This window comes from Enoplosus armatus, chromosome 5 (assembly GCF_043641665.1).
Source record: "Enoplosus armatus isolate fEnoArm2 chromosome 5, fEnoArm2.hap1, whole genome shotgun sequence".
NCBI classification, from domain to species: Eukaryota; Metazoa; Chordata; class Actinopteri; order Centrarchiformes; family Enoplosidae; genus Enoplosus; species Enoplosus armatus.
The window spans coordinates 12,421,632-12,556,417 of NC_092184.1; the positions used below are offsets into that span (position 1 = coordinate 12,421,632).

At 41.6% G+C, this 134,786-nt stretch overlaps 5 protein-coding genes across 6 annotated transcripts; 2 read left to right on the forward strand and 3 right to left on the reverse strand.

The window, feature by feature from the left end:
* The first annotated feature begins 6,034 nt into the window (after positions 1-6,034).
* On the forward strand, positions 6,035-14,818 carry LOC139285879 (probable G-protein coupled receptor 149). Its single transcript, XM_070906552.1, has 5 exons — positions 6,035-7,003; positions 8,499-8,679; positions 8,833-9,335; positions 13,347-13,490; positions 14,306-14,818. The coding sequence occupies exons 1-5, from the start codon at positions 6,035-6,037 to the stop codon at positions 14,816-14,818; spliced, it is 2,310 nt and encodes a 769-aa protein (XP_070762653.1).
* A 5,872-nt stretch (positions 14,819-20,690) lies between these two features.
* Positions 20,691-44,543, forward strand: dhx36 (DEAH (Asp-Glu-Ala-His) box polypeptide 36). The gene is made up of 26 exons (XM_070905477.1): positions 20,691-21,019; positions 21,742-21,899; positions 22,073-22,180; positions 22,342-22,549; positions 23,389-23,427; positions 23,603-23,773; positions 23,948-24,027; positions 27,624-27,698; positions 28,813-28,979; positions 29,095-29,176; positions 29,329-29,469; positions 31,382-31,487; positions 34,692-34,779; positions 35,569-35,624; positions 35,751-35,815; positions 36,381-36,524; positions 36,938-37,055; positions 38,010-38,108; positions 39,036-39,209; positions 39,359-39,445; positions 39,536-39,619; positions 39,779-39,878; positions 40,040-40,130; positions 41,915-42,035; positions 43,490-43,642; positions 43,718-44,543. The coding sequence occupies exons 1-26, from the start codon at positions 20,744-20,746 to the stop codon at positions 43,955-43,957; spliced, it is 3,231 nt and encodes a 1,076-aa protein (XP_070761578.1). The 5' UTR covers positions 20,691-20,743; the 3' UTR covers positions 43,958-44,543.
* LOC139285050 (rho guanine nucleotide exchange factor 26-like) lies at positions 44,445-69,978 on the reverse strand. 2 transcript variants are annotated; one of them, XM_070905479.1, is made up of 14 exons: positions 68,680-69,978; positions 67,576-67,644; positions 67,289-67,423; positions 65,034-65,090; positions 64,309-64,469; positions 61,428-61,580; positions 61,046-61,175; positions 60,434-60,508; positions 59,968-60,057; positions 58,627-58,781; positions 53,599-53,808; positions 46,841-46,911; positions 46,518-46,622; positions 44,445-46,131 (listed from the first exon to the last, which is right to left on the reverse strand). In XM_070905479.1, the coding sequence occupies exons 1-14, from the start codon at positions 69,976-69,978 to the stop codon at positions 45,989-45,991; spliced, it is 2,853 nt and encodes a 950-aa protein (XP_070761580.1). In that variant the 3' UTR covers positions 44,445-45,988. The 2 variants fall into 2 exon arrangements, with proteins under 2 accessions (XP_070761580.1, XP_070761579.1); XM_070905478.1 differs by having other exon boundaries at positions 67,289-67,431; positions 67,593-67,644; positions 68,464-69,978.
* Positions 69,979-100,340: 30,362 nt separating this feature from the next.
* Positions 100,341-102,942, reverse strand: LOC139285081 (ras-related protein Rap-2b). The gene is made up of 2 exons (XM_070905527.1): positions 102,093-102,942; positions 100,341-101,465 (listed from the first exon to the last, which is right to left on the reverse strand). The coding sequence occupies exon 1, from the start codon at positions 102,695-102,697 to the stop codon at positions 102,146-102,148; it is 552 nt and encodes a 183-aa protein (XP_070761628.1). The 5' UTR covers positions 102,698-102,942; the 3' UTR covers positions 100,341-101,465; positions 102,093-102,145.
* Positions 102,943-118,828: 15,886 nt separating this feature from the next.
* p2ry1 (purinergic receptor P2Y1) lies at positions 118,829-119,890 on the reverse strand. The gene has a single exon (XM_070906375.1). It carries the CDS (start codon positions 119,888-119,890, stop codon positions 118,829-118,831), a length of 1,062 nt encoding a protein of 353 aa, XP_070762476.1.
* Between the last annotated feature and the right edge of the window lie 14,896 nt (positions 119,891-134,786).

Genomic DNA, 134,786 nt, shown 5'->3' on the forward strand with positions numbered 1-134,786 from the left:
ATTTGCAAAAGGGCACCTTACAGCTCCCCATAGAAAAATCCTGAGATGGGTGACAAATTAAAGGCAAAGCCAACTTCAGGTGTCCTAACGAGGTGTTAGGCTAACATGAGCCTCCAGAACAGCTTCAGCGTTCCTTAACAGAGACTCTCAAGGTCTCTGAAACTCTACTGGAGGGGTGGCCACCTCTCTTAATCCCTATCCCCCCATTTGTAGTTTTAATGATGGTGGAGAGCGCTCCCTAACACGTTCGTCCAAAATGACCTATAGGTGTTTACCTGGGTTGAGATCTTAATCATTCATCATTTCCATACTGATCAAACCATGCAGTGCCTCCTTGTGCCCAGTCCTTGTGCATCTGCATTTGTTACATTTCTGCGCTAATTTAATCCGTTTTTCCCTTTTCTTTGTTAAAACATGTTGTGGATAGGCATTAGGCCCATGACTCACGGATGACATGTTGGCTTCTACCTTGTTTTCAGTAGCTTAATTTCTAACGGCTGCATGACAGTTATTCCAGCTCAATGATGAGGCCATGGCTTTTGCAAATGCAAATCAGCTTAATTCCGTGCTAAACTAAATCTCTGACAAAACTTTCAAAAACCTGAAGAGATGTTGTTCCTTACTTGTGAAGTGTCACCTGTTATAACTTCACCTCAGTTAAATTTGCATAAAAGTATTTGTGGGAGGTAGGCAGTGAGTGGTCGTTTCAGTGAGTACTGTTACTGTTGGATATTTTCATTTCACCTAAAAATCATTGTTACCAAGAGGGATGTGTGATGCAGTTTGGTTCACTGATGAGGATGCCACCTTCTCTTAACCCTCTCACAGTACACCATTAGTCACTTTTGCAACTCTTGTGGAAAAGGTATAAAATAAATATTCAAACTAAACATTAGAGTGTGTGTGTGTGTGTGTGTGTGTGTGTGTGTGTGTGTGTGTGTGTGTGTGTGTGCCTGTGAGTAAGAGAGAGAGTGGAAGGCAAAAGGTGTTTGTGCATGGCCATAAACTCGAGTCAGTGTTTCCGTGGAAACAGTGCTGTGAATTTGGTCCAACATGACTTTCTGACAGTCAACTTTGGCTTAGCTTGGAATTGCACAAACACACACACTTAGACAAACACAATGAAACACATTCTTACACTCAACATCACTTCGCTAACTTTTTCAGCTATATACAGAAAATAAAAATACATCAGTAAGTAATGGAAATATGCTCAAAGGCATGGCCTTCAAACACACTGCCTCATGTATTATAGATGACAGCTCTTGATGTGCACAAAGATGTGTGCTTACTCGCTCATGCACCCACACACACTTTCACTGACATCATCTGTTACAAAGCCTGCAGGTGCATACAGACATTTGTGGTCAAACACACACTTGTGCACATAAGAATACACACCATAATGCATTGTGTAAGAGTTGCCAAATTCATTTGAATTATCCATCAATTTGTATGTAAATCTGTGAAATTAAATAATAATTAGATTTATTGAAAATGTTAATATTTAGTGATTTATTTAGAAATGTAGATGCTGTAACGTGAGGGTGTTCTGGTGGCTCGGTTGGTTAAGATGCATACCTGACTGCAACGTCCCCAGGCAATCTTTGTTGCATGTAAACGCCCTCTCTCTGCCCTTGCATGTACTGCATTTATCTATACTGTCTCTATCAAATGAAGTTTCAAAATCCAGTTTAATCCATTCAGGCCATTCAGATCAGACTTTAATCCATTCAGAATCAAGATTATATTTAAAATACATAGTCGATGCGCGGAAATGCCACATTTTCACTGACAAATCAATACTGAACTTCTTGTTTAGTGGAAGATTGTTATTTGCTTAAAGTTTCATTTATATTTCAAATTCACTTTTACTTACAGAAACTGTTTTACTGTCTGTATACACATATTATTTGTGTCCTGCAAGAGTCTTTAAGAAATAAAGTTATTGACAAAATGCATAAATATGCTCTAAACAGATTTCTTTCCTTTTAGAAATGATATCACCTTTTCCCATGAATAATCTAAGTTTCTGTTTCCCAGAGTAACACACAATATGCTGAATAGCCTAATGCTGATTCAACAGAAAATATAATATACAATACAATATGCAGTCCCTGTCCCTGAGAGACAATATAGCAACTTGAAACTGCATGAATCAACGTTTGGCCACTAGGGGGCAGAAAACATCCAAACATGCTGGCTGACAGACAGCCTCCATATCTGTGGCGTATAGAGATGCTCTGGCTGATGCATTTGCAAACAGCTGCTTACTTTCACATCCAGCAGACCCGGAGGCACATTAGCATTCAATGTGGTGTTTATGATCATCCAATGAATATAAGTCCAATATTCACTCTTCTTCTAGCTCTGTTTTGGTATCCACCAATTCATAGAAAACATGCCTTGCTCTAGCTATTTTGGCTGTTTGGCTTGATACTCAGTCATGATCCAGCAATGTTTGCCCTAGGCTGGTAGTGTACGGTGGATTTATCCAAGCTCTTGACGAGTGACCATAAACAGTTAAGTGATGATTTTCTGTACAAAAAGATACCTTTCTCACGACAAAGACTCATTTGATTCAATGTTGTTTTTTGCACCGTGCTCTTTTTCCCCTACTAGATCAAGTACATTTTGGTTCTCAAAGTCAATCTCTAAAAGCAGCACTTAAAGATGCTTTAAGATGCACTGTCTATACTCTGCTGCACCCCGAAGAGCACCTCAGCAGAGAGTTAAGGCTTGAGTCATTATGAATTCATGGCACTAACTATTCAGCCACCTTTCCTCATTCAGTTTTACTTCTATCTTTTATGCAAATATAATCTTCCATTCTGTCTCTGTCTCTGTCTCTCTGTGTCAAGTGCTGCTTCATTAATATTTGATGTGACTTAGGATAATGATGCACTTAGACTCTGTGTGTGCTGTGTGTGTGTGTGTGTGTGTGTGTGTGTGTGTGTGCGCACAGGTGTGGGTGGCTTCGTGTTTGGGTGGGGGGGGGGGGGGGGGGGGGAGCACTCCAGCAGTTCTACAATTCAAAGTTACAAACTGTGCTGTGTTGAATTTAGCACCACCAGAGGCCAGTAAGTGGAAACATATATGCAGACATATGAGCACATGTACAACACAGTACATTCTAAATGAAGGGTATTTATACAACATATTACAGTCATCTATCATGGATTATCTGCTTCCATTTCATGGTCCAGATGAATTGCAACAGAGACACAATGAGGTTTTACTTCATAGCATTCCCACAGTTTCATTTTTCATTTCCAAGCCAATAATGCGGATGAATGATTTATTAGATGTTGTAAGAAGGCTGTTATTCTCAAATCAAACTCTCGCTTCATTAGTTTTAATGTAATTTCGTTTGACTGCATGAGAGTCCATTAAATGTTTATTAAAGTAGACGCAGCATTGACAGCAGACGCTGTAATGAAAATGTCAGGTTTTAGAAAACACCTTTTCTGTGTTAACAAGAGAACAATATCTGTCATCATAACAAGCCTCATTTCACAGATTTAATGTACCATTGCTCTCTGCAAAAGGCTCCACAATCTAAAAGGAATGGGAAATTATGTCAGTGTTTACCAAACAGGTTTGCACAGGGTGAGCTCTGTTTATCGTTAGAGCATCATCTGTCAGCTGGCAGGAACATCTGGATGTGTGTCAGTCTGCAGATGGAGAAATGCACTTCTTTCATCTAGTTTTATTTAGTATGTTGATAGTACAGATAGAAAGCATCGTGCTGCAGTGCTTCTGTTTGTGACTCTGCGGCTGACCTGTGATCAATGTCTGGAATTTTACCTTTTAAATAGGAGAAGTCTAAAGTCTACCGAGAGGACTAGATTTTTGTATTAGCCATACAGCTGTGACAGCTTTAACAAAATGCATATTTTTTGTAAGAATTTCACTTTGCATTTTTATAACTAGTATCACTACATTTTGTATCTCTTCCTTTTCCATCTCTTCATCTAACTACCTTCATATAAAATGTATTTTCAGTCTTTCCTCCATGAATAGATGATGGGATGTGTTTTGACGGAATGTTATCTTTTCATATCTTCTAACAGATCCTGTTTCATTACACTTGCTCTATTCCTCACCAATGCACCTTTACAGAGCTGCACTCTCACCTTGTGCGTGTTCACATGCGCACGTGAACAAACCATCGCATGCAGGATATACACAAACACACACACAAAGTAGGTCACCTTGATGTGTGACGCTGAGCTCAGCTGTGTCTGTCTCTGTGTGTGTGTGTGTTTGTGTTTGTGTTTATGCACCCTTGTGGATTGTGTTTTGTCCTCTTATGTTCCTCTATGTGTCCTCATGGCCCCAGAGAGAGTCTAGTCATTAGACTGGCTGTAAGTCACTTAGCCCAAACTCTAATTCAATTACAAAACCTGAAGTCAGATGCACTTACAGTCATGTTTGCATTCACGATATATGTTGCACAAGGATGAAAGAGCTGAGCCTCCACAGATACAGTGTTGTGATTTCATACAGTGGGTGAGAACATGATGGAGGGGTAAATAATTAAGCATGGGCTGTCATCAAGCAGATTCATATTTGCATTTACATATAGGGCATGAGTCCAAAAATCTATCCCCAGTGATAAACAGAGCACTACACATGGAGTATTACTTCTATCTATGGACTGCCGTGGGGACAAGTGAACACCCATGAACCATCTAAACAAACTGAGGAGTCCTTCAGCCTGAAAATCCTTGAACACAACAGGGAAGGACGAGACAAGGACAATTCCTCACCGGGGTATAGGATCTGCACATGCATAAAGACAAGGACACACACACACACACACACACACACAAACAAACTAATCTGCCTCTGTCCAGCCACAGGGTCACATACTGTTTAATTGGAGTTTTTTCTCCAGTTGGTCTCTACAAATGTTGTCCCTCTAACCTGCTTTAAAGTTACATATCTAATAAAACTATCAAACTGTTTTAATTACTAGTTAATCATTCATTAAATTGTCCCTAACCCTGTTTTCCTATAGCGCAGTGTCCATTTGGAGGAGTCAAGCAAGGACAACTTTCTTTTAAAGTACTTCATTGCCTTGAATGTGTCCTTTGCCCTCTTGCCGCGTGAGAGCTGCTTCACTCTGACAGTGGTACGACACACAGGACTAAATACAAAGAGACACTCATGCAATTACAGTAAACTGGCCTTACTCTGTTTTCAGTCCGGCTCAGAGAGCATCCCCAGCCTATACACGGTCATAAGATACCCAAACATACTCAAATCTTATCTAATTTCTGTTTCCCTTATTATTTTAGCCCTGGCATTTAGTCTCCTGACTCCATTAGGATTAGAAGTTTTGAAGATGGAACAATGAAAGCCAATCTGCTGAAACTGGCTCGCACAAACACAGCCTGTCTGTGTAGATGGTCATTTTGATTTACAAATGGAGTTAACCACAACGAGATGGGCCCCTTACACACAAACACAAATCTGTGTAGGCAGAAAACAAAATCCTTAAAAGCTGCTTTTCTTTTTCATTTGTATTCAGTTGTGGTTAAACGTCTCTCACTCATGGGGGGGGGGGGGGGGGGGGGGGGGGTCGAGCCAAGCCACAAATGAAAACGCAGCCTGATGCTTTGGACCAGCTCCACACAGACACGGTAGTAGTAGTAGGCTGCGTTTGGCCCAACCCCAAATGACTTACGGTGAGAGGAAACGATGATGACGACAGCACGTAAATCGGCAGCTGGAAGCAGGAGGTGCTCTGGCTGCGCGGTCTGAACGGTGAGCACAAGTGGCTGCCAGCACGGTACCCGGAGGCTCCACATCCAAGGGACTGGAAAGCTTTGGTTACGCGCGCGTTCCCAGTTGGATCGGGGAGGGATCTTGCCCCATGTCTCTCTCATCATCTCCACTGTCTGATTTTGGGTTTTTTTTAGAGATGCTGCGCGAACATGTTTGCGGCGCGGTAAACTTTGCAGGCTAATGAGTCAGATTTGACCAATCAAAAGTCCCGAAAGAGACAGAGAAGTTGAATTAACTGAAAATGTCCACGACGCACCTCAGCTCCCCGGCGCCCAACCAGAGCTACCTTTCCACGGCCACCTACGAGAAGACAGACCCCGCGGGGGTGGAGAGGCAAATTCGCCTGCTGCTTTTCGGCTTGTGCGTAACCATCGCCGCTGCCACATTTGTCGGAGGTGTGTATTCGCTGCTCTCTCTCCTCCGGATGAGGAGAAAAACCTCCCTGTGTCTCATTGTGGCTTCTATGTCGGTGGACGACCTGCTCAGCGTGGTCCCTCTCTCCTTGTTCATGCTCCTCCAGTGGGAGACAGATGGGGGTGGAGGGTCGGGCAGTCTGTGCACTTTATCTGGACTTCTGTACGTGTTCCAGGGTGTTTCTAGCAATATGAAGGCTTGCCTTATAGCAGCCTACACTTTTTATGTCACCAAGAGATTTGGAGTGCTTCAGTCTGTCAGGCGGCCCCTAAGAGTGATGTGGGCCATTGCCGGTGTGTGGGCGGTCAGCCTGGCCGTCAGTGTGTTACCTTTGTGCGGATGGGGCAGCTTTACGCCGGCCTCTCTCGGGTGTTTCCCGGAGAGCGACAGTTTTTACATCCTGCTGCTTTTCTCTTTATACTTCCTGTGTTTCTGCGGCTTGTTATTTTTCTTCATTCCCCTCACCTACCAGCTGCTGTGCTCCCGAGAGCCCCAGAGGACTTTGCTGTACCCCAGCTATTTGGACATGGCGAGGGGACTGAGTGGCTCCGCTCCCCTCTGTGATCTCCAGTCCTTTTCCCGGAGCAGTCTGAACAAAAGTTTCGGTGCCTACAACGAGCTGAGCCCAAGTTCATGCGGGACAGAGCCCAGGGAGAAGGGGGGCAGCTGCATGTCCCCAGTGACTGTCAACGGGCAGAGGACGGCTGCAGTCGAGGACACACCAGTGGTGTTTGCACAAAAGCGCTTCTCCATGATCCTGGCAGTTGTCCGAGTTATTTTATGGATGCCAATGATGGTAAGCAGCGTGAAAAAAGCAAATGCTGCAGTAGTTCAAGCCAAGAGCAACAGCACAATAACTTTTAGTAAATGCCCTGCCATTTCAAAACACCCCTGCCCAACCATTTCATCTAATAGGTTTGAAATTATTTCATATATATGTCCAGTTGAGTTGTGTTTTAAATGATTTCCACCTTAGTTTCCAGATGTGTTATGTAGTTGAAAAGGCATCCCCTATTTTGCACTGGCAGATGTTTCTAGAAGATTCATGAAAGTACAATCCACACAAGTGGAACTGTCTCATTATATTGAAACAACCTCCCACCTGTTTCAAGAAAAATAACATTCCAAGACTGAATGTTAAAATCTCTTTCACCTAAACCTCCATTTTAGCTACCATTTCTGTTTCTGCAATGAGCTGTAAGAGTTTATTATGTGGACAAAAGTAACAGGATGTGGGATCTTCGTCAGAATAGCAGCATAAAATCCTCTTAAAATCCTTTCCTGTGAGGACAAGGACATTAAGCTATTGTAAAATTTTACAGGATATACTCAATTCACTGATAATCTGTATCTGTTGTCTTCACAGTTTTGAAACAATTTAGATATCTCATCATGGTGTGTGTTACACACTCATATTTTAAAAAAAAACAAGCCAGTTACAGCCAGTGTCCCAATTAACATTCCCTGAAGGCCTTGAGAACAGTAGTTGGCAGGTTTTAGTCAACACCTAAATGTCAGCATTCATCGGGTTGCATTGTAAAATACTGTACATGATTGCCACACAGTGAGTGCCACTGTTACAATATTTGTTCTTGCTCAAACCAAAAAAAAATATTTTGGTGATAAACGCTGTGCAGCCAGCTGACAATGATGGGCAAACAGAATTGGCATTCCAAACTTGCAACGCTGAAAATAAGCAAAAGCACTGGATGTGATTAACACAGAAAATGTCAAAATTTTGCTGATCAGAATTCACAATGACTTTTCTTTCTGTGGATGTGATTTGTTTTTGTTTTGTTTTGTTTTTAAGAAACAAACGCATCTAAACAAACATGTTTTGCCTAAGATGGTTTCTCTTTAGATATCTTTTTTTTTGTATCTGTCACTGGTACTGTATAAGCTGTCATGTGTAAAGCTGTAGAGGTCAATATCAGCACAATGCTGAACCTGTTGCTTGGCCACAATGGCTGAGCCATAAAAACACTATTTACAGAGGAACACATTCATTTTCTAATAAGCGATATAAATGTATGCATTTATTTTTAATTTATTACACCAATACACAGAACAACAGCGCAACTCTCTCATCATGTTGCATTTTGGCTCAAACTGCATTGACATATTTGAATAACAAAAGGAAAAACAACGAAAAGCAAAAAAAAAGCCCAGAATGGTTGAAGGATCTTTGCAATTTCTTCCCATTCATGTGTTCCCCTTCCCACCACTTCCTCATGCATATTGAATCACTGACTCCCCAGTGAATTCATTTCCCCTTTCCCCTTCATTCACAGACTTTGGTGCTGGTGCGCCACGCACTGAGTGCACGCAGCTCATCCCTGGAGACTCTGAGCTTCTTTCTCACTCTGCTGGCCCCTGCGGTCACTCCATTATTCGTGCTGTCTGAGCGCTGGATCCACATGCCATGTGGCTGCTTCATTAACTGCAAACGGGATCCAACGCAGGAACCCTCAGGTAAACCATGACGTTATGCAAATTTAATAACAACGCACCATCGAGTGTGCACCAATGAACTCCTGTACAAGTTTCCCAATGTGGTAAAGGAAAGTGTACTTCTTTTTTGCCATGAGGGAGTAATAAAATTATTCTCAATTACTTTTTTCACAGTGATGAAAAGAAGATTTGAGTTCAACCTTTCCTTCCAACAAGGCTATGGAGTGTACAAGTTGTCACATGCCACCATGTCTCATAGCAGTCCACCCCTTGAGAATCCTGCCTATCACAGCCTCTTTAACTGTGACTTCCCGAATGCCCGCCTTGATGCACTAGAAAGTGGAGGGCTCTCCAACCTGGGGCCCGATTTTGATTTCAGCACCACCTGCCCTGTGGACAGCTCCTCTCATGCAGACCTCCTGTTGGAAGCGGTAGCCGGCGGAGGAGAGGCGCTGGCTGATTGTCCTTCGCTCCCTCATGAGAGCCACGGAGATGATGGTGACTTCCGCTGCGTCCCTTTGCTGCCTTCTCATCACCGGGAGCAGGATCACAATCTCACTGACACGTCGTCTGTGTTCGAGGGGACTGAGAGGAGGCTGTCGCATGAGGAGTGTCGGAAAATCGAGCTGACAGACTGGGAGTGGTGCAGGAGTAAATCAGAGAGAACACCCAGACAGGTACACCACTGTCCAGGGTAGTCGGTCTATTAGCCTGATGTTGAACCATCAAATTAAGTCATTTGGTTCTGTCACTCTGTGGTTTATGGCTGCCATTAATTGATTTTCCACTCTCACACTCTATTGCTTTCCTAAACTAGTCAAACAACTGCTGCATTTGGTTGCAACATATGGTGATGTACTCTAGAGATGATCGTTAAGGAGTGATTAGTGTCTCAGGGCCATAAAATGGATGGATTTTCAATCTCCCTTTCTGTGTTTACATTTTGTTCCAAAGAAAATGAAATATGGTCTTATTGCAGTGCACCTGTACAGAGACACAGAGACACACAGCTGATGGAGTAGGATGCAGTCTTTACATAGCCAGGCCTTAAAGACGTGTGCATATTTGTGTTTTTTTTGTCTTTCTGAATGCCTGTCTGACTTTGTTTGTTGGTCTGTGTCTCTGTGGGGTTTTTTTCCGCATCTGTGAATATGCCTCTTTATAGTCAAGCTGACAGACTGGGAGCTGCGCATGTGATTTAGATAAAATGTTTAAAATCCCCTCTCCCTTAGCCTCTCTCCTCTCCACTCTCTGCATATCTTTATTTGTGCTAAGCCTCAATGGATTCTGACTAATAGAGCAATTGATCAAGATACTATCAGCAGCATACCATTTTGGTAATAAATGTCAGCCTGTCTTTCAAAAGCAAATATTCATTCATTGTTGCTCCACAGAGCCTCTAAAATCAGACCAGCTCTCAAGGCTCAGCTCTTTTCATTGATTTAGTCTTGTGGGTTTTTTTTAAAGGCAGTGTTTACAGTTTCAAGATCAGTATTAATGAGATTTAGCCTATGAAGGTAATCTCCCTTGTGTGTGTTTGTGAATGTTTTTCTGCATGGCTGTGATTGGGTATGAATTTGGAATGAAAATTGAATGATAGATTTAACACAATCCATTTTTGATTCATGATATAGTTGAAATTCAATGAAACACTTACTATATAAACAATAGTTGCTCTGTCCAGCGCATGCAAAGTCAAAGAGCACTAAATGTAACCGATGCAGCTCAAGACAGTTTGCTACAGGTTCATGAACCGCCATCTGCTAATCCATTTTTAATCCATTTCTTTCTTTGTTGCTGACATCCTGTGCTCTTGTAATACCAGAAGCTTAATTCTCTCTGTGTTTTGTTGGACCCAATTGAATTGTTAAACAAGGACAAAACAGTAAAGGCTTAATGATTAATGTATCCTGGCCTTAGAGATACCAAACACAGATGAGGTAAGAGCCTCACTCTGTTCCAGAGAGAGAGCAGAGCTGTCGCAGGCATTACCTTTGAAACTGACAGCACAGTGCTTATGACTTTCAGAGCGATGACACTGTGAGCTTGTTTTAAACTCACAAAACGAACTGGGACATGAACAGGCACCGAAACATCCATGCATATATGTGCACAGACACAAACACATGCACACACTTTATCTCTGTCTCTCTTCCTCTCTGTCTCTGCTCTACTTATAAGTCTGAAATGTTTTGGATTGAAAATCACCAGAGGGTGGAAAATCCATGGAGCATGCATCTACAGCTTGGCTTTGGCACTCACTTTGCATCATGTATAAGTCTGAGAAGCTCACTGCTGGCTTGCGTATGTGTGTGTGTGTGTGTGTGTGTCCTACTTCTCAGCTTCGAAGTGGCAAACTGTGTATATTATGCTGCCTACATATACATATTATTAATTGATTGAGGTCAGTATATACAAGTACAATAACAGTATGTATATGCAGTCACACACTGCATATACAAACAAACAGCAAAGAATAACTTCCACAGTACATAAAGTTACAGCAACCTTTTTCCTTCCCAAACACAGTCACAAAAGATCAAAATTAGTTCACAGACACATACATACACACATACATATTGCATATACACACAACAGATGAAAGCCAAGCCTAAATAGTTTGTGATTTATAGCATTTCCAGGCTGTGTTTTGTTCCTCGTTAGCAGGCTAGATGTCATTACCCAGCGTCTGTCCTCCTTACTGTCAGCCCTTCTGGCCTTCAGCATCCACAGGGAGAGGCGGAATTAGAGCTTAAAGACATCTTTACCCTCTCTGTGACTTTATACTCTGTGTTAGCAAGCGCAGAGCTGGGGGCACGTTCATAAGCCCTCTCCCAGAGGGGAAATGGAGATCTAATGTGCATTCAGATGTAGGGAACTTAAACCCGTTCACCCTTCTGAGAACACATCTAAAACTGTAAATAAGTGTTGTTCTCACCAATAAGGCTACAAGTTAGAGAATGAAAAAATATTGATTTTAAATGGACAAGAAAATAACACAACCAGAACCAGTATACCAAAAACATGCCAGGATCTGTACTAGGATCAGTACTGCTTATATGAAATAGGTGGTATATGTTGACACTTTTTCACAATTGTGAAATGTGAATATAGGTACAAAAAAGGTACAGCTATGCCTGCACCTCTGTGAGAATGTAGTCAGGCACAGCGAGGCTTTGAACTAAATGCAGAATTTAGCATGCTAACATGCTCACAATGGCAATGCTAACATGCTGATGTTTTGCAGTTATAATGTTTACCATGTTCACTATTTTTGTTAAGCATGCTAACATTTGGTAAGTAGCACTGAACACAAAGTACAGCTGAGGCTGATGGGAATATCATTAGTGTTGCAGGTATTTGGTCACCAATCAAAGTTTTGACCGGATGATGGCATTAGTTGAAAAGGGGATCACCACAGTTATTACAATTCACCCTGAGGGGAACAGGAATGTCTGTACCAAATTTCATGGCAATCCATTCAAAAGTTGTTGAGTGGTCAACCTGCTCACCGACATTGCCATCTATGGAGCCATGCCTGTGTAATGTACAATACTGTAAACGCACAATGGAAATGTTTGTATTCATGTCATGCAGGTTTATTTACTATATATCAAAGTAATTTAGATAACTGCAACTCTGCATGGAATAAAAAAGTAAGACATGTGAATATACCCAGAACACACACACACACACCCATCCATCAATGTACTTCCCACATTGATGGGTTCTGAGCATTATTTGAATTACTTGACAATGTGTTTTCAACTCAACATCATCATCTCTCTCTCTCTTCCTCGGTGTCTCTCTCCATTCACAATGATGCAAAGACAATGACAGGGAGACAGACAGAGTCAGGGAGGATGAGGGATTGACATCCCCTTTGTTTCGACTGTGCGTCATGGTAACAATCAGATCATTACATTTAGATAATCTAAATAATTTAGAGGGCTTAATGAGACCTGCCACAGTATCCCCACTGTCACATCGCAGGATGCTTCTCCTTTCCCCTGCCAGCAATATGCATTTTCTCAAACACATCATGTCGACAGAGGCTCACTTTGATCTACTGTGTGGCAAATTAATCTCTATGGAAACAATATAAAAATATGACTGGAAAACATGAAATATGATTACAAATGTGAGTGATATAAATGAGCCCAGTAATTGAAAAAACATGCCAAACTGATACAACACAAAATTTGATTGATACTTTATGCACTGAAATTATATTATTTAGATTAAATTAGTTAATGATAACACCTAAAAAGCATATAGATCATACTTCCATCTTTTTGCTGTGAACCTGGAAGGTGTCTGGTCACTTCTATATGCATGGAGCCCTAACACTTCATTTTAACAGCAGCGTGCTGTTGACAGGGCTCATACATGTAAGCCTCATTAACTCATGGGATGGAAATGGTTGGTCAACACATTCATCTCCCTGCCCTTTACACCATGGACACAATCTAAGCTCAATTAGTTTGAACAAAGGGAGCAAAATGCAAAAGGAGCTTGTACACTTACTTAACGTACTTATTGTCAATATCATGATGAGCAGCCAAGATGGAATATGTATAATAGTATTCTCGAGTAATAACACCTGCCAAGTTTATACATGAATAAAGATGTTGAGCTAGATGTTGACTGAACATTTCTTTGCTCTTTTCTTTCGTTTTCCTATGCAGCGGTCATCAGGTGGTCTGTCAATCCCCCTGTGTGCCTTTCAGGGCACCGTATCTCTGCAAGCACCCACAGGGAAGACCCTCTCCCTCTCCACCTATGAGGTCAGCAGTGACGGACTCAAAATCTCCCCCAACAACGCCAAGAAGGTAATAGCCCTCAGCGCAGTCTCCTCTTTCAGGCTTCAATTCCTATTAAGCAATTAATCAAAGAAATTGTTTAATATTCTGGGAAATACGCAGATTGCTTTCTTGCTGAGAGTTGGAAAAGATTGATATCACTCTCATGTCTGTGCATTAAGTATGAAGCGAGAACCAGGAGGCAGGTAGATTAAAAAGACTGGATGCAGGAGGAAACATCCAGTCTGGCTCAAACCATACACAAAAAACTACAAGTTGTGGTTTTACAGTACTGTAACCTTTTGTTGGCCAGTGTTTTGCCTGTAAAATCACCACTTGTTTTTTACATTTCAGTTTGCATGTAGATATCTCCACTGTGCTTTGGAGATGCTGGTAGGTGGATTTTTGAGCTTCGGGCAGAGTCAAACTAGCTGTCTCCCTCTGCTTCCAGCCTTTATGTTATTCTAAGATAATCTTCTCCTGGCTCTGGCTTCAACACAAATATGAGAGTCGGATCAATCTTCTCGTCTCATCTCATCAACTGCAAAAATGCAAATAAGCTTATTTCCCAAAATGTCAAAAATATCCTTTTAACAATTGTCTTCAATTATTAAAAACAACTATTGACAAACAGCAATGAATGTTATATGTTTTGTAGAGTTTCATATGGTTTTTTTATTTATTTCCATTGGCAGTGTAATGAGTAAGAGTAAGAGAATATTTAGTTGGAATGATTTCGACGTAGAGAGAAATTACTAGCTTTATAACAACTCTGTGGGGTGATTTGATTTGGGACATAAAGTAAAGTAAGACATATACTATGTATTATACACTCTGCTTCAAAGGTGGAAGTGTATCGCTCCAAATCAGTTGGCCACGAGCCCAGTGCAGACGACCCAGCATCAGGAGGCCAGGCTGGAGACGTAAATGTCAGCAGCGTAGGGATGGGCATGGAGATCGGAATGGGGATGGGTATAGGAGCAGGAGTGGGTGACACAAACGTCAAGATCCACCTTGAGGTTCTGGAGATCTGTGACAACGAGGAGGCCATGGACAGTGTCTCCATCATCTCCAACATCAGCCAGTCCTCCACCCACGCCCGCTCGCCATCGCTGCGTTACTCTCGGAGGGAGAACCGCTTCGTCTCCTGCGACCTGGGCGAGACGGCCTCCTACTCTCTGCTCATCCCCAGCGGTGGCAACCCAGAGGCAGAGACCATCAATATCACCATACCTGACACTGTGGAGGCTCACCGGCAGAACAGCCGACGGCAGACGCAGGAGAGCTCAGGGTATCGTGAGGAGATACAGCTGCTCAATGAGGCCTACAGAAAGCAAGCTGGGGAGAGGGAAGAGTGACACACATTAAGGATAACAAGAAGGTGTCTCCCAGGAGGAGGTTGAAAGAGCACCTCTAACAGCAAAGGATGAAAGACAAATTTCCTAATCATTCCATATTTACTTCTTTCTGATCAACGCTCTAATAGAACTGACAGGTGACCCAAATAGAGACTTAGCTCAAGACTGTTACATTAGTCTGTTTGCCTACTCTTGTACTTCCTCTTTAGATAGCATCATGAGAGCACACGGATCACCTGTCTGTAAGGTACATATAGATAGATTAGTCTGTTAAGGAATAAGGGTAGTTGTAAATTGGGGTAAACAAGAGAGAGAGACAAAGCCAAAGGAAAGGGAGGTTAGGAGAGAGACACAGTATTCTAGCAGAGCATCTGTATTCTTTGCAAGACCTACACCATATGGCAGTCTGTCATCATAAAATAGATACAGCAAGAGAGAAATTCACTTAGACGTGGAAAAGGAGGGGCCACGGTCTAGTCACATGTCTGATATAAGCTGCTCATGTAGACTACGTCAGCGGTGACTCAGCTGTGAGGGGAGGGGTCACCTGACCCATGTGTCTGACTCATCCCAGTGTGTGTGCCGTTGTGCATTTTTGTGTGTGAGAAGTTGCCTTGCCCATAAGGATGAGGGTAAACGTATGAGAGTAATGCTTTGTGATGTCAGCTAACAAAAGTATTCATATGTTTCCCCTTTACGAATGTGTTTATTCTGCATATATTTCTTATAATTGTGGTGTGTTTTCCTTTGCGTCCTGCCGCTACGTCCACCACGTATTAATGTTGCTACCGTCAAATGACAGAGAAAGACCAATATCCATGCTGAAAATCTAAAACAGGTGGAGAGAAAAAGGAAAGGAGAGGCAAGCATTAGAGGGAGAGTGCAAGTGATTATTGGAGAAGGGGTCGAGGGGATACTTATGCAGAGCAGTTTTCTGCCTCGCACATATCCAGTGCAATTTACATGAGTAACAGTGTGCATATTTTACAACAGTATAGGCAGCGTATGAATGTACATTCCAGAGCCACTTTGGGGGATCATCTCTCTGCCCGCTCAGTTCCCTGCCCATCCAATCAGTGAGCCACCGGGGCCTCTCACTTTCTATTGAATACATGCATAAATTCAGGACTGGAATAAAATTTACATAGATAGTATTGTGTATTTCAGCACTGTTTTTGAATGGTTACATGGACTGTGAACATCTACCAGAAGCATATACATTTTTATTCTCTTTCACAGACAATATGAGCATATCTGTTCCTTAAATGCACATTTACATGTACATGTGTGTGTATACAATTGCAGTAACATAGTAAAATAGGTATTTTAGAGTAACTTTAGAATATATATTTATTTAAGTTTGTTTTACGATGGTGTCTTTCATATGTCGGCTGTTTGGTTGCAGCGCAACATCGGCACTTTGTGGACTTAATTTGCGGGATTTTGAATTGTCCTTTAGCAAGCCCACTTCATCAGCTGCGACATGTTCCATCCCCCTGAACAATGTTGTCATTAAAGATTCATACGAGAAAATTGCCTCCAACAGGATTGCAATGCATTTCTATTTCGAGTGCTCTTGGGCAAAATGTAAAAGAAAATAATGTACAGGCGTATGATTCATAATGAATGTAAATTTGTATCCAGTGTCAGCCATTTCAGCTGTTAATGGTGCCAAAGGTTTTCAGCTGAGCACAGCTTCATCTCTGCAGCCTAACGGAGTGGAAGTAATTCAATCATCTGCTTATTCTCACTTTTAAACAGGACAACCGTTCAGATTCTGGTCAAGCGATCTCATAAACCATTGTGATCAATAAACTGCTATTTGCTTTGTTTGTGAGAAACTGCACATTAGCTGATCAAGTGTCTGCATGTTTACTCATTCACGTCAACCATCTGGACTGATTCGGTAACACACAAAGCACTCAAATGAGATTCTCTGTTACAGAATAGAAGCAAATAAAGCGCAATAATTGACTACTTAAACAGACTGACCTAGATAGTTTGCAAACATCATTTGTTGTTGTGCCCCTAGGATGACAGCAATGGGACTAATCCACAACAGCTGTATGATATTTTTAATGTGTTCTTATCAGCTGACATAAAATCAGCAGTAAAGACACAACATTTTCTTGTGTTTTAGGAAGGTTTCACAAGTTATTCATTTAGAGATGTGGTCTTTGAGGGAGAGAGACTTGAAAGCAAATAGTAGGAAAGCAGGAGAAAAACAGAGAAAAGGTTATATGGCAGCATAAACAAAAAGTAAAATCATAAAAACTGTAATAATCAAAGGCCTTGGCCAGCAGCTATTCCTAATGTTTTATCATTTCTCTCTGATCCAAGGACTTCCACCCCCCACTCACAATATCTGATACTGCTGAAGCAATAAGGTGCAGGTAAGCCTGCATCAAAATGTAGAATCAATGGCACTGCTTGAGACCTCTAGTTCAACACATGCACCATCAATGAGTACAGTAATGTAAGCAGAAGAAGGGGAGGAAATACAACAAACAGCTTTTCATCTTGGTTAAATGATTAATTGGGGTCAGAGATCATTTGTATGCATCACAGGTAGGGGCATGAAAACAAGGTGTGCAGAAGAATCGTACATCCGCAACAGTACTGAGAGGAGTAGGGGGAGGGGTCTCAGAGCATATGAAACAGTCCTCTCTCGTCTCATATCCTTTTGTTTTCACAAGCCCTCCACTACTCAAAGGGCTTCCTCGTATTTCTCCCCCTCCTCGCACATCTCAGCTTCAATCTCAACATGTTTTTTATACTTTCCTCCCCTAGTTTCTCACCATTTTCCTGCATCGATTACTCTCTGACTCCAGCTCATTTTCAATCCCTCACCGGTTCCCTTCAGAGCCACCTGCCGAGATATTGATAGTGCACAGATATTTCAAAATAATGATAACAGAATTGGCAGCTTGGGCGAAATACTGTGAGGCATTTCTAATTCAAGTAAACACAGTTTACCTGATCACAGTTGATTTATTTTTATTTTTCAAGCTGAGCCCTGCTCAAAGGCAAGCCTGAATACATTTCTGTTGAAGCTGAATATTGACCATTTTTAAAAAACAGAGCCAGATATTGATTTAATGTGAGAAAGCTGATGAAAACAAACTCCTCAACATACAGATTGAAACAAAATATTTCACATAAACACAGTTTATCGTTCACGCAAATTGACAATAATTCAGTTCATTCAGGTGAATGAATTTTTGAAGCTCCAGAAATTGTCTTCTTCTACTGTATCTGTGTGGACAGCTGGATTTCCTTCATTACAAAATGGCTGATGACACCATGAATGTGGACACGCTGCACAAATTTTCATTTCACAGTTTATAAAATGAAATGTATCACATCCTTGAATGTATCATTGCCATGATTACGACAGCACAGGAGAATGTGTGAAGAGAAGAAGGTCATTTAAAAGGGGTGTCATGATATGACAGCGACACCGAGCTCAAGGGTGGGGTCTACTCTGCAACCTCTAATGAGCATCATGCACAAACCCCATGACTTGAATGACTCCCTCACACCATTCATCCCCCTTCCTGCTCTCTTGTCTCTGCCATGTGCTTCGTGGCACTAATTGGACGAATATTGCTTTCATTTTGGGACGCAAAGGCAGAAGGAGAGAAAGAGGGAAACAGAGAGACCAAGAGAGGAGAAGAACAAACACATCTTTCTCTCATTCAATATTCCAGCTAATTTAAAACAAGAGAACGTTGAGTACAATCCAATTAGATATTTGTGAGCATTGGAAAAACACACAGAATCAGTGATGGGTGAAGAACAGAAATGAAAAATCAACGTATTTGCAAACCACCACACAATTCAGAAATAAGGACAAAACAGAACCAGTTATTGATTGAAAAGAATCTGTTACCTGCTAATTGAGTCTCACTGACTTTAGTATTGCCATGTTGTTTTCAGACTAATAATTAAAAAACATTCCGCCTCACATGAAGCCAATCATATAGTGTCAAGGTTACAATAAGATGCCGGTCAGTTAAAGGCTGATAGTTTGCAACTGTTAATTAAACTATATTGGGATAGATAAATTACATCATATATTAGAATGGAATAGAAAAGAATTTAACTGAAAAGCTGCAGACTTTTGTTTTGAATCTGCTGATAGGCGATATTCACCACAACGCCCACAATACAGCAGAGCCAGAACCGTTAAGGGGATACAGTCTATAGCAGTCATAGAAGATCTTTTTCATTTGGCTGTAACCTTTAAGACCCAGACAACAGGTCACTCCCTGATGTTCCTTTGAGCTGGGAGCAGGAAGAGCCGGTTACAGCAGTTACATTGACAGCAAAGACAGTCTCTGCATATATTAGAGCTTGAGGACATTGTTTAAAAAGTCAAGTCTTTTTTTTTTGCTCAATCCCTGCTTCTTCAGGGACACAAAATGGGCGTATTCCTAACCATTGACTATTGACATGAGCAGGATTAGGTTCCAAGGGTAAAGGGGAGTGTCAGGGGTTATAAAGCCAGATGTCCCTCACGTTTTGTCTGATTACAGAAATCAAGCAGACACCACAATACAGTAGCATAATAAAATAAACTGGAGCAACATGACTCATAGAAAATCAATCTTAAATAAGGAGAAAACAAAATTTGAAAATATAATAAATTGGGTACACCAGGAACAAATCAAAATACTTTTCACTTCAAATGCAGGAGGTGACATCTTATTATTTTTTTGGGCACAACCATATGGTGTCAAAAAAATAAACAAAAAACTGAGGATCTTGCCAAAAAAGTGTCCTAATAGTATACATATCTTTTGTTGATAGGGATAAATGACGGATGGAGATCCTTTTGATGGAAAAGGAAATAATAAACATTTAGCTCAAATTCTGATACCGTTAACTTAACACATCAACTACTGTCTTCTAACAGAGCCATTGCACAATCACAGCAGCTCGAATGACCGTATTACATTGTTTGTCATCGAGGTTGTATACATTTTGTAAAACAAGAACATCAGAGTAAAAGCACAACATCTGAGGCAAACAAGTTGGGACTGCCCAATTTCAGATGCAGAAAGATTTAGTTTTTAGCCGAATGTTTCTATTATTCCAAATAGACATGACTGACTTAAGTTGTGCTTCTACATAAGGCTTCAATATAGCAATATTTGCATGTGGAGAGATTTTCTTTTTTTTATTACAAAAAAAAAACAGGACAGATGAAGACAGACAAAAAATAATAATATTAAAATATGAAATATAAATCATATTCTTCAATTATGCTTATACGTTTCATTGCATTTTTATTTTTCATGACTTTCCTGTAAGAGAGAAACTCATTATGAAATGCACTAAACTAGGTTTCACTTTCATACTTGGATTAGTGTATATAAAATGTTCCAAGAATAAGAATGTTATTTACTAGAAAGTAATCTTTGCTATTGTCCAAGACGAATCCATAAACAATGTCATTTTGAGAGAAGTTTTCAAGTTGAAAAACCTTTGGATGAAGTCAGTCATGCACATAAAGCCATATGAATTCGTGGTGGCCCATGTGGAAGGCGGGCAACCAATCACAGAGAACGACATTAGCCGACAACTAAAAGCTCTGACGTCGATACTGTGCGACATGCCGGATAGAAATGAGAAAGCTCATACGACAGCAGCACCTGGATGTTGCCGTTTTATGAGTTAATTAGTGAGCCAGCTTTTAAATTGTACATGCAGCTATCAAGAAATCAACTGTCAGTAGCTACGTGGGTGTAGCCTCATATTTTTAACTTCAGTCTCTGCTGACCAAGCTGTCCAACTCATCTTGTAGCTAAGCAACGTTAGCGTTAGCGAGTAAGTTAGCACCGATCTTAACGTTAGTGGTTAACAGATATTCTGACAGAGTTTTAGTATTTGGTGCTACCACCGCTTGTTTCAGACGGCGGTATGAGTTATGGATATGGCGGTGGGGGTGGGAGAAGAGGCAGAAGAGGAGGTCGAGGGTACAGAGATGGAAGCAGAGAAAGATGGGACAGAGGAGGTGGAGGAGGCTCGAGAGGACACAGTACCGACTTTGACCAGGACCGAGGAGGAGGAGGAGGAGGTGGTGGTGGTGGTGGAGGACAACGCGACCGTCCTCCTCCACACCTGAAGGGCCGTGAAATTGGTCTGTGGTACGCGAGATACGGAGCCGTGAGGAGGAAACAGGCTGACCGGAGATCGGTATGGGTTCTGTATGGTTGCATGCTCTTGCACATTGTCTTGAGCAGGACAGGTTGTCTGCAGGGTGGTAGAAACAGAGATTAGGAACTTCAGGACAGATATAAGAGACAACAAAGTTTCAAAGAAGCTGACAGTTCCTTCCTTACTGAGTGATGAACTTATGCTAGAAAATAGGTCTGCCCTCAGAACTCATGTGTCAACTACAAAGTTTTGGGCTGATGTAATTGGGAAACGGTTCAGAGCATGAAGTCCTGCACATAGTTGGCCAGCCACCCAGATCCTGACACATAAGATAAGGTAATCCTTTATTAATCCCTCAGCAAGGAAATTTGCATTGTTGCAGCAGCATACAGGATAGTGCAATAGAGACATAAGTAGAAAATCAAGATATAATGAATAAAAACAATAAAGACTGTTAGGAAAAGCTACTAAAACTAAAAAAAAAACTATAATTTACAAATTTACAAATTCACAGAACGAAAGAAACAAAGGTAAAGGGATTATACTGTATTGCATAGTGAGAGCTGTAGATATTGCACCATTCAGAAATATGTGGTTCGTCCATTTCGGTGTGCATGGTCTACTGGGAGCAGTAATCATCTCTTGATAAATGTAGTGGGTAGATATTTCCCTAAGCAACAAACACACTTTCCCTGAATGTTAGTTTTTCAGTTTGGATACATAAAACTATATTGAACTGTACTTTCCATATCTTTGTGCAGCGGGCAGTGGTCCAGATGGATGAGGCCAGAGAGCAGCATATTACCAAGCTGCTTTACTCTGTCCAAAATGATCAGCCAGGTCCAGAGAGAGACGGCAGGGATGCAAGAGCCTCTACGTCTGGCAACTGGTCGTCAGCTGCCGGTAGAGGAGGTCATTGGTAAGAACAGCTTTCATAGCTTTTCCATTTGAGACATGCACAGTGTAATTTCTAGCTTACAATAAAAGGAAATAGGAGGAGAAGTGCCTGGACGCAGTGTCAGTTTTTGTTCCAGCTGTGACTGTTGACACAAGTATGACTCTAATTAACGTGTTTATGACCTGTGTGTCCAGTTACTTTGATGGGGATGAGCCTGAAGAGGTTAAGGTCGAGATCAAATCTGAGGAAGAGGAGGAAGATGTTAGTCCGGGCCAGAAGAAAGCAACTCACAAATCACAACGGTAACTTTGCAAGCAAATCAGATGAATGCTAAAAATGATGTGACCTGGTCCAAAAATGTAATATTTGATGATGCTCCATGCCACAATCACAGAACAACCCATATTGTCTGCTGACCCACTACATTGTGGATATTTACACACATTTTATTGTTTTTGTTTAGTTACTTCTCTCCGGCAGTTGTTAAAGATGAGCCTCCAGACGAGTGGGATAAAGAAGAGCTGCAGGAGGAGGCGGAAGAGAAACTGAGAAGGAATGACAAAGACCTGGAGTTCTTATTTCATGAGGTGGCCAGAGACGGTTCACTGGACGACAGCTTAAAGAGAGATTTGCAGAGCAAGAAATCAGATCCAAAGTACAAAGAAATGTTGGTGAGTATTATGATTAGTCGTTAGTTAGTAGTATTAGTATTAGTAAGTTTTATATGTGCAGCCTATTTTAGTGGGATAGAGGCCTTAACTTTTACCGGTGACCTTGGTTGTGCCTTGGTTGCATTTCTCTGACAGTTCATTATGTTGATTGAAATGATTTCATCATGTGCCTACAGATATCAAAATGTCCACTGTGCCAGAGATGTATTGTTGGTTTGCTGCCCAACCTAATTAATATTTTTTATATGATCAAAGTTGCATGAGAATTTCTGTGGGGAAATTAGATTTCTAAAGCAATGAAGAGTGGAGTTTAAATAACAAAAGGGAGATTGGATTGGAGATGATGCAGGGCAGAGCATCTGTGTCTCAATAATTAATAGCACGTGCCAGCTTGTTTGCAAGATTGTGTCGCTATGTTGGATACTCTGAGATTTACAGGTCAGCAGATGTTTATGTTTACAGATCTAAATGGTTTAGTACAAGACCCTAATGCAGAATAATGCTGGGCAATATGGTAAATAAATATCTCAGTAATCACAGGAATATTATCACAATATTCTTTATATATGCAAAATTATGTTAAATGTTCTAAAAATTCATTTACAGAGCAGATTAGTCGCAGTGTCACAATATTGCAATGTCATATTATTCCACTGAGTGAATATTGAGGAATTACTGAATTATTGCCAAACCACTACACAGAATCTGTTATTATAAGAATTAATAAGAGATAAGAGATGTTTTGGCATGTAGAAACTACCCATTATGAAATTATCTGCTCCTCAGTTTAATGATTTTATTCTGTGTTTACAAATGTTTGCTCATTTGTTTGTCTTCAGAAATTCAGGGAAAAACTACCATCCTATGGGAAAAAAGAGGTACGTTTTTGATTTCATACACTCTTAAAGCAAATATTCTCCTCCTCATCATGAATCACACCATTTCTGCCAAATCTGAATTTCTCATTTTCGAAATCTTATTATCCTCTATCATCCACCCTCATCTCATAATCCTTCCACTTCCTCTCACCTGCTTCCATCTTTCCGCCCTTAGGAGCTGGTGGAGCTGATCAACTCGAACCAAGTCCTGGTTGTGAGTGGGGAAACAGGGTGTGGAAAGACCACTCAGGTCACCCAATTCATTCTTGATGACTACATCAACAGAGGCGTGGGCTCGATGTGTCGTGTGGTCTGCACGCAGCCTCGGCGCATCAGTGCTATCTCGGTATGCGCTCTTGGTTTTTCGGGTCTGACTGTGCTGGATTGTATGTTGCTGTGTGCATACTGAGGATACATGTGGTTGCCAAGGTGTGTGATATGATATTTAGGTATATGTCTTTTCCTGCATCAGTCATGTAAATGCTGATTTTGTTTTGTGTGTGTGTGTGCTTCCCCTCAGGTAGCTGAGCGTGTAGCAGCAGAGAGGGCAGAAAGTGTAGGGAATGGAAATTCTTGTGGTTACCAAATCCGCCTGCAGAGGTAAAGAAGTCTCCTCAAACATAATGTTGCATAAAATGAAAACGCAGTGTGTTTAAATAGCTATCAGCATTTGGTTTAGAGGTTAAGGAACCAACAGAAATGCTCTATGATTTGTAGTCATGGACTTTGAACATCCACATTAAGATAACTACAAAATCAGCCAACTATCATCAAGACTTAAAGGACTTATGACTCAGCAGGATTTGGAAAACCTTGTCCATGTGTTTATCTTCAGAAGGCTCGACTTCTGTAACGCTGTCTTTACAGGTCTCTCTAAAATGTTGATCAGACAGCTGCTGCTGGAGTCCTGAGGGAGTGGATCAAATAATTGATTTTGAAATACTACTGTTGGTTTATAAAGCACCGAGTGGTTTAGGGCCAAAATCCATTTCTGATCTGCTGTCACGTTATGAACCGTCCAGACCTCTCATATCGACTGGGACAGGTCTGCTTTCTGTCCCCAGAGTCAAAACTAAACACAGAAAAGCAGCATTCAGTTTTTATGCACCACATATCTGGAGCAAACTCCCAGAAAACTTGAGCTCTGCTCCAACTCTCAGTTCTTTTATATCGGGGCTTAGGAGCTTTCTGTTTGCCACTGCCTTTTATTAAGTTAAACTATTTATTCATATCCTACACTGTATATTATTTTGTTTTACTCTTTCTCTCTTTTTGAAATCCTATTTATGTTTGTATTTTTAATTTGTCTTTTCATATTGCCATGTGTTTCTTTTATATATTTTCTTAATGCCTTTCTGTCTTATTTAAATAACTTTGAATTGCCTTGTTGTTAATCTTGCCATGTCTTAACTCTTAATATTGAGTCACCATTGTTTGGGTTGCTGATAGGCTTTGAAGGAAGGTTGTTGCAGGGCGCACAGAGACTATTTATTTTCCTTTTGCGTTGCCAGTTTTCATACATGGCTGTTTCCAAGGTTGGAGAAAACAACTGAGCTAAGAGCCTTTGTGGTTTAAACTAATGTTTGTGATGTTACCTGGCTTTATCAGAGTCAGACGGATTGGAACATCTTGAAGATAGATCTAGTTATTGTCAACAGTGTCATTACGGTTCTTACTACTGCTCATGATATATTGGCTAAATGCATGCAACCATAGAATAAATACAAAGGCTAATGGGCCCTGATATTCTATAGGAGCTATGAATTTTCCTTTAAAAATTGTCATGGTCTGTTTCCCTCCATTAAAGCCCTTCTTTAACTTCGATTTGGTGGCCTATAGATTTTCTTGATACAGTTATCCTGGCTGAGGATTATGTTTGAAAAAAAGCAGATGTACCTGTAAATGTGGATTCTTTTTGTGTAGTCATACACGAGGTCACATTTGACGTGAGCTACATCGGCCTGATCCATGTATCGAGACTGTGTATAGTCTTATTTTCTTCTTTACGGATCGGCTGAATTAAGATGGATAAGGGAAACCACAGGTAATCCGTTTTTTTTATGAGATAGGAGATGTAAGGATTAGTAGAAGGGAATGATCATCTGAGACCATGCCCATGGAAAGAAATGCACAAAGCTGGGGAGAAAGGCACTTGAGCGATAGGCAGACCGAGCGAGTGAAGACGAGAGAGTGCAGCAATCTAAAGTGAATTATGGAGTTTGAGAGATGCAGTAAGAGGGGAGAAAAAGAAGCATCTCAGGGGTGATATGAGTGGAGATTGATACAGGGGATGAGACTACTGACTGAATGGGACAAATAACAAGGTGCTAGACTGTGAATTTAAGACCATTTTTCACACTTTTTCCTAAATCTTTTCATGTGGTGCTGTTTTTCTTTTGTTTCATCAAGTTACTGCTGTTGTGATTCACAGCTCTCCATAACGGAGAAAAACAACAACGTTTTGTATCAAAGAACGTCTAGACAGTTTAGAAAGGCATCTTTTTAAGCTCGCTGCTTTGCTGTCACTGCCCACTGCCACTGTCACGGATGGAGACCACGGTGTCTCTCAGTTGGTATATGCTAAAGCTGACAATTTGTACCTCAAACTTAGTTAAACTTCTGTTGACATGCCCCCTCCCCCACATAACAACTAATATAAAACAAACTTCAGTGGGTAATCAACTTCTTTGAAAACTGAAACAAATTTAAACAAATTTAATCTTGTTTTTGGCACCTTCAGTTACATTTACAGGGAAACTGTGTATTAATCTACACAGCTCAGTCAGTGCTGAATTAAATGTGTTCTCTGTGGTGCTGGTATAGTGCAGCAAATGATGGATGGTTAGAATAAACATAAAATAGTAAACTGTTTTCAGCAAATACCATTAATCCGATTCATAATAATCTGTCTCAGCTATGAGATTTCAAAGCAGTCACTCTACTCTTGAATTTCAGCATTTATGGGGTTTTACTGATCACTGATAAGAATACACCTTTGAATGTCTTATGAGCTAACCCAGCCTGAGATTCTTAGCCACAGTCCAGTTAGTTATTCCAGTATGCACTTGAAAATGAAAGGTGACTGGACCTTCTCAGTATGTGCAATGTTGGAGCAGGCAACTGTTCTGGGTCCCTGAAGGCTCAATGCTGTCTACTGGTTTTTCCTAATTTGATTGAAAATATGCACTATTAAAGTACAAAAACAACTGACCTGCTGAGAGCTTTAAGGTTGGTGCTGTTTCATTACCTCAGCCTGAGGCTGTGTCTGGAAGAGGATCCCTGTGATACTGTACGAGTAGCATATTATTTAATTGATTTAGGATTAATCAAATAACCACAGAGCAAACCTGCACCTGGGTAGTATTGCAGTATAGAAGAACTGTATACGCTGCACAGAGAGCGTGAGGACTCGGGGGTTAATAGACGCTCAGCAGCTCCTATTTGGCCCGAGGCCCCTCGGCAGGTTAATCCAGCCATAGTGTCTGGCCTAATACTAAGTTTATATGTTAAAATCGATAGCTGTTATTCTATTTTACTGTTATTTATTATATGTTTTTTGTATTTATTTTCTGTATGTTGTATCATCGCTATTGGTGATCTATAATCTTATTATCAGTAATTTTTAATTAGGCACACTGTTTATTTGTTTGTTGCACTGCTGTGGTTTCATTGTTTACATTGTGTGTTGATGTTATAAAATACTTTGTAACCCTGTTTCAAAAGGTGCTTCATACGTATTTTATTTGAGGGTTATTTCTCCTGAAACTAGTCCAAGCTGTTTTGGAAATATCAATTATACAGTGAAGCCTTTAATGTGGCTCAGTTGTCAGTAAAATGCAATTTTCAGATGTGTCATAAGAGAGGCAGTTTCTGCTTTGTTTGGTATTAAAATAAATGAGAAGTTGTTTCATGGTTGCTATTCAACTGAGAAACCTTTCATCACTAACTAATGCTTTATGCAAAGATTAGAACATTTTTTATATTGGCAACATTTTATAGCAACATCAATCTGTGCTTTATGTGCAAGATATTTCTGCAATGAAATCATCTTTGAGTCTTTGACAGTAGCATAAAGAAATGTTGGAAAATTAACCCAAGACAACCATTGTCTCCACTTTACACTGTACTGGTCTTAATTTTTGTGATTTGGAAAATGTGATAACTCTTGTCTATATTTTTCTCCTTCCATTTCTCAGCCGGTTACCACGGAGACAAGGTTCGGTCCTGTATTGTACAACAGGCATTATTCTTCAGTGGCTTCGCTCAGACCCGTGAGTCCTCCAACCCCCCCCCCCCCCCCCCTCCCCTTTCCTTGCTTCCTCATACTCATCACATCTTCTCCCACTGTTTCTTCTTCTCTGTTTTTCCTCTCTTTGTCTCTGTTCCAGCCGTCCTTCCTCCACTCTCTTATTCCCCCTGTGTCACTCTGTTTTATCCCCATTGATTTTGTGGTTGACTCTACTGTCTGTGGAAGAAGCATTAGTATGGGTCCCCATTCTCATAGGCAGAAAAATGAAGACACACACACACACACACACACACACACACACACACACACACACACACACACACACACACACACACACACACACACACAGCTTCTGTTGACTCATCCCTGCATGCTCATCCTTGCATTCTGAGTGTCTTCAGAAAAACCACAGAGACTAACTGGGGGTGCCAGTTTTTCTTGTTGCCTTGCTTCATGCTCTTTCAGAATTGGCACGAATCTAGTTAGAGTCATTTTAGGACTACAGTTGTCTGACAAAATGTTGCAACTTACAGCTGGCTTACAAGCTGACAGTCTGTATGGACTGGAGCTATGTTTACACTTGTCAGCTTTGGTGTGACTATTTGTCTCCAGCCACCACATTAGTGAAGCATTAACCTTTTCAGTCCTACAGACCCTTTCAACTCATCATTACAGACTACTGCTGTACAGTAGAGCACAGAACAGTATAGGAGGTTTTTGTTAAATTCTAGTTTAGATCCCAACGATATGAAATATGTCAGACTGAACTACAGGGAAATGTGTATATAAAATGTATAATGTGTAAACAAGCTAGATGTTTTTTAACTGGGCCTTTCTAAATATCTAATAAACCAACTTTAGATAGCAAAAATTAGATGCCATCTTTTGAATATTGAGGAAAATTAGTTTTTAATGTCTTCAGGCAGAAATGTAAAAATAAAATAAAATGTAACTTTGCATGGAGACAAATGTGAAAAAAATAAAATAAAAACATGATCTTGGTAGCAAAAACGGACAAAATGGACACAGAATTGCCATTTTTCAGATCTAGAGAGGACATACAGCCACTTGACCTAAAATCAACCACAGACTCAAACCATTTCCCCTGATTTATTTTTTGTTGTTTTTTGTGTCAGATTGTTGTCCAGCATCAGCCACCTGGTGTTAGATGAGATCCATGAGAGGAACCTGCAATCTGACGTTTTGCTCGTCATTGTGAAGGATCTACTCAACCTCCGAGACGACCTCAAGGTCATCCTCATGAGTGCCACGCTCAACGCAGAGAAGTTCTCTAGATATTTTGGTATGCAACGCACCAAATGACTTACCATATTTTGTGGCATAAATCTTACAGTATAATTGGTTTAGATTGTTTGTTCTTCTCATCTATCTGTTTTCTTGTGTCCATTTCCCTTTAGACAACTGTCCAGTGATCCACATCCCTGGTTTGACATTCCCAGTGGAAGAGTTCCTCCTTGAGGACATTGTGGAGATGACCCGGTAGAATAACACTTCGCCCAGACACACACATACAAAGTCACGCTCAACATGCACAGACACAAATACAAAAAACAAAGATACAATTGAAACAACACTACATCCCTTTGGTTTTAAAAGAGTCTTACATAAAGTGGTTGATGTGTGTCTGCCAGGTATCGTCCCCAGAATCAGGACCGTCGCCCCTCATGGAAAAGAGGCTTTTTGCAAGGGCGCAACTCCAGACCTGAGAAGGAGGAGAAAGAGGCTGAATACAAGGAGAGCTGGCCTGGTTATGCACGTACACTGCAGGGCAGGTGAGGTGGTGAGAACAACAGAGTAGTTAAACTGGCAATGCAGCTGCCTGGTTGATAGATGTGTTGTTTAGGTGGGAAATGGGAGGACTTGGCTTTGTGACATTCACATTTTAAAATAAGTAACTCCCTTTGTGAATTTGAACTTCAAGTTGACACCCAAGTGTATAAAAGCTGAGTACAAATCATGGGCTATACAAACACTACAGCTGCCACTTTGCACTCACTGAATCTTTGTGGTGCAGTTTTCTCTCCTGCAACTGCCTCAACATTTTTTAAGAGACCAGCTCCACTTAAGATGTCAGCCTCTTCTCAATAACACTCAACAAACATTCTTCCTGTTTTAGTACTGCTATTTGCAGTGCAGTCTCTTGTCTTTGCCACCATTATTACTGCTCTTTGTCACAAAGTGAATGCGAGAGAATGTAAACATGATTTCCTCTGGTGTACTGTAACTGTAGAAAGTGTATTCAAGCACCACGATCATGTTATGATGGCATACAACAATCAATGGGCAAAGCTCTAAGCAGAACTATGGATCATTACACTGTATGCACCTACTCTGACAAATGTAAAGAGTAAGTGGCAAATGTAAGGTTAGGGCCCATTTAGCACTTCATAGCTGTGACTTAAAGGGTCGGTTCATAATTTTTCAAGTCTGTCTTAAAACATCAGTCAGGTGCCCATATGGACACTGAAACAGGGTTTTCTTCCTGTGATCATTCCTCCTCTTCATACTGAGGTTTCAGCAGTCTGAGTTCGACAAATCAAGTCTTCCAAAGTTACTGTCTTTTTAGTACAAAATTCCTGCTTTGTGTTTCTTTGGACAGTGCTTCCTTGCTGAGCTGCAGTGGAGGGATAGTAGCAAAAGTGGCAATTTTGTATAAAAAGACAGTAACTTTGGAAGCTATATACATTTATTTGTTTGACTTGGACAGCTAAAGCTGCATATTAGCTTCAGATAAACCTTTGAAGACAATTTTGCACAGAAGGAGGGCTGTGGAAGGTATCTTTTAATGGCCTGTATGAATAGGAGGAATGATTACAGCAAGCAAAAGCTTGCATTTGTCTTTTGTTGTAAGAGAAACTTGAGCAAAGCATCTGCACAAGAAGATTTTTTTAATTTTGATATTTTATTTTGTTGTTAGTGCGATGTGCAGTGTGTTTTGATCTGTCTATATTTGAAAAATGTACAAAATATTCTATAAAAAATAATATTTAACAGAATGGAAAGTATGTTTATGCTGGACACTGACTGAGTATCATTAACTTGAACATCAGTTTTGTATTGAATTCTGGCTGAAATGCAGCATGTAAACAAGTTGCCTGGAATGTTTATGGTGAACAATGCAAGGACCCTAATAGTCCTTGTCCAGGTCGCCATTCTGTCAGCTCTGAGCTCATTAATGGTCTGCCAATCTCACATCAAAGGCATCATATTTGGAAACTTTCATGTCTGTGACAAAATAATTTGCAGCTGTTCATAACCTAGCATTACAGCCAGGAAATAAGGGTAATACATTTAAGCAAAGAAATAGAAAACCGATTAAAAATGATTGATTTCAAAAATGACTGATTTCATTTGTAGGAACTGATATCAAGATCACCAATACAATTAAGGCAGTCAAAACATTTATCAAGTGTGAGTCAAAACTGTAAACAACATATCAACATCATACAGAATTTGCCATAGATATTTTACACAACATCTGGAGAAAAATATATGATAAAAAATATAAATATATATATAAATAAATAATAAATATAAATATGTGTATATATAATCTCTATCTTGCAGCCATAACTAAAGTATGACAGCTGTATGAAACTTGCAAAATTTGTTGCCATGTTAAAGCATGGAAGATGGTGGATTATTTATTAATTTATTTTATTTTATGGGTCCCATGTTTTACAGGTACTCTGACAGCACCATTAACACACTAGAGATGTTGGACAATGATGAGAAGATTGACCTGGAGCTGATCCTGGCACTGATTCGCCATATTGTGCTCAAGGATGAGGTGAGTTTAAATTTTTATGTCTGGTTTTAGGGCAGCGATCTGAAAGTGGCAAAATTCTGATGTCTTTAAGTTTATTTTTAATGAAGTGCATTTGTACTCTGTTGAAAATGGGATTCCAGGAAACCTGTTCAATATGTCTGAGCAGTCTAAAAGCCCTTAGTGCTTGTGTCACTGAAACTTGTCTTAGAGATTTTAAAATTTGTGTTCTTGGATCTCCCAACATTTTTATCATAGACAGAGCAGGCTGACAGTGGTCCATGTTGAAGATGGTTTCAGATCAAATAAAAGTTGATAGTTGACACAGACGTGGAAACTGACAAAAGGAGAGAAGTACAGTACATTCCTAGGTAGAGCAGATGGAAGGAACAGGAGGGCTAGCTTCCAAACAGAGAGCGACATTAGATCAGAGGAAATAACACAGATCCTGGCAGCAGATCTGTGCTAATGAGTGATCGAACAGATGCTCTCCCGACGCACGCCCATTTCTTCTTTTTTCTCTCTCCAGTTCTTGTTAAATTTCCTCGTTTTTTTATTTCAGCGTCATCTCAGTACTCATTCAGACTTCGGTAATGTGGAATATAATGTCAACAAAGTGAGAGCAAACTTCTGTTTTTGTGAATGTTTTACTTTTTCAGTTTCCGCAGTAACAACCATATCGGAAGCTCTTTGTGCAGATGAAACGAAGGCAGTCACTATTTCAGTATTTCCCTGTTCAAATTTTGCAGCATGTTTCTTGTATTTTACCACAGTTTCTAGTCACGGAGTGACATAGGCCATTGCCGACGTGTGAAACAGAGCTGCACAGCGGAATAGAACACCACAGTCAATACCATTCAGTGTAGCCTATTGTTACTATTAAAATGATGATAATGAGGTTGAGGACAATTTAGGAAGTGTTAGAAGGACAGAAAAAACTTTTCCTGTATTTTTCTAAGTGAAGTGGAACTAGTTTAACTTATTTGTTAGTTTACGGCTGCGGCTGAAAAACAACGTTTACGAGAGAGAGACAGGCCCAGAATGAGGAGTGACTAACGCAGATAGACAGAATAATTATCCCTTCCCATATGAAGCCGTATCTCTATCAGTCATGGCCACCCTGAGCCAGTAGACCAGCTGATTCGCCGTGGCATTGTCAAACGGCCGAGAGGGAACTGGCTGATTCGCCATGACGGCGTTCTGAATCGAGGATACGGGCCGTCTGCCAGGCTTTCGCCTGTGATGATTGGTTAATTATGTTGCAGGGGTCTGGGATTACACACCTAGGGGGTTGACATGCAGGCATTAATGAACGCCTGCTGGTTGCAACTATGTGCGTGTGAATGTGGGTGGTTTGGTGTGTGTGTGTATACTAAATGGTAGGCCAACAGTACTGTTCTGTTATTGATTTTTAGTTGGAATTAATCAGAGCCTCTTTCTGTACTGCATGTGTGTGAACATGTGTTTCTGTCAGGTTATAACTAGGCACACTGCCTGCATATCTTTCTCCTCCTCCTCCCTCTTTTCTCCTCCTCCTCCCTCTTTCACACACACACACACGCGCACACACAGACATGCACAGACATTAACACACATATGCAGTCCCATGTGGGTGCCAGTGGTTGAGCACTGGTAATAATAATTAGCTTTAATTAAAAGGCAGGGGTGCTCAAGGCTCAGAAGCTATTTTTTATGTCTGTTCTTCATCTCCCCTTCATTCCTCTCAGGAAATGAATAGCTATCAGAGCCCCTTTTAAAGAGTGGGTTATTTTATACCAGCTTAATATTATCCTGAGAATCATTTTTGTTTAAATTTAGATCTTTGATGTGGTGAAATAGCATTTTCCAAAACTTTTCCCCATTGATGATAACATAACAGTTGGATGTTGCTCAGGTTTCCAAAGTTTAGAGCGTCTTAAATTATTATTAGTCTTTAGTTGATAGAGCCGGGTATCAAACTTCACTCCTTTTTGAGTACTGACTGAAATGTGTTTATAGCATTGAGTATTAAAAACTGCAGGCTGGGGCTCCCCGGTAGCTCACCTGATAGAGCGGGTACGTACCATTAAGGCTGAGTCGGGTCCATTGCTGCATGTCACCCAGTGGAGGTGACTCTCCCACCTTTCCTCTCCTCTCTCTCCCTCTCTGCAGCTGTCACTATCCAATAAAGGCAAAAATGCCCAAACAATAATCTTAAAAAAAACCCCAAATGAACACAAAATAACTGCCAGAATTCGCATCCAAATCCTGGTTTGGTTCTGTGAACTTATTCGTTGATCTGATATTGCATGCCCTAACTTAGGCATCAAACACTGATGCATTGATTGGTTGGTATTTTATTAAGTGAAAAAAAGGTTTAGGCTATATGAAAACCTGTTTATGTTCCTCAAAAGTAGGTATTGAAAAATATCATATTGGTACTGGTTCCATAATATTGAGGTGTTGTAAACAATTTTCAAACAGTATCCAGCCCAACATAATCTACCACCATCTGTTCTGTGTATCTATGTGTCTGCTCTGGTAGTTAGACTATAATTTTAAAAACTGCAAGCATCTGTTGTAAGTCTTGAAATATTCTGGTTTGATTCATTGTATTAACCTCTCTGTCCTATTCTTTGTTGCTCCTCATCAATCGTCAAAGGTTTTTTTTTTTAGCTTATGTTACCATTGTAGCTTTATGTGATGTTGTTTTTATGGTCGAGGGGCTGACGCCTACTGTACGTCAGCCATTCATAGCCATTGTCAGACAGGTGCTTTGCTCACACTGGAATACCTCCAACTCCATTAGCCACCATCATCTGTTATCCTGCTGATGTTTTCTCAGCTTGCATTTGTGTGTCTCTACGTTTTCCAGGTGACTAATTGGTTTTCTTTCTTTATTTTTTTGCTGCTTTGAGAAAATAAAGTCTATCCCTGTGGTAATGTGAAGCAGAGGCTGTGCTGTCGTGGTAAGATGTTGTTGGCATAATGATGTTGACAGGCAGTGTCAGGGCCTATTGTGCGGCTGAACGTGGAGGTTGGGAGCTCAGGGCGAGTCGTCTCCATCTGCCTCGGCTCAGCTCCTTTGAGGACACGGGCACCCTGTTCGCTTGGCTCAGTTGTTGCTGAGGCTCCTCCGGCTGATGGCTGCTTGTTTCTGTTGGCAGTTAGTTTTTTGTTTCTCCTGAAGCCCTGCTGCTTTTTGTGTCTTTCAGCTGCTAAGTGTTGTGTCATGTCTTTGTCTGTCAGGAAGGAGCAATCTTGGTCTTCCTGCCTGGCTGGGACAACATCAGCAGTCTCAATGACCTGCTCATGGCTCAGCAGATGTTCCGATCAGGTACACACAGCAACACACATACAGAATATGGAAGCGCTCACCAGTGACTTGCAGGTAAATATACAGCAGAAGAGATCATTATTCACTTAGTGTTGTGCTGTTGTGATTTTTAAAATCATCAAAAATATATAAATCACTGTGCGGATTGATGTATGTGCCAAGTCTGACACTAGAAGGCTGTTTACACATTCAGCTGCTGAATGGAGAAAGTTTCTCTGTGCTCAACTTAAATCTGAGTTTAACTGACTTAATGGCATCACATCGCAGCTAGCTTGAAAGCCAATTCTGGTCCAACATGCAACTCAGAACATGTAATGTGTGTATTTGTAGAGCTGAAACAATGAATCAGTTAGTTAATCAACAGAAAAATAATTGGGTTTTAGAAAATTGTGATGGGCAATTTCACTCTTTTGTGACATTTTAGACTTATACAATTATTTTTCCAAGCAGAGTGTTTTTATGTGTCATAAAACGTGATTGGAGGGATCTTTAAATCTGTTGGATTTTTTTTAGAAGTGAATAAGTGTTTGCTTTGAGGTCCCTTCTGGCCTTTATTATGTCAAAGTGAAGTCAGTCTTCTGTCCATATTGAATAACAATATAATAATAAGATTTGTGGCCAAAGATAGATAAATAATGGTGGTGAATTATTGCATTCTCTATATTTACCAGGATATTCAAGGTTGTATTTTTAGACATAATTGTGCAGCCTCGAGCACTAGCAGTAGTATCTGGTGCTGGCAAATGGTGCTTTGTTTGAGTTTTTCTTTTGTGTCCTGTTGTGTTCCAGACCGGTTCGTTATCATCCCTTTGCACTCCCTCATGCCTACTGTTAATCAGACGCAGGTCAGCATTCTTCTGTTTCTCTCTTTGTCCGTCCCTCTGACTATGTCTGTCTGCCGATTGTCCTGCTTTATTCCCTTTTCAGTATCAGAAAAGTCCAATCTCATCTTCCTCTCTCACTCTTCTCAGGTGTTCAAAAGGCCTCCTCCTGGAGTTAGAAAGATTGTGATTGCTACCAATATAGCTGAGACCAGGTATGTGTATTTGTTTGGGTTTTCCAGCCTCTGTACTTACTCCCTTTGAAGCTGTATTTTTGGCTGTTACTTTCTGGGAAGTTTGGGAAAAAGTATTAAAAAAAATAAATAAATAAAAAAGTGACAGTTTGTCCCATTCAGTCGTACGTGTGTATGTGTTTGTGTGTAATGCAGTAGGTCCCAGTCATTAATACAAACAGCGGAATTGGGGCTAATTAGCATACATGTCTTGGATTGATATGAATACTGTCATATTGGCTTGGATGGAACACACTGAGTCTCTGACAGGCAATTTGTAAATGCATTCATAGAGCCTCGCACGCGCACATACTGAGCAAATTAAGAAGCTGCCTGCACTCCCCTCACATCACTCCGCTAAATATAGACGCTAAACCTTCCAAAGGGCTATATTTTATTTTTACTTCTGAATGATTGTGTGTGTGTGAGAGTCTTAGCTAAGCATTCTTGACAGACTTTGAAGTGTTTTTTTTTTTCTGTCTGATTTGGTCTTTATTTCAGCCTCTTTTTTTTCTGTCTCTCCCTCTTTTTCTCTCTCCACTCACAGCATCACCATAGATGACGTTGTTTATGTGATAGATGGAGGCAAGATTAAGGAGACCAACTTTGACACCAACAACAACATCAGCACTATGACAGCAGAGTGGGTTAGCCTGGCCAATGCCAAACAGAGGAAAGGACGTGCCGGCAGGTGTGTGGGTGTGTGTGTGTGTGTGTTTGTGGATATTGCTATAATGAGGGCATGGTGTATATTAGTGCTTCTGGGTATGCAGTACTAATCTGAGAGGATTATTTTTCCTTCTATTTATCATCTCAGCTGTCAGTCTTCCCCATCAGCGCACTTCTTCCAGCCTTTCCATCTGTAAACACTGAGAAAGGCAAAGTGTAGTCACTCCCAGGTTGTTTCCAGACTGTGACTCCAGACGTCTGTTCTGTTAGCTCGCTCTGACATCAAAGTGGAGCAAGGCCCAATTAGCAGGAGCTGCTTACTGAGTGCAGTTTCAGCCCATTGATTTTAGATTAAGCTCTTGTACTGATATAACACATAACCTTTTTTTTTTTTGCCTTCTCTGTTCCACTCTCTTCTTCTGTTCATATGTCCAGAGTGTGTCCAGGGAAGTGCTATCATCTGTACAATGGTCTCAGGGCCAGCCTGCTGGATGCCTATCAATTACCCGAAATCATGAGGACACCACTGGAGGAGCTCTGCCTGCAGATCAAGGTTGTGTATGTGCAGAGAAAGAGGGAGGCAGACTGACAGAGAGAGACAAATAGGTGCAGGCTTGGGAGTTGAGATGAGGACAGTATTGCTGTGAATGAGTTTTGTGAGTGCAGGGGGAGGAACGAGGACAGGGCTGCTGCTTTTGGTCTTCGGTGTTGAATTACAGCCTCTCCTGCCTAATGAGAAGTAGGGATGAACGTTCTGCGCTGACTCATGCCCCTTGCTCTCCAGCTCTTTCTCTCTCTTTTTGCCGACAACATAATCGTTCCTCTTCTGGTCGTCGTTCTCTTATGTGAACAGTCGCTTTCTTCTTTGGATGCTTTCTCTTTTTAAATCCTCATACTCCGCTCAGACATATTTCCACCCATGCTAATGGAACATTAAGCCAAAGTTCACTCAGATCTAGTGTTTGCAGTGATTGTTCTCACCAGTGGCTTTATTGGATATGCGTTTGAGTGTGTGTGTCTTCCATTAGTTCAGTTGGATGTATTTGAGTATATGTGTAATGTGTTTTTTGAAGCTAGTGGGTGAGAGGCAGACTAATGCATCAGTCTGTCCTTAAAGTGAGAGACACACTGACAACATGCTAACCCTGAGCAGACTCTGTAATGCACAAACACTCTTTGTCATAGGTAGATGTTTGGTGTATTTAAAAACCTCTTCTTGATGGGGAAATAAATACACATTTAATGTGGATATTCATAGAGTCAGCTTTTATCATCACATTGATATTGTGCACATACATCTTGTAAACAGCAATATGAGCAAACCATGAGAAAACACACATAAAGCTAATTGCAGTAGACCTCACTATATCTGTGTGTTGCCCACAATTCAGATTCAGTGTTTGTCACAAATGACAAGCACTTAGACAAAGAGAAGGGATATGTGATAGTAATGACAGAATTTTGCTGATAATGTGTAATGTAATGTGATGTGATGTGTGCCACCTAGATATTGAAGCTTGGGTTTATAACTCAATTTCTGGAGAAGGCCCTGGATCCTCCTACAGAAAAGGCCATCAACCTAGCCATCAAGAACCTCATAGACCTGGTAAGAAAGAGTCAAGATCATTTAGAAAATGTTAAAGACAAACCAGGAACAACAACTAACTTTAGGACTGCAACTAACAATTAGTTTCATTATAGATTAATCTGAAGATTATTTACTTGATTAATTGTTTGCTCTGTAAAATGGTAGAATGTCCCTGAAAATGTTTTAAAATTGAAGTGAATGTCTTCAAATAGCTTGTTTTGTCCAATCAACAGTCTAAAACCCCAAATTATCAATTTAATATCACATAAAACAAAGAAACAGCAAATCCTCACAACTGAGAAGCTGGAACTTGGTCTTTGTTTGGTAAAAGAAAGATGACTGAAGCGATTTAATTAATTATCAAAATAGTTGAGTTTAATTTTCTGCTATCACCCAAGTAATTAATTGACTAATTGTTTCAGCTTTAATTAACTGTTAACTACCAAAATCTATAGGGCCAGCAACGATAGTTCAATAGCCATTTGGGAAACAGTAGCAGTAGGAAGAGAGACAATCTTTTAACTGGAGCAAGTGGTTTCAAGGTCTCCTTTCTGGAAGGATCTAAACATCTGCTAGATCCAAGGATGCCATTTTGTAGCTTATCCTCTTGTGGAGGAGGGAGATGGAAAAGAAAACTGAGGACCAACAGAATCAGTACTTATTACAAGCATTAAGAAGATAAGACACAAGCAATATTTCATGCTAACAAGATTGAAACAAAGAAAATTTATATTGGAAGCCGTATTTGAATCTGCCAGTAATGAAACTCGCCTTTATTAAAATGGCTACATGATTTAAAGCTTGGAACCTGTTGCCATGTCAATTTTTTGTATGTTAAGAAAGCGGTGCTCCTTGAATGTTGGGGGGATTCATTCCTTTTCTTGTGGATCATTTTTAAAAACACCCTGTCTTGAGTACTAAGGATGTGTGCATGTTGTGTGTTAGAATGCCCTGGACCGCGCAGAGAATCTGACTGCGCTGGGTTTCCACCTGGCTCGTCTGCCTGTGGAGCCTCACATTGGCAAGCTCATCCTGTTTGGGGCTCTGCTGGGCTGCCTCGACCCCGTACTCACCATTGCTGGCTCACTCAGCTTCAAAGACCCTTTCTTCATACCCCTGGTAGGGCACTGAGTTCACAGACATGAAAGCTAATGTTGGCCGTGACACACATGCACACTTCAACGCATTGCTGCATTCTACCTTCTGACTTTTTTTCATTGCTAGGTAGGCCTTAAATAAATGTTCTTTAATGCGTCTGTATCTCTCAGGGTAAAGAGAAGATGGCAGACATGAGGAGAAGGGTCCTGTCCAGAAACTCCAAGAGCGACCACCTCACTATTGTCAACGCATTCCAGGTAGAACCGCCCACATCTGTTATTTTTCTTGCATCTTTGTCTGCTGTGTGAATTGATCCTGTATTGATTTATCAACCATTGATTGGCCAGGGCTGGGAAGAAGCAAAACAGCGTGGTGCCAGGTATGAGAGGGAGTACTGCTGGGACAACTTCCTGTCTGCCAATACACTCCAGGTGAGCCGGGGTGATTGTGAGTGCTGTGCTGAGCTCTACACTGAAGTGCTTTGAAAATAAGATCAGGGATTGTCCATGATTACATTTTTAAGTTGACTTCTGTTTGGCAGATATGGACACGAAGGCTTTTTAGAAGTAATTTATCCTTGTATCTCTCAGATGCTGCACAACATGAAGGGTCAGTTTGCTGAGCATCTAATGCATGCAGGCTTTGTCAGCAGCAGGGACCCCAAAGACCCCAAATCTAACGTCAACTCGGGTAACTAAGAGGAGTTTTTTTGCTTGTGATTCAGCTGTCAGAAAAGGTTCATTCTTGTGAATCTTAAAACCAGGGTGTGAAGCAGAATACAACATTATATGTGACATGTAAATGTAGCACAGCTTGTTTTTTCTGTCTCTAACTCTCACTTCCTTCCTCAGACAATGAGAAGTTAATCAAGGCGGTGATTGTAGCTGGTCTGTACCCGAAGGTGGCCATGATCAGACCATCTCATAGCAAAAAGAGGCCCGGGTGAGTCTGCCAATTCAAAGAAGTAGATGAACAAAGACAGACTTCACAGCACTAGATAGAGAAGCACACAATCATTCTTATTGATCTTTAGAAAAATGGCCTTCACACTGCAATAGCTCATCAGACCTCTCAGGTAAGAGTTCTGTAAGGGTCCTGTGACAATTACCTGAGGCTGCACAGAGACCATGTTGGAAAATTGTCAAAAACAGAGGCACTTTTGCAACTGAAGATCAATGCAGTCATCATAAAACTGCCCTCAGGCAGCTGTCATAGGCAGCGGCTGTGACCTGTGTGCAAAAGACAGACGCACGCAACAGGGAGACAGACACACTCTCTCACAGCAGGGCTGTCACTTTTGGTCGGTCTCAGTGACAGCTTAAGACCAAGTTGCAGAGTGAAATTGCCGGGGTCATTTCCTCTGCATAAGTAACTTTCAACAGTTGTGATGCTAGGCCAGTTGTAAGTTTTCACATGTCTGCACCACAGCTCTGCAGTGTTTAATGAATTCATTGCTCAATGAAGCACTTTTTGTTTGTTTTGCTGCTAAATCAGACTGCTGTCTGGTACGAGCAGCTTGTTCCCTGCAGTCAAGCAGTCGGTTTTGTCTGGCTGACACGCAGGAGTTTGGAACACGGTGTTACTTTCATGTTAGAGATGATTTGCAGACTGCAATCACAATTTGGTATGTGCCAAAATGGCAAGAGGCATTCTTTGTGCATCGTATTAACAAGCCAAAAGCACCTGATGGGTTGTAGAAGTACTTTCTGATTCATTTTAACAAAATGTATTCTGGTGATGATGAATTTTCATACAACAACATGTGTATACAAACACACGGCATGTGTTTGTGTGTGAAATTGTTATACAGTACAGTAAAAATGCTGTTATTACTGAAAATCTCTGTACAGCATTGAAACATACTAAAAGAGTACGCCACCGATTCAGCATTGCACTCCTATAACATTGTTGGACTCACAATGGACAGTTTTAAAAAAAGGATCAAGTTATTGTCTTTTTTTATTCCATGCTTTCTTCTTTTTTGTCAAAACCTGACCAATCCCCCGTAATGTAACTTGACTCGATTCACTCAACTGTACAGATTTGGGTGTGCTCTGCTAATAGCAGCAAATGTAGCTTCGAGCAGAGATGAGGAGCTACAGAGCTCTGGTAAGCCCACTTCTGTCCTCTTCAGTGACATCACTTGAGGCACAAAAGGCTTTATACAACTTTACAACTTCACAAATGCAGTACTCCTCAAGACCTGTAAACAGACTTTGATGTGTAAAGTCGGTGCAGGTCCCCTTTTAATACCTAGAAATATTCACCATCTACTGTAGTGCATGGTGGCAGGCTCTGAGATGTGTGTTATTTATACTTGTCTTCATTTTCTACGTTTTCAACCAGCGATTGCAGCTAACTATTTATTTTATTGATTCATTTATCCTTTTTTTTTCGATTAATTGTTTAGTCTGTTGTCAACTTCAGATTCCTTGTTTTGTGTGGCCAACATATGAAAGTTGATGGTTGAAATGTTGCTTGATAAATTATTCTAAATCACCTTTTACAAAACTGAAATATCACGTTTCAGGTCATGTTCAGGTGGTCTACACCTTCACCTATTATAAATGCTTCCTCTTGTGTTCTGTTGTCAGTTATCGAGATAATGATGGTAATAAAAAGTATAAGGTTTTTTGTTAGTGTTAGGGATGCCGCTCTTACCAGTAAACCTAACCCTAACACCCAGACACACACACACACACATTCTAACGTCTTATCTTTCTCAGGGTTAAGGTGTACACCCAGGCTGATGGAAAGGTGTGTATCCACCCGAAATCTGTCAATGCTGAAGAGACCGAGTTCAACTATACGTGGCTCATCTACCACCTCAAGATGAGAACGAGCAGTGTGAGTAGGCGAGGGGACATGGGTGTTTCAACACTGCTGCATGAATGTTGTGTGTTTTTACATTTGAGTGCGTGTTGCTATATCTTTCTGATTTAGAAGAAAGGAAGAAGGACCAGTGGTGCCACGCCAGCTTTACACTGAATGAATATTTGATTAAAACACTGCCTTTCAACTCTCACTCAAAGGCTCTTGTGCTTCAAAGCTTCCAGACACAATGTACGAGGTGGTGGTGGGGGGGCAAAACGGTCAATACAGCTCCCTGACTGCTGCCCTCTCGTCTCTCCCTCTTTCTATCGTTTTCTCTTTTTCTTTCTTTTTTATTTTGGCCCCTCTTCCCACTCCCATTTCCCCCCTCCCTTCCATCCGTCTGTCTTTGTTCTTTCTGTGCTGTCTCTCTTTGTGAATGTTACCATTCTGCAGAAAAACACCTTTCATGTCCTCTCTGATTGCTGCCTGTGCCTTTTGTGTCTCACTTTGCTGCCTTCGTCTTCATGAAGAAAAGTGTTTTGCTGGATTTCACCATCATCATTGCCACCGTTAAATGTTTTTGTTTTTTTTCTTGTAAGTGGTTTTGTGCTCACTGCTATGCGTTTGTGTGCAAATGTAAGGTATTCCGAGAGTGGGAGATTGTCAAGGCCATTTGTTTACTGAGAGAGAGAGGAGGAAGCAGAAGACCAGGGTCATAGAAAGAAAAAATAAAAAGGAAAGAAAGTGAGGGATGACGTTAAACTTTATCTCCTCTGACGCACTTGCCCCTGGTGGTCCATTACATTACACATTCATGGGGCAAATGCAGTTGTCCCTGCTCTCTCCTTGCTACTTTTTTTTTCTCCTCGTCTCCTACCCACTCCCTTCACCTTTCTCTACCTTTCTCAGATGCTGAATTTCAACACTTCCGTCTGTTACCTTCAAAGCTGAAATAGTTTCGTGTGACCTCAGACAGCTGCTCATGTAGTCTCTGTGGCTTTTGACCTTAGATGTAAGCTGTTTTTGTGAGCGTGTACATACAGATCAGTGCATTACAAAGAGTATCGCTTCTATTTTCTGTGTCATTCATTCAGAATGTTCAACAATCTGTGAAAAATATTTACTTACTTTGTCATTAGTTTAGGGAAACGCTGCTATTTTTCATTTTGGGCATCAATAGTCAAACCACTCTACATAAGCAGCTGTCAGTTTAGCACAGGGAGGGAAATGGATGGACAAGAGTGCAAAACATTTGCGAGATTCACAGACAGGGCAAGATGACATTTTTCAACACTGTAGGCACTGAAACACATTTCAAACTCGCACAGCCTCTCTTCACTAATGGGACACTTTCAGCCCACACCACAGAGTAGCTGTCGGGCACGTTGTGTCATAATGATGCCGCTCCCTGTCACAGAGTGTGTTAGCGTGTTTGTTGTAGTACTCCTGTCGTTGTGTGTTAGCGACATCTCTCTGTGTGTTCTCAGATCTTCCTGTACGATTGCACTGAGGTGTCCCCGTTCTCATTGCTGTTCTTTGGAGGAGACATCACAATCCAGAAAGACGAGGACCAGGAGACCATCGCAGTGGACCAGTGGATCGTCTTCAGATCCCCGGCACGCATCGCTCACCTTGTCAAGGTAAGCAACGGACACTCTCGCATCAACAAAGCTCAGTAATGTTGAGATTTGTTTTACTAACTCCCTTTCCTGTAGAGTTTGAAGAAAGAGTTGGATTCTCTACTGGAGGACAAAATTCGGAACCCTGCTCCTGTGGACTGGCAGAACCGTCAGTCGAAAGACTGTGCTGTCATCACAGCCATCATAGACCTCATCACCACCCAGGAGAAGCCTACAGGCAGCACTAAGGGCTATGGCAGAACGTGGACGTCTGCCCCGAGAGGACAACACATGTACTTCAATGATGATGACGACGACGACGACGAAGACGACTAGAAGTGGCCAGGTTTTTGGCTCTGTCTGTATCCTTGGACACAGAGGTTAGTTAGGATATGTATGATAACCAGCTGGCCTCCTGGATGTCACTTCTTGGTTGAGATTTTAGTGCTCCCTCATTGCTCCTCAAGGCCAAACCAAGAGAAAATGTTATGCACTTGAATGACTCCCTTTTTTTTTTGCCTCTTCTGTCATTATTTTGTAAGGACCAACCCATGTTTGAATACACTCAGTAGCTGTTTTGTTTACTTTGTACATTTTTGGTTTGGATAAATCTTGCTCTTGTCACTTAATGGACTGCGCAATAAAGAAAGGATGTACCATAAAATGCCTTGCTCAGCTCCATCTGCCTTACTATAGTGAAATTCTAAGTGGAGTCTGTCTCGGTGAAAAAATATCATATTCGATCAGGGGAATACATGGCAGGTCAAGCAACTAAGCTTTTATTTATAGTGGCTGATTAAAATATACAAAGTTGACCAAGTGAGTTTCTGCAATATAAATCTGTATTTTGGAAAACATAACATGTTACAATTCAGGCCGTTTTACATATTTACATGTACACAGATGATTTACAATAGTTACAAGTACAGGAAGTGATTGAAATAAAGATCAGTTCATGCTTAGATGTGTGGCCTCACATAGCTAATTTTCCCTGAGTGCAAATGCAAAGTTTCGTCTGCTCTCTTGAGGCTGGAAACTCGTGTCCCTCTTGCTGGGTGTTTTGCCCGCTACTGTCACACCTCTCCTCGTGTAGCTCAACAGTTGTGGTTGTGATCTGGGCTGGAGCCAGAGCAGTGGGCTTGATAGATGGTGTTATCACCACATTCTGACCAAGCCATTAATTTCCTTTGGCTGGGCATGGCATCACTGAAAAGATGACTCACACTGGACAATCACATTAAAAGCAGGGCCGCTCTTCTCTTCCGGTCTCGCCATCAGCACACACAAATTAATTTCAGCTTGCCTCTGTAACATCACAGACATAAATCCTAAGGGGGGTATTTATATATTCACCTCTGGCTGGCATCAAGTGTGTGTGTGATATTTCGGGCTGTCCAAATCATTGAGTGGATGGAGAGAATAATGGCATTTGTGACACAAATGTAGAGCCTGATTCATGGTGTTGACATTAACTGGTGACAAACAGCAAAGTAGAGAACAGACACTTGGCCCTTCAGCTTAGCCCATGGATGACATAAGGTTATACCTCCCAGACGACTGTAATTCTTATTATCCAATTAATTGTGACTCATTCTATTTTAACAAAGTGCCATGGGCTTCAGACCAGTAGCATTTATTTTATTTCTTTTGCAGCTGAATGTACACCCTATTGTCTTGTAATAGTTTCACTTGCCATCAGATGCTGCTGAAACACTCAAGAGTTTCTACACTAACCCACACACTGTAAAGAAGCTGCCAATCCCACCAGCTTGCCTTATTATCACTTTAACAATCAGCATCTTCGTGGTTACATAGTTACCGGCAAAGCTCCTAATCACATGGCCTGAGCCTCATTAACAGAGCACACATCAGGCTGATGTCATTTTCACACTATTTGGTCTACTTTACGTCCTATAGCGGTATCTGTAGTCTCAGTTATTACATTGCACATCACTTTAACAAAAAAAAAAAGAAAAAAAAATTCTACAAATTTCACACCAACAGTTGTTATGTAGCAGGGTGTTGAAAGCAGTGACTCTGGCAGTGGGTGTGAAGTTTTCTAACCAACCGGGGAATTAATGAATATGACAGATCCCACTGTCAAGCCATCCCACCCACACAGGGACCGATCAGTAATTAAGGAAATCTCTGTTCTTCCACTGTGTTTGTTCTGAACAGTCTTTGAAACTCAGGCGGTGCAGAAGTCTTTATCCAAGTGTGAAGAGTCCAGCAGCCACGCAGCTCCCCGTACTGGTCCACTTGGTCCCTGAAGGCAGGTCAGGTCTGATGCTGTCACTGAACTCATTTGTCGAAGGGTCTTTAACAGCAAAGAAAAGCCCTCTGGTTTAAGCAGCCGGCTTGTCCCGCTCACACATTAGTCTCCAACCCCTGCAGGCGGTCCATCCTCTGCATGTTGCGCTCGATGGTGGCCTGGCACGTGATTTGTTCGGCACACTCGGCAAGGAACCACCCCCTTTCTCCGTCGCGCAGTCGCTCACCTTCATACCAGCCTAAGAGGAGAAATTGGATTGATACATGAAAAACTAAAGCATGCGTTACATTTCCTTGTCCCTTGACTGCCTATATACTTTTGAAGCTCAATGCTGTCTGTTCTTGACATGAAAGCTAGTTGCCATGGTCACCAAAAGGGAAATGACCTTTGGCCTCAGTGTGTTTGTGTAGATTTTAAAACCTCTTCAAACAGGTATGAGGTCCATTGTGTGAGACAGACAGGTATTGAAAAGGAGAGCGTACACATGTGCATGATGAAAGGACGAGGTTAAAACAAGAATGTGGGCATTGAGAGGAATACTAAAGAAGGTGAGTGCAGCAATAGAGAGAAATAGAGAACAAAATGGAGCGATATAGTCAAGAGGGGCTTTGAGAGCTAACGTACCGTCTTCTACAGTCTGCGAGACCAGCACCACATCAGCCACCTGCAGGGACAACTCGTCTGGCTGCTTGGCTGTGTAAGTTCTGATCACCTCCACCTGCATGACATCTAAAACAACACGTAAACACAAGTCAAACAAATCACTGCAGACAAGTTACACTGGCCTTAATTAGAATATATGTGAATTAACAAGCCAATTGCAAATTAATCTGGAGAAGAAACTGTTTCATCAAATGACCACACGGTGGTGCAATAGGCTAAAAGGAGAGATCGGGGAGCCTTTTAAGAGGAGTGTGTGTGAATAAGTGTGTGTGTAGGGAACTTACTGGTTCTGTCCTGACTCTTTTTGTTGTTGACATTCTGACCCAGAGCACTGATCCATCGAGCACGCTCATTCCTAAAAGCACACATAACAGCACATGGACACTTTATTAAACTGTCCTAGCACTAAAAGAGTTTTGAAAACAATGGAGTGTTTTAGTAACTTCACAAGTCCCATAACTTGACGATACTGTGGGAGTTGCTCACCTCCCAAAATGTGGTTAAAAAGGATTTTAATTCTTTTGACTTTGTATTACAGATGTTTTGAGAACATACACAGCTACAGGCAGTCAGAATCGACTTAAACCAAGCAACATCTATAAACTGGGCTTGCATGCACACAAGCTAACAGGTTATTGAGGCAAATGGATAATTTAGTTGCCCAGCAGGTTTTGCCTCCCTCCCCTCTGTCCCCCGTCAATGAGAGAACAGAGGTGTGTTTTTCAGTAGGAGAGAACTGAAGAGAACAAGCACAAAGGCTGATTCTCAGGAAGGGACAGACCTCCCTTTGCTCTCTCTATCTTGTGTGAGTTTCATGGGAAAAAAAAAAACAGTGGGTGGAGTCGCACAGGTCAGATTCCAAGAAACTATCTCTCATTTCACCTGCTCTCATCTGCTACTGAAGGGAGCGAAGGATTGAGCGAGAGCAGGAGATAAAGCGGGTTTGGGAACTGAACCAGATGGGGTTATTGAGGCCCTCTGTGACTCAGCACTGTTGGCCTACATCATGCAGGTGGGTAACAACATGCACAGACAATCACAGACTTTGGAGCGGAATTTGTGTGGACACTTTTCACAAGGGCCTCGAATGGACCTCAAACAAGTCCCATGAGTCAGACCTCATTATTGTGTTCCCATTGTACACATGCTGTTTTGATCCTTTTCAGGACACACAAGCTGTAAAATACGAGGTCACGTCATCCCTCAACATCTAGGCTAATTGGACTGTACTAAATCACCATATAAACATTTATAACCATCACTTTACCCACAATGCAATTTTATGATTGGTAAAGTGTGACCTTTGAGACTGTGAAGTGTAAAGTCATGAACTCCAATCAACGTCTGTCAGACCAATCACCTCACTTTCAATATGTTCAATAACACCACTGCCATTAGTGGAGTGGACTGACATTGCCATCCATAGAACTGTGCCACTAGCATGGCCAACAAAGAAAGGAACAATATGCTTATAATAGTCTAAAGAATATAGCAGTAAAAATGGGAAAGCCACCTATCAGTCTTATTTATAAAGCCAGTCAGGAGGTCGTATTCTATCAACATTTTGTGTGAAACAGTGACGGTCACTGATCAGTTTGACTTTTCCAATCATTCCTGCCAGCTTTACTGGCCAAAGGTCTGGTAACTAATAGACTGGACATCCCATGAGAACAACCGTACATGAGATGAATGAGATTCTAGCATCCGAGCTGCTCTGTGGGAAAGGCAGCTGTTAGCCGTCGCGTTTGACAGCTGGACACACATGTCGACAGTCAGATACATGTGCACATGCACAACACACCATCATGACAGGTCTCTTTCTCATGCGTAAACAGCTGAAATACTTTATCAAAGCTATGAATGTACATGTATTCAATATATCGAGCACAGGCGCAAACAGGCAACCACATGTGTTTGAGAGGCACTTCATGGTTATCTGTGGAATGTGAGGCACATACCAAAAGAGGTTCAGGTAATAAAAAAACAGCCTTCAAACTTTGAGAGTGTGAGTACGTGTGTGTTTAGATGCAGACATGTGAATACTGCATATGCACAAAGAGCAGGTGCTTGCCCTCTTCCCCTGTAGAGGACTACAGGCCTGTGCAGGATCAGTCTATTCATGGTCGTAAAGCTCCCTCTGCCTTCAACCATTCATCCCAACGTGCAAGAGAATGCCAAGAATCATATATCTGTTGTCAGAGGTTCTTGTTTCACCTCTGAAAAGAAGAGAGACCTCATGGCTGCACTGTAAAACCTCTTTCACACAAACAGATAAAGAGCGATGACAGCCTCTTTCTAACCGTCCTTCCTCTGCCAACTTAAAATCACCACCAGAGCGCTGTTTTTCATCTCTAACCCTTTCTCCTCATTCCTATCAATGTGTTTACTCTCAACCAAGTCCCTCCCTTGTTTCCACTAAACCACAGGTCAGAACGGTATTCGGGAACAATTCCTACTCCTCCGACGAAAACACGACTTCTCTCTGCCCGGGGGCTGACCAGCCACGGAAACTCCCAAGCAGAGGGAACAATTCCCATCAGCAAGTTTCTCGTTATCATATAAACGAAAGCAGACATCGTGAGAAAATCAAAAACAATGACATAAACGAATGCAGAGGGGGGAAAAAAAAGTCAAAAACAATGCCAAAGTGTGCAACAGGAGTACAGACTCCCTCCTCCGGCTGAGGCTGTTACGTAACTGGTGCTGCTTTGTGTTATAGCTGCATATCTGACTAACAGAACTGTTTTGCTGCAGACTTCTGTAGCTGCTCTGTTCCACTAATAGAGAATCACTATTCACTGACTCTGGACAGGACACAACATCAGGGTCACGGGGAACAAAACAAAAGGACACAGACAGAAACGAAGAGAATCACGAAAAACGATTGCCAGAGAGCAGCCACACAGGCGTCCTTGTGCCATCTCCAATCCAGCTGTCTGTCTGAGTTCCTGACGTGTTATGTCACTGCTGTGGTCAAAGATCAGTCCTTTGCATGTGTGCTTCTTAGACCTCACACAGTGATACACAGACACAGGTAAGGCATCGCCTTAAAAAAGGGTCTGTAGGTAGAGAACTAACAGAAGTGAAAGCAGAAACGCCCACACTGACCAACATGAGAAAAAGTCAATTCTACTGTTTCATTTCCACAAAAAAAAACACAGACCCGCCTTCGGTCAGAATGTGTGGAATTTCACATTGGAACCCGACTTGAGCTGCACTTAAATTCAACCGTGAAGTGAACCATATAGGCAAGTGTATGCAATACAGCCACTTGTTTTTCAGTAGAGTATACTTCTTTTCCCTCAAGCTAAATGATGCACATACCTGTTCAAACACTCATTAACAGACAAATCGTGCACAAAGTAAGTTTGCAGGTTTGTGGTCTTTCCCTTTGGAAATGTGACAGCAGCAACAAATCAGCTGACTGTCCTATCCAATCAGCAGCTTCCTTCTCAGGCTTTCCTAACCACTTTGTGAAGACTGAAATACACAGTATGGGTACCTTGGGTGTGTTCACTAGGTCTGTAAATCATTTAATTATCTTGCCTCTTAAATAGTTTTGCACACAACTTTCACAGTGATTTAGAAGTTGCACTATCTTGAAAAGACACGACTGTTTTGTTGTGTGCAGGTATAATGACAATAAAGTTGAACTGGATTGAATAAATCACCTGGTTTCATGAAATTCGAACTTACTTTTAGTAGTAATACATGTTATGTAACAAAACAACGCAAGGTATTCATAGTATATCGATTTTTTTCAGTTATTACAACACAACTTAACCTTTCCACTCTGATGAAATGATTGGTCAATTAATCATTAGTTGAGCAGAACAGAAAGTTAATAAAAATGTTGATAATCAGTCAATCATTACTCAAGCTAAAAAGTCAAAGTTTGCTTGTTGCAGCTTCTCAAAAGAGAGGATTTGCTGCTTTTTACAGCTTTTATCATTAAGTTGAATGTCTTAAATGTAGTGCTGAAAGGATTTGTTGATTAATCGATTAGTCGAGCGATAAAAAATAATTGCTGATAATCCATTAATCATTTTATCAAGCAAAAACATTTTCTGGTTCCAGCATCTCACATGTGAGGAATTGCTGCTTTTCTCTATTGTTTGGGTTTTGGACTGTCAGTCGAACAACACAAGCAATTTATCCACCTGGACATTTTTCATCTTCCGGCATTTCATTGACTAAACAATCTATTTATTGAAAAAATAATCACCAGATTAAATCAATAATGAAATATGTAAAAGGGTATTAATAGTTAGTTGCAGCTCTGCCTAACTGTTACGCCATCAAAATAAGCTATTTGAAGACATCACACTGGCCTCTGGGAACTTGTGATTTTTTTTTTTTTTTTTTTTTTATATTTTCACATTTTATAGACTTAACGAGTAATCAGAATAATACATAGTTTAATTGATTATGAAAATAATTATCAGTTGCAGCCCTACTCTGCACTCTTATAGCAATTTCTGAAAAAGCCTCAACACTCGTTATTGTCCTCTCTACTTCATTTAACTCTGATAGAAGACCAAAATAGGCTGACGAATGTAACACCACTTCCATGTGTCATGTCGGGTTAGATCACTAAATTGGGATGAATGGCCGGAGGAAGAGGAAGTTATTCTCTGGTCATCAAAAACAAAGAGCAGACACTGGCTGCTGTCTAAAAGATGAGCCACGGGACTGTGAAGAAGAGTCGGGGAGGGTGAAATAACAGGCGGGGGGAGGGACGGTCGTGGGAAACAGCCCACTAAATAATGGGCCGCTGCTAGGCAACAGCTTAAACAATGCCTAGCAACCACTGTAACAATGGATAGTTGCCAGGGTCTCCTCTGCACAGCTCATTCAGTGCTACAGTGAGTGGAGCGCCACACACACACACACACACACACACACACACACAATTACAACTAAGCCGAGGGCCCCAAACCCAAGCTATCAAAGGAGGGAGTCTAGGGGCTTTCCACAACAACACACACACTAGACAGAGGAGGCAGTTAGACCAGGAGACCCCCTCATGTATACATGGCCAGTATATTAAAGTCATGTCACTGACATTCTCTCCCACACAGGTGCACAGCAGTCACACTTAACACGATTACTGCAGTCACTTTGTCAGGTGTTTCACTTAGTAACAGCGTGGGAGCTACTATCAGTGGTCCACACTGTTATTCAAGAAGAAAACCAGTTTTACTTCTAAATAGCAACAGGGAACAAACACAAAATTGTGCAGTGGAGATGTACAGTAGTTCAGTGGTTCCCAACCTGGGAGTCGGGGCCACTTCAAGGATCACAGGGTGAACTGAAGGGGTCATAAGATAATTACCTGGGTAGAAATTAATAATAAAAAATTGAATTTTGCTACATACAATTATTAATTAATTCTGACTTTTTCTTTCATATCAATTCATTCATATATTTCATATTTTTCTTGTAAAATAGTATATAGTTTTACACATTCAGGCCTCTGATAATGATTCAAATGAAACAATGATACACAACCTTTAATGAAAGGTCACAAGGAGACATATAAGCCTGGATAAATATATCATAGGTTGGGAACCACATGTGGAAGGGTTGGGTCGGAAAGCTGCATCAGTTTCCACTGTTATCACATTAAGCTGTTTCTTTTCATTAAAATGCTTCCGACTACTGTCACTTCGACATGTTTCTGGTTCAGCTGTCGCTTTCCACGCACCTGTAGTACCATGTACTGAGCTGTTGTTAGGAGTCTATCTTCATGTCCTGCCTTGAAAATAACGATTATTCTTTGAACTAGTTCCTTGGTGCAAGATTACATTACAATTATCATTAATTAAATCCCTTCTATAGTCTTAATAATTTACATTTTAAAGCTGTAGTAAAATTTGAATTCTTCTAGATTATAACTTCTCACCCGTGGTCACAAAATAACACAATATATAATTGTGGAACAAACAAAACTACTAGAAAAAGGCTTTAAAAGAGCTAAGAGCTGGCATTTAAAGGCAGTGTTTGTACAGTGGAGTTGAAAACCACACCTTCTATAATGAGAATACAGAGGGAGGCTCTAACTACACAGGAATGAGGAGGAACAGGCCCTGTGCATATGAAAACAAAGCCTTGAACCACAACAAATAATTACAGTGAAGTGTTGTGTACATGCGTGCACATGGACTGCAATTCCTAACTCTAACTAGGACAAATAAACCCTGTATGAAGCCCAAATATATGACAGATCCCCTTTGTTTGTGCAGGTTATATAATCTATCTAAACAACCTCACTTTTCACTCCGTTTGCTGTACAAAGAGAGAAGAGCGAGAGACTTTACCAACGCAGCTACAGGCATGAATTTCAAGGAACTGCAAACCAGCTGACTCCATTTCCAGGTCAGATGTGTGAGTAATCACTCACACTGCACATGCAACACATTTCAGCTACAACCAGTTGACTTCAAACGAAGAGAGTTGCTTTACCCAGAATAGATGTTGAAAGATGCTTATTCAACAAAGCAATTATCTGGTACAGCCGGTCTGCGTTACAGTATGACTGTAGACAGTATGACTGTAGAACGGACTAAATAAACTTCATTTCCTAGGTCACATAAACAACAAGCAGTGACGCTCAGGCTGTGTCTTGAGAATAGATGTAACAAAATATCCCTGTGACCTGTAATGGCCCAAAAAGAGACTAAGAAATAAGAGCTAAGGGGAGAGGGGTAATGGGATTTTCTTACTTCAAGTTAAAAAGCATATAAGAGGAAAGATAAGGGAGTAGGAATCTGTTTCAGGCAGAAGAGAAGGAGCTGAGCTATTTCTGATAGAGACAAGCCATAGAAAAAGAATGAACTTGTTGACTGGAAACTAATATATCAAACCTTATGACTATCCTGGCCTACAAATATGTAAAAAGATACAGGAGTAATGTGATGTCAGAGGAAAAAATGATTCACCAGTTGCTTAACAGCAGTCGTAAATCTGTAATTGAAATGCAAGCGAAACAGAAACAGCACAATTAAAAAGGACAAAGGTTACAAAAAAAAAAGCAACTCACAGCAACTCCGTCCCCAGGATCATGGGCACCTTGTCACCAGAGTGGTTGCTACGGAAACGGAGGCGGAAAAGATGATTGGCGCCGGCTTGCCGTGAGCTCAGCATGCTGGCGGTGCTTCTGACCGGTGACAGGTTGAGATCCTCGGGCTGGCAGGAACCCACCCAGATCTGGTCCCTCAGAGCGTAGTCTATCACAGTGTAGCTCTCCTCGCTGAGAGAGAGAGAGAGAGCGAGCTTTAATAAGAGTTCACTTACTGTGCAGTGTTGAAGAAGGTGTAACTGCACTTAATCACACATATTGTTGCTTCAGTGGAAAACTAATGCAAACTGAATTTTACTCAAGTGAACTCACTCAAAAACATTTTTCCTGGAACAGTATATCCCCGGCCAATACAGTTAGATTCAGACACACAACAAACAAACAAAAATTAGACCAGTACATTTTTCATTTTGTAATATAAAACGGTAACTGGGTTTACATTGAGTTAGATTTGGCTGCTTTTTTTTTTTTTTCAACTTTTCTAACAAACATTAGTATCTTTTAACAGACGCTGTTCCTCATTTTTAATTTTTGGAACGACTTATTTGTGCTTCTCTGTTCCCAAATGGTTACCGTTGAAAGTCATGTCATAGTAACAGTAGTTATTTTCTTATTGGATAACCAATTCAGAGCAAATAAATATAAATATAACATACAAATTTGCCCCAAAAAAAAACGAACAAAATAATCTTGTTGCAGTAATAACAACTGAGTACATTTACATTTAAAACACATATTACTTGCTGATTATTGTGTAGCCACTTCACCATCCGTCCACTCCCTCTCACAGATCTTATTTAAGCTCCTTGTTGTCAGTAGAGATCAGGTTTCATGGTACCTCTGCATTTCAACCCCAAAGAGGCTAAAGGCGGCGCAGTTAATCAAATTCACCTAAATAATAAATCAACTGTCACATTATGTCTCAGATTCGGTGCCAGTCAAACTTTCAGCTGTCTAAATATCCTTACCCTAAATCAGCTGCTGCCTGGTTTCTTTAGTGCATGCCTACGTTTCCCATGAGTACCTTTGCCTGAGCATGACCCTGTGTCTAGCAGTACACAGAGTTAGTTGGAAACATCTGGAGCTGACTGTGAAACACGGTACCTCTAACGCAGCATTGAACATGGAGGAAATGTGTGTGTGTTTGTTGTCATAGTGCTCTGAAGAACAGGAGCTTAAGTTCAGCCCACATGTGTTTTATCAACCTGAGACTGAAACAGCAGCCAAGCTGAGAAGCTACTGGACAGGAACTAGCTTCTTGTAAGCCAGCATGTCCGTTAGTGTTCACATTCATTCTCCCTCTCTCTCGTCATGACTGGTTGGAGAATCCACGGTCACATTTGAGAGGTTCTCAACAAGGTTCAACTGTTACCCATCAACCCCTATTATCCACCAATCACTCATGTTAAAGCCTGTTGCCCACAACCGCTTAGACCTCTTGGAAGAGGAGAAAGAAAGTACAGGGAGAAACAAAGCAGATAAAATCAGAGGAAGTCGCAGGAAAGCGAGCAAAGTATTTGCGCTCAAGTTGCATCCAACCGTAACCACAAGCAGCTCTCTGCATCAGGCTAACCAGACTGACTCATTCATGCCTCTCTCACATTTGTCTGTTAAATATGAAGCTGCGGAACCAAGAGCCAGTTAGCTTAGCCTTGCAAAAAGACTGGTAACAGCTAGTTAGCTAGTCATTTTTCAATTAAGGAGAAAATTCAGGGATGGTTTTTAATGGCTTACACACCTTAAAATATTACACTTGATTCATCTATCTCCATGTTTAGGGTGAACCTCTTAATTTGCCCTTGAATAGAAAACTGAAGGTCCTTTTAAAAGTTATTACTTGAGGGGTACATGTAATGTTATTTTGTAGAATTTAAAGGATTTCTACCCCTGCATATAATCCTTTAAAAAAAAACCTTATATCTATCCATTAGTTTATACCCAAATTTGAGGTGTAAACACCTGAATACTGTTTGGAATACAAATCTAAAATATCATTAATATCATTTTCACCTGAAAATACTTAAGACGTTCATGTAAACCTCAATCCTAATGATCCCACATGAATCATCGAATAATCCCACATACGTTTCGGGGATAAAATAAGAATCCCTTTGTTAGCTGGATTTTAGGGCTGTCAGTTTTGGCTCCTGACAGCCCTGCAGGTAAAATGCCTCAAATTCCATTTACATGACACAGGGGAATAGGATGGGTGGGGAATCTGCATGTTTGTGGGGTGAGATTTCTCATGTGTGCGGGCGGGTGGGTATACAGTGTTGGATTATTGCTAAATAGATGAACGAAGGTGAGAAATATTTGAGACATCCTATGTCGAAATGTGTTAAAAACTGAAATAGTAGAAGAAAGAAACCCTACCTACTGCTTGGCCATCTCATGAGCTACTTACACAGAGATAAACACACAAGCTTGCTGGAATGAAAATCTGGCAGTAGAGATGGTGCCGGCATCTACCACACGTCATCACAACTGTGCCAGCTACCATCTTACAAGTGTACAACCAGTTCTTCAACACACACGCAGAATTAACACAAATCCTCTGAGAGATGTTGAGACAAGGCTCCAGGTGGAGCACGCAGACGGACATGGTTGCGCGCACACACACAAACACACACACACACACACACACACACGGTAAGAGCATAATGTTATGGTTCAAAAAGAGTGTTGAGACTGTGGCATAGTCAAACAAACAGTGGGAGGGAAAAAAAACTAGAACAGAAAGTGTTAGGATTATAAACTTGCACGTATACACACAATAAGATAGGATAGACAAAAAACCCACAAGGTCATGATTACCAAAAAGAAAGGGAAAGAATAGAGAGAAGAAAAAGCCAAGAGAAGAGAAAAAGAGAAAACCTCAACCTCAACAGTACCGAATGATGCCCAGCATCACACAGGAAAAATGGGGGATGTGAAGATGAGAGAGGAGCCAGCTGGTGTGGACTCAGTGTTATGTAAGTGTTCCTGTGAGCCAAAGTGCAGCAGATCAACACTTTCCCCGCTGCGTGACAATAGCCCAGTCTGACATGGGGTTGGTTTCCAATAAGCAGTTCCATTTTGGATCCAGTTCAAAGTTGATAAAATAAGCAGATTAGTGACGCTGAGAGTCGAATTAATCTCTTATTTCTTGATCTTATCTTATCTTTCTTTATCTTATTTATAACTAGCAAAGTACAAAACAACACCAAATAAGTAAACTGACAAAAGAGGTTTGGTTTGGTTTTGGTCTTTGACTTATAGGGCTGCAACTAATAGCAGCAAATCCTCACATTGGAGAAACTGGAACTGGAGAATGTCTTTAACAAATCAAAATAGTTCCCCTTTCATTTTGTCAATCTACTACTTGTTTCAGCTCAGATTTATAACCTTCAGTACTTAAAATTGTCAAAAGCAGAACCAGTGCAGATTTGATGAGAGATCTGAAAGAATTTAAGAGGATACGATACTAGATTCATTTTCAGTTAAACGCTATTGAACCCCAATCACAGACAGCATACTAACCTTTTAGGATGCCCAATCAGCTAACACAGGATAACACATACATTCGTGCTCCCTATATTAAGAAATATTGGCTTCTAAAGCCGAAAACATTCTGAAGTCATAGGTATGTTTTTCTCCCTACTGTGTAAGTGCTTTGGCTTTGACCTTTTCACCCCTTCCTTCTGGTCTTCGCAGTATTCATAGAAATGTAAGCTCATGAAAAATGAGGCAAGAAGAAGCCAAAAGGATTCAAGCACACAACATTATTGCATTTGGCAACAAAGTGCGGTTAGCTGCTTGTAAGCCACCCCCCCCACACACACTCCGAGTCATGATGACAAGGCAAAGAGCGATTATACCATTATGTCTAGGAGGGTTTGTGACCTGGCTGCGCCTGGCTCGTGTACCCCTGGCGTGTTTTTGTTTTGATTACTGCAGATGGAGTTCAGTAGAGTAGCGTGCCACAGCAGGGCTCCCGCTCTCCCCGCAGTACAAACCAATATTATAACAGCTTCTCCCATTCAAAACGTACACACACACACAAATACACACTCCGATTCCGGAGCACTCCTTTTCCCAAATCCCTCTTCCAAACACAGGCCTGACACCACACACTGCTGGAGTCTGCCGTCCCGGATCAGATTCCCAGAAAAATATCATATGGAATGTTTCTTTTCCTCTTTTTTTTTTAAACTGATTCTTAGGAATTCTTAAGAGTGGCGGTAAAATCAGTTCCAGACACAGAGGGAGATGGACGGGAAGGGATTGTTTTTGGCAAAAATAGACACACTTGCGAGCGCACACCCACACTACACACACACGCAAATGAAAACCACATTATTCCAAGAAAGTCCTCTTTATGGCTTGCTTCATGGTGTTGCCTAAAACTAGAGGAAACAGGGGAGGGGAAAGCAGGCTCACTGACAGGGCTGACAATGAGCAGGTCTACCAGCTCCAGATGATTCATGGCACCGGGACATGTTGAAACGTCGACAACATTCAGAAAAACAGATTCATGATGCCAAGTCGCAGCAGGTTCAGGTAACTGCACCTGTTCTGCTTAATAAACACACCCATAAGGCAAGGGGGCAGCATGGAGGATCTATCTGTTTGTACAGTGGATCTGCACCAGACCTTTTAAAATCTTCCTCAACCTTCCTGATTATTACTTCACACTGTGACTCTCATTTCAGCACGGACCTCAATAATTGTTCTTCATCTGAACAGGCTCATTTCCCAGGACAAGTTAAAACATGAAGTTGGAGAAGACAATATTGCACGCCATGAACTCAGGGTCTTGGCCACATGCGGTTCATATTCTCACACACAGTGAAAACCCGGGGATTTTGGTTACACTTTCACCCTCAACATGTTAGAACAGGTGAGTTATGAGCAAAGCTGGCACACCACGGCCACCCTCACATCAGATAAATCAAATTCAGAAGCCGCCTGCACTGTCTAACAGTTCTCTGCCATCTTGGATAGACTCACCTCTTCTTCCTGGTGACGATGAAGACGTCATTGAAGAGGAAGAAATAGACCTGTTGCCGCGACGTCCGCTTGAGGAAGATGCCGTTGTCCTCCACAAACGCAGTCAGCTCTCCTCTCTTCACCATCCACCTGGAGGATGAGACCAGGGGGAAAGGCTGGAGGAAAAGAGGAAAGAGAATGTGATGAACAGGAAAAGGCAATAAATCTAACCGAATAAAGTATTTTAAAATGTCTGTAATGTTGATGCTGTCAGGAAATGCTAAATCACAATGTGTGTGTGCATGTGTGAACAGCTGGCTATGCAGACCAAGAATATGTTCGCTAGACATCTGTGAATCCCAAACGTGCCAACAGCTATTTCCCACACTTCTTAGACACACTTGAGCCTGCCGTTATAGATACTCGCCAAGTGAGTGGTGGCGGCGTGGACTCTTTGTATCGCTGTGTCTGCATGTGTGTACATGTCAGTGCATGACTGCATAAACCCATGTTTTAAATAATAAATATACTTTATTATAAAAGAGCGCACACAGAGATGCAGAGAGTAGAGAAGATTAATACCACTTGATAAATATGAAGCTACATCCAGCAGCCGGTTAGCATAGCTTAGCATAAAGCCAGTATGGTTCTGTCAAAAAATCAAAAAGCAACAAAATCAAACGTTACCAGCTCTTCTGACGATACGGACACAGTGACTCCACGTCAATTAACAGTCTGACACATAACCCCCCCTGTAAAAGTGCAACTTTTTAATTTGGATTTAAGAAATGAGATATAACGTGTTATGGTGCCCTGTGGCGTTGTTTCCTGTTTACATTCAGTGTTACTTACCAAAAACGCATAGTGTGTATCCTTGAGGTCTAACAAATGTGTTGATTGTATTTCCTTTATTATAAAACTTTTGCAAAGCCAATTGTTTGGAACATTTTGAAACCTGATGGCTAGCAGTCTTCTTCTTCACTGCCTTTGCCGGCACATTCCTGCTTATCTTGGCACATTACCGCCACCTGTTGATCAGTGGACTAACATGAAACCATTGGCAGGAACGTCTTCTGCATCACCCGCGTGAACAAATTAAACAAAACATGGACCCACACATAAAAACATCTGCTCCACAGCGTTACTTAAAAACTCCACAGGATATCGTTATGCTAAGCTAACCGGCTGCTGGCTGTAGCTTCATATTGAAAAGGACACATATGAGAATGGTATTGATCTTCTCATCTAACTCTCAACAAGAAAGCAAAATGTCAAACTATTACTTTAAGCTTGTTCAGGTCAGTTGTTATAAAATTACAATTGTTTTCAAAAGCAATGACATATTTTACACCATATCCATACCTTGATCTTGAACTCCAGCTGAGAGTTGATGGTGTACATCATCTCTGTTCTCTCCATTGTGCGAGCTCCTTCATTACACTTTCTTACCACCTGCTCATACACACACACACACACACACACACACACACACTTGGTTACTCACAATGTACTTGTATCGTTTTAAAATACCTGCATGCTATGATGATATTTAAAGCATTATTTGATAGGTGCTCATACAAGAAGTGCTGGATATTTGCTGTTTTTAATTCTTCACCAAAATGCAACATTAAATGGGAAGTGATTGCCTCCCAGCCTAATCCTAGTCTCCTAGGCAAATCTCATAGCATAGCTTCTCCCTATAGCAACATATATAGATAAATAATATGTATAGATATGCATGAAGGTGAACATTTATGAAAAAAATAAAAACATAAAATCTAGAATGAGTGTGTATAACATTTCTTTTTGACTCCTTAAAGCCACGCACCTTGCTGACTGCTTGTAAAGCCCTCTTACACTCTTCATATTGTGCAGAGTCTTTAGGTGTCTTCTGACAAATTGTCTGCAACACAACAGGGAGTCAGGGCTCAAATCAGTTACACAAATAACGTAAACACATCCATGAACAAAAATCCACAACAATTCATTGCACTCATGCACTCCACACTCAAAGCCTGATCAAATATTGATGCCTAAAGGAAGCTGTGGGAAGAAATGAACTGAAACCAAACTTTCTCAGGATCCAAAAGCCTCTGAGTGTACATGCATAAACCCCAGAGTCCCTAGGGAGACACTGACAGAAGGGAGGGCGGGATGAAAGTAGAGCAAGAGGAAGAGAGAGAGGCACAGTAGGGACAGAATAATGTGGTGCCAAAGGAAGCATGAAACTGAAGAAGAAAAAAAACATTAAAAGGAAGAAAGAGAAGTTAAATCAGTTAAGATAATTAAGGAATGATCTAAGGTCACACAAACATCTTTGAGGTCAGAACACATCCCATGTAGAATTAGTCACGCAAGTATGAATAAACAAACTGTTGCGCAAGAGTCAAAGTCTTGTAATTCCAAAGCTCATGCCACTGAATGTCTTGAGTGCACTCACATCCATGAGCAGGGGCAGGCGAGTGATCCTCTGCATGGGCAGGATGAGGAAGGAGATCATGGGGAGGTTCCTGCAGTCTGGGTGGCCCTCTATCCTGGTCAGCACCTCCTTAAAAACTGGATTCTTGGACCTGCAAGAGAGGACGGAGGGAGATTTTGTGTTCAGAAAGGATGAGAAACTGATGATCCACAGAGAAAAAGAGGAAAAGAATGAGCGGGAGGAAGAGCAAACTCCCTGGTTCAAAGTGCCAGAACAGCCATGTTGGGTCAAATCCATGAGAGATATGATAAGAACATCTGTTAGTGTGTGTGTGTGTGCGTGTGTGCGTGTGTGTGTGTGTGTGTGTATGTGTGTGTGTGCGTGTGTTTGCTCGGACACTCACACCAGCCTCTGCAGGGTTCTCTGCTGGTAGACCTCATTGGAGCAGTATGTGACGTAGGGATCGAAGTTGGACTGGGCGTGCCTGCAAACAATGTCGCTGATGTCATTGATCACTATGTTCTGTTGGTGTCTTTCCTCCAATTCCTTAAAGAACCTGAGCACAGGATGAATACGGGGTTAGTATGTCAGGGATTTCATGCCGTACATGGCAACAGCTTGAGTCAGAAGCATCAAATCCAGAGTCATCCCGCACTGGGAATAATATAGGACACAATGACAGATACAAAGTCAGGAAGCACCGCCAACACCTTTCATCTAAGCCCGCTGTAGATCACAAAAGAGGAACTCCCCGCCTCTTAAAATAGACATAGTCTACCATTAACCATAACACTGAGGCTTTTCCTCTTCCTGAGCACCACCAGATGGCCGGTTTTAACGGCACGCCACATGGCCAGCTTCATGAGAATAAGTGTTTTTGCATGCAGGATCCAAGGTGACAAACAGGAAGCTGTCCTTGACCGGTTGGACCGAGTTTGAGCTCATCTGCAAAAGCACCTCTAGTGCCCCTGTGCTATGACTATCTATGGGAAACAACGCTTCTTGTGACCATGTAACCTTGTGTCCATGCCTGACCCCACACTCTTTGAACTATACCCTTTTCTAATGAGGGCATGAGCACACAGGATAACAGAAACACACACACACACACACACACACGTTGCCCTGTCCCCTGGCCCATGTCCTAAAAGGTGTATTCAGGGATTTGACGGGTCAAGGCTGCTCAAGTTCAGGCTGCGCTCCCCCCCTGGGGCAAAACTCACTGACCCCAATAACAGCATGTTGTCAAGAGGGAAGAGATCATGGGAGGGGTGTTAGATCAGGGTGACAAAAAAAGGAAAAATTAGGCTGCTAACCAAGAATTATAAATGAAAATGAAAGAGTTCTGTCACAGTTTACCTCTGTGTTAGAGTATGTTGTTGCGATTATAGAGTATGTTATGGTGTTGAATGAGTTATGTCATATCCTGGGGCTGCAAGTGAAACACAAACAGTAACACACCTGCATTTAAAACAGCCCTCCCACTCACTATCACTGCACAGGAGCCTGCAGGTGGAGTGATATTTCTGCTATTTTCTTTGAGAGGCTAATCTCAAAGGCTGACTATCTGTTCCAAGTAAAACATCTTGTTCAACCGCAACAAGTCAATTGTTATCTTAATAGCTGCTGCCCTGTCTCTCTGCCCCCACCCACTCTCTGCCCTGGAGCTTTGCAGGTCTAAGTATTTAGGTGGGGAGGGTAAGGGGAGAGTATTGCATTAATGTGTGTGGCCTGTGTATAGGAATGAGATGAGAAAGGGGAGTGAGATGGGTTGCAGCACGTCTGAACACAGGAAGGAATTGGCAAGGAATTTACAGATACCACCATTCATGCAAATGTACAACTCGAGTCCATGTCAATCCACATGTACCTAACAAGCTGCAGAAAAAGTGAGGAGTAATGTTTGTAGAAGCTGTTTTTCCTTCATGATAACAGAGGTAAGTCAAATGTACATGTAGCAATGGTGAAATATTGAGGAGGGGGCTGCAATCCTGACATGGAATCCTTCAGCAAATGTCATGAACAGTTGCACAAGGGAGGCAGTGAATGCTCTCACACTTTTCTCAGCTCTGGGTAAACTTAGAGCCCAGGCAACAGAAAGACTACGGTTAGCTTAACCTCATTTCACGCTTAGATTTATGAACCCAGAGCTTCCAGCAAGCCGCTGGTTAAGGGGTCACACATGAAAATTAGAGCCCAGGGTTAACGTGTTCAGAGCATTCATTGCATTTGACTTGGCTCTGCTGTTGCATGTCAAAATAATTTGATTGGACATTGAAATGTCACACTGCTTTGGTTCTAGGCGAGGTTAACAATGTGATAAACACTGGGCTTTAACCCTGAAAACTTGGTAGCAACTTGTTGGCAGAGAAAAGGTGGCACTTGAGGCCATTATCATTCTGAATAGTAATCTCATAAAAAAACACATATTGCACATAACCTAACAAACAACATAAGGGGTCAGAAATTCTTCTATCAATCAATTGTAGAAATAATGGAGCGGTACGACACAGTAATTTCTGAGGCAGCATCGTTTTCATCAGTCTCAACTTTCATGGCCTCTCATGCACGAGTGTTTCCATCACTTTATGGGATCCTTGGAAGTACATGGTTACCTGGCCATGAATATCATTAAACAGGCCCCCTCGCACGCACTATAAATCATGATGGACGGGTAAACTCAGAAGGCTCATAGCAGCAGATTTTGGCCATTGCACTCACCTATAAAAAACAGGCAAAAAACTGCTTTCTCAAGCAGCGAGGAATGTTCATGTTGATAACGCAGCTATAATTAAGCTAAATTGTTCTTTTGTTCTTTGTTGTTCCACTAAATTTGCACTTTGCTTCTCTCCAGGCTCTGTTTTCTGTCTATCAGCACGTGACCTCACTTATGCACAGAAAACAGCTCAGTGCTGCCTGCCTACAATCCAAGTCCAATCCAAACTCTGACTGAAGCTAGAACGTCAGGCTGAAAGAATGATGATCACACCATACAGTAAATAGCGTTTACAGACACACCTCACATGGAATGAGTGCGGCCTACCAACTCTTTAGTGTTGTCAAATAAGAAAATGATCCAGCTCATTAGCCAAAACCAGAAACACTGATAAACCTTTAGGGAACATGTAAGAGCAGCTTAAAAATACCAACCAGCATGTAAAAAACAACACTTACTATACGTTTTTGGCATAAAAAACAAAGTTCTATACACTGAGAGTATCAAACATGAAAACACACAACAATAAACATCAGATAATAATAATACAACACAACCGCACACTTACTTTTTGCTAGCCTCACAGACGTCGGTGATGTTGGAGAAGAGGTGGTGGTGTTCAGTCTTGGTCATGGCCTCGCTGAGCTCTGCAGAGCTCTTGAACATGCGGATAAGGATCTCCAGACTGTGCAGATAAGAGTGCTCCGACGAGATCACCTCAAAAATGGCCTGATGAAGAAAGCAAGAGAAAGCAACAAGGAGGAGACAGGGGAAACCAAGAGAGTGAGGAGGGAGAGACTTCTCACCATTTTCAGTTCATTACATTCATATGTGACTTTGCGTGCTGCAGTTACCCCACTAGGTCCTGACTCACTCACTGCTCTATGAGATGTGCTCTGTCATGAACATGCTTGACATACCTGAACTCTACATTCATGCTTGGAATGCTATTGAACAATACCATGAACATCCAAGCACTCGCATCTATCTGTCAATCAGTGTAATGTTTCTACTCATCAGTCTTGTCATTCTTAATATGACACAAATTCAGGTAAATATTTATTGGAACATTTGTCCTTCTTCTCCCCTTTACAATCTGCTTTAAAGATAGAATAGTCCACGTTTCCTGCTGCGCTCCTTTAATGGCTTTTTTATTGGGCTAGTGGAGTTTACAGAGACCAAATGGATAGCCGTACTCCCCCAGTGCTTGTAACTCTTAACTTAGCGTGCATGTAGCCCACAACTGGATAATTCTCACTCTGAAGTAAACACAGTGTAAAATATGTTTCCTACCTCTTGTTTTTTGCGTTCCTCCTGACTCATCCGATCAGAGAGACCACTTTTCTTTACCTAAACAGAAAACACAATTTGTAGAAAATAAGATATAAAATAAAATTAAAAAAAAAAGAATAATTATTCTAAAGTAATGAGAAGATTTCAAATACAAAGTCATACTTGTTTGACTACTCAGAGATTTTTTCATGTCAAGGGCCCTTTGCATTTAAACTGTTGTCCTCACACACAAAGAAAGGGAGCACTTTGCATACCACACTGAATATAGAGCCAATGAAGACGCTGAAGAAAATGGGAAAAGAAAAGATCTTCACTGAATAAAGAGGCACAGGCTGAGTGTAGAAATGGGAAATCTGTTGTAACCAACAAACTCTAAAAGGTAAAATGTCATTTGGCCGAAAGCATGCGGTTATAAGGAAAGTGTTGGTATGTGTGCCGAGATTTGGTCCAGAGATATTTGCATAAGATTGAAACAAAGCAATCTCTTGGAATGAACTGGGTGTGGAGTGCTATTGAATTAATCTGCCTGTGGCTTCGTCAAACTGAAGGTAAGGTTGAATAAAAAGCATGCCTCTCATGTTTCACCAAATATAACCACTAAGACCTGGGTCAAATTCACATTATACTTTACCAGATCACACATGCAGGCAGAAATCCGAGAGGCCAGCTTTCCTGACTTCCACTAGCTTCTCATCCTGTTTTGGCAAACAGGCACAAGGAAGTGATACTGCTCCTGGAGGAGCTTCCTTCTCTCTAGTATCTGCCCTGCAGCCCTCAGCAAACACTGAGAACAAACAAACCTGCAGCAGACCAAACATTTATTGCGGTCCTTTCTTTCTATTCCTTTCACACATACATCCTATTTATTATTTCTCTAGCTATTACTTTCTCTTCTGCCAAACCTTCAACACTCTATCAGCAAAACCGGCTACCGATGTAAGGCTGTAAGGTTTTAGTGTGCCAGAAACCATGCGCCATGTCGTGCCAACTGAACTTCAACCTGTTTTGCAGTTACACTGGGTGTATCTGAAACACTGTCAACTAGGTATCATTATTCAATAGTGAATTATAAGTTCTCTTTATGAAGCTTGAATCCATGTTTCATTGCTTGAAGCAGAACAAAACAAACAAACATTCAGGCAGCTAAAGCGCCAAGGGAGAAAGTAGCTCCAGGAAAGCTCCACCTTCTGAAACTACAGGTGATGATTCCTGGAAATATGAAAATTCTGGGGTGTGACACTTCATTAAACCTAAAGTGACGAAAGGTGCTACGGGAACACTAAGTGAAGGGAGGGGGCGGAGTGAGAGGAGATTCGTTGGAATGGCAAAAACTCATGATGCAACAAAACATGATGACAACTTGAATATCTGGCTCTTGCCTTAATTGGAAAACTAAACTTATTTTCCTGTTACACCAGGACAATGAAAGTGTCATTCCAGCATTTCCTACACAATGTGAAAGTAGAGGAAGAATCCTGCAGTGTTACATCATGTACTGTCTGGAAGAGCGAAACACATTCACACTAACAGATCCACAGCTGTAAAGCAGCTGCGATGGAAGAAGAGCTAAGTCCTGGTCAGCCTGGTAATGTCGGACCCAACTCAATTCAAAAACGACCAGAGACATTTTCTGAATGTTCTCTACTTAGAATCAAATTTCCCATTCATTAGAGTATGTGTGCATATCATTCTCTGCCCAGCAACTTCAGAACTAATCCTAATTGCCTCCATACATAGCCTCGCCTGTCTTCGCTCCTGCACTTTCCCTCCTCAACAAGTAAACAAACATATGGGAATGCCTTAATAGAAAACTAAATTAGCTCAGTCCCTTCCGCTGTATTCCTCTGTCCCTCCATTCCAATCCCTAACTATATTATGTAATGCAGAGCCACCGCACTTCTCTGTAGAGGGAACATTTTAAGCATATTTGAAGCCTGACGAGTGTGTAGAGTTTGCCAACGCACTGGCATTAGGCCCAGCAGTGCTTCCAAGACTTCCTGTGGGTCTGGCTGACTGTCTGCCTCCCTGACCACCCGAGTCCTAGAAGAAATGCTCCTGTACTCCCTAATAAACAGAGTGAGGGGCAGAGGAACGCTGAAACAGTGGGAGGATGGGCATGGACTGCGGCCAAACTGGATATGACAACATTCTTCAAAGCACACACATTCCAAGACGCCACAGCACTGAGTGTATACTGTTTGTATGTGTACTGGTTGTAGAGAAAGAGTGAGAAAGATATAAGAAGTATGTCTGACCACACTGAGCTGGCTCCAGGAGGTGCGTATAGGTCTGTACTGCACCACGATGCCGTTATCGGGTTTGGGTTCTCTTGAATCGGCATCCTCATCCGAGTCATTATGTAAGGCCTTCTCCTGGTAGTTCTGGTACAGCTCTTCTTCTGAAACACACAGGTTTTTTGGACAACAAGATCCGTCATCGTTGAAGTTTTAAAAAAAAAAAAAAAGGAAGGGAGCAAAGGCAAAAAGAACACTAAGGACACTAAAAGAGTAAAATGAAGGGAAAAAAGTGATGAAAACAAAACAGATGAGTGTTTCTCACCCTCACTGTCAAACGTCCGCTGACTGGTCAAAACCTTCTTCTTATCTGGACTCTGAAAGAGAAACGCAACACATATGTAATGACTTGGACAAACTCGGAGGAATCAAGTAGGCACACACACAAACTTTAAATGAAATGGGCTTGTGTACCTCTGTCACCTGTCCATGACCTGCCCGTGCCCTTTCTGGTGACCTCCTTCATTGACCCCTGTCTAATAACAGAGCCTCTGTGTATATAAGTGTGTATGTGTGAGCATGGTGTCACATTACGTCATGTCTCCCAACAACCACATTAATTGTTTCCTTGTAAGGCCTTGTCTGAACTTCTGCTGCTGCTGCTGCTTGCTAAGTTTGTTCCACAATACTCGGCCTGTGTTGTAATTTTACAATTTGCACTTTACCCCCCCCCCCCCCCCCATAGTGAAAAGTCCACGTTGAAGCAATCTTTGTGCACAATCAAATATAAAGCTATCAGATGGATTATGATTAACTGAGTCGAAAAATCTCAATCTGTTACACTAAAGAAAAACGACAATAAAATGCAATGCCAAAGTTCATTTAACTAAAACTTGTATAGAGCCAGTCGGGTATGTTACGTATTCTATATGAGCAACAGTAAGTCAACCCAAACGCGTACAAAGAAACAGAAAAAGACGAAACGGGACAGTTTTTAATTGTCTCACGAAGAAGCCATGAAAGTAAGCTTTGTATGATTATCTCCAAATTGCTCCGGCTGTGTGAACTCCTGAAGATTCTTTTTTGCATGTTGTGGAAGATTTCAACCCTTTTTTCCTCAAGAACACCAGTGTTTGTTTCTTGAGTGCACTCTTTGAACCTACAACTATCTTTTTTGGAGTAACAGGTTTACCCACCTTGTTTTTCCCAGTGCTGGTAGGCTTTTCTGTCCCAGGGCTTGTAGGCTTTGAAATCTTAGGGCTGGCAGGTTTTGGTGTTCCAGGACTTGTAAGTTTGGGTGTGCCAGGACTGGCAAGTTTGGGTGTCCCAGAACTGGCAAGTTTGGGTGTCACAGGGCTCACAGGCTTGGCTGTTCCAGTGAGGCTTACCGTGCCAGGACTTGCTGGGCTTACTGGTGAAGCTGGTTTATCCCCATCTAGCCCTTTGATGACAGGCTGGGACAACCGATGGGCCTTTGGATCTACCGATGGAACTTCTAAGTCTACTCCACTCACAACAGCCCTCCTATAGGACGTACTCCTCAGGCCTCTTCTTAGTGTCCCCGGACTTTCACTTTCCCCATCTGTCCCCTCACTGTGGCCCCCTCCTGTAGAAAAGTAAGTTCCCGTTTCCACCATGCTTAGGGCTTTCAACGCTCGCTTGGAATGATCCAACCCCAGCAGCCCTGCCAAACCTTGGCCTTGCTGCCCAGGGGGAGGAACTTTGTTCTGCCGAATATCGGACGCTAAGCCCTTGGGAATGAGCTGCTGGGTGCCCATCTTCAGGGCAGCAGGGCTGTGGGTGCTGAGGACGATAGAGGGAGAGGGAGAGATAGATGGTGAAAGTGAAGGAGAGGGTGAAGTGGAGGAGATGGAAGAAGAGGAAGAGACATGCCTAGTGTCCTGTGAGGAGGCAGGCGAGGATGAGGACTGTCTAAGGAGTGCCTGCCCTCTGTCTGCTGGCGACGGGGAGCGTGGGGTCGGGGGGTCGGAGGAGGTAAGGGAGGAGAGGGAGGGGATGCTGGAGGTGGAGCTGTGAGAGGGGGTGAGGGTACGCCGGGTGGGAGGAGAGGGGCTGGATGTGGATGAAAGGGAGGATAGTTCATGGTGGTTGTAGTTGTTGTTGTTAGGAGTGCGTGGAGACATGACGGGAGAAGAACGGTTAAGAGGAACGGCTTCGGGTGAGAGTGAACTCATCCCAAATGCTATCTGGTCTTTCTGTGAGCTCAGACTAAATGCACTGGATGTGTGTTCCTGGGGGTCCTGGAGACGCTTTTCAGGCCATACTCCATTACTGGTTTTGCTCCTGTCACAGTCTCCATTACACGCTCTATTGTCCAGTGAAGCGGATCTGCTATCCTCAGACCTAAATTTGGACAGTGAGAAGAGTCCGTTGGAGAGGTGCCCGATGCTGATGCTTCGAACAACTCGGGATTTCCTGGAGGGTTTGTGCAGAACGTGCTTCAACACTGCAGTGTTCTTGCCCCAACATGGGGGTGTGACCACCAGTCTCTCAGCAGGTTGGCTCAATGTGAAGGAAGACTTGTTGTCCGCTACAGGGAGGTCCGTCGTCATGACCCCATTTATGTGGTAACTTACAGGTCGCGGCTTGAGTTTGCTTGAGTCCTGGGGTTTTTTGTAATTGTCTGTGCGTCGTTTCCACAATGGGGTAATGTTTTTATTGGACAAATCCACATCATTGCCGATATCCATGATCCTGAAGTCTCTGTGTCCTCTTCACTATCTGTGTCCAAACCGACAGGTCGCAGTTCAAACACTGCAGCCCTGCAGAAAGCTTATTTCACCCCTATGGGTAAACAAAAAGGAGGAATACCAATCATTATCAAAGAGCTCAGTGCAGTGCCCAAATTCCCAAAGTTTACTTATTAACAGGGACTCGGTGCAGATAGTGGCAGCTAAACTTCAGAAACACGAGTGAAAAAGTTGTTGAATAACACAAAACAGAAGCCAAGTCAGTGAGGACAGCTGATAATCCTTTTGTATATGTTCACTGAGGTGAAATGGCCTTATTACAAGCACAACGCTGACAAGATAGCTGTGAGCAATCACTGTAATACTCCAAAAGGGAGACAAGTCCAGTGAGTTTAGTGTTTTTATCTCTTTCTTGTAAAATCCACACTTATTTGCTCTTCTGTTTGTGTATCCATACAAACACCACTACATAAACAGGCATAAAACAAGCAACAAACTGAGAGCTTCTGAGTCAGCTGTTGAAGAAAAAGAGTTTTTCAGTTAAAGTCCGACTTACCTCTAATCAGTCGATCTGCTGCAGAATGCGGTCATTTTACCTGCTCTGTCGTGAAACAAACCTTCTTTGGCGGAATAACAAACGTTAATGGGATTAATCCAGCACATCGAAACCAAGTGAAGTTTGTGAAACCAGCGTGGGAGCCGCAGAGTAACTTACTGTGAAGTTGGTGATCGACTGGAAAAGCGGCACTGAGTAGTTTCTATGAGCAGCAGCAGCAGGAGGAGGAGGAGGAGGAGGAGGAGGAGGGGAGCTGAACACAAGTGAGAGAGCCAGCACTCCCAAGTTCACAGGAGATCACATCCGGTAGTGCTCGAGGCCGTGCTTATCAACCTTTCATTTCATTTTCATCTTACATTTAGTGGTTAATAAAGCTGCGCAAAGAGAAAACAAACAAGAATAATCGTTTCGGTGTCGTTAATTCATTTATATTATCATATTATGTTATGTTGCTAGTCTATACACTCGTCCAGGTAGGTCTAGAAAAGTCTATTTTAAAACAGGTTTTGTACACACCTGCAGAAACACAGCATTAATAACGGGCTACTGACATTGACCTGTTGCTGTTGTGCGCCATCGTGTGTTATATGGTGTAATTGCAATACGCCCATACAACTACAGTGAAATAAAGATCACACGTAGGGCCTTTTTACTTATTTTTTTTCCACTGCTGGTCAGTAGTGCCCCCCCCCCCCCCCCCCCCCCTCATATATGTGTGTATGTATGTGTGTGTGTGTGTGGGGGGGGCAAACCACAGCACTCGCATTCCCAAAATATTTCAACATGGACTTCTGGTGTGTCATGTCCTTATAATAACTTCATTCCGCCTGATGTTTAAGCCCCTCTCATATAGTATCCACACATCTTCCCTTTTGCCTTGTTTGGTTTGCAGTGACATTTGCAGATGCTTCGAAAAAAAAGTAGTATTGAGTAAATAGAGGATCTGGACGGATTTATAGTTTTTCATTCCCGCTCCAATAAAAATCTGTCGTGCAACTTGAGGCTGTGGTTAATTCATGCATCTCTGGAAATTTGAGATTGCGCAATACTGTGTGACAAAAGTATTTTCTCATTAAATCCACACTCATAATAACCCTCTTTTCATTTCTGACCCATAAGACATGGATTAAGCACGAAAACGCCAAAGTAGATGCCAACTTTTCCAGTGGGGTGAACTGAAGATAACTGATCAGGCTGATATACTGTGTGCTGTATGGATTGTGCCCCACCGCGTGGCTCTTGTGCGCCCGTATTTCACCTATTTGACCGCTAAGGGGCGCAATTGTATGTTTACCAATCGTCACTACACATATGTAAGCACAGAGGAGACTTTAGGAAGATATTTAACTAGTACAAGTACAAATCATTTATACACTGGTCCCAGGTTTTGCTCTCAGAGGACCAAGAAGCATCTCCACTATCTCCATAGCCATGTGTGAATCATCCTTGATTATATCAAGCTCTCTAGGCAAACATCAGGCAGACAAGGTGTTGAAGGGACATGATGGGTAAAGGTAGAGCAAAGTTCAGGATGACACAAATGTCACCTGCAGTACAAACACACAGACACAATTACAGAAAGCAAGAAAGAGATAACACAAGTCTATACACATCTCGTTCTTGCGGTCAGCTGACATGTGGAAATAGTTCAAGATGTGGGGGTGGGGGGGGGGGGGTTAATTGAGAGGTCAGGAGCAGATTATTTAATGTGTGTCAGCATTGTTTTATTCTGTGAATTCTGAAAAACTTACATAAATAATCATTATAAACATGGCCTTCTCCCCTCTTGATGTTTATCACTTGAGTACGCAACATTGACAAATTACTCCCACATAAATCCATAGCAATAATAATGTCATCACCAGATACATTACCACCACTGCATTTATCAGGAAAATTCAAATGGACTTCATTATCATAATTATCATCATTAATTACCACAACAATGTTTCCATGCTAGTATTCGTCATACAGACTCTGTGGGACTATTGGTGGTGTGACAATCCTCATTATGTTCTATAGAGGAAGTGCAGCAGCCTATCCTGTTGTTTTGTTTAAAAGGGCTATATGTTTCCTCATGTTGTTTGGTTAAAAAAAAAAGGGGAAAAAAAGATGCTTCCTCTTCCATCAGACAAGACACTCACCTCGGACTGGAAGGCCAAAATGCAAGCCCCCTGAGCCAGAGCACATCCGCCCTGATAAAGCCAGACAGTGAATCTCCACGCTGTTCTGTAACCGACGCTGACCCTGACACACACAAACTTTCTTTTCATGGATCAGTGGAGTAGAGCAATGAAAAAAGGAAAACTGGGAAATGGTAAAAAAAAAAAAAAAAAAGAAATCCAAGGACCTATCACTGGTATCTTCTCAAGTCCAAGCTGCAGAGCAGGCATACTAAGCTCTTACAGACTGAGCTTATACCTCCAGCTCCTCCAGATATCCATCTTTATTCTTCAACACATCAAAGACTGATAAGGTGAGAGCGTTAGCTTTGTCTGTCAGTGTGGGCTTTTGCTTGTCTGAACAAAGTCTGCTTCAAAAAATTTGGAGGGGCAGTTGAATAGAACTACGAAATAATGAAAGTGACAGGACAACCCGACACAAAACTAATGTCATTAATATGAATGGAAGAGAAAAGATCTAAAAGCCATTAGTCCCACAAGTGAATTTATGATTGCTGTGAAAATGAAGTGGAGGACTGGGTTTTGTGTTTTGCTGGAGTTTGCAGCCAATTAACAAGAAATAAAGAGTCAAATTCTGAGAAATTTGATGATGTGTTCTTGAAACAGTAACTGGGTTGGTTTTTGTGGTGAATGCTGGTGAGATGTGTTGACATATGGGGCTTTAATGGCATCATTTTCTACACAGACATGGATTAGATTTTTAGTTAAAGCAAACATTTGCTGGATGGATGAGCTGCTCTGAAAGCAGAATTAAGCGTACTGAGTTAAACCTCAGTGGCCAGGGCAGATGAACCAGTTTTTCTGGTTAAGTTAAGTTTCTGGAGAAAAAGACAAAAAGCAAAGAGGAAAAAGCTTTTATTGTGAATCCTTGCATCCTTCCTACAAACTCAAAAATACATTTTAGTCATACAAAGGTATCTAGTCTACATATCTAAGTGGTCTAGTTTATCTTCTATCTATGAGTCACCCCAGCTATCTACCCTCTAAGACAGCTCTGCTCCACTGATAACAGTCTCTGAGTTCATCCTGAAGAGAATACTAAGAAAACTAATTAATTGTTGGTAATGTATTTTTACAAACATCTGAGTTGAAAAGCAGCATATTCTGATCCAGATACATGCTTTATATAGCTTATAGCCTAAATGTAGTGTACATTGCAGCAAGAAAAGAATATCTTGTTATACCAAGTGCCAAGGATTACTGTCTTAGCCTCCATTCTTTTGTATTTAAGCTGCTTAACCTGCAGGGTTTAACCTAAAGTGTTCACTGCTGTTGTGCACATTTGCATTAAACTGTGTCAGACCCCACTGGAAAAACATCTCTGTGGCACTTTGCTGCAAGTGTTGATCTGTTGAGGGTTTGAAATACTTTAGGTTAAGATCTGTTTATTTATTTCAGGATTTTTCTTGCACGCAGTCCTCAGATTTCATTTAAATATTTACAGGAACTGTGATATCAACAGGTGCATTTCCAGTCTCAGTCCAAGAGGGTATTTTTTGCTTGTTTTAGGACTGCTAAAAGATAATTTCACAAAAATTACAAAAACAAACAACTAAAAACACCTTAGGTGGTATCCAGGGAGGTTTTCAAGATGTTTGTTTCTGCCTCTGCGAAGACGGTGAATGGAATTATATCTGCAGTAACAGGCTATTTCTTTGATTAAAAAAAAAAATTAGTTCCAGTGAAAAAACGAGGTGGAGTAACAGGGACACTGTTTCTGAAAAGACAGGTTGCTGTTGAATTTTTAAATGTAATTTCCCTATGCTGTGAGTGCCACACATGAAATCCCTGTCATCTCCACCGTATTGGGCTGGATATCTCAAAAACAGAAAAATCAAAACACAACGATTTGCATGGCATGTAGCCTTAAGACTCCCTCCTATAGAGTACATAACAAGGACCACAAAAATCAATGCAAATACATCAGTAAAGCTCTCGATAAAGGCAGATGTATGATAGTATCTAATCAGGACTGGGCTCATCCGAAAGACCGAACTGAGAGCAAAACACACGCCACACCAGCAGAAGGGGAGAGAAGTCCGAGCTGCGAATATGAATAGCTTGGATGACTGTGGTGTCTGTTTTACTGCTGGGTGTGCAAAGTAGTGTAGCATATAATTCAGATAACTCAGTCCCACACAAAGGGGATAACAACAGTGTGTGTAGTCTTGGGAGTCAGGAATGCAGGGGTCAAATGATTCCTGGTGGTTTGGCAAAAGAAATCAATGAATGGGGAAGAGACAAGAGGTCAAACTGTTTTGATGGAGCAAACTGTGAAGATAATCACTTTTCATTAAAATGTCCATTACCTGTCAAACACAAGCCATTTAAATGTATTCTAGGAATAGAAATTCATAGTTTAATACATTTTCATGTTGAGCCTCTGTTGAGTAGCGCCCCCACCCTCTCTCCTCTGTGCTTCATGAGTCACCTGCTCGAGTCCTGAACATTAAAGCCATTAAATAGAGGGATCGTATGAGCACAACATTCCTGAGCTTTCTCAATCTTCTGGCGTTTTAAAAACAGCCCTCCACACATTGACCTTTTCTCAGCATACCTATATCTTTCTCTCGCTCCTCTCTCCCCTTGTTCCTCTGACTCACAGCCCATTGTACTTCTCCTACTCAGCAGTGCTGTTTGCTCGCTGTCCTTGCCTCCCCTCCCCTCACCTTTCACTGCCACCCACACGTCTCCTCATCCATCCTCTCGGAGAACAATACAGAGGAGAGCTAACGACTGTAATTACCACAGCTATTGCAGCGGCTGAAAAAAGAAGTGTGTACCAAACAGGAAATACATGTAGAAGCTGGAGGGGAAGCATGTCTAATACAAGTATGGATCACATTATGAATGCATAAGCCATATGTTACAAAACTAGGACAACAGCTCTTTATTGTATGTGTGGTGGTATGAGTGAGTTCACCTCAGTGTCCCATGTTGATAACACTTCATGCATGTACCCACTCACAGTATAGGATTAATGCAGCGGGGCCCGTCTATGTACATAAGTGCATATGGAACCAACACAGGGGGCATCTGCCACACATGCACATATTTGAACCCAGGCTAATCACCATGGTTACGGGCCCTTTGGCTTGCGCCGATTGGCCGACGTTATTGTGATGACCCGTGATTGACTCCCCCCCGTGGGTTCTCATTGGCTGTTTGCCCCAGGATGATGATGTCATCATGTGTGGCATGTTGCAGTCGATGTGGCATTGAGACATGCACTGCTGGGCATGGGTGGAGAAAGCAGAATTAGATCAAAGCTGGAGGTGACGGCCGGTGTGTGTTTGTGTAATTTACTGGTTTTAGCTTCCTGACAGTAGGACTGTGAGACCCAAATGTGCAAGATTCTCACAGACCTGTTGTGGTAGCATTGTGTTTGGGTCAGATTTCCTGATAGATTAGTAGGATGGTTTAGAAATATAGTATTATCCAGCTAACTGAAATAATGCCGATTCTAACCAGTAGAGGGCATATTTAGAGAGCGAGAAAGGAAGAAAAATAGCATGGCAGAAATTAGAGACACACCTGCGTGAATTTACACTTTGTGTTTCATAGGTGTCATTTTTCCTTTTTTATTGAACAATTTCCCTGAAGCCCATACCTTCCTGTCACAGCACATTGTCACAAATCAGTTTTCACTCATTTAAATGCTTTTAATATTTGCATATTTCAGCCCACCTAGTTCATAAAGAATGGCTGTATTTGCATAAAAGCTTCACTGGATTTGTAGTGTATTTAACTGCATCTGGAGTCAATAAGTACATAAATAGTATATAAATACTCACTGATCAGCTCTGTTCCTGTGAGCAGCAAAAGAAACCAAGCATTTGCTCTGAAGCTGTACAAGATAGAAATAATTTAAGTATTACCCATTGACTGCTCTGTATTTTATGAATGACACTCACAAGGTGCATTAGTAAAAGCCCCTATTGAGCTTATTATGTTGCTGTGGATTTTGCAATTTGAAGAACAGTAGGTTTTGACAGTAATTGTGATAATGGGAATCTAAAGTAAACATCTCAACAACTCAAGAGGCCTGCATAAAGATAAGTACACTCAAAAAGTGTAAATCAAACATTTGTTGTGCATTGTGCGAAATGACACAAAACAAAATGCAGGAGAAAGTCATATAGACAATGAAAATACAATTTTTTATGTTCTCTTTTAAAAGCACACATGTTGGTATTTACATTCTTATTTAACTTGGATTGAAGAGCATAAGTATAAAAATAATGTAATATGCATAGGAGTAATAATTTGCATAGATTTATAATCAAACTTTAGGAAGGGTTGACAGCCAAACAGTAACTGCTCATGCTAACATGCTCACAATGACAACCTGCTGATGCTGAGCAGGTATAATGTTCACCATGTTTACTATCTTAGTTGAGTGTGTTAGCATGCTAACAGTTGCTAATTAACACTAAACATAAAGTACAGCTGATGCTGATGGGAATGTCATTAGTTTAGCAGGTATTTGGTCATCAACCAAAGTACTAACCTCAATGTTTTGTTTTCTCTGTGGGGCAGCTATTTCGCCCAGGACACTCCTGTTAATGTTTTAATCGCAGATCGCACCTTTCCTGATTAAATGAAGTAATAAATACCGAGTTTATACATTCAAGGGTTAAGAGAAAAAATAAAAACAAATAGAGGAGGAAAGTTACCACCCATCCATCCGTCTTGCATCAATCCAAATGTGTTCCTCTCTGTTGATGAAGAGGAAGAGGTCAATACATTCAAATGTCGTGCTGAGACATACTCATATAAGCACGTAATACACATGCTCTGCATACGTACACCCGGAGGACCAACAACCCCGAACTCCAACAGGAAGAGGTGATAGCATCACTTCCTCCCTGCTAACTGTGGAGTGGCGTCTGCAGAGTGTGTGACTATGGGAAAGAAATAGTGAATGGGGGTGTGTGTGTGTGTGTGTGAGACAACCCCACTCACTTTACACTGCAGTTTCTTCACTGCTGGAGGTACGGAAGGTGATATAGAGCTTCACCAAAACTGCAAAGTGAATATTCTTTTATTGGTTCAGTGTGAAAACTGATTAACGGATGAATCCTGATATCTCTGCAATATTCCCTCAGAAGAGTTTCCCCTGCAGCTAATGATTCATCATCGCATTTCAGGTACATAGCTGCATCAACTGAGACCCATTAGAAATATGTTGGTTGTAATTAGGGATAATTACTTACCTTTGGGATTTGATACAGCAAGACACAGGTCCCGAAGGTTCGCATCTGTCTTTCCACTCAAACACACACAATGCCACAACACACTTACCATTTACCCTGCAGCTTCAGTTTGAGTCATCTGGTGACAGAAAGTCTCATGTAGCAACAGAAGCAAAGGACAGATGTTGAGATGGATGGAGGGTGAAGAAGATGCTCTTGTGTTGCTAATCGCATCAGAGAATCTTTATTTGTAGGACAGACAGCGTGAAAAGAGACAGAGGAAGCAGGAATGTAAGTGTATTGTAAAGTGTGTGTGTTTGGGTGGGAGGACGCCAAACAGCAACAGCAATTCAACCTCGGAGGATGCAAATAAAAAAAAAATCATTGTTCAGTGTTGTCACATAGTGCAAACAGACACCACACACACACACACACACACACACACACACAAGCCTAAAACCAGCTGACAGGTAAATCAGGGAAGACACAGTCATGAAACTAATTTTCTCCAAACTGCATGATAAGCGATATCTTTGTATTGAAGATAAACAAGGAAACAGCTACACATTGCACACAAGCTAACACTCACACACACACACAAACACACACACACACACACTCACACACACACACACACACACACACACACACACAATAGAGGGCCACATCTCTGTCCCTCTGCAATTAAAGTCTTAGTCATACTGCACCAAAGGCTATTTCAGTCCTGTTCCAGCCCAGTTTCCTCAGCCATCTTCATAGCATGTTTTTTTCCCTCCTCTATCTTTCTTTTTCCCCCCTCTTTCTGTCTCTTTTGCTTGGTGACAAGGTTGTGAGTCAAAGTCTATTGATGCTGATCATTATTGACGCGTGCTACAAGGCCAATCTGAGCTCACACAACTGGCTGCAGCTGAAGAAGCTGTGGATGCGTATGAGTGCATTTTGAGGGACAGGCAAAATTGCTCTTTTCATTCCTGCCACAGCACACACACACACACACACACACTCACACACACTCTCACACACACACACACACATTCTCATTGAGAGGCAAAAAAAAAATCCAGTTTGACAACTCTCATCTGCTTGACGTGAGAACACAACATGCTCAAACACTACAGTCCTTCTAAATCACTTGAATATACATACAATATACAGCCATCTCACACACCTCACTATCCTGTCACTCAGGCGTTATACAGAGAGGCTCTCTGAATAGATCCTTCCTCTCCATCTCTTGTCAGTCTTCCCTCCCACACTTCTCAGCTTGCCGTAGATCCACCGTCCCTGAGCAGCCCAGAATACCGCTGAATGACAGTTCGGCCCAACATGCCACGTCTGCCGCTGACAAATTTGGCAGCATCCCTTTCTCTCTCATCTGTTCACATCGTCTTCCTCCGAGGCTAAATTCCAGTCACTGTGTTTCAGCTGGTTTTCAGACTTATAAGAGTTTTCTTTATACTGACATTGTTGTAAATTTAGCATTTCCTTTCCACCCATATTTCTGTGAAGGTCTATGTTTTCCTTGGTCAGTGTTGCAAAAGCACACACATGTTTTTGTCACATAAACCTGGTGATAAAAAAAATGGGTATAAACAACAGCTGGAGGAGAGACATGACAGTCAGCCCCATGTCAATGCTTCCCAGCACTTGTGACACATTATGAAAGCAGTACGGTGGAAATTTTCTCTGTCCTTCTCCAAATGTGATTTTCTGGAAATACCCTGCAGGATGTATTGACACAGAGCACACTCTGAGACTGAGGCAGTGGTATGAAGTCACTGTCACATAATCAAAGTCTGCAAGGTGCTGAAGACATCTACAATGAATGATTTAAAATGACTTGCCTCCACAACAACAATGATATCATCAGACTGACATCACTGACAAATTTACGCCTTGTGACTAAAACAATAGAAGGATATCTGGGAGGGTGAATGATAGTGAATTTTAAGTCAGCGTGGTGAGGAGCAGGTAGAGGGGGTTCTTAAAAGAAGCAGCCTTGGCCATGAGTGAACAAAGACACTGCAGCATGAGCTCATCAGTGAAAGAAGTGAGCTCATGTCTTAATCGTTAAAGCGGTAGAACACAAGATTATGATTTTGTTTTTTTCGTGGTCAAAAGTAGAACTTTTCCCGTAATCACTCCTTTGTTCACTCATTTGCTATTTCCTACATAATAAACAGCAAATAGTTTAACTGTGAGCAGATTTTGGGCACTTGTGAATTTTTGCGCCACCACTGACGGGTGTAGTGTCACACTATCAAAGCTGAACCATTGCAGTGTGAGATATTCATGCCTCTCAAGGACTCTCAAGACTGTTGAATGCTCCCTTTAGCTTGTCAAGCACACAGGAATATTTTGTGATTGTTCTATACCAAACAATGAAATGGACCAGTGTTGTGAGTCCTTGAGAGGCAAAAATCACAATGTTTTTGGATTGAGTAGAAAGATGCGTGTGTTTTGGACACTGATGGAATATTGGACATTACGTTTATCCCCATTGTAGGCCTTTTAAAGGGCACTATATAGTACATAAAACCCACAGGGAGAATTTGGACACAAAAATATGATGAAATTAAAATATAGCAAACAAAACGTGAATTTGGACATAGCTATAGTGTTTTTGCACTGCATCACCAAGAACTCACTGCTCCAAGATCTCATCCCTTTATGTGAACAAGAGTATTTTTCATGGGGAACACCTTCCTGATATGTGTTCAAGGGGTACTTCAGCACGTCAGTACTTCATAACACTGGGCGACTGGGAACAGATTAAAGGGGTGTTCTAACGTTCAAGTTTCAAGTTGTGTGTGTTCAGTTTACTCGTCATGGAGAGTACAAGTATAATCAGCCTCGCATGATGTCCTCTGTGGCTCTGAAGGATTTTAGTCAAGTCTGAGAAAATAATCCTCGTGATGTCATCAGGGTTATCTTGAATTAGGCGTGAGACTCTAAATATTTGACAGAAAACCTGTGTTGTCAACGGGGGGCATGAAGTTTGAAAGATGAGGGTGTCTAGAGTGTCTAGAGCTTGCCCCACGCCAGGGATTAAAAGTCAGGATATCTCAGTCTCTGCTGCTCCAAGTTTGATAATGTTTTAAATCTGTAACTCACAAGCACCCCAACTTTATGGAAGTGCAATATGAAATTGGATCTTTATTTAAATAAGAAAAGGTTAAACCTGGTGCAGTGGAAGCCAAAATGTTGATGATTTTTAGTCATTAGTATGGGTCAAACTCCAATGGCGTCACTAATTTGACCCTTTCTGCGTGCACGTCTTTCAAACTCCATACCTCCAGTTTGTAACACAGGCTTTCTCTCCAAGCCTAAAATGAGATAACCTCCGCATAGGAAATACATTATTCTGTAAGCTGACTAATCATCCCCATGACGAGTAAACTGATGTGTAAAACCAATGGAATGCCCCTTTAGGAACAACACATTTAAAAGCTTTCACAAATTGAAAGAGTACTCCAGCTAATTACAGTAGTTCCATAAAGTTAGCGCAAAGAAATCTGATGCAGCAGAGGCCAAGATACCCAGACCTTTACTCCCTAATATGGAACCTTCCAATATATCTACTATAACACAGCGTATTCCCACGTCTTCATGCCCAGTTTGAAATGCAGCCTTTCTGTTTAAGATATGTAGTCTGTCTCAGTTTGTAAAGCCCAAGCTGAGATACCCATGTGATGTCACATTGGTAATTCTGCATCAACAAAGCTCCTCAAGAGCCACAGACGGCATTACACAACTGTTTTCAGAGTCTGTGCAGTGCTCCCAGCTGGTGAATTGACTTTGACATGTGAAATTGGTGGAGTGGCCCTCTTATAAACCCACCATTTTATATCTGACAGCAACCAAATCCAAATTTATTTATATGAAAATATCACAGATTATCACATTCATTATCATCTTTGTCCCAGTACTTGCATAAGTCTCATCTTGTTTTATGTCAGTCACATAATAAGTTGCGCCATAATGCAGATGCCTGCTCTTCATCTGAGAACAATGTAAAAGCTCTGCTGACTGACACTTTACACGCCCACACAGAGAGGCAGACGAAGGGAAGCAGAAAACAAATATTTAGTCAGTTAGATAGACAGACAGACAGACAGACAGACAGACATAGATAGATAGATAGATAGATAGATAGATAGATAGATAGATAGATAGATGGCTTTTAGCTGCCACGTTGCTCCGAGCAACAGCCTTTCTCATCTTTATTTTGTATCTTTCTTTCACTCTTTTGCAATACGAGATAAAATAAAAAGCCTGAGGGTCCAGAGGACTCTAATCTATTTTTCCTGCACCTACACACCATGAGTCATCTATCCACACTCACATAACCTCTCCTTTCTCTCCCTCTCTGTAAGGATGGCACATTGGAAGAGAGCCTCCTCTCCCAGACGAGCTGTTTCACTGTGACCCCCACCAGACTAATGGAGCACTTCGCCGTGACACCCTTTCACATCTCAAACGGAATTAGAAAACTGTATGTAAAACAGGCCACAGGGTTCATTTTGTCTGCTGATGCCCCTGGAATGCAGGTAGTAATGGATTCAATGCACTCAGTGCTCAGTGTTATTCCATATATCTTAGGTTTGCACATGTGGTGCGGATATAGCCTGGAACGAACTGTGTTTATAGTTGTCCACACACACATTGCTTCTCTAATGTGTCTAATGTCCCCCACTTGGTTTGTCTGAATTTGGTTAGCAAGTCATAATACGATGTTAAAGGTGGGGATGATCTTCTCTGTATAACTGGGAGTCATAATAATTGTGGTCTGATGTTTTGCAATAATTTCATTGGCTGTTTGGAACAACACCTGACCTTATATCCTGTGGGACTGAGCTTTCCCCTCAGTCCTTCTAACACTCAGATGCTTCAAATTATTCTATTCGCTGTGGGACATTATATACTATGCCAGTGGTTATCTGAGAAACCTCCTGTAATCACGCAGCCAACAAGAATCTCTCTAAATTAGGATCCTCTAAATCAAATGACAAAATACGTAGTTCGTGATAGAGATAGATATCAGATAACAGATATAACAGCTTTAGAGGTGCTGGTATGCAGATCTTGTTACCTTTGGACGGAGCTAGGCTAGCTGTTTCCCCCTGTTTCCAGTCTGTGTGCTACACTAAGGTAACTGGCTGCTGGCTGTAGCGTCATATTTAACGGACTGACAAATATAAGAGTGGATTCATTCTTCTCGTCACAAAGTAAATAAATAAATGTCACACTATTTGTGATACTATTTTTTAATAGTCTCTATGTGATACATGTCATCATCCATATCATATTGTGACTGCCCTTCGGTTGTGTGTAGCAGCATTTAAATGCACGTGTGTGTATGTACAGTATGTATAAAATGTGATATGTTTGTATATTGTTGTCCTTGATATCTTTTCAGGACAAAACTATGTCAGTTTTATAAAGCAGGGCTATTTCCTTCACTAACTGGAAGACAATGTGATTATCAGTCTAATATGAGGACCTTATGGACTTGGGTTAGCACGCATATTCCAGTTCTGGATGCCTCGAACTTTCATATCTAATGAATCTAATCACCATCATCATACTTCTACTACTTTAGAAGTTTACCTCTTACTATTAGATCATCCATTTTAATGAACATTTTTAAAACTAACTTTTATATTCTGTTACATTTCTTACCTGATATATTTGCTCCTTTATGATACCTCTGGTTTCAATCTATTTAATCTGTTATTATCCTGCTTGTTTGATGTGTGCTTAATAGCTCTATTGTCAATTGCCAGTTTATTAGGTAGCTGAAACTAATTTTCTTTTCTAATATTTTATCCACCCCATTTATATCAATGTGGGTAAACAGCTCTCAGTACAACACAATAGCACAAAGAACAGCATGCAAAATGACTGTAAAGTTGATTCAACACCTCTCTCAAACATTTTCAACAACAACAACAAAACGTTAGACTGCAATAGTTTTAGCTAGCTGTACTTAATAAGCCGGTAACTGAGTTTATAATGATATATGATATGCCTATTTGTAAATGTATCACACGTAATAGAAGATGTGAAGTTCTTGTTTTCACATGGGACTTGTTACATTTTGCATGTGAAATATGTGAAAATCACACTTGTCTGTATCATTAATAATACACAATGCAACACTTGAACCCAGTGACTTGGACAGGAAACAGAGCTAGGTCAGTGTGTTTGTGGGTCCACGACAGGGCCTTCATTCACCAGAATACAATAGTGCCAGCTAGTACAGTCGCCCCACTGTCCCGTCTGGTGGCCAAAAGGCAGAATGCAGACTGACCTACAGTATGGCTCCTCTCTCTCTCTTCACTCTTTTTTTGGGGGGCATACATACTCATTCACACAGAGCACAAGAGCCCACTCAGTCCACGAGTGAGAAGGGGCATTCATTGAGGGAAAACAGTGAAATTGGGAAAGCATTTGGCCGGCGTTTGACAGGAGAGGAGAGGGCAAACGTTCAAACAAGCGCCACACACACATGGACACAAACAGGCATGTAGATACGGAGCCGCACCATCCCACCCTGTTTCAGTTTCCTGTCAACGGCCACAATAGTATCTGCCTGCAAGCTGTGCAACCCAACCCTATCTTATCAACTGCAGGCTCAGACACAGCCACAATACTCTGCACTGTGTGTGTGTGTGAGTGAGTGTGTGAGTGCCCCAGGAGGCATGGGGAATGAATTCACTTCACAGGAATGCACAGCTGAGTCTGGGTGTTTTTACATCAAAACACCTACTGTATGTTTTTGATAAATGGTTGCAACTTTCTCCTAATTTTTCTATTAACCCTTGTGTTTTGTTGACTTTACGTCCTTCCTTGGGATCCCACAGTTGTGTGTGTAAAATAATAATAATAATAATAATTGCAAAACCGACCTTTTTTTCCATCAAATGTTTCCTTTCTTTCTGACCTTATTAAAACCCAATATGTAGAAAAGTACTAAAGTTGCCACGAACTGGGCTAACACATTTGATGAGTGATAAAACATATACTCTTTTTATTTGTCATTCACAGACAAAGAAACGTGATGTTGCCTGTTGGGGGTCAGTTAAAGCCCAGAGAAGCCCTACTGCCTGTTACTGTGGGAGTTGGGCCTGTGGGAGTTAGTGTGTTGAAAACGGAGGGAAAGATTCGCATCCATCCTGGGGCTTCATGAATCTGCTTCATAAATCTACAGCGATGAGAGGAAAAAGGACTGGACTGAAATAACAGAAATTAACCAGAGTTTCTTGTGAGTTTTCCTTGCTGAGCTGGACAGAAGCACACAGACACGGCCATGGCGTCCGCTGATAGCTGTAGTCTCGCATAGCCAGACCCATATCCACACTTCTGGCTCAATCCATTATCATTCTGGGATAGGGGGAAAAAAACGCTTGGGGTTGTTTGTATTTCTTTAAACCAATCACAATCTTCTTGGGCGGCGCTAAGCCCAGGATGCAGCGACTGTGCCCTTGCAAAACTGTAACATGCAGATAGAGGATGGGGAGGAGAATGCAGCCTGAAATAGTCAGCCAATGGCAGACTTATACCCACAGCCAACATCCGGCTTACAGCTAACGTACAATTGGTACATTTGGGCCAAATAAACACAAATGGTCTAGCTGTCAAATTTGTGCAAATGACGTAAGGCGAAAATATAAATCACGTTTAGCAATTCTCATGAAATTTCCATGAAATTAGGAAATCGTATTCTTTTTAACTACAAGCTATACAACAATAGCCCACATCATTTGATTGTTGTTTGCATTTATTTACATACAGGCTCCTTTCGTCCTATATTTCCACTTGAACAGTGATTCTAATCTGCTTATTGTCCTCTCCTCATGCATGTGCTTCTCTGTCACTGCAGCTGTTACATTCTTAAGAGAACATCTCCATCTTGTCCTGGCTTGAATACTTGCTCTTTACCGCCTACAGTTCTCTGAAAATAGACAAATAACCCGTGGGGAGCCTGAGAGACACATTCAGAGCTCTGCACCTTGAGAAACAGTGAATTGCCGTTTGCCAGCCACAGTACCATCGCCTCATCTTGCGTTTAATTCTCCTTCTCACTTCTCCCAAATGTTTTGGATTGTGCACGCTTGAGAAATGTTATTACACCAAATACTGACACTGAAATCTGAAGAAAGAAAGACAAGACAGAGGCTGGAGACAAGTGAAATGTCAAAACCAAAAACACCCTCTTATGTTTTAAGCTCAGCAGACTTGGATTTTGTGCCTGGAGCCAGACCTGTGCATCACATCACCTGCTCTACAAGCAAGTCCTGACCTGAAAAACTGCAACAAAACCTTTTCTGATTGCTTTAATTGTTACACTAGTATATGCAAATGTTATGTGTACGACAGAAGAAGGAGGACATTCTGCGCAAAGGTTTCCTGTAGGCCAAACATTCAAACAAAGAATCTTCACTGTACTCAAATTAGCTGGAAAAATGATCAGATAATCTCGTGTCCAGGAACAGCAGCTTCTCAGGAGTTAAACAGGATGTGAGATAAATGCGAGACACCCATACTCTCATAAATGCAAGTACAAGCCAGTGTAAACGTCGCTGTGCTCACACAGAACCTGAGTATCTTTACTAACAATCTGCCTTCTCTGACTTTTGAAGAAGCCTGTGGCTGAATTACATCACCTATCATCTACTGACTCATCTACTGACTCTTATTGCTCTCAGAAAATCTCTCACTCACAATCGCACTCCTACTGCAAACCCTGAAACTCTGTCTGGTAAAAGAAATATTCAATTCAATATGTACAGTACATTTACACTTAATTGTTAGTTGTCATTTTGGTGATCCAAAAATTCAAGCCTAATCTGATGTGGCAGTCACAGTAAATTGCACCATATTACAGTATTGCATTACAAATCAAACACAATAATATATACCATATCGTGGGCAGGTTGGTGCTGGTACATAATACCCACAAATCACAGTGTAATTACCTACTGTACAATGAGGGAGTGGATGGAGATACAACAGACAAGTGCAGACAGCACCAATTAAATGCTGGTTTAAGTGTGTTGTTGTCATGGTGACTAAGCTAGAAGGCTACCTCTGAAATTCTGTTTCATATTAAATGCCGTTGCTTTTGTTCCTGTGCCCGTCTCTTTATCCTTAACCTCCCTCCGCGTGTGTCTGTCTCTCATGTCGTCCCTGCCTGTTCGACTGGCTGCAAAACATCAAAAAACAGTCAAACCCAGTCCCAGTTAACCAGCTTCCAACTGCCTCGTCTCCTTCTCCGCCCCTCTCTTTGTATGTCTCTTTCCATTTCTCTTCCAGCTGTGCCCTCATCCATGTTACCACGTTCGACAGTTAGCAGACATTGTGGCACAAGATGCAGTGGGGGTGGAGGATTTGTGCCACGGGGGTTTACAATCTGTCTCTCCCCACATTTCTAAAGAAAACACCATGTTTTATTGTTCAACCTCGGTGTTCAGAGGCAGAGAGGTAAATGATTTTATGTGATCTGTCTAATCCGAGAGAGGAAGGCTGACTAGAGGAGAAGCGTGGGAGCGTTTGGAGTACTTTGATTTCAGTGACCTTCCCTTTTTGTGCAGTCTGGCTCTGCTGCAAGTCTACGCAGGTATAAAACACACACAGACAGCCGCACAGACAACAACATCCAAACATCCAACAGGTGAAGGAATTTGCAAGTTTGAGCTTCTTAACTATGAATCATTTTTGCTTGCTATTTTCAAATGGATGCTGTTTTAGATTTCTGGATTTAGTGTTTCAACTGAAAACATTTTTCACATGTGTAATCTATCACAGTGAACATTAAGTCTGTATACTGGTTTGTCAAAGTTATATTATTGCTGCTTATTAATGCAGCGCAGACTTGTCAAATCAATTGCATTTAAAAATGATTCTTATTTATTACAACTTTGGTCTTACTTTCATTGTTTTGACCATAACTTCTACCAGCTATGATCCCATTGCATTCACCAAAGTTATTGATGAGATCAGGAACAACAACAAAGCCTGACAGAGCAAGAATCATGAGAGGACAGACAATCAGACAGGTTGAAAACAAACCAATAGTTTAGCCAGATTATCTAAACCTACTTAGAGGTAAACCAAAAGTGAGTAAACCGTAAGTCAAAGTTGAACCAGGAAGTTGGTTGGTAAACAGTGATGGATGTTTACAACGGACAATAAAGGTAGTAATCTTACTTTTACTTTTCCATTTAATTTTTTCTACCGAATAAGTGTGGCTCACCTAGGGGTTTGTGGTTGTCTAACTGTTTGTGTTCATTGCCACATTACACTTCTTTTTAGCGATCAGATCAGATAGAAATGATGCCCAAAACTGACTTATTTTCACACCATAAAGAAATGAGGGAAACCAATGATTGCCTCAGAACAGTTGGCAGAAATACAGTATATCCAAAAAACAGTGTAGTTTTCAAAATGGTTAGCTGTAATCTTAAGTATACCAGGTTTGTAGAAAATGGGCTAAAACATGCAAACCCCTGGTATGGTCCTTTAAATTGTTAAGTTTATGCAATTATATCAACATACATGGTCTGGGAGATGGAGTTAGAGAAACAGTCAGAGGGAGAAAGAGAGAAAAAGGAGACAGAGCGAGAACTTACAGCTCTCTGAACCGTCAAAGTACTTCCATATGGGTGGTTGGACGTGTGGGAAGAAGGTTTGAGTTGACTTCTGCATTATGGCTCAGGAAAGGCCTGATGACTCAGGTAGGCTGGGGGCAAGTTGCTTCGGAGACAGATGGAAAGCATGAGATGTAGACAAGTATAGGCAGGCAGGTAGAAAGCAAATCAGGCAGAGAGGAGGAGGAGGAGGAGGAGGAGGAGGGAAGGCAGCGAGGGAAGCAGAGAGACTGACAGATGAACACAAGACAGGCCTGTTGGGTATCGCTGTTACACTACAACAAACGTGAAGGTGCAGACTAATTACAATGCACAATACAAGTACATGATACTGAGGCTGGGCTAATTGTGGGGAGCATGTGTATCTATGTGTGTGTGTGTGTGTGTGTGTGTGTGTGTGTGTGTGTGTGTGCTGGTGTCTCTGCTGCCTTTGCATGCGGGATTTATCTTTGCCCAGCAGGCAGTGTTGTACCATATGGTACACAGAGTAGATATTCCTAAAACAACACACACACACACACACACTCCCATTCAGACACAAAGACGCGTAAGCTCACACATGAACACACAGACATGTGCAAACGAGAAAAAAAAAAGTGATGGAGAGGAAGAAGAGGAAGAGAGACAGAGAGTCATTGGTGAGCAAGATAGAGCCATCTGCCCATCCTGGATTGCTGAGATCCACAGATCACAAACCAAATAATAATTACACAACAAATTAACACTTTGCTGTGGCAAGCAATGAATTATATTTGCTCACAAATATGCAAAAACGTCAGAGCTTAAATAAAATCAGACAGGCGGGGGAGGAAGGAGGGGGAGGAAAAATGACATAACAAAACGACAACTCCAAACTTTTTTTCATTCTCCAGACAGGACGTTTGAAGCAGCTGATAAAATGACAAGATGCCCCTGAATTCCCCCTTCAAACAGCAGGCCCTCCAAGGGGGGCTGGCTGGAGGTCCACTAAGCCCCTCAGAGCCCATATGGTCTGGAGGCTTACACACCCTGAGATGACATGAGAAGGCGAGCCCAAAGGCTGGATCCACGGACGGGAAGAAGAAACAGGAACGAGGAGGTGGGGGGGGGGGGGGGGGGGGCTGTTATGAGCAGAGCAGGAGATGTGCGCTCATGTATGACACACTCTCGGAAAGGCATCATTTGCGTGAGCCCATGTGCATGTGTGTGTCTGCATAGCCATTTGTCTGCCTTCAACGCTGGGGGGGGGGGGGGGGGTTTGTGTGAGGAAACTAACTCTACAGGATATGTGACATGGTGGAATTTATGTGTGCACGTATGTCAGGGTAAATAAATAAAGACCAATAATGACTCTGTGTCATATGATCCGCCTGCATAGTGACACTAATGGCATTAGCCTGAATGAGAGACCTGCAGTGTGGCCTCCTCTTGTCCCTCATGTCCCTGTGTTTTCTCCCCTCCCTCTCTTCCTCTCCTCTGTCATCTCCAGCTTGTCTCCAACACTTTTCCCTCTCTTTCATTCATTTGCTTCATCTTGTTTATTGATTTGTTTTAGATTGTTTGGGACAGACTTGCGGCGATGATTAGGCCTCCACACGGCATTAATTGGATGACATCTCATTACCGCGGACGAGTCACACACTCACAGTGAGAAACATCCCAGATGTCGATCAGTATTTTGATGACTGGAGTCAACTCGCAGTTCCAAATTGAAAGGAGATCAAGGGAGGAAATTAAGATATTGAAGTTGAGATGTGCTTGTTTAAGTAATTATCCTGACAATTCACAAGGCTTTGTGGTTTTTGATTTGTCAGTCTCTGATAACAGAAGTTATTTTGCATGTGGATAACAGCTTCGGAAACATACTGGATTAAGGAATTGCTTGTTGTTTTATGGAGTCATATTCAACTAATACAGAGCACAAATTAAAGGAATTTTATTTTGGGAAGTATGCTTATTTACCGTCTTGCCGAGAGTTAGATGAGAAAATTGATACCACACACCGGAGTGTACGGTAAATATGAAGCTACTGCCAGCAGCTGGTTAGCTTAGCTTAGCATAAAGGCAAGAAACAGAGGGAAACAGTTAGCCTGGCTCTGTCTAAAGGTAACACAATGTCGACCTTCACCTCTAAAGATCACCAGTTAACACTTTATATCTTGTTTGTTTTTTGTAAAAACAATAATTTGTTGTTGTTTTGTGGGGGGTTTGTGCTGCACTATTTTGTGGCAGGGCACAGTGACTTCCTGGAGTCTCGTCATCATGTGCCCGGCCAATAAATAGTAGATGGATTTATACCTTTGGACAGAGCCACGCTAGCTGTTTCCAGTTTTCTTCAAGTAAATGAAGAAAAATGTGGGTGAGAGGAGTGAGGATAGGCTCAGGCATGCCCTGGGGGAGGGAGGGAGGAAGAGAAGAGTGAGGGGAAAAGGAAAAGAGCAGCACAAGGACCGACACTGAGTCACACAGCAGGACAGGAAGTCTTAGAGGGAGACACCCTTCCTTCCTGTCAGCGCACTGATCATCAACACTGGACACCATTCAGTCTCACATCACATGAGACATGTGACAAGTATTATGGTGGATGGTACCATGAGTTGTACTATGTGCAGTTCATATGAAGTTGTACTCAAGGCTATGTGTTGCCCATAGTTACTTGTTTTGGTAAAACTGCTGCATCGATTCCAAGACTCTGGCTCCACATGAAGCCAGTCAGGGTGCAATCTTCTCAGGGAACAGTGGGTTTTTCCCACCTTCTGCTTTTGATTTCAGTGCCTGTGATGATAAAAAATTGATCTTCGGGGGGTAATATTTATCTATCCTACTGGAGTTTTCTTTTGGTAAAAACCCACAGGCAGCAGGATTAAGACACACTGAAATCTCAGCAGCCAGACAGTGAATTTGAGCACACCCATTGATCAGCAAATTACTTTGTAACCAAGCACGGGTGCCAAAGGCAGAATGGAGAAGTGAGCTTCGGATTTATGTGCAGCTCCCATCTGTTAACATGCTTTTCAGTTATATTATTGTGCCTCTAGCCCAGCAAGATATTTGCATATGAGCACAAACAGACTGCAAATATCATTTTGACACCTTAAAAAAAAGGAAAAAAGTGAGCAGGACTGGATGTAATTTTCACAGGCAGACACTGGCTAAGTTAGATCACACCACTAAGAGTGTGATCTGTCGTAATGGAGGAAAATGGCAAATAGCTACAGTGGTCTCAAATTGGATACCACGCACTCACCCTACCATTGCTCCCAATCTGGGTTGAGAGTTTGGCACTGAGGGACTTGAATTGACCTTGAGAGTTATGCCACATTCATGTTGTATCGTTCAGAGCATTATTACATGCAGCCGAGTGGGAAAACCACTTCATGTCAGCCTTTGACTTCCTCATGCAGAGTCTGAGGTATCGGGAACATCTGACAGCAATCTAGCAATATGCTATTGTTTGTTTCTGATTTCAATTGTTCGCTACAAATATATAACACAACAAAACAAGCTCATTTAGGTTTTTTATCTGGTGGGACTACAAGACTAGCATTTGGGGTAACCACCTTGGAATTTTGCGTAAATGCTCCCAAATAGGGTTAACCTATAAGGAAGTTTTCCTATTCTTTCCGTTGTGCCAACATTGCATGAATGCAGTATTAAGCACCTTAAAGATACCCTGTTTTTGACCACTACTGGCACTATGGAACAAAATCTAAAAAATATTTTTTTTAAAAATTCCTTGGCAAATGTTTTATGGAAGAAGGAAACGCGTGTGATAGGCCTCAAGTATCCAAATAATAAGATTTGCAGAGAAACACTGAACATAAACATAACTGTTGTTTGTTTACAAGAAAACTTCACAGGGCATGTTTAGGTATTTCACCAACATAACAATGCAACATGTTCTTCAATTACTGACTTCAAAATTATGACTTGCAATTAAAATTTTCATAGCTCTAAAGTATATACTTTAACACTGCAAAGTAACAGTGCTGGTAACCATAGAGCAGCAGGATCCAGAGCTCAGTGATGTGGGTCAGTAGACTGGAGATTCCCAGTGTCACAGGAGACTTCCTCTTCCACAGCTCCACACAGGATATGAGCAATTTCCTCAGAGCCTAGTCTGTCCAAAATTCCCAGAAACCAATTCAATGTAAAGGGTCACATCTAGGGCATCCGCTACATCTTAAAGATAACACATAATGACAGTTTCATGTATGACCATTATGCTCTTGCAAGTGGCAACAACGGGCGAGTGTACACGCAGGTATGATTGCACACTGTACAGTACAGTCAGCACAAAAATATCACAGTGGTTTCGGCGAAAATGAAAGCGACTCATGTGTGACTCATGTCGTAATAACCTGCTGTTATGCGTTAACAGTGATTTGGCCGTAGAGATAAGAATGTTTGGTTCTGATTACTGCAGTGTCACGCTCACTTCCTGCTGCAGTGTGTTGGTGTGTGAGACAGACACTCTGGCATTCTGGGTGGGGCTAATGAGTAATTTTACAAGTAAACTAAGCGAACAGTCAGCTGTGCCACACACTGATTTGTCCATGCACACTTCCTGTCAGGACCATATTTGGAAAATGTTTCCGGAAGGTAAACAAACCTGCTCTGACACCTTGGTTACTACTTGTGTTAATGTAGAAAATATTAACAAAAAGTGTAAAAAAAACTTTTTGCAACTTTACAAACTTTCCCAGAGATGTTTGCTTTTACTTTTAAGGGCAAAGTTTATCTGAGTGTTACATGTAGGAATGTGTTCCCATGAATCCAAATAAGAAACCCTTGAGAATAAAAACTAGGCCACAAATTCTCAAGAAATAAGTTCTCCATTTCCTTGAAGTATAAGGTTGGTTTATTTCCTGGTGGGTTCGCAGACAAAATCCAGGATCATTTGAGTTTGTTTCATTTAGAGACAGCAAGATGAGTTTAACATTATCTGAAAATCCACCACAAAAGTTAAGAGCCTTTTTAGAGGTCAGTGGGTTTTGTACTTTGTGGATGAGCCAATTTGTTGTTTTTGGTAATGTGATAAGGAAGTTATGAACATGACATTTTGGCATAGTCAAGGCCATTATTACGTTGGGTTGAAAATGTGGGGACATCCTTACTAATTATCCCAACCAAATGACAGGAAGATAGATAAGAACAAGATGACAAACACATATATCCTCTGAGCTCACATAGACAAGGCATTACACACATACTTCTCACCATACATGAAAACTTCAGCTCTTCCTTTTGTAGGTGCTCTCTCCCACAAGGTTCTTTTTCTGCCCCCTGGTTGCTCAGGTTATAAAATAGATGTTGCATAACCCTGCCTCAGGAGAAAGGTTTGATGATGAATCTGGACTCATAACTGGGGGAAGGAAGGAGGCAGACGGATAGAGACAGAAAAGGAGTAAATAACTAAATAAAAACGCCTAGACAGTAGCTATCTAAAAAGCCTCTTCAGTTCTTGCCTCGCCAAGAAAAACACACACCCTGAACTGAAAAGGCACAAAGTGACACATTCCTAGAAAGGCATGACAAACTAAATTGGAAGGAAGACGTGGCAGGAATCACAGGATACAGAGTAATGATGAAAACAGTCACAAACTCGGTAGACAAGGGGGGAAAAGATGATGGAATGAGAAAAAGAAATGGGATTGCAAATGGGGGAGGAAGGTCACGGATGTCACGGCATGTTCGTCAAAATGCTGACGTTGCCGTGGTGACAGGAGGGCAACGCCAGAGTGGTGGGAGGCAGTCACATGACCCAGCGTCAGGCCCTGGAGGAGGATGCCACAAACCCTCTTCTGACCACAGATCTACCAGAAGGGGGGATGGAAAGGAAAAGGAGGGCAGGAAGACGAAGCTGATTGCAAGTTATGTGTCTGTGTTCAACTCTACGTGATGTAGGTTTAGTTTGTTTAACAGCACCAAGGGAAGCAGAATGATGTAGTGAGTGAGGACAGATTTCTGTCACCAGAAGGCCAAGGTTCACACCCCCCTGACATCGAGCATCCTGCCCATAGCACCACATTGACTCCCACCAGGAGCCAGTTGCACCAGTTCAGTTCAAACTGAGCATAGTTATAAGTGTTTACTAAGAGATTTATGCATCACTAAATTAAAATATACCACAACAATATACCTCAAATTACAAAACAGATGTCTAATAACATTAGCTAGACTAAATGACCAAATCACATCAGCTAGATTAGCATAATCAGATATTTCCCACTGACTTTGTACTTTACAACTATCTCAGAAACAGACCTTTCTGCACATATACATGTATAAAAGAAAATTTCAAAGAATTGGCAGTTGAGTTTGCCCTTGCTGCCCTCTAAAACTGTTATTTTAAGAAGTTATTTACAGCCAGTGATTTCATTGAATGGTACTACAGATGTTTCCTAGCAACGATTCACACATTACTAAAGTCCTTACTAGCTTAGACATTTCTTATGATTTTAAAAGGTGCAACACGATTCAGTAAACCACTTGTTTGAAACACACAAACACCGTAATGGATTTTCCAATTAGCTGGTGAAACCCAATCCAGATCCAGATCTAGATATGCTGTTTTGTTGCTAACTGTGTCCTGAAACGTCCTTGTGGTGGGGATGGCAGTAGTTAGGGGGGTGTGGGTATTATTATATCGCAAAAAGAAATCTCCCAGGGTATTATCACAACCAACAGTTTAAAACTTCTAACTTTGCTCTTATGTGGTTTCACCCAAACCTTCCAAAATCACCCAAATAGCATGGTCAGGTCCAAATGATGTCGCTTTCCCTTCTCTAAATGTGACCTAATGCATCACTTCTAAACATCTGATGTAGGCCTACGATCAAACAGTGACACAACCAAAGTACAAGGAAACATTCAAGGCCATTCCCTTCTTCTAAGTCCTCTGGCAGTGAAGCCAGCCTGTCATTCAAGTGAGAAACCACACCCAAACCTCAGGAGCTACTTCTGAAGCCTGCTGTAGAGCAACAGCAGCCAAGGGACTGACACAGTGCCTGACTCACTGACACCATGCTATCAGAGATGTTATTGAAGAGCTTAATACCCTGTAAATTTTAGAATTTATCCAGGCAGCTCAAGATACCAATTACAAATTTAATTATACCTACAGAAAGATCAAATTGCAGTCTGCAAAGCCTGCACACACTTAATGACCTGATTTTTCCCATCATAATTAAAACACTGATTGTAACTGAGCTCAATTACAAATCAGGTCCTTAAGCATTACTTGTCCTCACTGACACCAGTGAACAAAAGCTATTAATCCACACAGGGGACGTGGCGAGTAACTAGTCCTGTCTGACTGGCTCATTTGGCCTAGTTTCCTTTTCAGATCGAGCTCTGGTGCGAACCAAGGCAACTGTGCTATGATTATCTAAAGATGGTATAAAGAGCAGTTTGACTGTGTGCCCAGTGGGATCCATCTTGTGACACAGTGGGGCGGTGTCTGGAGGCCTGTTTAGACAAACCCTGCATTCTCTCCCTTTTATCCTTTATCTCAGCTGCTCTAATCTGTCTTTATCTACCTTTGTGTTTCTTGGTGATATTCCTCTCTTGGCCTCGAGCAGAGCTGTGCTCAGGAATGACGGAACAAGGAAAGCTACTAAACAACAAGGGAAAGTAATTTCCAATCCACACGAAGGGCAACTGCAAGGCCAAAGCCCTGAAATAAACCATTGAGCACACATAAATACCACTCCTTGTCATATCACAACTTTCTCCCCTGTTCCACCTCTCTTTCAGGTCAGGCTAAAGACATGTCCAGGCATTACAGTTGAAGGAATGACAGGAATGAGAGGAATTCCGGGGCATTCCCATCTCGGCACAGTCAGCTCTGAGTGAGAAGGCCACTCCCTGATTTACAGAGAGAGCTGAATGGAGAAATTGATGGATGATCAGTCAGTCAGACGCTTTCTTACACTCAACTGATCCTTGTTTACTCAGTCCGGTAGACATACACATTGGGAAATACAGAGTTTACACTATCAAGCCAACAGAAAGATACAGCAGTGCTCCAAAACTACTGTGAAAGATATAACATTCTCCAGCAATATACTCATATTTGACGATATCTCACAATCATGTGACAGATATCACAGTTCAAGGTACAATATGGTAAAAGAATACGATAAGGTCGCATGGATTAAGTAATAATAAAGTGGGTAATAAGGAACTGACAGGTCTAATGCAACCCACTGTTCCTGTGAAGGAGGTAAGTGATGCCTCTGCTGCTTGTGTCTGCTGGACAAAGTCTTGGTGTTGGAATGCTGCAGGAATCTAAACTGCAGTGGGTTTGAATGTGCACAACGTAGGCCAACTGCGATGTGTGTGTGTGTGTGTGTGTGTGTGTGTTCATGTGAGAGTGAAAGAGAGAAAACAACAAAGCTCATTCAGCTTTCTACGGGAAGACAAACAAGGAGCAAATGGTTATTCCTGTGTTGTTATGGTAATGCCCACTACAAAAAGAAAATGACGGTGTCAAAACACTATAAAACTAACAATGCTGCTGCAACTAAATGCAAGCACCGTCACATGCATTTTTTTGTTGAATTGAAGTGTCATGTAGAGAAAGAAAGGCTAATTGAGTCAAATGCATTTCAGAGAGCACGCTGTGCAGTACAGTACATAACAGGCACATCTGCCAAGAAAAAAGGCAAAAAAACACATTCTTGAACACAACAGAGCCTCAAAAATAGCATGATGACGCTGGGAGAGAAAGCGAAGTCTGTAATTCAGCAAGGAGCCTATATAGTGATTAAGTCCCATGTAAAAAAAAAAAAAAAAAATGCAAACACACACCACCCACTCTCACTGGCTCTGTCGCAACACTTCCTGTCAGAGCAACTGCTTCCAACAGCAAAAAAAAAACACAAAACAAAACACCACAGATCTTGCATCCGTGCAGCAAACAACAAACCCTTATCTTAATCATTGAAAAATCAATATTTAGTTTACTGTAACCAAGGAAGGGAAATCATGCATCTAAGGCTGTAAAATCTGCCTCTACAATTCTCTTTACACCGCAGAAATTTGCTTTAAAAGTATAAACACACTTCCCGTCACGGGCAAAGAAAATATATGTTTGTGGCGACTGAGAGGAAGATGATCAAACGGACCGGCAGCCTCCTCTCTTACAGTCACCATTCCAGCAGTGACTGAACTCCCATAGGTCACGAGGCCACCCTGAGCAGCCATACCACATCCCAACCCCCCTTAACCATGGCAACCACATCACATGACCATCTCCCATGACCAACAACCACTGACAAGCCGGGCCATCTGTAAACCTGAACACCACTGATTTCCTGCTGGCTGCAACTGAAACCAATAGATTTTAAAATAGGCTAATTAAATTCCTTCAAATTAAAACACTGCAATTCAAGTATGCAAAAATGTGGCTGCAACACACTGAAACCTAATAACTAAAAGGCTGAAAGCAATTAAACTCACAGCCAGACAGAGCCAACATTGGTGCTGAGCTGTGCAAAAAAATAAAAGTGCAGGAAGTGAAACTTTCACCTTCTTGCTCTTTGGAAAGAGATAGATAAAATGAAACAGGAACTCAACAGGCCCCTTTCTCTCCAAAGGGCAAATTCTTCTGCTATCAGATGTTTATACCACAGCAAGAGAGTGAAGCTGCGCAGCAGTCGAAGATGGGGGGGGTGTACATGTACAGTATCTGGGGCATAGCTGTAATAAGTTCTCCCTCTCATCCACTACCAGATCAACTATATTATTTGGAGTCAGAGTTCGACTTCAGCTCTGCTCACGTCTAACCACACAACATGTACCAAGGCCTTGGAGGAAACATGCTATTAGCCTTGACTTTACATAGATAGCACGGTTGTAAAGGAGCAACGGCTTGTGGTGGAAGTAAGGATGATCTGAGACCTGCTATCAACAGTCACACAAACACAAAGCACTTCTGCACAGAACACTGAAGCCGAATATTAAGCTGTAAAGCTGTCATTTCAGCGTTAGGGAGTGAGCGTGTGTACGTGCACATGGTTTTCTACTGACACACAGACAGAATCTGCAAATAATGTAAAGATTGTTGTATATATATATACACACAATAATTCAATACTACTGTTTATCATCATTAAGTCAAAAAGTATTGTGATGATATGGTTGGTAATTTATTGAGTTATCATTTTGCAAATTCTCAAGTCTAAATTAATGATTTTAAGCAATTTGTGACTTAAAAAAAACTACATAATTAGTTATTTGCACATGTGCAGAGTTTTGTAAAATGCAATGCATAGCAACGGAACACAGTTAACTGCAAAACATACATACACTTGATTATTTTATATACTATATTGTAGTATATATATATCAATATCATTAAGTCTTATTAATACCACAATATTGATTTCAACCGTATTGCCCAGCTCTAATGTACACCACTGGTTGATCGCACCTGTTGGATGCAGTATTCACGCTGAATTGCCCCCTCACACAACCCTGTGCTCTGACCTCCCCCTGCCCCACAGTCACATGGTGCAGGCAAAGCCAAAGAACACATATGATACCATTGCTTTCACTGGCTTACAGGCACAGATACCCAGGCCTACACAGTCCCACAAAGTGGTCTGAGCCTGTGCAGGACAGTGACAGGCAGACACATATGCTCAGACTCATAAGACACATACAGTACATACCATAGCACAACACACATACAGCACAGCGTGAGGACCAGCACAGAACTACTCTCAAAAAGACTGGACTCTATGTGAAGCTCGTCTTGTGTTTGTTTACTCTCTCCCCCCCAAGCCATACTGCGGTGGAGCAGCCAGCCAGGGCTAGGTAATCCCTGTAGGTAAACAGAAGCAGAGCGGGGCCTGCTCAGTCATACCGGCCTCTCCACATCACACCACTACACCCACACACACTGCACCCAGGCTGAAGCTCTGGGCTGAAACACTACTACACCCACACAGTTAAAAGAGACATTTCTCGGGAGCTGCATAGCCTGGCCATGACTATTTATGCATGCGAGAGTGATGAGTAGATGCTTTCATCTTGATCACATGTTGCTGGTGAGTACGGCTAAGGTTCAAAGAGGCAGGATTGACAGATCTCATCAGGTACTTTATGATTATCTTTACACGAATTCCTGCTCGAATAGCCTGAAGATAACCGTGCTTAGATTAGCAGTGTCATGTAAACACCGTAACAAGAGGTGAGTTACTCATCTCTTTTTCAAACTAGTCATACCATGCATACACCTTGGTCTGCTTTCTGTCAACTTTTGACTTTGCACATGCATCACTGTGGTCTCAGCATTAACCACATGGAAAGTTAAAGTAAAACTAGATTTTTGGGGCAAAAGCAAAATGGCTTTCATGTTACAACAAACCCTACATGTAATAAAGCTTCCGTTAAGGTGCCCAGTAAATACGTCGACATAAAATTCAATAAACACATCGCATTTCCCTATTGTACTCCTATTTCCTGTTAGCCTGTGGGCTACCACACATCCTCAACTATCAAACACCTCATGTAAATTTGGGTTTTGGGGGAAGTCGTGTAACTGTAGATTATGCACACAACAGAACATTTACTTTTTCCAACTACTGTATTACTGAGGGTATTTGCAGTAGTCCAGTTATTTGTGTGTATTCAAACATACTAAGCTGGTGTTTAAGCAATGATAAACTTGTCCAAACTGCTCGCAATAACTTTGTTTAGGCTCAGCAAACTGTCAATTAGCCATTGTGGTAATCCGCTGAAATAAACAGATGTCAACAAAGAGAAAACACAGCCTGGTTTCTTTTTTTAAAAATGCAATTTGTATTAAAAGTCTTGTTTTTAAAACAGACAGCCCACTGTTAAAAGGCTGATCTGAAATTAAACTTACAATCAGGTTAGATTTCTCAACGATACATCATCACATTTCCTGTTAAAAACAACAAAATAAACATAACAAACAGAATTTGATTTAAGTGGTCTGGAAGGTAAGCGTTTGATGTTGTTGTCACGTCCAGAGGAATTCCAGTACCTGTGCATTTCAAGATATAAGTTTGGCCAGACTAAGCAGACATTGCAAAATGAACACCTTAGACTTCAAAAAGGCCAACGTAAAACATAGAGAAAACCGCCATTCCATCAACAAAAAGCCTATTGTAGTTTTTTTTTCAGCCTCCACCCCTACGAGATTTTCCAGAAGAACAGTTCACTAAATTGTGGATTGCCATGTTGAAGGGTTCTTTTGGTGATACATGTAGGTTGGCACTAAATCTGAACAGCTGATTTGTTTTGGAAAGGCACTCAACACAAGGGCGATCAGGTCACCGTCCCCATGTCACTTCAGTTAAGGTCCTCTCACACTGAAGAGGAGATGAGGGAGAAAAAAAAGTGGCACTCATCACATTTACTCCACCAGCAGAAAAGTGGTGTCAATTTCTTTTGACTTTGGAAAAAAAATAGGATTTGGAGTGTTGTGGAGCATTGCTCCTAAAATGGGTTGGGCAGAGATATCACCCAGATCTTTACCCGCCCCAGACTGTGCAGTTATTTAACAAAATATACTCTCTCTGTCTTCTTCTTATACAGAAATATCCATTTATGACTGTCTCTAAGTGTTGCCCTCCATATCTTTTCCATTGGGGTTTAGTTCCAGTTGTGAGTACAGTTGGAACTGGTGAGGAGGGGGGGGGGGGGGGGGGGGGGACTCTGGATCTGACACTGTGTTGACATCGATGGTGGACACTGATCGTGCAGCAAAGATACTCCAACCCAGCAGAATTCCTGAAGAGTGGACCCCTCCCTCTGTCTCTGTTGCTCCCCTCCTCCTCCTCCTCCTCCTCCTCTCGTCCCCCTGCAGCATTCCTCCCTGTATTTTCCTCCAAGGCCAGGGTGAGACACGAAGAAGAGCTCAACAGTACACACTTGCTGCAACACACTGCCACAAATAAGAGATAAAAAAAGAGGCATGAATGAACTTCAACAACTTCTGACAAAAGAAAAATGCAATGCTTTTACGGCTCTTTTTGTGGCTCGGCTCAACAAAAACCAACTTGCTCATGATCCCTGAATGTAGGCCATACAAGAACACTGGAATCTCCCGACTCCTGTTAACCTCATTCTGGAAAATACCATTTGAGCAGCTGTTTAATGACCCCAGACTGTAGGTGTAGGGATTGAGCCTCGAACTTTGTAAACCTGATTGAGTCAGTCATAGCTTGCCACTCCAGTTCTGCAAATGAGTCAGACACTTCCCCAATCTGCATAGCAAAACAATAGACTCCAAGTGTCCTACTGTAGGTTCCCAGTAAAAACTAATAACACTGAGCTCATATGACCGAGACCTGACAACAAACTAAAAAGAACTAAAGGCTAAAGTTTAAAATGAAGCCAAGTTACATATACATCCGGTATTTTGCTGTTCACTATTCTATACTTATATGGACATGTGCTAAGAAAGGCTTTCAATAACATGCTCATAATGAGTGCTGGTTATATAGTGTCACTTAATATAACTATCACTTATGCCAGCTTTACATTTGCAGTGTGTGGTGTCTCAACTTACCATTGCAAACTTAAAACCGAGCAAAGAATAAAACTTTATGGTTGTCCTTTTTCTTAAAGAATGACACAAGACGAACAGCACTGGTCGTCGCCATTTGGTGTTGAGGCATAGTTCATCTGTCGGACTATCTCTGCAAACAGTTCGTCCACCGAGATTTTATTTTTGGCTGAAGTTTCCATGAACGGGCAGTTCCACTCGTCCGCCAGTGCCTTCCCCTCACCGGACGAGACCTCCCTTTCCCCCTCCAGGTCCACTTTGTTTCCCACCAGAATCATCGGCACTCTCTCGTACCTTTTCACCCGAATGATCTGATCCCTCATCGGTTTGATATCCTGGAAGCTCTGCTGGTTCACCAGGCTGTAGACCAGGATGAAACCCTGCCCGTTTTTGATGTACAGGTCTCGCATGGAGGCGAACTGCTCGGTCCCCGCCGTGTCCAGGATCTCCAGGACGGACGGAGAGGAGTCCACCTCGATCTCCTTCCTGTAAAAATCCTCTATCGTAGGGTCGTATTTCTCTATGAAGGATCCCGTCACGAACTGGACGGTTAATGCGGATTTACCGACCCCTCCGGACCCGAGAACCACTACTTTGTACTCTCTCATGGTTCTCAAAACCGCCGACAGTACTGCTTCCTCTCCGCTGTGAGCCCGCTAGCCGCCCTGCTGGGTTTCAAACCGCTCACCGTTGCGCCTCCGACAGCAGTTTTGCACGGGCTCCGGTCGGTAGATACGGGGCGTGGCCGTCAACTATCGCCGTTCAGGAGGTAAATATGTTTTTTTCGGACCCACGCTCAGCATTTGTATTGTGGCATGCTGAGGTCCCGACGACAGTCCACCCGGTTCTTGAGCAAGCTTCCCCCGTTTTCGTTCAAGTAGCCACCGTGCGCCCGTTGATGTCTTTGGCAGAGTCAAGTCAAACGTGACGGAAACCTACTACTTCCTGCAGTAGCTTTCAAAATAAAAGTGTAATGGCCTAATGTGTCCTGAAAAATCTAACCAGTTAGAGTTTAACTACTTGTTAAACAAAACAATTGAGGAACTACGTTGCTAAAACTGTTGTTTTTCTGTGTATTGTTGTCGCTAATTATTATTCAAATGTAACAATTATACCTTACTGAGAGTGAGATATTTGGTTTCCGGTGTATTGCTTGCTAACTGTAGCTAGCTTGACGCCGTGAGCTCTTCTGCGCTTCCTGCCCACACTCAGCACGCAGTCTGCGTCCCACGTCACTCAAATACTCTCCAGTGTTTAGTTAAAGGTGCAGTGCGGCTGTTATCGCACAGACAGCGCGGCTGCTACCCTCAGTACTCACGCAGACCTGCCACACCTTAGTTTCGACATCATCACTGATCCTGGGGCTTACTACTGCTTGACTCACTCTCACACAACTTACTGGAAAGGCCTATCTACTTCTCATCTTATTGCTTAACCCACAAACACAATGTGTGTCTGTGGCTTTCTTCACCTCTTAAACTCTGGGTTCACCACATGAGTTTCAATATTTCCAAAGACACAAAACAGGCTAATTCAAGCTGAATTACAAAAACAAAATGTGCATAAAATGATAAACAACATATGATAATAATTCCACATTTATGGGGAAAACCAAGATCCAAGATGTGGATTTTCACTTACATGCTATTCATAAATATCAGCAAATCTGAATGACATAGCAAGAACAGTGACGAGGAAGTGACTCACATCAACAATCCTGTGAAGCGTGACCCCACATGTGACACATAGGGCTTTTGTCTTGCAAGTCCCGACACTCCTTTGCTTATTTTGTTTTCTGGATGCCACTCAGTATCAGATTCATTTTAATTTCCTTGTTCACTTACTTGCTCCATTGACCCTCTTTCTGTAGTCAGTCAGATCAATATCTGCACCACGCTCAGACCTACCAGGAAGGAAAGTTGTTTGTTCTCTTGGTTGTTTCTCAAACATATTTTGAATCTGGAAGTTATCCACCACTCATGACTTGTGGTTTGCTCTTTAATCCAAGAGGAAACCACATGATCCGCTAAAGTCAATTATTTAAGTCATCACATTTCTCAACTCATCATAACGTCCTCTTGCAATTTGTGATATAACCACTGTTTCCAATCAATGCCTGTCAGCGGTGCACAGTGATGATTAAACCACAGTCATGACCTCATCACCTAGAGGGATGGATGGGAAAACTGCTGGATCAATAGAGTTTTAATTCATCCACAAATCACTGACAGCGATACAACACACAATCAAGCAGTGCAGTTGGACCCCTGAATGGAGAAGTAAGTCTGTGAGTCAGCGTACATCACCGTGATTGTTGGAGCTCAAAGAATATGTCATAAAGTTGACATATAAACACAGAAGATTTCCATACACCCACACACAGATGGATCAACATGCAGATGCGAAACACCCACAGACATTCAGAGGATATTTTCCACAGGTTTGGTTTTAGGTGACAATAGGTGAAACATGTGGATTGGCCCATCATGTGGGCTTTCAAAGTGCCCTGCAGCCCATTAAGAAACTACAAGTCAAAGCCTATATGAAGACAATCAGTGCTCTACCCCATGGGGAGTGAGGGTAATGTGACCTAAAGCCTTGTGATGTGGATTGTCACATCTGTGAGAGTGATCACCCTGGATGTAAAACCAGGCCATCCTGTCAGAGAGGAGCAGAGTTTATTTTCACACACCACTGATAATTAGATAGACATGCTGACTTTATCAATTAATGGTATACCTCTCTCTAGTGCACACATACTCACAAAGGTCACATGAACATAGAGACAACATTTGCTGGGAGGTATTTCACGCTGAATAAAAAGCTTCAATATGCCCATATTGAAAGAGTTATTGGTCGCTCTTTGTGTTACTGCAGTAACACTACTGAAATCTGAGACTGAACCAAACAATAAAGTTGTGGGCCAGAAAACCAAAACAATGACTTAAAAGAAACACTCCATAGAGCTGAACTGCAAACTCAAGCGCTAGTTATCTAATTAGCGATATCTATTGTTCATACACATAATCATTTGATACATTGTTGACATATAAATATAGATTATTGCTGCTTTAAGGTTATGGTATGTTAGAGTCGAATGTGTACACATTCATTGAATGGTTTTCTTTACATCGGAGCAATAATGTCAAATAAAACAGGTCACTTAAACATTACAGTGTTCTTTGTTTGCATTGCTAAAACTTTCTTTATCCACATATCTTTTTTTTCCTTGTTACGGCTCCTTTTATCCTCTACCAAGGGACCTGGGCTCATTGCCCCTTACCTAATACCACTTTCATCTCATATTATCCTCAGCATGCTCTAATTGAAACAGCCTGAAATAGTCCAAGGACTGCCCCTGTGTGACCCATTCAGTAAAAGGTGGACATCTACAACAACACAATAAGATGTACAGCGACAGGTCTTTAATCCTCGCTCCTTGTCCTGTGAGAGTGACAGTAGACTAATTAAAATGTCAGAGACCGCTGAGCTAATTAATGGCAGAGATAAGTCCCCTCCAACATTTCATCCCACAGGGACTCAGAGGCCTTTCAAACAACAAGTTTCAGGCTGTAATTTCAAAAGGAAAAGACTTCTTATTACCTGGTTTATAGCCTCTTGACCTTGAATTAATGACTCTATTTTCATAGTTTGTATTTCCACTCATCCTCTGTGGCAATGTATGCGTTTTTGATTTATTAATTATTCAGATGGTGGGAGATGCCCATTCATCATTTCAATAGCATAGCATAAATAAAATGCTTTCCAAAGCCATCTTATGATTAGTTTTCACAGCTATAAAGCCACAATTGTGGCCAGAATGTGGCAGCTATGTATTATACATAAGGGTTTCTAAGTGTTACTCATTACACATAATGACTAAAATAAAGGCTATGAAGGGTTGTAATGTCTAAACTGCTTCCTAAACACAAAAGTTGATCGCCACAGTTCCTTCTGTCAGTGTTACCTGAGTTGTTCAGCATGTTGTCTTCACAGGTCCCACCGATGTGTCCATTGTTGCATGATGAAATATTTCTAAAGAGAGAGAGTAACAGTTCATTCTCGGAAATACTAGTTTGAAAAAATAATCCTAAATCAAATAATCGAATTGACGTCCTGGAGACACGGGCCCTCTTTAACACCTAAAACAGTGTTTTTTGATTTTTTTTTGAAAAACAATGAAAATTGTTTAGAAGCATGCTTTTGAACTGAAAACGTTTCAGAAGTCTGATACAGAAATGTAAACATGACTTCTGTTTAGGGTCTCAAAGGCTTCAGCTGTGAAAAAAATACAATGGATTTTCATACGGTGTTGACAGTACTTTTGATGCAGCTTTATCTTTTCCAAATCCCAAATAAGTCTGTTTGGATTTCTGTTATTGGAGTTTTTAACATTGGGTTAGGGTTGGGTTATGCTCGAACAGAGCTTGTTCATTCAACTTGTTGTGAAGTGAAGTGTTTATGGTTGTTCTGAAGGGGGAGACTTGACAATATTAAAATATGGGGATGACAACGCACATTGTCAGACAGTCTCTCCTGAAAGGCATTTATAGTATTGCACTCAGTTATTCACATGAAAAGTAACATAAATAGCTGTGTCAAGAAAGATTTCACAGAGGAATTGCAAGATAGAGCAGTGGTTCCCAACTTGGGGGTCAGGACTTCCTAAAAGGGCACTGGATCAATCTGAGGGGTCGCAAAATGATAAACAAGATGGTGCATTAATTACTGGAGAGTTTTACCTCAAATGAAACAGTCTGAGAGAGGAACGTCATGAACTGATATATGAATAGAGGGAGAGTTCTGCCTCTCTTTTCTGCAGTGAGGCCTTTTGTCCAGTGGAGGGCAGCAGACCTACATCCAACCAAGTGAGCGCACTGGAATTTCCTGCATGACTTCAGATGTTGTTCACAGCTCAGGTGAGCAAGACACTCCACACTGAGGTGAGAGTGCTGTGAAATGTGCAGTGGATGTGTCATTTTACGCAGAAAACATAGAATTACCATCAGGAAACATATGGGAGTTCACTAAACACTAATATGCGATTGTATTTTGATTTGTGTCAGAACATGTTTCATTGGATACATGTGTAACATAGCTTCACAATTCTGAAAGGGACACAAATTTAACACACAAACACAGCAAGGAGAGGATCTTCTGTGGGCATCTTGCTGGAGGAGAATTCAGTTTTGCTCAAACTGCAGAAAGAATGAAGACAAAAGGCTGTTGTCCTGCATCAAATGCCATTATATTCGCTAACAAAGCCAAAACAGTCTGGAGAGAAACTGATACATTGAGAACTGAGTGGTTGACACTGTGATTTGTGACTTTTCAACCGAACTGATTACAAAATGTATTAAAAAAACAGAGAGCAAAAGACTGCATGATGTAAGACAAGACAGAGCAGAAAACAGAAAGAAGTAGTAAATAGAAAGAAACAGGATGACAGAGACAGAGGGAGCGAGAGCAGACACAGGGTCTTTCATCCAGCCCACAATGCCAGCCTTTCATGTGTGGAATTTGGCCATCATTAATAATACATACAGTTCTATCCAGTTTGGTACAGTTGACTGCTGGGGGTTAAAGTTTCGGGTTGAGAGGCACAGTAACCATCATCATCACAGAGAAGAGTCTGACATTCTCACTTCCTCACTGAAGCTGATGGGGGAAGTTCGTAACGATGAGAAATGCTGTAAGCGTGTGTGCTCTTTTCATGGTTTGGAGATTGAAGGTTGCCTCAGGAGGCTGCAGCAATTTTGTCCTCAGGCAGATGTGAATATTCTTGTCATAACCAGATGCCATTCTGGGGAGCGTGATCTCCACGGCTCAGTGTTGTGGCCAAAGAGCAACAACAGAATCCCAGCACCAAAATTGCTGCTGTTGCTAACACAATGGGAGCAATTCATCCATTAAAATAGGAGGTGTGTGTGTGTGTGTGTGTGTGTGTGTGTGTGTGCACTCATCCTCTAACCCACTCCACACACCCTTGTGCAATCTGGACTAAATAGGAATTGGAATTGGAAAGGCTCTGAGGTCCACTGGGGTTTCACGGAAGAACTCGAATAGACACAAATAAAGTGACTGACTTCCCACCTTCTAATAGACTGCCTACTGCCTATGCAGGAGTCCACACGAATAAGAAAATATTGTTGAAACACATCTGTTCAGCTACATACAGGAAACACTTGCATTTGCTTAGCATAAAGTCTGAAAGCAGAGGGAAACAGCTAGCCTTTGTGCACCTCCCTACCAGTACCTCTAAAGCTCACTAATTACCACATTATATCTCGCAGTGACTACCTTAAATGGCTGTGAGTAAACCACAAATATTTATACATAACAATCCTAACTGGGATAAATTTTAGGAGCTTTTAACTGTAATACATGGTCTTCATCGGTGGGTGTATGTGCCCAGTGGTCATGGAAATGGATCTGTTGTTTGTACTTTCAGGAGTTGCCATCCGAGTTGGTTCAAAAGTTATGCATGAAAGGGTTCACTTATCCGCTTTTTCCAAGGCTTTCAACCTTTTCACACAGTCTTCATCATGAATTAAAAATAAATACCTGCTACTGTAATCTAAATGAAAGATTACAATGAATGGTATTTGTAGGGTAAAATGTTTATCCTCCAACTCTGTCTGTGATGACTTTTTTGTGTGTTTTGTAAAATACATAATGACATAAATGTTTCTGGTATTATACACCTGCATTAGTATAAATCTGTGATATAACAAACAATCACAAACACAGCACTAATAAATATGGCAGGACCTTGAAACTGAAACATGGAATTCAGCCATCATTCATTTTATTATTTACACCTGTGTTCTTCCTACTGTGACATATCAAAATGTGTTCTGTAAAAATGGCAACGAAAAGAGGAACACAGTTTCAGCACCTGCACTGTGTGATTGACTTGTAGAAACAGAAGATAAGCGATAGAGATATGAGATATGTGAAAGGTTGGTCATGTGTCAATCGTATTGAAAGCTAATTTTTCCCATCCAGACCACAAATTAATCCATTTTGAAGAAGAAAAAAAACATGTGTGGACATGAAGTTAAACCCACTGTCAGCCCATAAAACCTTGGAGTCGTGCAGCCACCCACCGCTGTCCCCAGCTGGATCAATATCCAGTTGACCGGTAAGTTCATATGGTGTGAGATCAGCAGGCCGAAGCAACAGGTACTCAGGCCTGCTGCACCCAGAAAAGGAAGAGTGCTGGGCCTTGACCAAGACCTGCTCAGTGAACCATGCTGATGACCACTTGGCTAAGTTTAGCAGGGAATCCAGGACAAGTGGATCGGCTTACACACACACACACACACACACACACACACACACACACACACACACACGTATTAGCCCAGAGGGAAATCCCAAATAGAGGAAACAAAAGTTGTGTACAGACTGAACAAAAACTGTACAACCATTGTGGAGCAAGTTACCTACAGGCAGTAGGTAACTGTTGTTTGATGCAGTTTTCTCTTAACTGTCAAACTTGTGTTTCGGGAGTGTAAAGCAGTTTCCATCTCATTTTAAGCTGTCATGGTCAGTAACTGTAGTTTCACAATTGTAGTATATTCCTCTTTAATGATCCTGATGATGATGAAAGCTCCTTTTAAAGCACATCGCTCTCACTTCATCTTAACTACATCCCCATTTCACTTCTCTCGCTGACACAGCTCATTGAGAGAGACGCAACCTTGCTCTGGAGTCTGTTTTTGTCCAGATGGACAAACCCCTCCAGACAAGATATTAACGGGACACCTGTGCAAAGCAAGTGTGTGTGTGTGTGTGTGTGTGTGTGTGTGTGTGTGTTTGTGTGTGTGAGTGTGAATATGCATGTCTATATGTGTGTTGGTACATGTGTCTGTGTGTGTTGCCATTTTTCACCTTGCCTAACCCAGACCATTAATCATTTGCAGCCATTCAGTAGCTACTACACTCACACACACTGGCACCACTTTTAGCCTACACAGACATCTTTTAACACACACACACACACACACACACACAGAACTGCTAGGATTAATAGGGTGAGGCAGCCAAGCAGCACAGGATAATAGAATCTAAACAACGAGGCTAGAGGGGAAGAGAAAGGAGGAAAGGAGAAAGAGGAAGTGGAGGTGTCTGGAGAGAGAGTGACTAATCACAGGAGGAGGTCAGGGAAGGGGAGGGGAATTTATGGTTGCAAGGGAGAGGTCAGAGGTGAAATTGGTAACACCAAGTAGGTGTTGGATGTAAAAAATACAACTTTCATTTTGTCAGGCTGTTTTTGTGTCTTTCTTTGATTAACTCTCGCTCTCTAGATGCGTGTAGGTGTGAGTGCAGCAGTTTTAGAGGGCAAACTGTTTTGTCAGCTATTTTCTTGGGAGGAGAATGCACTCCACTGCTGATCACCCCTTTCTGCTAATGGATAATGGAGGAGTGTGTGCATATGCAGTGTGTGGATGCGTTTGCGTGTGGGATCGTTAATATTTGTGAATCCATTTGTGCGCGTGTCAGGAGAATTCAAAGTAAAAGTACGGTTCAGAAAAAGACGGTGGGAGAAGAAACAAATCTGACCTTAGATGTTAAATAAAAAAAGTGGACATAACCTGCGTTTTGCTTCATATTATATACCATTTTCTAATTTTCCGAGTGACTTAATTTCTGTACCAGGAAGCTGATGTAATCTTATCTTGATTTGGATTTAATGGGGAATGCCAAGACCTTCCCTTAGTACATTTCGCACTTTAAACACACCCAAAACCAACAGTGCAGCAGCAATGAAATACCTGAATAGCTGAGAGTCACCTGCTAAGCATGCAAGGTGTATCTCTGTCTAATGAGGAAAACGCACCTCCCACAGGAGGCTAGATTCTTGATAACACAGCTTTAACTGTGGTAGATCATTAACACGCAGTTGCCAGAACAGGAAGAACAACACACGAGGTTACAGTGTACAAGAATACCACGTCAGTGTGCATGTGCAGGAATCTACAGCACACACACACGTACAGTATGGAGAGCGGAAAAGCGACAAAATAATGGAGCCGCTTTGAAGTGATTAACTTTGAAGTAACTAAATCACAATTTCAAAGGCAAAGTTAAATGCCAATTAGCACCATGTGTCTGCTTTAAAAGAGATTTGCTATCACTGCTTTTTCATGTGAATTTTCAAAGCTGCAGTTGTTAATTAGATTGTAAGATTTGTAAACCCTTCACTAATATTTGGAGACTTTATCAGTTTTCTAATGTATAAAATAATCTATGTGATGCCATTTATTGTCCAATGTCATCAAAAGTTCAACAGGCTGCAGGACTCTGACCCTCAGTCCAGCATGTTGTTATTGTGCCAAATTATCAGTGATAGAAGAAGTACTCAGATCTTTGACTTCAGTAAAAGTAACATCAAAATATACCAAAAGTAAAAGTGCTCATTATGCAGAATTGCGTAATAATATCACTGGATTATAATTAGTTATGCATGAATGTATAAGTGTCAGCAGCTGGTAAAGGTGTATCTAATTTCAGCTACTTTATGCTGCTGGGTAGTTTAAACCATAATAACATTGATTAGTCATAATCATCATAATTGATTAGTTGATTTATATTTTGTATTAATAATCTGCATCTGAAATTATCAAACTACTTGAGTACTTGAGTAAATGTACTTTTAGTTACACTCCACCACTGCATATAATTACATCGAATTAAATTCCTGCACAAATATGTGTGAATTACATTATTTAACAACACAAAACATTACGTTGCACACACAGAAATAAATGTGCATGGCATTTGCCGTGAACACAAAAAGAAGGTCCACCAGTAATTTCAATGTGTGTGCTCATGAATTGTCTAGACTTCTTTGTGGCTGCACAGCTGCTCATGTGAGAGAATAACATAAACACAAACAACACGTATTCTACATTTATGTGTAGATATGAGTTCTGATGCCCTTTTTTCACTCTCCAGTCAGGAAGCAGGTGGATGAAATACAAGCAGTGCCACAAATGTTTGAGTTTGGAGTGGCAGAGTTTGTACAGTGTACTGAGTGTTGCTGGTATAACAGGGCTGAAATTAAGAAAAAATAAATACATATATTGAATATGTTCCAAAAAAGTCCTGAGACTCATATTTGTGCACATTACACCAAAGGTATACATCTTTGTCTTTAGTGCTGTAGCTACCATTGAGAACTCAAAGGTCATGTCCTCTGTATTGTTTCTGGAAATCTGGGCAATTTAATGACCTGAGGAGGAGGTAACATATAACAGTTACACACATATTACAAATGATGGATTTTTAAAGGCTGAATTATTTAGTTTTACTCAGCATGTTTATCTAGACTGATTCTTTTGAAGGCTATCTTGCGAGAGTTGTTCCAGCCTCATGAATGGGTCATATAGTGGCAAAGGCATATGGCATGCAATCGATTCCTAAGCTTCTGGTGGCTTCCTTCTACCATCTTCTACCATTTTAAGATAGCAGACTCACAAACTCCGCTGAGCAAACTCAAGAGCGGTTTCATGAACACCTCTCAAGTCTGATCTAAACAAAAGTGAATCTTCATGGGAGGTTGTAGCACAGCTTGTGCAGAGTTTCATTTCCTAATCCCTTACAGGAACAGAGGCTTATGTACTCCCCACCACACACACAGCTCCGCACCTGCATGACAACAAACCAAATGTGGTCAGGAGGAGTGAACTTGTGAAGGCGAAAGATGACCCTGCTCCGTTCTTAGATGGCATATATGGTTATGTTTGTTCAATATTTCCATTATTCACCTGCTGTATATATAGATAAGCCTACACAGCGCTTGTTTGCAAAGTTTCCTTTCGCTTTCATATATACAAAGTTAGTCCCACTCTCTGTAACCCCACACTCACTGACATACTGTGAATATGGAGCAGTGGATGCAATCTGCCATAAACATACACTTTGGTCTTAAGAGATTTATCATCCACCCTGCAGCAGGGCAGTGGGCACACTGACGGGTTGCCGGCTAATAAAAGCATTGGACTCTCAGTGGAGTGCATAGCTCATCACCCTTTACAAGTTTCACAACTTGCAGACAAGCTGCAGGCAGAAGGGAGCTCAAAACTAAGGATCTTGTTTTATGATCTTTTTGAACAATGTCTTCTTTTTTACGGTTGTCTTCACAGCATGGTCTTCCAGTTAGGCCCTTGGTAATCATTTTATTCTAACTTAGCTTTGGGTGAATCTTGTTTCAGGATTTATGCAAAGTGTTTCCAGAAGCTCTTTATACTACGTTCTCGTTGACTTCATGATGGATAGCCCGTGGTCATTATTATATTTCACTCCAGATATTAGACAATGAATTGAAGGCCAGAGCAGCAGAACGTGCAGAAGACTGTGCAGTTGTTCATGTGATTGGCCTTTACTTCTCTACAATTTCTCTCTATTATTGTGACATTGTCTATTTCTTTCCCTCATCCTTCCCTAACCCCTGTATATTCTGTATGTATTCTGTACACAACATAATGCTACCAGTGGGTTAAATAAGAGCAAGTACCTTCATGTGCCCTTTAATTATTTACTCTACTCTTCTTTTCTTAGTGCTTCTTTTCTCTTTCTCCTGTAGCTTTTTTATATGCCTGCAGCACATTTGGAATTGCCGCAGTTCTCAGCTTCTTGTTCTCCCATCTTGCCTTATCTTGTCTCTTCCCTATCCTCCCGAGCAGCAGGCACCCTTTTATTTAACCTCAGTTCATTTCAGAGCCACACTTCCTATCTCATAACTCTTATCAGACAGGCCAGCTCGTCTGCACTCTGTCTGACAACGCTCTTGTCACGCAGCCGCGTCGGTGTGTTTGCGAAACGGCATCTTCTGATATCTGTTCAAAGGGAAACAGCAGCAGCTTTACCTTTACTAAAAGCATATACAGTGTATTGCATGAAACCTACAGGATAAGTATGACAAAATCGTTTGACATTTTGGTCCAACACCAACCAAGCTGACCCCACTTTTAGACTTCTAAGACCTCTCAGCTCTGGTTAAACTGCTTGATTGGATCATTGTGACACTATTGTACGAAATCAAAGGCGCAGGTTTGTGGATGGCAGCCAGTAAGCCCGATCGTTCAAGTTGATCGATGATGACGCCAAAAAGGGGCAGAAAATCGAGAAGAAGCCAGACGGGAGTGGCTGCAGAGATATTGATCATAAACCTTTTGACAGCCGAAATATGACAGCCTGCGCTCTCTCTCTCTTACACACACCCTCTTCCACTTGTTCTTCCAGTGCCGTCTAATTTCTGCACATCTTGTATGTAATACCAGTCTTATATTATTGTTACTGGCCATAAGCATGGCTTTACAGTAACAGAGCCACGAGAGTCTTTCATTTTGTTTTTACTTGTCCATACAAGTGTTAGATCAAGGCCTATATTTGGCTCTAACAATCGAACATGTACAGTATTATCTGATAACATGATGAACATGAAGTCATTTCATGCGGTAGGCCATCACCAGCGGCTACAGAAAACATATTGCCCTGAAGACACTCAGTCTCATTTCACATGGCTTTTATTGTTGAAAGCAGCCACGCCTCAGGTCATCTGTATTTTTGATATGGCTATCATTCATGCTGCATGGCTAGATATATTTTTTATCTTGGCAGTATAGCTGTGGACAATGGCACTGCAGATGCAGACATACAAACACAACTGAATGGATTCATTATTTGATCACCCAATTCAACTGGCATTTAAAAAAGTACTCACTTGTATTTCCTCGCTTTTCTCAACGTGTTTTGCTTTTTTGTTGATGTTATTTCTGTTTTGTAAATTATGTTTAGTTGTGCTTGTTTTTTTTTTTTGTTTTTTTTTTTACAATTCTGCCTGTTATACATGTATATTATATGTCATGCTAAATGCTTTTATTGCAAAAAGTGCTATAGAAATAAATCTTAAACTTCCTTACATGTACTACCAAGTGGTGGAAGAGGTATTTGGATGCCTTACTTAAGTAAAAATAGTCATACTTGATTACAAGTAATGCATTAGAAATTTTATATTTTCTAAGTACTGTATGGCATGTATGTCAGTATTATCAGCTAAATATACTTAAAGTAAAGTAAAAGTACTCACTACGCAGGTAAAGTTGCTTCTTTCAGTGGTACATTATTATATATCATACTATGATTGTTACTGCATTAACATGTAAGAAGTATTTTAATGTTGTAGCTAGTTTAGGAGGAGCTACTTCTACCAGTTGAAAAGTATATACTGTTGGGTGTTTAATTTTCTGTATTACAATACATTATATTTCATATGCTCATATTTCTTATAAATCTTATTCTGCAAAGTAAACGGTAAGTAGTAGTAAGTCTAAATAAATGTAGTGGACTGAAAAATTATAATATTCACCTCTGGCATGTAGTGGAGTAAAAATATAAAATAGCACGAAATGAAAATACTGTAGTAAAGTACAAGTGCCTCAGAATTGTACTATAAAAGTATGGTACTTGAGTAAGTCGATAACTTGCAGAGTCTCATCTGTGATGTGTGATGATCGACACCATAGACACACACAGAGAGGCGTACTTGTTTGCATTTGGGCATGCATCAACAGCCTGAAACCTTTCACAGGTATTTTGCTTGTCAGTGAGGTGTGAGTTATCCTAACCTGACCAGCCATGTTTGGTCTGAGTCCAGATCTTCTCTCACAAGTTGACCTCTGGATGATGTAGGTGTGGCTAAAAATGTTTTCCTAATTTTAAGTGCTCTGGTGTTGCGTGATAGGTCGATGCCCGAGTGGAGCGAGTAAACACATGTTAATATCAAAGCGCAGCAGTAGCACAGTGTTGCAACCGAGAGACACTGAGCAAAATATTTTTCTAACATGTTTACTTAACTGCAACAGTTGGGAAACATGTACCTGGTTGCGTGACTTCTTTTGAAAAACTGCATCGTGTTGTGTATAAACTATGCAACTCCCTTATGCATGGCTCTCAAGGCCCTGCACAGCAGCGTAAAGTTACGGAAAATAGGGTGAAAGGTTTGCATGATTCACTATAATGCAACAATGTAGGTAATCTTTATATCAGATTATGTGGCTTTTGAAGCACTGTCACATGGTGTCAACGGATCCATTACAGTTTACAACATAACCACATCACTGGGATCCCGCTGTCCTGTGATTGTTTGCCACACGGGTTACTCACCAAGGACCACACGCTGACATTTTGATTATGTTTGGTTTCTGTGTGGTTAGCGGCAGTTTTTGGCTCAAGACGGTGATGGATGCGGTTGTGCCAGCTCCCTCTGTAAATCTCCCAGAACAAAGCTCAGTATTTCAGTTTCGCTGTCCTGACTGTGATTACCCGGTGGGACCCCCCTCCCCATGCCACCAACAGTGTCTTGGGAAAAACACACACACAAACTTTGTCCTCCACAACTGCCATCACTCTTCACACTCGACTCTTCCTTCTGTTCTCCTCTGTTACCAAACTGTCTCTATTCAAGCAGTATTCCCCTGAAGGTGGTAAAAGAAAAAGCCCTTTTCTATGGCTAGCTTCAGAATAAAGAGAGGAGGATGTGAGAGAAAAGAGGTGAAAGGTGGCTGAGAAGGGAGGGAGGAGATACTGGCAAGCATCCCAACTCTCTGCAAGTCAAGATTTGACACTCAGGCTCAAAAGCCCTGACGTCGGCTTGAGATTCGGCGCTGGCTGAATCTAACTTTCCTTTCATCTAATCACGTGTACACGGAGCACAGAGCATATATATTCCACAAATAAACAGATATACATACATATTAATATTCCTGTGGTCCATGTGCATGTCCCAGTGGCCCCTTTTGACAATGAACCAACAAACAGAAATAACGGCTAAAACAGCCACCTACTCGAATAAGGTCTCCATGGCCTTCAGGCTCTCTAACACAGAGACACACAGACACATTTGCCAAGGCCAGCTATGCAGTTTGTACCTCAAAGCCAGGAAATCAAAAGCCGTTTGTATTCATGGGCGCTGTTTGGAGGAAGAGGGTTGGTCGGTTTCCTGTGCCCACAACACAGTGCAGCCCTGGGGTCCTGACGACAGCCTCACACCCCTGTCTGCATCAATAACCCCACACCATTGTGACGGCCACAAAAGCTGTCTTAGGATAAGCCAGGAGAAAAAGGTGCCACTCTTTATTCCTCCCTCGTCCCCTTGCTTCCTCCTGGCTGTGTTGAAAAATAAAGTCAACAGCAGCGCGGAGAAAGAGGGGGAGCAGCGAGCGGACGGAACTCCAAAACCAACTCATAACAATGCGCACGTTTAACTGAGGGCATGTGCAGCTGGCACGAACAACGTGACATGAACGCTATAAATCATAGACTTAAAATTACCCACCATCTTATAAGAATATAAGAGTCATATCACATTGTCTGGCATGTTTTAAATATAAAAATTTATTGACAAAGATACACATGGCCCCAAATATCCTCCTATGTACAGGTGATTCACTTCCTTTCTTGACAATACCTGACCACATTACAGATTTACAAAGGTATTAGTACAGACAGCAAACAGCTACGTACTCCAGGGTAAAATTTATATGGAGCTCACGGTCATTTCTCCAGAGTGATTACAACAGATACAAAAAGAGCAATGATTATCTGTCAAAAACACGGACACAGTGCAGTATTTACTTTGAGGTATGTCATACAAACAAGTCTTCAATATGTTGATGGAGTCACAAAGCAGGTGAATGAGTGTGTGGGTCTGTTCTGCTCATTTAAAAGCTATTATTTATTCCCTATGTTGCAATAAACACTTGATTAGTTAGAACCCGCTGTTGTTATGTCAGTGTTTCACTGATGGCATTTGATACTGGACTCATGCACTAACGGTCTGGGCTAGAGATACTGACTTGAACAAAAAACAGTTCACAACACAAACTAATCTGGAACGTCACAACATCCTGTACAAGTACATCTAAAAAAAACATTCATGGTAGTATCATATACACAAAAAATACTGTAAGTATTATCTTCTCTTTTATTTTTTCTGCACGGAACAGGTTAACATGGAGAGAAAGACTGTGGTAACAGAGCCGTTGCAGACCTCTACCTCAGAGCTGTCAAAATGAGAAACTAGTCGACCACATTCCTCACCCAGTCAGTAATAGATGGAGAAAGAAATGAGGAGTGATAGGTAGCCCTCTGAGCAGAGAGTCCCCGGTCATAGTGCATTACAATGTCTGCACGCCACATCCATGCAGTAATTTCAGGTTGTGTGCATTCACCTTCTTCACTAAAAGCCATCCCAGGTACACTTCCTGAACCACAAGCTCACACCTGCTTAATAGCTATTGATTAAGCATCAGCTCGGTGGCCAGAGAAGGTGCTATCTATCCTCTGTCCTATTTTTCCAGAACAAATTGATGAACAGGACATTTCCTATTTCCCCCAGCTTGCCTGATCGTAATGGTCATTTTGTCCTAAGTGTACGCAACGTTAACTACTCGATAAGAATGAAGAGTGGTGGCTCTGACATTTAGAGTACAATACGTGTACAGGACAACACGGTACAATAGCTTATCAACATCGACAGGCTGCGAGTGAGTGATGGTTATCACAGGGTTAAATGTGGAGTATTTATCCTACAGCTCTATAAACCATCGACCATTCAATTTTACATACAGACTTCAGTCCACACAGTGCATTTATTTATTCAAAGTCCATCTTCGTTTGCAAAGCTAATAGAGATCCACACCCATGACTAGGCACACAGAGGTGCCCTGTCACAGCCTCCGGTCCCCATTCTCCACATACTCAGCCAGGCTGTTGAGAGCCGTCTCCTCACTCTTGGACTGAAGGACATTGTCTCCCTTCCTGGAGGGTTTTTTAGTGGCCCGTGACAGCTTCCTCCTGAAGGTATCTCCAGCCAGGAAGTAAAGAATAGGATCCACACAGCTATTGAGGCTGGCCAGCCCCCGTGTCACCTGGTAGGTGGCGTAGACGCGGTTATTAAAATCACACATGTCGGGGCTCTGGAAGTACAGCCTGGCCCTCATGTTGAGGTTCTTCATCACGTGGAAAGGCAGGTAGGAGACGGCAAAGACCGCGAGCACGATGATAACCAGGTGGATAGATTTCTGCCGCAGGTGCGCGTTGTTCATGTCATTGCAGATTAACGCTTTGACAATCATGCCATAGCAACAGAATATGATAATAAAGGGGATGCAGAACCCAAACACAGTCAAAGTCATGCTGTAGATAAAATAACCCGGTAACTCATCCTCAGTGGTGGTGTCATAACAAGTGGTTGCATTACGCTTCAAGCCGGTCCTGGAATAATAAAGGATGGGGGAGATGCCTATAGCAACCACCGCCCACACCAACGCACTGGTAATAACTGCATTTTTCTTCTTCAGTCGGCCCAGGGACTTGAGAGGGTGCACGACCCCAGTGTACCTGTGAACACTGATGCAGGTCAGAAACAGAATACTCCCGTAAAGATTCACATGGAATATAAAGCGTTGCAGTCGGCACAGAACATCCCCGAATATCCAGTCTGTTTTGTTGAAGTAGTAGAAGATGAGGAAGGGCAGCGAGAGCACGTAGCAGAAGTCAGCCAGAGCCAGGTTGAACATGTAGACGGAGATGCTGCTCCAGGGTCTCATGTGGCACACGAACATCCAAATTGCCAGGCTGTTGCCCACCAGCCCCGTGATGAAGACCATGATGTAAACAGTGGGCAGGTAGTAGAACTGGAAACCTGTCTTGGTGAGGGAACATCCTCTTGTGTGATTGTGGAGCTCTGTTACATTCAGCAGGGAGGTCAAGTTCAGGTCCGTGGTCATGGTGTCAGGGACAGAGGCTGGTCCTTTTACTGCAGGAGAGGCGTTGACACATGAGGAAATATTTAAAATGGCATTGCATGCTATATGCTATAGTTGTTTGGTCTCAACTTAAATGGCGTTTGCATTCAAAACCAGGCGTGCACAGACTCGACATTCATGCTCCAAACAAAATTTTGATGAACGCCTACGTGCAGTCCAACAAACACTTGAGTGTACACACACACACACACAGAGAGAGAGAGAGAGAGAGAGAGAGAGAGGAATGATAAACGTACTACAACACTCACCGCTGAGATAGACTTGTATTCCACATTCCTATAGCCTTCACAGTTGCAAAGATTTCAGTCAACACGCGGATGGGGCGTTACGAGCTGTCAGGTGTCTTCATTCAGTCTCCTAACACTGTTGGAAATTGTTTACAAGTTGCGATATCCTTCAGGTTTTCCGCTGACACTTCAAGGGGGGGCGGGGGGGAAAAAGTCTGCCGTCGGGTTCGTCATGCAGGGCGACGATTTCACACAACAGCGGCAGCGGGACGCAACAGAGACAGCTGCAGGCTCTGGCATGAAGAGCAGGAATTGCAGGCAGGCTCCGTAAAGCGAGAGGAGGCTCTCTGCGCTGTGGAGAGGGGAGGTGCGCACCACGCAGAACCACTGAGCAGCTTCCCGTCTCCAAACGCGCCTTTTCTGCTCCTCCCTCCTCCCGTTGGACCCTGATCAGACCTGACCTGCCACCACGCGCGGGATATAAGTATAGAAATATGGACCCTAGCGATTTGAGCCAGACTGAGTCACTTTGGGTTCTGGTTATCAAGAGTGAAGATGATTTAAAAACAGTCTTATATGGCATCCATGTCTAACATTCAGGCTGTGTAGATTTGCGCAAGGCAGTAATAATATTAGGCCTATCATGCACAGATTTACCATGCCAAAAGGTTTACTAATAATATTAACCTCCTAAGACCTGGCATCCACATGCGTGGACATCACATTTTGGGTTATACCATAATACTTAATTCTGCTTATATGGAAATTCAAAATTGTCCCCGTATGCGGAACCACATCATGTCAACAGATGATGCTTAGTTTTTATACTTATCAGGTCCCAATAAGCCCAAATAGCAAAGAGAAATTAAGATAGAGCTTGGGTCTTAGGAGGTTAATTCTGTTTCAATTAGAAATTTCAAGGGAAAAATACTAGCCCCCAAATCACAGTGGGGACATGACTTCAAAATGTTGTGGGAGTGATACAGCGGACTGCTGGGAAGACGATCATCCTTTAAATGAGAAGTGGGCAGAGCTATAAAGGACTACAGTGATATGTCACGGTTATGGGTTTGTCATTGCAATTCAGATTTTGCATGAAGTATTCTTCCACAATGACTGCCAATCAAGAGGAGCCAGGCATTGATTAAAACAACAAAATGGGAGAAGGTTAGACAAGGCAGAAGCATAAAAAGCAACGAATGACTGTTTTCTACATCAAGATGGTCATTTTGTGTCTCCTAAAAGGCTGAGACAGACAGCTGGACGTGTGTGTGTCACAGCCAAGGACACAGCAGACACTGGCAGAGGCAGCAGTCAGAGGGAGGAAGGTGGAGAATAGTGAAGGGATCGGGCTGTGGACAGACAGAGAGAGAGGGAGACAAAGGTTAAGTTAATTATGCTGGGATGCCAAACATCTTAAAAGCAATAATCTAATGGATGTTATTAATAAGACACAGAATAAATGTTCACCATAAACTTGGTAGATGTCCATTATGATCCATCAGAGGATATTAGGTGAGGTGATATAGTTTGGTGGCTTTTTCCTGTAACCAAGTAGTTTCCCAATAATTCTTCAGAAAGGAACTGATATGTAACAGTAATTTCTTAGGTGGACTTTCAATCATTCAGAACATAGAGCGTCTCTAAGCAGTTCCTGTGGAAATCAGCAACTACAATACTATTACAGTAAAAGTTCCTTGTTTCTCCTTAAAAACTAGAAAATAAAAGAGCTGGTATTTACTTTGTGTGCTGTTTTAGGACAGCATCTCTAGTTTCCTTATAATAAGTAACACATTATTTAATTCTTTCCAGTAACTGTCTTAGGAAATGATTAAGAAATTACAAGACCTTTAAATTAAAACGTTACCAGATAGATACTGTACCCATCGTGCAGCAAACCATCACAACCAAGAAAAAGGAGCAAAAAAGCATACAAAAATACAGCTAAACGAAACATGCTTAGTGAGCACAATATGTATGTATATGATGTAGCATCAGACACAAGGCGCCGAAGGTGATCGCTGACCCCTCTCACCCTGCTAGCTCCCTCTTCAAACCCCTCCCCTGAGGAAGTCCTGAGTCCTGGGCATCTCGTCTCTGGAACAGCACATATCCTGAGGCTGTTCAATACTTGAACTCTAACACACGAGCACTTGCAGTAATAGAGAAAGCATTAAGCCAACAAGTAGGCTGCAGCAGCACAAAGCTAAGCAACATAAAACGAAGCACAAAGCACTTTAGGACTTGTATGTTTGAATGTATAAATGTGATAACTGTTTTATATACTTTATTTTCTTGAGTGTGTCTGTTTTCAAGAGCTGCACTTAGGCAAAGTATCTATAGGGACCATTCTTTTAAAAACTCATCTAAGGTTCCTTGCAACACATTGGATAATATCTCTTAAAGAAATATGTATAGTAATTCTTTGATTGATTGTGATTTTTGATCTGAAACTCAAAAGGAATTCACAGACATTCAGCTAACATGTAGTTCAATATTTAGCTACAGAGGCTCCCTCAATAAAGAGTTGCTTAGTAACAATACTGCACTTTCACAAATCCAAAGTAACTCAACTGTGTAATTGTACCTCTGAGATAAACAGTGTTACTGTAATGGAAAACTATCAGATAGAAAGAACAGCCATGGAAGTCCCAATTAGAGTCCGTGTATTTGCATGTGAGCGTGTGAGAGAGAGAGAGACATTATTTGAAGGAAATTAAGTAAAAATGGATGAGCGCATTTAACCTCAATTATGCTTCTTCCACACTAATTTGCACAATAGTTGAGGAAATTGTTGTAAAGGCTTGTTTGAGTATCTCTGTGTTGGAAACTTGCAGCATAACAACTCACTGTTGTTACATAATCAGTTCAAGATATTACTGTACATCTGCCAAAACACAGATGGAATATGCACCTAGTGGTTTATCCTTTCTGTGTGCAGCTGTTGGCACAATTGGGAATGAGAATGGCTTGGTTGGCACTGACGCAAAGACTTCAATGAACATAGATTTCTGCAGCCATTTTGGTTGAGCAAACTCGTTCCTAAAATGTAGCTGACAAGCAAGTTTGGCATGTGACATTTAGAGTGCATCTGCTCGCTCCGTCACCTCTTATATCCTTGTCAAACTGCCCTGTGTGTTGTAGCGAGCAAGGATGTGATATTCAAAGTCTCAAGGCATGGTGAGCAAAGTTAAGAAAGGCTCACTGCACCTGCCATTACATTTCCTGCCAAGGACCCTATTCTGTTTGGCTCTGACCTCCATTTTCTGCCCCAGAGGCTGATGGGGACAGAGACATATTGGGCACGGCTGGACACACACCGTAAGATTAATTTGAATGTATTAAGCACCAACATTGGCGAGGTCAGTGTACCTCAACCAACCAGAGGAGCTGAGATGTTAATGTTTTAAGCACATTTCTAAAATGGATTCAAGACAGAGTTATGTTTTAGTGTTGCTATGTGGCACACATGATACAGGCTAATTAATCAAGAAGATATAAAAAATGATGTTCAGGTGATTTTTGGAATGAAAAACCACCAACATATGTTCTCTCAGAATATTACCTTGTGTCTGTGCTTATTTCTTACTGTGTTGTATTGATTGAATATTGAATGAAGGCATACAAAAGAAGGTAGTAAACACTGTTAGCATTAAGCTACAGCATGATACGAGCAATGTATCTCAAAATCAAGAATACAACAGAAACACAGAAATGCTGTAGAAAGTCCAGGACCATCAATAAATACGAACTGATTCATTGTTGACAAAATAATCTCACCTTAATATCCATTTAGCTTTCGATCATATCACATGGTCTTCCTCTGCAGATGGAGTTTGCCTCATTTACATGGAATTGTAGACTTCTCGTCCATGTTAGCTAAAAGTTGAGTTTCAGATGTCATTCTTAACCTTGGGACTTCAAGCAGTTGACCTCAAGGTCCCTTTCGATCATACTGTATCACAGGGGATGGAGTTTGCCTGGTTATGTTAGGATAGGAATAAATATAAACTGTAAAGTATCGATTAGATAAATATAACTTATTCAGTAAAGAGGCAAGGACTCAAATACACGACTCAAAAGACAGAAAGGTATAGAATCAGACAAGTTTACTGACAGCAGGCAAAAATACACAAATATCACAATCTTCCTCTTACAAATGAAAAAAGCGATTCAAATTCATAAGCAATAAAATGCATCTTTGCTCACTTCAATACAGGGTTTCTACAACCGTACTTGGTCTGGTATGACCGGCAGTTTATGGAGGCTAATGTTGGCAAACTCTAGATAAATATCGCTGTGTACTGAGTGAGTTTGTTGACTTTACTATTTGTGCTGCTGTTTCATTATATTTTAGCATTCACCATTATCCAGTGATGGTCACTTGTGGCTCCAGTGGCTGCTGTTCAGCAGAAGTTAGACAGGCCAACTTTAAAGAAAAACAAGTCATAGAGAAAATTCAGTATGTCATACCACTATCAATAACTCCAAACGCAAAGATAATGGAGTCAATGTTGTCTTTATTAAAATGAAACACACCCTGTAACACTGCTGCATGTTGATTATTTATGGATAAACCTGGCATGACTTTCACTTACTCAGCTCACGCTGTCACAGATTTTGGTGAGTCAGGTGTTCCCAGTCACAACTAATCCATGTCTGAGGGAGCTGCGTTGCCCTGCACATGCTTCCAGGTGTTAAGTTAGATAAGGACAAAGTTGAAATTACCTTCTGCAGCTCCCGTCCCCTCCCTCAATGTGGCTTATGGATCACTGCCTTCCAGTCCAAAACATCCTAACCACTGCTTCATTTGGTCTCAAGTGTGTAAAAAGCAAAAAATAATGCATCGGGAAGCGTGACATTATTGCAGGCACTTTAAAACAGGTCATTACTTGAGAAATACAGCTGGAATACTTTAGAACACATTCTTGACTTTAACAAGCCCATTGGGTCCCGTTGTTTCTCAGCTGCACCGGTGGATTTAGTCCCATTGCCAAATGTCTCTAAACTGATTAGATGTAATAACACTTCTCTTCATGTCCCAAAGGCAATCATAATGACAAGTGTAAAGCACAGAAGGGAAATTCTATTTGTCTCAGGCTCTGACCTATATTTCTTTACATCCCGCTTCGTTGGCTCCTCTGACAACCCAATCACCATCAGAGTCTGGATGGCTGTGTTTGCTGCTTCTGTTATCCTGCTTGACTGTGGTGGAACCACGTCTCTGCAGCAACACCGAGTGATGAAAATCAGACCCTAAGCTGCGTTAGCACACTTAGACCAGCATGCATCTGTCTCATTAGGAAAATCTAATTTTACAAATTAGTGGATTTGTGAGCAAATCATTTACCTCTTTGCTTTTACTATCTGTTGAGCTCCAGCGTGTGCACCCCATTTCATCTCCTTTATTCTCCTTTTCTGTAACTCCATTTCATCTTTTTGTTTTCTTTGTCTCCCTTTGTGCCCAGTCTATGTATACACATATATATGCATCTCCGCTGGTATTGATCTCTCTTATCAGCCGTCCAGCAGACGAGGCTGGAAAATAATGAATTCTTCTTTTTTCTGTCAGCCTGCATCACTTCTGTCTCCTTTTATGTTTCTCTGGCTCTCCCTTCCATTCATCCTTACAAGTTTCAGATGGACATCCACACTCCCTACTCTCTTCCCTGAATGAACGCCTGAAGTGTCTTGAATTTAGTATCACCCACATGGAAACCTTGTATTTACCTTGTGCTTGTTTTGTGTTTCCTGCCTAAACACCCATTACAACTGGCATTCTATACTGAGGGCCTGGGAGAGCGAAACATTTAGCCACATTTCCAGTAATAGCATGTCTGATAGCCTGTCTGACTCTCTCCCCGTGGGACTCATGCTGTAATGACACTGCATGGCTCGCTTGGTAACAAACTTGGTAGCAAACACAGTGTGATCACGGTGCGTCAGCTGTCAAAAATGTTAATGTTTTTTTTAGTAGTGAGCCGTGTGCAACAGGGCTTAGATCACAGTGCTGACATTTTGTAATCCTGCATATTTGGAAGCAAAGCATAATATTTATGATATCACATATCTGAACTCAGGCTTTTTGTAAGTTAATGTTAGCCTTACAGGGAATATGACATGTGAAAGATGATCGAAAATAGACAGTGTACACTTGTAGAATGAATAGACATATCGTGAAGGCCTAACAGTGATGATCTGTTTAATCCACATGAATATAAACTCATTCTACAGCTCACGTCTTTTATAAACAGGTTGGTGTACTCTGTATAACTGAATAAATAATTCATATTTTGTGGGGTGAGCAGTGTGTTTATTCTATAAGAGATCTGACATCCCTCTCATCATTAGTTTTCATTGGACTATGTTGTAATCATAGAAGGGAACAGTTTACTTAAAGCTGCGATACTTGGCACGGGCCACACGTGAAATCGGATTAGCCACCCCATTATCCTAAACTATGACTGGCTATCTGCCCGGTCAGAGGCAGGACCTTAGTTCTAACCAACTGTTTGACGAGTATTTTTTAATGTGCATCGTCTTCTTTTGTATGTAGCCTACTAGGTGCAATTTCTTTTTGAGGACTTTATACTGTATTCGCTTTATATTACATTGGTAGGGTGCCACTTTGTTGTGTTGTGATTGGTAGGTCTATTTATCTTTTAAATAAATATTTGAAACACAGGAATGTAAGAAACTGTAAGATACTGTAATGTTAGGAATTCGTATATATGAGAAATGGTGTGTGTGTGTGTGTGTGTGTGTCAACCCCAGTCAAAAAAGACATGCAACTGCTCATTAGAATTGTTTCCAGCAAAAACAAGCATCCACTATTTGCTGCCTGTCTAGCACCAAACAGCAGATAGATAAAGTTTGCAACTAGCTTGTAAATAGAATGGAGCATTTAGCCTCTAAAGAGCCAGATATTCCCCAAGTCAGTGGAGATCAAAATGAACAAAAAAGGAGAGTGAACATTGGACTTTTGCCAGGTGGCCAGAAACACGACTCCACATGAATGCTAATGTTGCCCCGTATATATGCTGAATGTGTAAACAGGAAACTGTTTGCTAACTCCATATCAACTTAAAAGGTGATGATATGTCCACGTTGCTGCCAAAAGGTTAATTAAAGATATCCAGAAAGATATCTGGACAGACTGTAACGTTATTCATAAACACGTCATCACAGTAACCTTGGAAACTTTCTGATGCCATTCGTAACTCATCTAAAGTACCGTGCTCCCCTGCTCCCCTGTTATGATTGCCAGAGAACGAGCATTCACACTGGATGGACCTTAAAAGAAAGGTCAGTTAAGTCAGGTGCACTCTTTAGTTTTCAGTAAACAGCTTGGGTGTGTTCCCACACACACATATATGCTCACACAAAGGTCAGCTGCTCCCTAGGGTTCCTCTGACTGCAACTGTGATCAACAGGCTAAATCTTATGACCAACCCCACATGCAGCCTATGTTCCACCTTCTCTCCTTTTTGTTTTTTTTTAATCTTCCTTCTCCGTACCTTCCCATCACTCTATCTGCATTTCTCACATCCACGATCTGTCTGTCTTAACCAAATGGCAAGATATCATTTACTTTTGCTGGTCCACATTGAGCAACTGGCTTTTCTATAATCTGATCAATGCGTCTGAATGTCACAGAGCCTTTCTATCAAGCAGAGAGAAGGTCAGTGTGTCTGTTCTGTGTAAATACCAAAGTAATGTAGTTCCCGGACCAACATTCTGCCAGGCCTCGTACAGCAGAGTGAGTCAAAGTATGGCCGATATTTGTGCACTTTTGCAAGACAGCCGTTATGTGAATGCAATATGATAGTTCTTCCTGGAACAGAAAACAAAACAAGCTGAAGTCTGAATGATGAGGCAAAATGTGCCGGCGATGTCATGTGAAATGGTGATGAACAATCACAGCCTGTTAAATATTTGATCTGATGACATAAATAAAATTTCACATACCCATTGCAGTTTCTTCACAGGCTCTGAGGTCACAAACACCTCATTAGAAGAAAAAAGATGGATTTGTTTGTAAATTGTGATGCAGTGAATCAGCTTTTCCAGTAAAGAACGCTAATGACATCCATTGACCTTAATTTCTAACAGTCCCCCCAGTTTGATGGGATTTTACCCATCGCAGCCTGTCTGATCCCTCCCTGCCAAAAGTTCAATGCATTTCTGTTCTTCACTTGTTTATTTTCCCGCATCATTCTTCTTCCTTCACCCCATCCATATAAAGCCGAATGGGATCCTTCTGGATGCACACAACCATGAAGTTTATGTTTATGCCACCAAGTCATAAACACACATTTACTAAAGTGAGTCCAAATCCAGAGTGAACACAAATGCTCAACAACACACACTTGTGCACACATTATATGTAATTACAATGTTACACGTGGAACAAAAATTACAATGAGTAAAGATTGATGAAAGTGCTCACAAAGTATCAAGATTGTCCATTTGTAGTGGTGGTCAATCTGGAAACTGAGTCAAAATGATCCTAAATTCCCTAAACCCTCTCCCTTTATGTCTAATATTTCTTGTTTCAAAATGTAAAAAAAGTACATTCAGTCCATGTTGTGAGGGTAGGTGGTGATTGCTGCTTCCAGGAGATGACAGTAAGTCTGGTGGCAATTAAGGAAGTGAATGCTGTAATGGAGAGGTTGGCTGGAGTAAATTTAGTTAATGCAATAATGAGTTTGAGGAGAAATATCATTGACACATCTTTCTAAAAATCAAAGACCAAAATATGTGCAGTAGGTAATGTAGGTAAGGGCAACAAGATCCATATACCTTGAAAGGGAACTTTCATATTTATCCGATCACTATCTCACAATATTCATTAATCATCTCGAGATAGCCTCAGGGTTTTCAACCGCCAGATTTTCACTCAATCCTCATTTCAGTTTGTCCAATCTGTTTATGCTGTGGAACAACAGTTTTCAACTTAGATGACAAAACAAGCAAATTTTTAAACTGAATTTGTGACACTGAAGCTGTAAAAACCAACTGAAACTATGCACTTAACCGGATTTATGAGAGGAGTTGGGTCAAATGACAAAACAGTTACAAAGTGGAGCGGTTTAAGGTGACAAATGAGAGGAATGCAGAGGGATGAATGGGGAGGATTGCAGGGTAGAGAGGTTGTCTAATGGAGAGGGTTCTCTGTTACTCAATAATTTGTTGCCTTGCGGCTGAAAACAAGGATGCTGAGATGCTTAGAGCTAAGTAGGGGTGAAAGAGTAGGGGCTAATGGTGCACATTAGCGTAAAGCTCTTTGTGTCGCCATATAGTGGGGCTACTACTGACTCACAGAGACTTGGGAATTGGTGAGACGTACAGGATGTACATTATTAGGCTTCCAGGGAACCCCATATCGATCTACACTCTGCCAATATCCCGTCAGAACTAAATAAGGTTTTAATCAAATACGCCCTGGATGACTTCCATTTTTACCCAACATAACTGTGGTACGTGCCTGCGGTAGTGTTAAAAGGAAAGGAGCTGTAATTGTTGTTACAGCTTGTTTGTATTTCTGTGTGTATATTTGTATGAGTGTGTAAGTGCCTTGGTGAAATATCCTATTTTGTGTGGAGGAAGATAAATGATTGAATGAATGGCGCCATCTGAATGTATAGTACCTTACGGCATTAACATTATCGCCTTGTCTGTGAACCATAATCAGAGTGGCTCTGATTCACTAAATCCTTAATGGAATAAAGCCCGATGATGAAAGACGGCACTGACAAATGGCAGGAAAGGAGAAAAGAGAGGAGAAAATGACTTTGTCAAACTTTTCCCATTAGAAGACCAAGCCACCGTAAAATTGCTGAGCATTCAGAGTGGAAAGCAAAAGAGGATGTGCATTTCGTGAGCAGTTTGTGTCAAAGCACAAAACGTGAGCAGCAAATCATTTCTTAAGAGTAGGGATCCACTGTTTGGTGTGTAAACTAGCGTGTCTCCACATGCTAAGGAGTGTTGTTGCACTTTTGGCAGCCATGTTATGCAGAAAAAAGAAGGAGGGAGAGGAAGAAAAACAAAAGAGAGGATGGCAGGTAGCAGTGGAAATGGCATGATGCAACAAGTTTAAATACTATCTATTGTCTCTGTCTCACTCACAAACACACACTTGCATTAATGCATGCATACCAACAATGTAATCTAGTACTCCTAACAATTTCTGCAGAAAAGCACTGAGCAGATTAACCACATTCCAAAGCTTTGACTCAGTCACATGTTCTTTTATTTTAATTCAGTTTCTGAACATGTGTGTTTTTATTGGACACAGAGAGAAAGATAAACAGTTAATGCTAAAGTTGTGGTTGCACACGCAAGAACTGATGAAGTTTTAATTATAAAATGACATGCTTACGTGAAGCCACAAGGCAGCTTGACAATGCCTGTGAAATAAAATGAAAACATCAGATGTTATGAGGAAGTTTTTCAGGAGCTGCAGTTGAGGGTTTCTCCTGGTCAGGCTGCTGCTTATCAATATTCTGCACCACGACAGGAGAGGGAGAGAGATGGATGCAGCACAGGAGGGAGGAAGACTTAAAAGGCAGATGAAGGGAAGGCACATAGAGAGAAGAGAGGTGTGACAACGGGAAGCATTAGTGACAGAGAGAGGGACCAAAGGGTGAATGAATAAAAGAGAAGCAGAGAGAGAGGACGAGAGAAGGAGACTCTGAATATAGAGCTCAAAACAGAGGGAGAACTGACAGACTCGAAAAGAGAAAGGAAGCGACAGTGTGTTACATCTGGGAGAGAAGGGGAGCGCCAAGAAGGAAACAATTCATCCTTTCTTATTATTGGAAGCAAAGAAAAGGACAGGAAGGCAGCAGTGCACCATGGGAGTTCTGAGGCATTTAATTGGAGATGGAAAGAAACAGGCTAAGAGCCAGGTTTATACTGAGTACCACTGAAGACTATAATTTGATGTTGAGGCTGAACTTTCACCCATATCTCCCTCTTAACTTGTGCCGCCAAACAGGAGCTTTTAAGTTCTGTTTCAGAAGTGAGAAAACCTCATTCAAAATCACATTGACAACGGAGTAAAAATCCAGCCTTGGAACACAACCTTACTGAGGAGTACGTTGTGTGGTTCCCTCCATATGTCTTGATAAGGATGGTAATTTATAGCAACACGTTGCTCTAGGGATGGTACTGTCAGGCTGTCTGTTGTTCCGCCACTTTGGTCAAGACTGAAATACCCCACAACACTTGGATGGATTTCATGAATTTTAATTAAGATGTTCCTTTTCCCCTCAGGATGAGTTGTTTTAACTTTGGGGATCCCTTAAATTTTCCTCTAACGCCATCATCAGGTCTAAATTTTAATTTGTACAATGCTTTGGTCTTGGCTAACACACTAAACTAAGCTGGCGAACGTGGTAAACATTATACATGCTAAACATAAGCATGTTAGCATAACGTAGTACAGCCTCACAGAGCTGCTAGAAGTGGCTGTAGTCTTGATTTATGATCATCATAAGCCGAGAGTCCGTGGGAGAGTCAGGGGGCCACAGTTACTTCATGTCTGCAACAAGAGCAGGACAGAAAAGAAGTTGTATCTTTTCAGGCTGATGAAAGAAATTAGTTACAGAGCTAGTGGACAGCAGCTAGCCTGGAGGTGAAGTCATAACGTTTGCTCTTTATACAGTATGTGTAAGAACAGATTTTAGCCTAAAAATTGCTTCAATAATGACTTTCCTGTTCTTAGACAACCTCAGCTATATGCTGCCACTGCTACGAATGTTGAAATACATAACTTTCTCCTTTAATTTTTAGGAGATTCATGTCTTTGTTGCCTCCTCCTTCCCACATTCTTCAGTTTTTCCCAACCAAAGCACAGATATGCCACTTTTTTAACTTCATATTAGATAGCTGTATGGTCTGGCGAGCACCATTTTCCAAGCCTAATAAGGTGACAGAAAGGATTACAAGAAGAAGTCAGTACAACTTCAAACACTTTTCTCCTCCAGTTTCATCCTGTTATTACTGGATAATTAATATTAAGTTTACCAATACAGACTAGTTGAAATATGATATGAATATGAAAACAGGATCTGGTGCTACCTGAATCCAACAGTGAAAAAAAGCAGCTGTTTGCTCTTGTGTGATAAAGTGTCTGTCTGAATCACGGTGCTATTGAGGATTATTCACACACAGGTTCATGAGAAACTGCCTGCCTCAGGTTTGGCTGCCTACATGAATACACTCAAGCTGAAGGTCACATCGAGGAGTACGGTGGTGGGGTTGTGCACAGGAGCAGGAAATAGCAGAGAAATTAGACTGACTGGACCTAAATAAAACAACAAATCACTATTTGTCTTAACTACCCTAGCAGGTTTTTAAACACATTTCAAGTGTGTCATGATAGCTTCAACCTCCTAAGACCTCATTTCGGGGGGGAAAACTGTGCTCTGTGCTGTGTGAGGCCACGGAAGAAAAAAAAGAGACAGATCTAAGCAAAGCAGCTTGTGATTGCTATCTTTTGTATAAATGGCAAAAGTTCCTGTTTCCTGTTAGGCACCAAATAGTTAAAATCTAAGAATGAAGTATAATACCCACACACTGGGAAGCATGTGTAATAAAATGTGTTATGAGGGGTTGGAGAGATGAAAAGATTTGTTAAAGCGATTTTTAGACATTTTAGGAAGTACATTTAGTTGCTTTCTTGCTGGGAGTTAGATGAGAGGGTCGATCCCACTCTCATATCTGAACGTTCAATGTGAAGGAGCTTTCAGACAGCGAGTGGTTGCTGCCTGGTGACGACGACGATGCACTACTTCAAAATACTGATCTGGATACAGTAACTAGTAACGACCTGTACAATACGTTACATACGTTACGCAACTGTACTGTAAATAGTGCAGAATAGCTTAAAGTAGAGGAAGTGGTTAGCAACATCACATAATTAATATAGCAAGGCTTGCTAACAAATACCATAAACATTGTTTATTGTCACACACCAGATAATCAAACTGCTTATCTGCTGATAAGATTGTTTCTCTTCATTGATCTCTTTGTTCACTGCTGGTGTAGAGGTGTGTAATTCAACAAACTCAGATAACTATAATAAAATTAGCTCCTGTATCGTTCCCCTCAGTGTAGTTTATGTAGTCACCATGGTCGCAGCTGAAAAGTTAAACCATCATCATCTCGGGCGGCATGGTGGCGCAGTGGTTAGCACTGTCGCACGGGAGGTAAAGCTGGTTAGAGCAGGTTGGGGGTTCGATGCCCCTGTCATGTCGAAGTGTCCTTGAGCAAGACACTGAACCCTAAGTTGCTCCCGATGGAGACCAGCACCTTGCATGGCAGCTCGGTCGCCATTGGAGTGTGAATGTGTGAGTGAACGGGTGAATGAGACTTAGCTGTAAAGCGCTTTGGGAACCGTGAAGGTTGAAAGGCGCTATATAAGTGAGATCATTTACCATTTATCTCAGCAGCAGCAACAAATGGCAGTGTACGTTCACAAAAGCAGCTGCCGTCCTCTCTCTTCTTGCCGCTGCTGCCAACCTCACTGGTAGTGGAAACAATGCAACCATTGGTGGCAATGCTTGTACTTAACACCACTGCATGAGCTACGAGCACGCACAGAGGCTTTTATGCTCAATGCGTTGTTCGTTGCAGTATTCTCCAAAATGCCAGGGGCGTACAAAAAACAAAGTCGACGAGTTAATGGAAGAATGCCATAAAACAAAAATGGCTACGCGCACTGTCCTACACCTCATCAGTGCTGAGGAAGAATTGATCTGTTTATGGCTATAAAAAGACAAAAGTGACTCGAGAGGAGATGGTCTGTCCATATAGCTGTCTTATGAGGCAGATGTGTGCTATCGACGAAGAAATGCACTTCAGCTACTTCTGTACTTCCACCGCTGGAATAATTAATTCATATTAACTATTGTAATACAACACATGATGTGAACATTAGGGATGAGGTTGCAATGGTTTAACAGTTGAAATAAAACATGTTCTTCGCAAATGCTTTGTTCGAAATAACAAATCTTTTGGGTGAACGAACTGAACTGAATCACTTCCTGAAACGTTCAGTTCAGTTGAGCTCTCAGTCAGTTGCGAGCAAACGTGCAGGGATACAGTGTCACTCACTCACTGAGTGCCGTGAGCGTGCAGTGTAATGCGCGGCCATCAACCATTATTAGGGTCCTTAGTCGGTGGTGACAGTCAATTCGGAGCAGTTAGAGATAAACGTTCTAAGCTCACTAGCTTATCTTTCACAAACAGCAGTTCTCAGTTCAGTAGTTAGTGAGCTGAACTGAACGTTCAGCCATATTTCAGTTCAGTGACTGAGACTATGCAGCCGGAGCTCCGGTCAAGCACTGAATGATTCGGTTAACAAATCTTTTGAACGAATGAGCTGATTCTAATGATTCAGTACACTGAAAATAACTTCTTTGTCCATCACTACAAGATACTTAGAGAAGGGGAGAGCTGCATAAAGGTCCTATAGGCCAAACGGCCTGTGTCAGCAACACCCTCACTCTTCCTAAATCACTGTGAATTAATTACCCCACCGGTGGTTTAGGTGCCAACTGCCACTGTGCCGATAGCACGTTGATTGCCTCAGTGAACAGACTGGTTTATGTGCTAAACATGGG

Excerpts from the sequence above, each read along its gene's own strand:
- LOC139285050 (XM_070905478.1), bottom strand. The coding sequence starts at position 69,978 with ATGGATATCGGCAATGATGTGGATTTGTCCAATAAAAACATTACCCCA. Across the intron at positions 60,509-61,045 it reads GCCTGCCCCTGCTCATGGAT|ACAATTTGTCAGAAGACACC; the intron begins GTGAGTGCACTC and ends GTTGTGTTGCAG. Across the intron at positions 58,782-59,967 it reads AGCTGGAGTTCAAGATCAAG|CCTTTCCCCCTGGTCTCATC; the intron begins GTATGGATATGG and ends CTTTTCCTCCAG.
- dhx36 (XM_070905477.1), top strand. The coding sequence starts at position 20,744 with ATGAGTTATGGATATGGCGGTGGGGGTGGGAGAAGAGGCAGAAGAGGA. Across the intron at positions 27,699-28,812 it reads CAGTGGCTTCGCTCAGACCC|ATTGTTGTCCAGCATCAGCC; the intron begins GTGAGTCCTCCA and ends TTTTTGTGTCAG. Across the intron at positions 43,643-43,717 it reads GCATCGCTCACCTTGTCAAG|AGTTTGAAGAAAGAGTTGGA; the intron begins GTAAGCAACGGA and ends CCTTTCCTGTAG.
- LOC139285879 (XM_070906552.1), top strand. The coding sequence starts at position 6,035 with ATGTCCACGACGCACCTCAGCTCCCCGGCGCCCAACCAGAGCTACCTT. Across the intron at positions 9,336-13,346 it reads CAGAGAGAACACCCAGACAG|CGGTCATCAGGTGGTCTGTC; the intron begins GTACACCACTGT and ends TTTCCTATGCAG. Across the intron at positions 13,491-14,305 it reads CCCCCAACAACGCCAAGAAG|GTGGAAGTGTATCGCTCCAA; the intron begins GTAATAGCCCTC and ends TCTGCTTCAAAG.
- LOC139285081 (XM_070905527.1), bottom strand. The coding sequence starts at position 102,697 with ATGAGAGAGTACAAAGTAGTGGTTCTCGGGTCCGGAGGGGTCGGTAAA.
- p2ry1 (XM_070906375.1), bottom strand. The coding sequence starts at position 119,890 with ATGACCACGGACCTGAACTTGACCTCCCTGCTGAATGTAACAGAGCTC.